At 37.0% G+C, this 138,554-nt stretch overlaps 3 protein-coding genes across 7 annotated transcripts; 1 reads left to right on the top strand and 2 right to left on the bottom strand.

Moving 5' to 3' along the window:
• Nucleotides 1-4,266: 4,266 nt before the first annotated feature.
• Nucleotides 4,267-45,990, bottom strand: LOC145682421 (uncharacterized). 2 transcript variants are annotated; one of them, XM_081754051.1, is made up of 4 exons: nucleotides 45,753-45,990; nucleotides 38,647-38,808; nucleotides 31,450-32,018; nucleotides 4,267-7,046 (listed from the first exon to the last, which is right to left on the bottom strand). In XM_081754051.1, exons 1-4 carry the CDS (start codon nucleotides 45,909-45,911, stop codon nucleotides 6,134-6,136), a joined length of 1,803 nt encoding a protein of 600 aa, XP_081610177.1. In that variant the 5' UTR covers nucleotides 45,912-45,990; the 3' UTR covers nucleotides 4,267-6,133. The 2 variants fall into 2 exon arrangements, with proteins under 2 accessions (XP_081610177.1, XP_081610176.1); XM_081754050.1 differs by lacking the exon at nucleotides 4,267-7,046 and adding an exon at nucleotides 21,148-23,384 and having other exon boundaries at nucleotides 45,753-45,989.
• Nucleotides 45,991-72,535: 26,545 nt separating this feature from the next.
• On the top strand, nucleotides 72,536-101,485 carry LOC145682420 (uncharacterized). 4 transcript variants are annotated; one of them, XM_081754047.1, is made up of 4 exons: nucleotides 72,536-72,669; nucleotides 81,599-81,757; nucleotides 87,159-87,676; nucleotides 98,490-101,485. In XM_081754047.1, exons 1-4 carry the CDS (start codon nucleotides 72,628-72,630, stop codon nucleotides 99,433-99,435), a joined length of 1,665 nt encoding a protein of 554 aa, XP_081610173.1. In that variant the 5' UTR covers nucleotides 72,536-72,627; the 3' UTR covers nucleotides 99,436-101,485. The 4 variants fall into 4 exon arrangements, with proteins under 4 accessions (XP_081610173.1, XP_081610172.1, XP_081610175.1 ...); XM_081754046.1 differs by lacking the exon at nucleotides 72,536-72,669 and adding an exon at nucleotides 72,831-73,019; XM_081754049.1 differs by lacking the exon at nucleotides 72,536-72,669 and adding an exon at nucleotides 73,178-73,377.
• A 12,545-nt stretch (nucleotides 101,486-114,030) lies between these two features.
• Nucleotides 114,031-137,026, bottom strand: LOC145681680 (glycine receptor subunit beta-type 4-like). The gene is made up of 5 exons (XM_081753299.1): nucleotides 136,834-137,026; nucleotides 130,367-130,519; nucleotides 120,282-120,480; nucleotides 117,866-118,097; nucleotides 114,031-114,246 (listed from the first exon to the last, which is right to left on the bottom strand). The coding sequence occupies exons 1-5, from the start codon at nucleotides 137,024-137,026 to the stop codon at nucleotides 114,031-114,033; spliced, it is 993 nt and encodes a 330-aa protein (XP_081609425.1).
• Nucleotides 137,027-138,554: the final 1,528 nt, after the last annotated feature.

Raw genomic sequence — 138,554 nt, 5'->3', positions numbered from 1 at the left:
CAAAACGGGTGACACGCCACTTTTTGTGATAATTTTAATATTTGAGTGCTATAACTCTTAGGAGAGTGCTACTCTTTTTATTTTCATATCTAAAATCCCAAAACACTATTAGTATTTTATAATACAAGTTTTCTTTGTTGAAGATTCTATTCACAATGAAAAATAGTTTTACTGAAAATAATGGGCCTTATGCAGAGTCTTTTTGACGTGTGATTAGAGCCACACTAAAGAGTTCGACTAATGTATGTTTCCTGCAGTGGTCAGCCCTTTAGTATGAAGCTAATAATACGTCAAAATGATTCTGTATAAGGCCCAATATGTTCAATACTAGTTCAATTCTTATTTTAGGAAATTCAAAACGTAAGATCTGACAACACTAGAGTTCTTTTTTGAGTGTCCACTGTTGCAGCATCACTGACCATGTAATCCTCTCAGTTAATGCCTAAGCCTAATAGTTGAACGGAGCTATGTGAACATGAATATTGTAAATATAATTATGATGCTGTATTATCCGTATTAACATAATATAAATGAACAAATATAACTAAAACTCCCAAAATTCATGACTCGCAGGTAAGGAATTTACCAAATAAGTTAAAGAAGTGATGAATAACAATGAAGAAGCGTAGACTGTAGAATTTCTAAAGGGTATCTCTGAGCCTACAAAACTTCGAGCATGTATTTCTTTGGAAATCAGAAAGATTGATCTTTTTACACTATTGTAATCTGCTCAGTTTATTGCATACTGTCGTCCTATTGCTCCTCATGTAGTACGGAGTTTGCCCTAACGCAGAACCACCGACAACTCGGAGCTGCAGTAACCGCCAGACGTCAGAAGTATTTCCAACTACAGGTGTATCCAATAAATCTATAAGGATATGAATGCTGGTGTATATGTAGTGAAAATGGCGTATTTCTGATGAATATTTAAAATTATGGTGGTTTACCTTCTATTTTATAATATTATAGCAATAGATTTTAGTAGCTGTAATTACAAGAAGTTCTCGCAATTATATGATTTAAGCAGTGTTGCGAACTTTGGTGGTAGAAGCGGTGGAACAAATGTGTGTATTTTTAAGTAGCGTATTTTGAAACCAATAAGTGAATGTGTACCTGTATTCTGGTAATAAATAGTTACAACGAAATTCATTGAATTTCTTGATTGCTTCTTGTAATAATAATGGCTTTTTTATAATGGTAACCAAGAAACTTCCGTCGCTTTTTCATCCACCACTTGGAACATCGATATGTCACCTAAAGACGTGCTCGAAGATCAAAATTAATCCCCATCAGCATCGATGACCTTCTGCCAACGTTCTGGAAGGCCATGAATTCCATCGCGGTATAACTTGGTGGGCCGTGAAGCGAAGAAAGTATCAAGTACATTTTGCACATCTACTAGCGATTTGAACTGGAGTCCTCTAAAGTGACTGTCCAAGGAATGGAACAGCTGCTAATCAAACGGTGCAATGTCCGTCGTAGAATGGTGTTCCGGGTCATCCAAGGCGTAGAATGGTGTTCCGGGTCCTCCTAGCCACGTGGGGCTTAGCGTTGTCCTGTAACAGGAGGACCCCTTTGCGATTCAGCAGTGCTGCCTCCGGAGTTTTGAATTTTTCTTGAACACGGCTCAACTGCTGACAGTACACAGTTGCAGTGATGCTCTGACCAGCAGGTAGCACTTCTCGATGCACGATGCCGCGAGCAGTCCACCAAACACACAGGAAAACCTTCTTCTGGTGCAGTGCTGGCTACGGCTGTTTTGAAACCGGTTTATGGGATGCTAACCAATGATGGCACCCTGGAGCTACAGGATCCACTTCCCATCACACGTCAACACCCTGTCCAAAAATAGCACCTTCTTCAGACGACACAGCAAAGAAACACGTGTTTGCTCGCGTTGCCCTCTGGTCCGGAGTCAAATCATGCGGGACCCATCGACCCAACTTGCAGTGCTTCCCAAGTTGATCGAGGTTCTGCCGAATAGTTTCTCCTCTCACACTGAATTGTAGTCCTAGTTCCTCATATGTTCGCCTCAATTGCTACCTGAAGATCTTCATTTTGTACATGTGTTGCGTTTTCGAGTGTTTCGTCACCGTCCTTAAACTTGTTAAACCACTGCTGCAGTGTCCGCGTAGTCACGACACTCTCACCAAACGCCTGGCATATTTATCGCTCCGCTGCAGCGGCGTTTTCAACCCAAGTTTGAACACGCCCTTATGATGCTCTGTGGAGGTCCCATGTTCACTCTTTCCTTACGCAAGTTCACGGTGTAACTGAACTGCCACAACCAGGTAGTATGTTGGATATAGCCACACCAACAGTTGACCTTCGTCTCATCTCCATTCGCATTCAACTCACGGTGTGACGGCCAATTGAACACAAACCACAAAAAGCGACAGAACTTTGTTGGTTACCTTTATGACATTGCAAAGTAGAGTTTAACAGTCCAGGGCAGTCTAAAGAGGAGCAAGTTATCAGATATACCAAGCTTTCTTTTCTTTCCATAACGTATGTGAAAATCTACCACTAGAATCTAAGGATTGTTGTATTAGTCTCTTGTGTTATTTCATTTTAAGAAGGATAAACTTTCATCCTAAGTAACTATTAACGTCACTATCAAGTAGAAGTGGTGTATGTAAAACTACATGATTCATAATTGTAAATAAACATAGGATTTTTATGCAAATGCATATTTTCTATGCTTATATGCATCTCTGTTAAACTTGGTATGAGTTCCTTACCACAATCAAACAGCTCGAATTTGAAGTTTTGTAGTGCATATAAATGGATGTTTCAAAGGTTAAAGCATATATTAGTTTTAACAGCATTTTCAGTACATCCTGTAAGTTTTTATTTCAGATATATGTTTACAGCATGGAATAAACAATAAACTCAGTTTTAGTTTATTTTTTAAATGCGTTTAAGAGTCTAGGGAACAGAGTGGCATTTTGCATGGAAGGATGAAAGAATGCCTAGTTTATGGAGGACCAATATTGTTAGCAACCAATCTGTAGTGCAAAGATGCTTACAATTACGAAGACATTAAGAGAAATCTCATAATGATAGAGACTTACTGCATATCGTGTCGACATCAATTTAAAAATAAGATGTGCGACGACTGTTACTCAGTGAACGCTGAGCTCTAATGTTGATGAAGCTTAGCGCGAAGTCCAGTTAGTTTCTGATAAATTCTAGCACTGTTCTGGAAAAGATGTTGATGGATATTCTTGCCAGAAACTCTAACTACAAAACAACTGAAGCAATGGGAAAATATCCTCAAGGGTTAGATTTCAACTTGCCTGAAAATATAATTACTAAAGTTGATCCTCTCTGTGAATATTACCTAGTAATGTCTGTTGATGTTGAGAGCAGTGTTTCTTCCAGACACTTTTTTTTGGGGGGGCACTGCCCCCCGGAGCTCTGAGAGTGTCCCCCGGATGAGACCAAAGTAATACGTCTATAGTATAATAAATAAAATAGTACCAGAAGTGCCCCCCTCCGGAACATTTTTTTCTGAAAGAAGGACTGGTTGAGAGATCATTTTCTGACTACTAATGTCACAAACTGACACCAAAAACTCTAGAGAAGCATCTTGTGATATGTAAGGGTAATTACGGGAAGGAGTAAATCTTCAAAACCGTTTTTTTTTTAATATGTAGAAAAGTTAGTCCCATATTATTACGTGTAAAGCAAATGTATTCTAAAATAGGCAACCGTGAACAAAAATTAGAGATCGTGTTTCCATATCAGAGTTCCTTTTAATCTCAAACTGTAAATATCACAAAGGTAAATTCTAAAGTCTCTGAAACGCAAAGTTCACTTTCAATGTTATATTTCACGTACAAAACTTTATCAAAACTTTGCTCCGTGTTTGCAAATACTCTCTTTTATTGTATTGTCTGTGCATATTAAGTTCATATATTTTAACATATTTAGCAGAATAATTGTATGCATATTTCATGAATTTTAAGTGCATCAAAATTCGATGTCTATTTATAACAAATAAATAATTTGTAAGTTTCTGGTTAAAAATTCTAAATTCCTTTTTATGTCACTCTTCAGATATCATCATACCAAAACTATATATTTTATGAAATATTTAACTTTCATAAAACAACTGGTACTTGTTCATAAAAAGGAAGATGAAAAACTCATACTATAAGATCTCCTACATTTGCGTACATTGTAATTTTAAAGTGTAACAACTGACTAACGATTTATAGTATTTTTCGAAGTAAATATTTATTTCTTCATTTATTTTTTAAATAAATGGATATTTTTTAAACCCCCTTATGTATGATAAAATAATTCTTAGCGTTAAGATTCAACAGGGCACAATATTTAATCGAAATTTTGCATAATTATTACAGAAAGACATACAGATTTACATGAATCAACCTCACTACCAAATCTACTCATTGGACAAACAAAAGTTCCTGAAAAAAATCGTACACCTATTTTGTATAGTGTATTTTACATAATAATCAACAGTATTTTGAACGCTTGAGCAATTGAGCATACAAAGAAATGACTTGATTTAAGAAATAAGTGCTTTAAATATACAGCAATTCACATTTTTCAGGCTTTAAAATAAGTAATACTATTATTTTGTAACACTATAATAATTATTAACTTTAATTTGCATATTCTAGAATATATATTTGTATATTATGTCCCGCTACAATTTATATTAAATACAGTAGCTATGATATATATAAAAAAGCAGAGTCCTTTTTATTTATTGTAAAATACGATGATTAATTTTTCCTCACAAACTAACTAAACTCTGAAGAATTCATTGGAATTTGAGCTTCATAAATATAAATATAAATCAAACTAAGATAATTAATTGAACACAGTATTGTCATAACCATAATTTAAAAGTAATAAATATTCATAAATATACAGGGGTGTTGCCACGGGGGGGGCAAGGGACCAGGACCCCAAATGATTTCCTGGACTCCCAAAATGACCAGCTTTTAAAACATATCGTAAGATTATCACTCCAGTCATTTTAAAATAACAAAGTTTACATATAATTAATAGTTTTAAAGAAATTAAGTGAAATTAAAAAAACATCAATCTTATGTAGATAGGTTCTGTGTACAAGGGCTTAAATTGAAATAGTTATGCACAAAGGTATAACGTTTGGTCTGGGGCAGTGGTTCTTGGTCAAACATAATAAAAACCATCTGGTACATAATATTTATAAAGAAAAAACTTACAAAGCAGTGTTTTTAGTTTTCCGGACGGAAAATAAAATTTTCCGTTTTCAGATCTCAAAATCACTAGCTGTAACTTTTTCTTTTTTGCTTTGTACATTGTAGCTGCCCCCTCACAAAAGAGAGGCGCCTCCTAGATAAACCTGTTGGCTACACCCTTGTAAATATATATTTACAAATGATCTAAATTGAATAATTTAAGAATTTATACCTGTTCAAAAATGGCCAATAATACATTTTAAGTAAATACATATAAAATTTGAAAGTAATATTTCTGTTTTCTCAGTTATTTCAAGACGAATGCAATGATACATCAAGAATTATTTACAAAAGAAAGAATTTTAAGTTTTTGTAAACAAATTTGTATATTTCGTAATGATCAATTTATTAAGAGAAATAAATAACAAATAATGACAGAATGAAACAAAACAATCTGCATGCAGTATTAACATTTTGTATAGCTGTACAGCTGCAAATGTACTACAAGAATCCATCATTTCATGACATTAAAATTAAAATTCGATTTTTAGGATCAAATCCACGATTTTCCATATAATTTACTCTTCTTATTAAATAAATAAATAAATAAATAAACAATATCTTTAACTTGTTTGCAACATTAACAACAATACAACATGAATATCTGAACATGATTGATTATCTGTTCAGAATCAACACAAAAATCAACTCAAAAAAATTAATGTTTAACACAATCAGAATTTTAAAAAAAGAAAATATTCTTGTTAAGTTGTTGTGAAGTTAACTATATTACTACGTAATTTGACGGTTTCCACAGTGTATTCAAGGCTTTTCTTCTTTATAATATATACCACAAGATGGTAATTTCGAGGAAAGACAGATTCCACGAATAAACTCGTATTTCGCTTTTTTGTGTGTCTTTACTGTTCGAGTTACTTCATACTTTTCGACGACGATTCATTCTTTGTGCTTAAGCAGCTTCTCTCGTGCGCTTTCAGACCACACAAAGTACGAAATTGTTTTCCACACCTGCAATCCTGAAGTTCGAAGCCGTTACACCCATTTACATGTTTCGTGTAAGTTGATAAAAATTCAAACCTATGTCCACAATTACATTTAAATTTGAGACGTCTTTCTCTGTCTGCTCGGATGTTCCCATATTTTAATCCACCACCACCATTACCATGGTATTTTTCGTGAATATATAGAATTTCTTTATTGGAAAAGATCTTCCTGCAAAACTTACACCTGAAGCCCTTAGCTCTGCGTTGTCGAGTGTAAAGAGCACCTTGTAAATTTACTAATTCAAGTAAGTATGGGTCATCAGTGTTAGTAGCTAAATCCGCAAGCATGTGTTTCTCCTTATGGAATATAAAATTACGCTCTGTCCCAAAGTTACAATTGCATTCCTCACATGTATACTTTCTGAAGGTATTGTTCGGAGATGTCGTATTCTGTTCTTCCTCTTTACGTCTACAATCACCACAAACAAAATGTGGTTTCCATTGTGGCTCCAGAGTTCGCATAAAATCTAGCGTTGACTCAGCCATACTTTTACATTTCCTACATGCATTTTCTTTCAAATATCCGACGTCGAAATACTTTTTTAAGGCTTCAGTGTAATACAATATTTTACAACATTTGGAACACTCACTGAGATTTTTCGGGTGGATATACAGAATTTTAGATCCAGAAGCTTTATGAATCTTACCAGCAGTCGAATTTAACGTGCTTTCATTCTCTTCGGGATTACTAACACCGGACACAAAGGAACAGAAGTCGCAGCCCTTCGGTTGCTTAAACAAAGTTGACGTACTAGCTGTTACTTCAGTTTCGAGAGCCAGTCTAAAGAATAGAAGAATAACCATTAAAGAATTAAAAAGTATTTACAATCCTTGGAGTATTTTTTTTTAAATGTTCAAAGACATCATGCTTTTACAATTAATCTAGTGTACAAGGGCAGTCAAAAAGTAAAGGGACTTTCGCAATTTCTCACACTAGGGTCTGGTAACACTGCTAGTATCCAACGCTGAATTAGAGGACTAGCTCAGGAGAATAATGCTCCCGGAAGTAAGAACGAAAAACAGTTCTGATTGGTTGGCGTTATCTATGTCTTGCCACTTTGAATCCAAATAGCATAATTCAGACGATTGTTATTGTCGGTCCTCATGGCCGAGTGGGCTAGCGCTATATGCTAGTAACAAAAATATATTTTGGCGTGAGTTCAAACCCGGCCCGAGGAAAGTTTTTTAAACATTTTTTTTTTTACATTTTTATAACACTTTTTAAATTAAAATAAAACTCAAAAATGTGATTTACCCACTTTTGTGCAGATAAGTAGTAGTAGTAGTTAGGAACGGGTTAGAAGCCCCGCAGGGCTCGTTTTGTTGCCCTTGTACTTCATGATATAAGGCTCGTTTTGTTCCCCTTGTACTAAATGATATAGATTTTGTGACCAAGTTAAAACAACTGACTAGGATAGCGCGTAAAACAGCTGGCTAGGGTAGCGCGCAAAAAAACGTACTTCCGGGAGTATTACTCTCCCGAGCGGGTCGTTGATTAGTATCGTCTGCAACACTTCTAGGCAACGTGTCACTCTTATTCCTGTGTTAGTCGTTGGAATGTAGTAGACCATTAAGCATGGCAGCTCCATTGTCAATCTGCACCAAGAAGGAAATGAGCCCAGTGATTCGGTTTTTGTTTGCGGAAGGTCTTAAACATGCGGAAATTATTCGCCGAATGCAAGCGCAGTATGGTGATAGCTGTTGATCGCGAAGCAATGGATAGAGCGTTTCAAACATGGAATAACTTCTTTATGTGACGAGGAAAGATAGGGCAGGCCATTGACGTCAACGACTGAGAACAATTTGAAAGTCGTTGAGAGTATGGTGATGGTAAACAGATTTTCATAAGTTTGGACCATTGAAGGAAGCGCTCAGGGGAAGATGATTTGCAACCAATGCAGAAGTCACTGATGCGGTGCAAAATTGGTTACAGGTGCAAACGAAATTTTTTTTACGGAATAAAACTGTGAAACGTTGGCAAAAGTGCGTTGAAGCTAAGGGATATTATGTAGAAAAATAATGTATGTTTTAGTTTTCTATCATTAGAATAAATGTACCTTTTCTCGAAAGTCTATTTACTTTTTAACTTCCCATCGTATTTGTTCTTTAGGAAGCAAGTTTAAACAAAGAAATTGAATTAGCCACTTTTCTCATCAATACTGGAAAACTAATCAATCAACTCCAGGGTTTCAGAAACCATATCATTACAACAGAAATATTTCATTTGTTGAGAAAACTTTCCAGCAACCATTAGTTTCATGAGATACAAATAAAAGATCTGAATCCTATCCTAATGAGTCCAATGATTTACGAGTGCATTGGTACAAAAATCCATCAGACTGATAATGGGGCGTTTACACTTGGTCGATTTAGTCGCACGGCTAAATCGACTCGCTGCATTTGCGACTAAATCGAAGCAACTAGGCCGAATCAGATCGATGGATGTGTTCAATTGTTTCAACCGAAATTGAATGCTGCTTGTCGACTGGCTCTCCTCTGGTCGATTCGAAATCGACTGGCAATTTTAAAGATGTCCAAGCAAAAAGTAATTGGTACAATTCGCGGTGTTATAGCAGAAGAAAATAGAATCGACCACAGAAAATAGAACGTCTTTCAATTCAGTTGCTAGTCGATTAGTCGCTTTCGATTAACAAGCGATTAAGTTGAAGTCCTGTTTACACGGTCGATTAAGTTGAAAGTGACGTCAATTCAACTGAATCGACTAAGTGTAAACGCCCCATAAGGTAGACAAAGAATATGGGGAATACCGCATAGTTTCAATCAACCATTAAACCTCCTCTAATTTTCTCCACAAACATCTCGCGTTTATATCGATAGGGTACTCCAAATATGTGAATTCATATGAAAAAGGCAACAAGGTACACCACCGGAACACTGTTTCCTCTTGTACTATAGCACGGCCAATAAGAGATGGTCTCTGACTTTCTTATCACATGCGGTGGGACATTGCAGCTCCTACTTTGATACCAGTTTTACCAACCACGATCACTCTGTCTTATACCGTTAATTAAATTGCCACTACAGTTGCACCGAAAAAAACCTTGACACGCGAGTAGTGGCAATGTCACTGCGAGCTGTCAGAGACGTTCTCTTACTGGACGCACTATACCAGCTTGGAACAGCGATGTCACTCCAATGATATGTCCTGTCCTAGCATATTCAAATCCTACAACTATTATCAGCCATTTCGTAAAGCGGACAAAGTCGCTGCGTTTCTTTACTTTTCTTAGAGAGGTATTGGTCGTAGTTTTGAACACTGTTGAAGAGTTAAATGTAAAAATTAACAGATAAATGCATGTCTTATGTGACTACAAGTTGCACTTGTCAGCTATTATGTGAAATTCATACCGTTTCAGTCTTTTCGTTCAGCTATGCGCTGCAATTGGTGATGCACAAGGGGCCTTCTGATAACAGCGCAACCTCAAAATGGCGATGAAAGGTTCTATTGACAGTAAATGGAGATTCATGGACACTTCAGACGCCTCCCTTTGTGGAACTGGGTTTTCTTGGCAAGTCGTCCGATGTATATCAGGCAGCACTTCATTCATTACATTCAGTAGAAACGTAGTTCGGTGTATTTTTGTGGACAAATGTTTCCCTATTTTTTGTACGACCGGATTAACACTCTCGCACTCCAGGCTATATTTTGGGAACGGCCTTCTCCTACTTTCCTCGCCCAAAAAGTACTATGATTTAAATGTTTCTACTTATCGAATTTGAATATGCTGTTGCAAGAACTACTTTAACGCAAGATGTTTTAATCGAGCTTCTAGACTTTGCTGAAGATACAACGAACAAATTTTCGTTGATAATGGACCTAGTACTCAGTCGCGGCTGCACTGTCTCACTGTTCAATACACGTTTATAAAGCAAGCTTATTCAAAAAGAGGAAAAACAAACCTAGTTATTTCATATTGTGTCACAGGTTTAGAATTGAAACACATACACAATGGTAATGATATATTGATATCCTTTTGCAAGATGATATACGGAGTGGACCATCAAGAGCATCAATCAGCTTTCACAATGTCCACCTTGAGCCTGGAGTGAGGCAGGGATCTATACTTCTATTTCCTGAAACATTATTATCGGATTTCAATATTCAGAGGATGGGCTTATAACAGCTTCATTTGCGACTACCAGGACTTAAGTTTTTGAAGGGAATAAAAAGAGTTGTGTTTTCCCTTCCTGCAAATGATAATAATAATAAATGTATGGAATTAAATTGATTATTTATTTAGCTCCCCCCCCCCCAAAAAAAAAAAAGAGTATTGTCAGAGTGCTGATCTTTAGTTAGTAATTGATATGCACTACTGCTCCCTTACTTATTTTGTTTCAAAGTACTGACGTGACGTTTACCATATTGACTAGAAATGTACGAGGAGCTGCTGAAAAATTCGTAGCCCAACCCAGGAGTGCACGTGGAATGGTGAAGTTTTACTTCCTCTACACTTCCCCCGAGAGTCAATATACTACCTTATACAGTGCTCCAGTTTTTGCAGAAAAAAAATGAAGATTTCCTTGCACTACTGTTCGTAGCACTACCCTTATCAGATCTAAAACGGCATCCTTTCAAGTGTTATTTAAGTTGGGAAATAAGTACAGGCAATAGTTAGACGGAGCTAAATCTGGGGAATAAGGATGATCTAGACATTGAAGTCCTAGATTATGCAATGCCAATTGTGTTCGCAGGGGCTTGATGGACAGGTGCATTCTCCTGAAGGAACAATTTCTTTCTTTTCATTTTCCGCTGTGTTGAACTTTGCATTTTTCTTTCAGTTTTGTGAGTAACGTAGAGATTCTGGATTAAATATCTGACCGTTGCGGAAGTAGTCTATGAGTACGACTCCATACTTATCCCAGAAGAATGTTGCAGTTTCTCAACCTACTTCTGTGTCTTGAGCTTCGTGGGGCGAGTGAGAAATGAGTGCTACTACTCCATTGACTGTTGTTTCGTTTCAGGATCATAGTGGTACAACCATATTTCGTCCATGGTTACTATTCGTGAGCGAAATGATCAGCATTACGGTCACATTGGAAGAATACTTCTCTTAATGCCGTCACTCTTTTATTTTCCTGACAGATTTTTTGGGGCCCCATTATACCGAGAACTTGCACATACCCAAGCCATTCTGAACTATGCTACCGACGCGTTCCAAAGAAATGACCACAATCTCTGACACAAGTTTTGCTGAGACGGTAAAAACTATGAAAGGGGGTTGCAGCCAGACCTCAGACTATAATAAGTATATCGTGAGTTTACTATGCCCTTTAAAAGTATATAAACAATACCTTAAATTATTTTTGTCACTTAAAAACTGGGGTGTCCTAGGCGCCCCGGGCTATATCCACCACTGGTTGAAATGCTGCAATTTTAAAGAATAATGTCACAAATTGCATTCATGATTTCGGGAACAGTCACTGCTTTTAGTCATTCTGGATGTAAAGCATAATTTGTTGAGAAATCGTCACGTTTAAATTAAGCCACTCACTTCTTCACCACTGTATTTAACGGAGGAGAGTATCGTAGTGTCTCATTCATTTCCTTATTAATTTACTTCGGTGACTATCCTTGGTGGAACAAAGGGAGGATTTAGGATTTAGATTTCAGGGCTTTCGATATCTAAGGCTATTTAGCCCGTCACGTTTTGAGGGATGACTCCCTCGGCAAGCACACAATCCGGGGAAAGGGAAGGAAGGAAGCAGCCTAGGACCTATAAGTTAGGTACCACCCTGGCATTTGCCTAGTAGCAATGAGGAAAACCCAGGAAAACATCATTCAGAGTGGCTGGCCTGAAAAAGCTTTTTACACTTTTTCGACAAAAACGTTATAACAGTTGTGATCTGGATGTCCGTGAAATTCGCTGTTTGGGCACACATAATCACTTCAGAGGCCTGAGAAAGCAATAAGAATTTTATTATTAATATGAAAATTTGTATTCATATTAATACGTGTTTCATCTTTGTACCTAGTACCTACATTCCTTCTGGGTTGGACGAGATTTTCAGCAGCAGCCCCTCGTAAATTATATATATATATATATATATATCTGGCCGAAAATGACTTACAAGTTCGTGGCGCCCTTCATCGGTACTTCTGGAATTCAATATGGTGTTGGCCCACCCTTAGCCTTGATGACAGTTTCCACTCTCGCAGGCATACTTTCAATCAGGAGCTGGAACGTTTGTTGGGGAATGGCAACCCATTCTTCACGGAATGCTGAACTGAGGAGAGGTATCGATGTAGATCGGTGAGGCCTGGCACGAAGTCGGCGTTCCGAAACATCCCAAAGGTGTTCTATACGATTCAAGTCAGGACCCTGTGCAGGCCAGTCCATTACAGGGATGTTATGGTCGTGTAACCACTCCGCCACAGGCTGTGCATTATGAACAGGTGCTCGATCATGTTGAAAGATTCAATCGCCATCCCCGAATTGCTCTTCAACAATGGGAAGCAAGAAGGTGCTTAAAACATCAATGTAGGTCTGCGCTGTGAGAGTACCACACAAAACAACAAGGGGTGCAAGCCCCCTCCAAGAGAAACACGGCCACACCGTAACACCACCACCTCCCAATTTTACTGTTGGCACTACACACGCTGACAGATGACGTTCATTGGGCATTCGCCATACCCACACCCTGCCATCGGATCGCCACATTGTGTACCGTAATTCGTCGCTCCACACAACGTTTTCCCACTGTTCAATCGTCCAATGTTTACGCTCCTTACACGAAGCGAGGCGTCGTTTGGCATTTACCTGCGTGATGTGTGGCTTATGAGCAGCCGCTCGACCATAAAATCCAAGTTTTCTCACCTCACGCCTAACTGTCATAGTACTTGGCGTGGATTCTGATGCAGTTTGGAATTCCTGTGTTATGGTCTGGATAGATGTCTGCCTATTACACTTTACGTTCCTCTTCAACTGTCGGCGGTCTCTGTCAGTCAACACACGAGGTCGGCCTGTATGCTTTTCTGCTGTACGTATCCCTTCAGTTCCCACTTCACTATTACATCAAACAGTAGACCTAGGGATGTTTAGGAGTGTGGAAATCTCGCGTACAAACTTCTGACACAGGTGACACACAGTCACCTGACCACGTTCCAAGTCCGTGAGTTCCGCGGAGCGCCCCATTCTGCTATCTCACGATGTCTAATGACTACTGAGGTCGCTGATGAGTACCTGGCAGTAGGCGGCAGCACAATGCACCTAATATGAAAAACGTATGTTTTTGGGAGTGTCCGGATAATTTTGATCACATAGCATATATATTATTAGACAAATGTGTTACTTGTAGCATACGCGAAAGTAATTCATGTTTAGGTTTGAAACGCTGCATTGAAAAATATTTCAGGTGCAGACGTTACTTATTTCTTAGTTACAAATTTTACTTGAAATAAATTTATCATATAGATCTAATATAAAAACAACAACGAAATACACAATGTATTGTAAAGTAAATCAAACATAATAAATGTCATTTTTGGTGTGGATTATAGCCGCCCCCCGAAAATGTATCTGCCCCTCCTTTTCCCCCCTAAGAACTTAAAGCTGGCGTTGTCACTGTGTTGAACAGTAACATCACCCACAAACACTCTGCGGGTCTATTCCTATAGAGGCTTAGAACTTTTGTTAACAACCCTTATATGTACAAATTTAAGCAATATGATTAAAATGCAGAACAGGGATAGGGATCCCATTCCTCTCATTTTCTTCCTTGCATATCTTCGCAATGAAAATGTTACAGTATCATATATAGCCGGAAAAAGTGAAGTAGAAAATACATTTTTTTTAAGCGCACGAGACGAAAAATTTGAATTCAAGATAGCTAATACAATAAAAGAAATCATTAGAATGTACAAGGGACCCACAATAAACTTAGCTGATGATTTGAAAGAATGTACGATTTGTCTTGGGGAACAGAGGGTAAAGATACAATTATTAGCATGGACGCCTGAAGAAAATTTTCTAGAGTGGCTCCTCTCCCTTGTTGATATATTACGTTTAATACATTTACGTGAACCAGGGGGCGGGCCCACCCTTTGGGTGCCCATGCTTATTAAGAAGGTACATTTTGAAAATTTTAACCTCTTCACTAATTTTTCTCGTATCTCACACGAACGTGGGAGTGTATGTATCTTTGTACACACTAGTATAAAAACATCTGAAATAGATATTAGGAAATTCGCTTGTGAATTTGACTTTGAAGCTGTAGCCTTTAATTTGCCCATTGTTAACCTTTGTATTATATATATTTATAGGTTGGCATCCGGTATATTTACTGTTTTCTTAAAGAAATTAGAAAGTCTCTTGGATTTCGTAAGAAAAAATAGTCATCTGGGGTGATGTTCATGTACATTGGTTACTGGAAGCAAAAATGAAATCCAATCTACGCGATTTATTGGATGTGTACAATCCCCATGCGCTAGTGACTGTACCGACGCGTCATAATAAAAGCACTCTAGATCAGTCCATCATTAATACAAACCAATTTGCCTATAATCTCGAGGTAAATACCGGATGCCGACCTATAAATATATATAATATAAAGATTAACAATAGGCAAATTAATGGCTACAGCTTCACAGTCAAATTCACAAGTGAATTTGATCCCGGGTTCTGTGATCATAATGCGATTATTTTAAAAATTACTTTAAACAATACCACCGTTCTTTTGTCTAAAGTATATACAATTACAAAGAGAATTCTCTTCATAATATGAGATATTTTAATTTCTTGCTGTTTCACGAAGTTTGGAACAGCATATACAACACGTCTAACACTGAACGTAAGTTTAAATACTTCTTCGAAACTTTCTTACACTATTTCAATATGGCTTTTTCAAAAGTTATTCGTAGAATCCGGATGTCGTCCACTAAACCGAGGTTAACTACAGGTATTAAAATTTCTGAAATTTAGATATAATAGATTACTCAAAATAAATACATCACTTTCTAACAGGGTTCGGAATAATATTTTTAAGTGCAGCGAAACATACAGAAGAATAATTAAAAGAGCTAAATTAATATCTAATAGTTCCACTGTACTTAAATCTATTAATGAAGCTAAAACTATGTGGAAAAATTTGAAATGATGGAAAAACCAACAAAAAGGGCGATTTTGAGTATGTTAAAGTTGGGGACGACATTATTAAAGCCTTAAACGGATTGCAGATATCTTGGATCACTATTTTCTAGATTGTGTATCATTACGTAACACCACGCAAGCGAGTTATAACTCGCTGAAAATTCCAATACGCTCACATACTTTCTTTTAAATTCCAGTGACAGTAAACGAGTTACGGAGAATACTGAGCAGAATGTCTAACTCGGAATCTTCAAGTTCTGAAAAAGTCCTGGCGACTGTTATTAACTTTTGTTTTTCTTTCATTGTAAATTACGTCTGTTATTTAGTAAAACTATCTCTTGAAACAGAGTACTTTCCATCAATGTTAAAAATGGCAAAAATAATTCGTCTCCATAAAAAGGACAGTATGCATAATATAAGAAATTATCGCCCAGTCTTCATTCTCTCCACGTTTTCAAAAATTTTTGAATATGTCATAAAGCCACGACTCTTGCCATTTTTTGAAGTCGTGTAATTTACTATCACTATCATAAAATGGCTTCTAAAATAAGAAAAGTATTGAAACAGGCTTGTTTGATTTCATGTCTAGTATGGCTCTTGATTTTTTTTTTTTTTTTTTTTGTTTTAAAAAGTATGTTCTTGGGCTATTTATTGACTTGTCCAAAGCTTTTGATAGCATTGATCATTTTACGTACGCTGTATGCTTATGGTATTAGAGGTGCAGCTCACAATTGGCTTCTCTCTTACTTATTTATCCAGTAGACGACAAGCGATACAACTATCAAAATTAGTTGCAGATGAGGTTCGAACAACTTGTTGTTCTTCTTTATCAACTGTAATCACAGGCGTTCCCCAAGGTTCCATTTTGCATCCTATTCTCTTCTTGATATATTTTATATAAATGAATTGTTAGAAAAAATAAATATTTCAGTTTAACGTCCCACGATTATATCCTTTAGACTAAGTGAGACGGTGGTTAAGCCAAATGAATGATGATGGACGAATTGGTAGAATGAGAAAGTGGGAGGAAACAGGAGTGTGCGGGAAAACGTACGGACACGATGTTCTCCACCACAAACTTATTTGGCCGGGGATGACTTATTAGAATAAATGTATTCTATACGCTGGTGATACATCAGCGTATATACAACAATATATCACTATGATTATATTAGGAAAATTAATAAAATTTGAAAGGAAATTCGCCAGTTCCACCGACAAATTAGTAAAGTGGTTAACACCGAATAGATTAAGTATAAATCATGATCAATGGATTCTCTTACATTTTCATTTTCCAGGGAAACAATGTATATCACCTACAATAAAAATATCTTCTCATTTACTCCAATATTCTTGCATAACGAAGTTTATAGGTGTAACCATAAGTGATGATCTTTCATGGTCTGCTCATAACTCCACTTTAAACAAGCTAAGTAGTGTTTTTTATTCCTTATACAAACTTCAAGGCACTGTGTAGAGAGAAGAACTTCTTAGCTTTCTTTATATCAAGTTTAATTCACTAATTAGCTTCGGAATCAAATAGCACTTTTGATAAAGTGGATACTTTCAGATATCCTAGGATTGATACTAACAGACTAAAATCATATTCACGAAGAAATTAAATGTCGACTAAAAGCAGGGAATTTGTGTTACTATTCGGTTCAAAAATCTCTTGTCGTGGCAAATTCTGTCGAGGAATTTAAAGCTTAAAATATATAGAGCGATAATCATGCCTGTTGTTCTGTATGGTTGCGAAACATGGTCACTTACTCTGAGGGAAGAACATAGACTGAAAGTATCTGAAAACAAAATACTGAGACGAATATTCGAACCCAAGAGGAATCGGGAATGGCGGAAACTTCATAATTTATACGGTTCACCAAACGTCGTTAGGGTCTTTAAATCTAGAAGACTCCGGTGGGCAGGTCATGTAACCAGAATGGAAGAAAGTAGGAACGCTTTCAAAGTTTTAACTGGAAGTCCAATCGGAAAACGACCATTAGGAAAACCTAGGCGCAGATGGTAGGACAATATTAAGATAGATCTCGCGGAAATAGGAATCCAAAGTAGAAACTGGATCCAGTTAGCTAAGGATAAAAGTCAATGGCGAGCTTTTGTGAATACAGCATTAAACCTCCAGGTTCCATACGCCACAGAATTAGTTAGCTTCGCAATAACACACTGAAAAATTGTTGAAACTAGTTTAAGCAGTCCCGATTGCAAAAGAAAGCAATTAAAATAATTTTTGAATTACCTGCAAAATCGACATGTAAAAAAGTTTTCATAGAGACAAAAACGTCAACACTTCCCAGTTTATTCAGTTATAAATGTATTCTTTTTACTGTGACAAAACAGGCATCTTTTTTACTTTAAAAATGTTCATAATAATACAAGACAAGGTAGTGACATATTTGTGATGCATCAAAAATATGCTAATATGAGTAAAACCGTGTATATGAATTGTGTTAGTTATATAATAAATTTCTTATGTACTGGAAGAATATGACTAATGTTACCGTTTTCTGTAAGAAGTTATTTAACCTATTTTATGTAAAATGCTATTATACGTACTATTAAGGAATATTTAAATGATTCATTAACTGAAGAATTGATAAGAAATACTCACTCCTGAGTACACGCCAGGTGTGGTACAATCAGCAGCAAAAACCTGCAACATGAGCATGTAAGTTTATTGTGAAACGATGAAGTCTTTTGCTCCAAAATAAGTGTGCAGGGGAGGACGCCGAGGTTTCTCTTGACGTGATTCGTGTCACTTAGACGTTATGTTGATTCCCTGGGCTGTTAGGCGTAGTTTCACACATGGTCATGTTGCAGTTTTTCTGCTGCGGACTGTACAAACGGTTACCTAATTACGATGTAAGTGATCATCTTTACATACTTGATATCTCTTATTGTATGGTTTTGTATTTTAGGAAGATGCATATGTACACGTTCTAATATAATGTATACGTTGTTACCTGACAATATTGTATGTAGGCCTATTTTATTGAGAACTGCAATGCTTACATGAAAATTTCTCGTGTTTTGTAGTAAGCTAATGAAAAAGGCAAATAAATGAAATCGAAACGTTGCGAAATACGCCTTCATTTCAGGTGAAGGGGAAAAAAATCACTAGAGTCGACGTCGGGACTGTATAGGTGATTACAAAGTTCCCAATGGAATTGTCACAACAATACGGGTGGGATTTGTCATGAATAAGAATAATTTCAGATTCTTAACATTCCTCTTCATTCGTTTTAGATAGCACGCTGCAGATTAGTATTTGGCAATACACATATGATGTGATTGTTCGTCCCGGTTTCAAGAAGTTCACGAGGACTACACCTTTTTATTTTCAAAACACAGTTGTCATGATTTTGCGACTTAACGGTGTCTGCTTGAATTTCTTTCGTTTCGGGAAACCGAGTAACACCATTGCATTGATTGCTGCGTCGACTCATCAGTGACGTAAGATATCCAGGTTCCGTGTCCAGACAATAACTAAAATAACACGTTATCTCCATCTTTTCTCCAGTGGGCCAAAAATTCACGTCCAGCTTTCATTTTACTTTCTGATTTTTGTGAGCGTTTGTCAATATTTTTGGCTCCCATTTCGCAATAATCTACACCGTCACTTACAACTCGTTGCACTGTTTTAACAAATACTTCTGTAAACCCTCAATCAGTTCAGTGATAGAGAAACAGTCAGTTGGATCGCACTTTCTTATGAATATGTTGCACAAGGTTGTCCGTCTAAACACTAGCCTTGGTACTTTGCTCGTCATCATGAAAATTTGAACGACCTTCCTGAAAAGTATGGAATCACTGCCTTACCTTTCTTTCACTCATCACTATTGGTCCCGTAAACGGTATTCTCGACGGATGTCAACTGCATTCTGTTCTTTCGCGTTGAAAAATCAGTTCAGATATGTCAACTCATATTTAACGGGATTTTCTATTACGGCACCCCATTCAACTTACTGGGAGGTACGACCTTCTTCGTGGCTACGCAGTTAGCGTACGCGCCTTTGGCGTGAGAGACCCGGGTTCGATTCCCGGCGTTAAGTTCATGTGGTTCGGATTCCACGTGAATCAGTAGGTCCACATCTCATATAGCCTCGCTGCTGAAAGAGACGTTAAACTCAAACTCAACAACATTACTGATACGTACGACAATTCCACCCTCAAAATTACACCTCTCTTGCAGGCACAAAATAAATACTAGAGCATACTCCAGGGCACAAGTAATTTCATTAATGTTGACAGTTCCACGCTCAAAAATTAATCCTTTTATTGAATGCCCTTCATAGAATACCTGGTTCAATATTAGGCTATTACATCTGGTACCAGCCTGAAGTTTCCGAATTATTTCATGTACACACGTGTTAAAGGCACATAATGTTTTCCGAGAGGTTGGTAGTAGAGATATTCTTCGATAATTATTTCAATCTATTTTATATCCATAAAACAGTTGGGAAGAAAGTCCATCTTCAACTATTCCTTGTTCAGCGTAAGCTCTAAACTCCAATAAACAAAATATTTGTATCCTTCCGCTCGTCACAAATACGATTGGCTAGTGATCTATCACTCCCACTGCCCAGGGAGAGGAGCAAATTATACACGTGCATTTTGACAATACTGTCTCGTGTTGTCCAGATACTTAGGACAGCAGCAAAAAAGAAAGAAAAAGACTTTTAAGATTTTTCTAAAAAAGTTTAAATTTATCTGGTAAACAATTGTTACTTAGTGAGGGAAGGTTTCTCTTGTTGGTGCTTCACCACAACATTCGCGGAACCGGGATTCATGTGAGACATCTTTCAGACGCAAAAGCAGAACACACCTCCACAGTTGAATTGGCGCCATAATTACTGCGCATGCTTAGTGTTTATTTCTATTGTTTCATTAACCACACTCGATTGCAGTATTATTAGATAATCCGTATTATATTTTTGTCATTTATAATAATGAAGTAGTTTTATATGGAGCTTCATAGTGAAAGTAATAATCAAATCATATGAACTATTTTGCGGAGGAGTACGAGCATCGGTAGGCCAACAGCAAATCAGCGAGATTTAGTTTCACGTGGCTTTGTTTATCACAGTTTAGAGCTTACGCCGAACAGAGTTTAAATAACGTGTCATTAGCATATCACCTCCGAACTTCAGTATTTGTGTTTTCAAGGCCAGAGCTTTTCTTCTTCTAAATTGAAGTGTCACCCCAATTTCCTTACTGAAACTTCTATGCAACTATTAGGGTCTAGAATCGAATGCGAGATAACGTGTACGAATCAATTGGGTACAAACGAACAGAAAAGCCACGTATGCACTGGATTTATTATATTCAATTATTTTGGCAGTGTAAACTGACAGATCTACGTATAGTTAACAGGGAAGCACCGAATACACTTCTTATGTCTGATACACTCATTTATATTGGCAATTGTTGGCTCCGCTAAAGAAATCTGCATTTCCAAATATGGCCTTCCAACATAATATTAACAATATCTGCTCTATAAGCATATTTTTAAGGTAGCAACTTCTCATTTTTTAATGAATCTAGTTAATTTCACCTTTTCTACTTGCTTGTACAATATTTTAAACTCGAAAGGTAGGAAAAAATTCAACATCTACAACTATTTTTATTTATAATTGAAAAATAACTTTACAAACAACGATTTCCATTACTTTACACAGTATTTACCGTAATATGAATCTCATTTACAGTCAAGGGCCATTAATTTAAAAAAAAAATCAAAAAGAGGTAACATAAAACCTCTTTCTTTCATTTTGAACATGTACACTCGCTAGCAAAAGTGCATACCTATCTGAAACATATTCTCCTTCAATAACTTCGTAGTCAACCAACCAATCAGGGTACAATTTCTTTCAGTTTACCGCGCGTAAGTTGGTGAAATATATGTTTAAAATGGAATATTACTGATTCGAGTGCTAGTGGAAATTGCATGCAGCTCAAACACATATTACACTATAGTCTAGGTTTTGTATGGCCCTGACGTTGACGAACATGAACAAACAAACAAACAAAAAATGTGAGTTTTACGTCCCAGGGTTATGCCGGTTAGGCTAAAGGAGATGGTGATGATGAGAAACGAATGAAATGGTGAAATGAATAAAGTGGAAGGAAATGGGATAACACTGAGAAAACCCACACACACGGTATTTGTCCACCACAAATCTCACTTGGTACGAGCTGGGATCGAACCAAGGACCCCATGCACCAGAGGTGAACGCTCTATCACTGAGCCACCGCGGCCCAACTACAGACTTATGTTGTCACTAAAATCTTATATCGTCTGCAATCGAATCTACAAATTTTCTTTACCAAAGGCGAACGCTCTACTGAGGGTCCTAAAATAAATGAAAAAGCGGATGGACAATCAACCATACAAATAGGGTAAAGAAAGCTTCAAAAAGATAAAGAGCGGGGAAGAAAGAGGAGAAATTTAATAGATGAGAAACAATAAAAATCACTGGAAACGTCGAGTGCTACTATTCATATGAAATATGTCATTATTATTCATGTGTGCAAGTACATTAGGATTTGGAAGTCATACCTTGACTAATCGACGTGAATCTATTTCTTTCTGAATTATATCGTAAAATCACACATTCACTCTCATACTGTTGTACAAAATGGAAATGTACTTATAATACATACAATTAAAATCTGACTAAAATTACTGAACACAATATTTAAAAAAAAAAAAAATTAAGATGCAGTATATTATTAGATTGAAATTCTCTCCAAATAAATACTTTAAAACATCTTAAATACGTTATAAACATGCGCCCAACTATATAAACAATTTGGAATATTTTCGATATTTCGTTACTAAAAAGGAGTGCAATTTAATTATACTAGATTAAAATCTTCACTTCTCAAACATTACGACATTTGATTGTCGAATTTCTTACTTTACTAACAAACCGTCTCTAGAATTCCTGAATAAGCACTAAAGAGACTTCCCGAAATATTTCGAAACACAATTATAAACACACGTATAAATAAATACTATACATAAGATTGTACAATAAAATCACTCAGATAATCCAATGTATAAAATCAAAAGATATTAATGTAATTTAAAGTGCTGAACAAACTTGAATAAACTTGGAAAAGTGTCATTACATTCATAACAGAAATAATGATTGGCATTAATAGCTTCGACATGCTTCTTTTTGTGGAAAACATTCAAATGAACATTTAAAACGGATAAATATGGGAACTTTTTTCCACACAAGGAACACAAAAAATCAAATTGTCGGTTTCTATTTAGATTTTTGGATTGAGCCTCTAACGAATTCCGAAAATTCAAACGTTTGACTCTTATATTCGAATTCCTCTTTGCTTGCAAAGTTTGGTTGTTGAAATTTAACTTCACACTTTTCCTTTCGTGAAGTATTCTCGAACAATCTGTAAGAATTACTGAACATTTTGTAATACATTTTGCGTACTTCTTTAGTACGGTATCGGAATTACTGGTCACAAAAGAAGTATTTTCTGACATTTTACAAGATCTAAGTTTGTGTTTTCCCATTATTAACTTGTCTCGGTTCCCCCACAATTTTTTAGTAATTTCCAACGGATTTACATTTTTGGCTCCATTCAAACAGTTTTCCATTTCGATGTGTGTTCGCTCACTAGATTTCCTCTTTCTTGACATTCGTTTACCACATTTCGAACTTTTCCTTCTTGATCTACGATTAGGTTTATTGGTATTAGTAGTATAAGCATCTACCGGCAGATTTTCTGACTCGCAGTTTTGTTGATTATTACCAATATCATCTGCAGGCAATGACTGTGAGAAACTCTCAACGTGCTCTTTGGACAAATCTTCATTCGTTACTTCAACTGCTTCACAAGACATTGAAGGTTCGGGTTTCACTTCAGGTACAGCTAGTGGATCAACTAGCTCTATACATCCCGGATGACCATCGGTATCTTCAAACTCACTTGGTAAGGTTTCATTCTTTACTGTCAGGACGAGCAGCCTAAAACAAAAGAAATGCAAATCTTCAGTTAAACTTCTCTTTCAGCACTCGTCACGTTCAATCATAATTGCATTACAATCATTATTTACGTCATTACATGAAGCATTATGTCACAGATAGTTTCCTGGTTTGTAAACAACAAACTATTTCTACACTCTGACGAAACATCCTGCTTATACCTTTATTCTAAGCACGCTAAATTAACATCATATCCAGTACTTCAAATAGACGAAAAAATAACGAAGCCAGCCGAAACAGTCCAGTTTCTTGGTCTTCTGATAGATAATAATTTGTCCTGGTCTCAACATATTGCAAAATTATCTCATGAATTATCCTCTGTAATTTTTCTAATAAGGTCACTTGTTATTATTTTAAGCATAAAAGTAGTACTAACAGCTTATCATGCACTATTTCACAGCAAAATCAGATACGAGGTTCATCCATTGAATTTAAGAAAGTTTTTATACTGCAAAAGAAAGTGATAAGAATAATCACTAATACTTCATATTATACTTCTTACAGAACGCTATTCAAAGACCTAAATATTCTTCCACTTCCTTCCTTGTATACATACGAAACATTACTTTTGGTCCACAAGAAACAAGAAGTGTACAAAAAGAATTCAGATAAACATGGATATAATACGAGAACGAAGTCATATCTTCAAATTCTTCTTGTTTTTAAAAACAATTGCATACAAATGTGTACAGCTTTTTAACTCATTGTCTAATCAAATTAAGTCTCTTACCAAACACGAAAGTTTCAACAAGTCAGTACGTTCTCTGTTGCTAAACCATTGCTTTTACAGTATGGTGGAATACTTGTAAACTGATCTAGGTTGTGCTAAATCGTAAACGTATTTTTTCGTGCATATTATGTTTTTCTATTTTGTAAAAAGCTGTATCTTCTATATAAGGCACAATATTTTATGTTTTCCTATCATCTAGGAAATATTGTAAAAGTAGTTATGTTTTTTAGTATAATATGAATATATATTTGTATAATCACATCATTGATATGTTCTATACCATATGGCAATCAGATAATGTAAATGGTCATTGAACGCAACAAAATTCAATTGAATTAATTAAACACAAACAACTGAAGAATATGGATTTAATCTGCTGAAACTCTGTATAGTAGTATGGCTGAAGAGAAGGTCTCCTGAAGACGTCCAACGTTGATTGAAGTTTTAAAGACTCGCTCAGCATTACAACGACCCACAGTGATGGTTTCGCCTTGATACAGAAAAACTGATGACCACACCATATCATTAACAACACTTCCTGTTGGTGGAGGGATGGTATTGGAAAGCGTCACCACAAACGTTGATCATGATCCAATCACCGTCCTTATCGTTTAAGATTATATAGTAACAGATTTATTTCTGAAGTGACAAGTCGATGTAGGAAACTTTTTCGATTATTCCGTACATATTCTGAGGACTGTACACCTTCAGACTGAGATCCTTGTTGGCCCGTGTCAACTCTGGGTAGCCCTTTCCACCTGATTGATTGCATGAAGCCACCGGAAGAGAGTAGTATGATGTATGCGTCAACAATTGCACGAACACTTTTCCGATGACCCGCTTCTACAGTGTTCCTGAGGAGCTAATCAGAACATGTATATGATCGGTGGCTAACTTTTTGTGTCACAGGCACGAAGTTTTACAAACCAACTGCGTTTCTGGTGTTCATTCACCACTCCTGACCTAAACACACTCTTGAAATTTCTCGCGGTTAGACATGTGAAGTATGGCTAAAAATTTTGATAGCCGATAACAATAACAAACATAGCAATATCTCGTATTGCTAAGACTGATTCAAATTGAATTGATTTTTTGTTTAATCAGTATTGAAAAATAGTATAGTCCGAAAGTTAACTTAGTTAGGGTTGAAAGTAAGAGAAACGAAAAAATAAAGTTAATTTCATTAGTGCATAGCAAATAAGATCAATAACGTTAGGCGTATTCGTCTAAGATACAGTAATACAGGGTGAGCATAAAGTCTTGCCCTGATTACAAAAAATTATTACAGAAGAACCGTTTGACATAATAATGTAAATACTGGTCAGTTACATAGGTTAGTATTACAAGTTTTTTTAAGACCACTTACGTTACTTATGTTACTGATGGGCGATTTGCTTTCGTGATACCACAGCATGCATTGCGCTTTCTCCTGCTTCTTAAAAAAAAAAAAAACTTGTAATATTAACCTATGTAATGGACCAGAATTTACATTATTCTGTCCAACGGTTATTCCGTAATATTTTTTTTTTTTTTATAATAAGGGCAGGACTTTATGCTCATGGTGTATTTTTATGAAAATGACATGGCATCTTTGAGTTTAACGTCCCACGATTATGTTTGTTAGGCTGAGAGAGACGATGATTAAAGGACGTGAATGATGATGGTAGAATTGGTGGAATAAGAAAGTGAGAGGAAACGGGAGAACCCCGAGAAAACCCACGGACACGGTGTTTGTCCATCACAAAGTTCACTTCGCGCGAACTGGGATCGAAGCAGGGATCCCACACACCAGAAGTGAACGCTCTACCACTGAGCCAACGCGCCCCCGAATTATATCTTTGTTTCGTGATGAAACCATCTGATTCAAGAATTAGTTAATTTTTGTACAGGGTGTCTACTCAAATTCCAAAATGAAATTTTGTGGCTTTTTCGTCACCTTTTCTTTACCAAACCATAAAATTTCCTAACATTCTCAAGAGCGAATTTGGGTGCAACTTAGGTCGAATTTTCATGCATGCGATAGAAGAATGCTTTACCTGCGATTTAGTAGCGTCTAAAGGCGACCATAAACATCTAAAGGTGAATTTTGATGTTTTAAAGAACAAAATTTTCCAGTCTGTGCTTATATTTGTACAGATTTAAAAAAAAAAAAAAAAAAGAAAAATCGTGACCCAGAACCTAATTTCTTGACTTTCACGACCGTTTTCTGATTTTGTGAGTTTTTCATGACTTTCGTGACCGATAGACACCCTGTTGTACACCTGTCAAATATTCGTTAGTATCTGATCAAAAGAACATAAAAGGAAACACAAAAGAATGGGGGGGAAAAACCTCAGAAGTTCAAGACTTTTGCAAAAGTTATACTCCATTTTGGGAACTTCTTATTTCACTATCTTCATGTATATTTCTACATATTCATTTACATAAATAAAATAAAATAAAATGGTGATATCAAATTGCAGTCTTTGGTGACAAATCAATTTCTTAATAAAGACTTTCATTAATTTCAGATATTTGAGGAGACAAGAAAACACGGACAAAAAATATTTAAAAAATTACATGACCAATCACATGTTTGATCTTTTACAGTTTTTAGGTTTATAACCAATGACAAAAGTTTAATAAAAGAAATTAACTCATCTGTATGATTTTGAAATCTATATATAAAAGTGAAAGTGCTTATGTTTGTGACTTTGTAACTCTTCAACCACTCAACCGATCCCCATCAAATTTTCAACATAGATGAGGTTCGGGCCTGGAATGGCTTTTATCATTTCACTTTGACGGACGAGGGGAGAGGAAGGGATATATGTATATATAAATGATCGAAAATGACCGATATCAGTGTCGAATCCATAGTTTTCGGGGTCACTGAGACGAACAGTGACACTTCCGTTGCCGTTTTATTTCAACCCAGCGAAGCGGGAAATTTTTTGTTCACTTTTGCATTAGATTTCACTTCTTCCCCTCGGATCGAATTAAAATTCTTAAAATATATTAATCAACTGTCGAATAAACCGATCAAAATAATTAATTTAATCTCAGAGAATTGTTTCCTTCAATATTGTAATATTCCCTTCATGTGATCACTAGCTCCTCGTGCATGAAGTAACAACCGATCCAGACAACACCTCTTTTCATGGTATCGACACGTGACTGAAAAGGAACACCAACACCACTGCTACACACAAAGAGGATATAGAAGACATCACAGGACCTCCGACGATACTAGTCTGCGTTGGGGACTGGTCAATTTCATCTACCTTCTTCAGCTGCTGTGGACTAGAGAAATTTCCATACCTTCTCCGTCTGCTGTGGTCCAGGACGTCCTTCCTCACTCAACCTCTCTCCGGCTGTTGCGGGCTAGAGACACACATTTTATCAAACTCCACAACGATCTTTAGAGAAACATTCAAAGATCTTATCTGATCTCAATTCTGTGAAGTCGCTGTACACAATTTGTATAAACTTTTAATGCATTTGTAACAAAAATAGGTGAAGAAACTAGAACTCGTGTACCTTTGATTCAACTGCCTCCCACATAGAAATATTACTTGGTAGAAGCGTTTAGCGACATTACAGGGTGACTGCGAGTGGTTCAATCAGTACCTATTCGAGAGAACTGGTACAGTGATTGAACAATTCTTCCTACGGGACGCTCTTTTTATCGAAAAACCGAACTTAGATTTTATCAGGTACATCTCTTGAGTTATCTTATTGAGGTTTAGACATGTAGAGATTAATTTGTCAGGTACCTTTATATGCCTATCAATCGATTGGGAAGGACACTTGGTAGAATGAAAATATAGAACAAATACACCAAATGGAAGAATCAGGCTCCGAAATATGTTTTAATATGCCACATTTGACTAAATACTCCGGCCGTATAATAGACGACTCTGAACGATTTTTTATGTTGTTTAATCATCTAGGTATCTTACAAGCGTGGACCCCAGAGAAAGGAAAAAGAAGTCCTACCCATGTACCTTTAGGATATCGCTTTAGGTTTGGTTGTTAGGACTTTACTTTTTTTTTTTTTTTTTTTTTTTTTTTTTTTTTATCATTAACATCTTTTAACGAAAGTTGTATTTTCAAAATGAAACAAACTATATAAGACTTATCCTAAAGAGTTAAAAGAAGTTCTACAGTGAAGACAGTTGTGATAATTACAAATCTCAAATCACAAAGTCGTAGAAAATGAATATACATGTCACCCTAGTATGGGGAACATCATAAGAAGATAAAAGCAATGCTAAAAATCAGACTTAAAAAGAATTCGTGCCAGATAGCTTGACAAGAAAGAAGCAATTTTAATTTATGCGTCACAATTTGTGTTTTGCTTCTCAAAGGTTTTTCATCTTCCCCTTACTCTCGTTTCTGTTATCCGATTGTGTATTCTTTGTGTCATCGATGGCGCGGTACGGAATCAAAACTACTCTGCTACACTATATAGGTGTAACAATGTTATTACGAAGAGCAGATGTTCAGTATTGAAATATGTTATCGGCAGCTTGTTTACAATTACTTCAGGGAAATTAAGCAACCGTTTTTTAACTGGCGAATCAGCAGAAGGTATTTTGGTTGTGAAACAAATATGCCGAAAATCTCTCAAGGTAAATCTGTTCAGCGAATCAAACGCCAGTCGCTTTCCCTTGGAATTTAGTTTAAGTACCACTATTACCTCCTTTCTTTCCACGATTGCAGCACAATAATTGCGAGAACAAGCCACATCAGACATGCTTCGTCGAATATGGCAGTAATTTGATTAGCACAACGTTGTGCCACTTGACCAAATATGCAGATGTACATATTGAAGGCTTTTAATTCGAAACCGTATGTTAGGTAAAATGCCTATTTCTTAATATGACAGATATGATAAAACTGATCATGCTGAAATTCATTTGAAGGACGTCTTTTTGTTTCAATTTAAGCAAAATTTATTTTGCCTATATCACTCCATATTGTCTATTTTATTGCTTAAATGCCAAAAACAGTCTATTCTTTGTATTTTCTTCAAAACAGGACTTCATGATAGTAATTATGACGTGTATTAAGATTTCTTATTTGAAGAAAGGACTCTATCGCTTCCTAGAAGTTTAAACATAAGAGAAACTAACTAATATTCAGGTCAAGGTCAAGTTCTATCTCAATATATGAAAAGATCATCACTGCAAGTGATGGCTGAATGTGATTCGCATCAACTATTCCTTTTTTTGGTAATGTATGTCCTGTGATAGGTCGTGGAAAGTTGTATGTGTGTATGCGCTTCGAATCCAAGAAATAAACTTTCCCCACCGTTCAAAATGCTAAACGAAGCAACACTTCTGATAGTCAAATTAAACAAGTCTGTAAAAAGTTCGGTTCCGATATATTTACAACTAATTGATTGATACTATATTGTAACTTTGTGAAAAATCAGTGAATTGTGCAAAATTATATTCCGTTACACAATATGGTTTGACTTCTAGACATAAATCATCTTCAGATGATAAGTAAAAATCCCGTGAATCAAAAACACACCACTGATTACTTCACACGTTTTGTCTCGTCGTGTATGTTTTCTGTCAAAGTACACAAGCAAAACGATACCGAATAAGTCAACATTGCGTACAAATTATGTAGGCATTGATACACGGGAATTATTAGGGAAAATTATTTATGTGACCATCGACGAGATAACTGATGTGGGTATTGCTCAGAAAATTTGGACAGCTATAGGAAGTGACAAAATGCAGTAAATAATTTATTTAGCAAATATATACAGAACAATTTTATGCTTCCTTCTTTAAAAGAATATATTTTCTAGAAACAACAATCAGGTATATTTTTAACTTACTTGAATACTATTTACCATTTTATTTCGATATTTGTGTCATTCAGTAACGTAGCTTGTGGAAGTAAGGAACTCACTCTCCCCATTTAAGCTCTCCACCATTCGACGGTGGCCCACTCAACATAAAACTTTCTTACTCCATTTGATGTAAAATGGGATATGGAACATGAAATGATAGTGTAAATTGGGTCCATCTTAGTAAAATGTTTCCTATTAGGAACCCCCAGAGATAAAGTATATCTCCTATGAATTCAAGGTGTGTAATATTAACCACTTGATTTAATCTGTAAAACTTTGGAATGCGCACATCATACCATTTCCCACCGAACTGAAACTAACTGAAGGTGCTGCTGTTGCCCTATCATCTGAACAAAATAAATTACCCAAAATGAAGCATAAAGTGATCTGAGACCTACTTCAGTACAGCGCTAACCGGGTCTTCTAGAAGTAACAAAAGAAAAGTTTATTAACGTTTTCAATTCTGGAGTAGAGGGAAAATTTCATAGTTTAGGACAAAGTTAATGTTTGCGCTTCCAGGAAAAAAATTCGAGTTACAGTGCTGGTGTCATTGAATTTTTATTTTCATTAACTTGGGTTTGATTTTAGTTTCTATTTCACTGCCTATTTTTAAATAAATGGCTATTTTATTGCCTATCTTTTAAATTATAAGTACCTATTTGCCTGTCTATTCTCCATTCTTTTAGTGCCTGAACATCCAGTCTCTACTTATAATTAACTTGGGCACTTGTTTTTTCATTTGTTAACATTGTAAAACACTTAGGTAATATACGAGGCAAACTCAAAAAGTAAAGAGACGCACTAGGGTTGGTAACACTGCTAGTATCCAGCGCTGAATTAGTGTTGTCCGCAACACTTCTATGCAACGTGTCACTCTTATTCCTGTGTTAGTCGTTGAATGTAGTAGACCATTAAACAGGGCAGCTCCTTTGTCGATCTGTCGATAAGGACGAAATCACCAATACTTTACATTTCAGTCATGGTTCAGTGGATTCCATCTTACACGACAGGCTAAATTTTCGGAAAGTGTGTGCAAGGTGGGTCCCGAAAGAATTGTCAGTGCAGCAGAAGGCATGCTTGGCCATATTCTGGCAAACGGACGGCCGAAACAATAAAGGAGTTCGGATTCGAATTGCTGGAACACCCGTCATACAGTCCAGACCTCGCTCTAAGCAATTTTCGTATGTTTGGACCATTGAAGATAAAGCTCAGGGGAAGAAGATTTGCAACCAATGAAGAAGTTATTTATGCGGTTACAGGTGCACCCGAAAATTTTTTTTTTTTTTTTTTTTTTTTTTTTTTTTTTTTTTTTTTTACGACGGAATCAAAAAGTTGGTGAAACGTTGGTATGTTTCAGTTTTCTATCATTAGAATAAATGTACAATTTCTCGAAAGTCCCTTTACTTTATGACTTCCCCTGGTAGTTTCAAATAGGTCTTTCGTGTATACGTTATAATACTACTTACCTTGAGGAATTTACTGCATCATTAGATATTATTTCTTCATTATCAGCTTGCTCTTCCTTCACTTCCATTCTTTCCTGTTTTGGTTGAACAACGTTCATATTCTTCCTACAAATCTCGATCACATCATCATCAGGATCATCATCTCGCAACGCTCTTTCGCAAATATCATTATGTTCATAAACTTCGATCACATCATCATCAGAATCATCTCGCAACTCCGTTTTGCAAATATCACTATTGACACAAATAGAATACGTTACTTCTTCGTTGACGTTATTAACGATTTCTGATTTGACAGTTACATTCCTTACGTCATTCTCTACGTCTGGCTGCCCAATATTGCTACTGGCTGCAACTGCTGTTTCGTCTGGATGAGAATCACAATTATTTGAACTATCACAGGCCATCTCTTCCAGTCCCTGATCACTTTCTGTAGCAACCTCATCACAGTTTTCAACTTTAACTCGCACACTGTGTTCTGCGGAAGACACTGAGTCCTTGGATCTCTTCGAAGAACTGGTACTCTCACTTCTCTCAGGAACCAATGATACGTGAGTGGTACTTTCATTCTGAAAAGAAAATTATCAATTACACCACATTACCTTCCTTGTTCAGATAAGATTCTTTAATTATTTAAACTATTCTACTAGCACACACACAGTGAAAATGTGACTGACTGGACCGGGACTCGAACCCGGGACCTCCGGTATACTGTGCCAATGAAATTAGCCATTACGTCACCCAGTCCGCTTCCAAGAACAGGCACTCACTCTTGAGGCCGGTGCTTTCATCTCGGACCCTGTGGGTTGTAACCACAGACCCCTGCTGTGATTGGACAATCCTGCGTCCATGTACCAAGCACCTTATGACGGTTGTGATTTGGTATATGGACGCAGGGTTAATCAATCACAGCAGGGGTCGGTGGTTACAATCCACAGGGTCCGAGATGAAAGCACCGGCCTCGAGAGTGAGTGGCTATTCTGGGAAGCGGACTGCCTGGCGTAGTGGTTAACGCATTAGCATGGTATGCTGAGGATCCCGAGTTCGAATGCTGACCCAGTCATTTTTTCACTCTTTGTGTTATAGAATTCGAACCTACAGAGGACTCTGGGTGTGGGGAAAAAAAAATAGGTTGTTTTCTCCTTTCATTAGAATATATTCTACTAGCACTTAATACCAATAGACTGGATGTGGAACAATATCATAATATAAACAAACAAACAAACAAACAAACAAACAAACAAAAGTATTGGACTATCTGGTTACTTCAATCTAGAAGAATAAAACGTCAGAAGCTGGAAGGTAGTTATGTTGCTGGCAAGTGGGTCATCGCGGTTAGACTCCGCTAATCGTTCAGCGTTAATCTACAATTATTCTACACTTGTTTAATGTTTATTCATTACTAAACTATTGATCTATATTGTATTTTTCTGAAACAAATACAAGGAACAGTCGTATTGTTTCCACAACCCAAACAGCAGGCCCTTGTGTACGCCGTGATCGACCGTAAGTACAAGATCAAATTGGCCTAAGAGACAGTGTGGCAAGCAAGCAGGACTATATAACACGGAGGCCTCCACTCCGTCAATATTTTCAGTCCGTTTTTAGTGGCAGTGACGATGAATGCTCAACAACGTCTGATACGTGAACTGTTACTGTATGCGTTCCAATTCGCGCATAACGATGTGGCGGCAACCCAAAATATTTATTATGTAAAAGGGGAAGGTACAATGAATCACAACACAGCAACGTGTTATTCCAGAAATTTTGTACAAGTTGTAAAAATACTGAAGATCCGCCCAGGGCATGGGCGCCCACAGGATTTTTTCCAAGGGGGGGGGGGGCAAGACACACACACACAAACATATTATACATATATATATATATATATATCAGGGCCAAAATTCCGGTCGCCAGGTCGCCAATGGCGACTAGAAATTTAGAGCTGGCGACCATTGTTCAGTAGAAATTGTTTCTCCCTAAACTCACAGGACTGCGCAGTTTCTGTTTCGCACGAAAATAACTGTCACTGAGTGAGAGAAAATACCAAATGTGAAGTCTTCACAAAGTTGTAATTCGCTCCTCCTTTCCTGCTCGCAGAGTGTCTTAACAGAGTGGGTAGAATATGAACTTTGTTTTCTTCACTGACGTTGAATCAGACACTGAAAAAAAGTTTACAGTGAAAACTTGATTACGAGTTTCGCTGCTTCCAATTATCACATTTTGTGCAGTTTTACCTGTGAGTATGCTTCACATGAGAGAGGCTTTAGCAGTCTCAACAGAGTTAAGACTGCCCACAGGAATTTACTGAAGACTGACACTGATGATTTGATGACAATTTCCATTAATAATCCTTCACTTAAGGACTTTTATCCGAGAACTCAATCGACAACTGATACGTTAGTGTAGATAGAGAAAGAGCCTTACACAAGATATTTTACAGATATTTTTGAATATGTATATGAATTGTCCAATTGAGGGGGTGCGCGCACCAGTGGTCTAACCTACATTTTTTTTTAATGGAGAAAAATCAAGTAAGTTAAAAACATGTGCTTTTTGTACAATATACCTAAAGCAACCACAAGTGGTTGAATGTGTCATACATTGTACATTATATATATATATATATATATTGTAAAAAAAAAACACATGTGTTTAACTTGATTTTTGTCCATTTTTAAAAATGTGGGTTTGACCACTGTTAGGCTCGCCCCCTCAATTCAAAATTGATTATCCTGAATCTACTTGTCTGGTTTTGAAATTTTATGCCCTGATGTAAATCTCTTTCTTTGTCAAACCAAAGAATGCCTTGAAAGGGCGGAGGAGACCTCTCATAATTTGTACGTGATAGATACTGATGACCATCATTTTTGGATTGGCAAGTGCGTCTAACTTTGAAATTTTGCGCCCTGCATATATTGCACTCTCCCTCACACAATCACCTTAAGAGACGTGTGTGCATAATCCTTCATATCAAACTTAATTATTTTAGCACATAGTATAACTTCACGCTTTCAAAAGAAACAACAAAGGGAGAAATTATCTTTTCAACTCAACTGACGGATACTATCATTCAAAATATTTTGCCATTGCATTCATCAGGCTGAATATAATCATTACTGAAAAAAAAAAAAAAAAAAAAAAGTAAAACATCACACAGGGGAAGGGAGTGGACTAAAATCTTGGGGATGCGTTCGACTAAGTTTTGTTACGCCTAATCATTTATTTGAATGTTGATTTTAAAAGCAAACTTTTGTCAATATAACAGCCTATAAATGTTAACCTCTTTCGAAAATCCAGGGAGGGGCAATTGCCCCACTCTGTTGGCGCCCGTGGCCCAGGGTAATAAGATTCTGAGGTCATACGACACGCCATTGAGGCACACAACGACTGTTAAACCAACGCAACATGTTTCAGTTCACTGTACAGAGTTATCTTCACAAACTCGCGAAAACCCATCAGGAGCTCCTGCATTGTTCCACATGAGTATATCCCAGCTCAGGTCCAGAGGATAGTGAATGTGTGCTGACAGCTGCTGCAAAGTTATCATCATTTGCGTTTCCAGAAACGGATTGTCAAATGTGAAGAAAAGTGAGTCATTTTCCGAAATTCTAATCTTCAAAAACAGTTGTTCAGCGAGGGCCAAGTTTCAGAGCCGTTTCTATCATAAAAAGTTATGCTCTGGGTGTTGCCAGAAGGTATTTCGCTTTAAGTTTGTTCCTAACGGTCGTACCATCAATAAAGACCTTTGTTGCGAACAATTGGAGCGAATGTATGCTGCACTACGCTAGAAATACCTTGCGCTGTTGAACAGAAAGCGCGCCCTGCTGCAAAAGGCTAACGCACAACAACACTCAGCTCGAAAAACGCTACAAAAATTCAACAACTTGATGGAACCCTGTGATACCTATGGACAACGTGAACACACTTTTTCAAGAACCGATTTTATACTTTAACACCGATTCTATCATATTCACCCAGAAGTTAGGAGGGCTAACGATTTCCATTTACGTACTTCTGGATGAGATGGAAGCATATCGTGAACATGCATAAAGACGTATGTTACTGGTAGACTCACGAACTGTGCCCTACAAGTGTTTAATCCTGTCACAAATATGACTAGTTCTAATAAGAGGGTTCACTTTAAGTTATCAATCAGGTCAACAGCTAAATTTTGACACCATGAAGCAGATAGTTTTAGATCAGAGCAGAGTTCAAGACCCAATTACTATTCCGCACAAAATTTGTTGTACCTGATACAACACCATCATCACGAAACAAGAAGTACGTAGGGCGATCAATAAAAACTGATCATCAGTGTTTATGAGGCGAATACAACAGCAAGTCATAGAAAACGAAACACGTCTGTGTAGTGGAAGAAGTGACGAATAGATCGAGCAAATTTGAGGGCCATGACACCACGAATGTGACCTTGGCTACCGTTCAAGCCCACCCAGTTTCAGTTTCGAATAAGGCAACATGGAAGTGACACGCGAAGAACAGTACAGAAATTCTGTTGACTATCTTGCAAAGATCAACGTTGTTCCGTGTGTACCCCATCCTTCATATAGCCCTGATTTAGCACCTTGTGATTTCTTTCTTTTTCCAACTTTTAAGAAACATCTCTGGGGACGGCGTTTCGCATCTTCAGGGGCAGTGGTGAAAGCTGTGGAGGTGACTTTGAAGGATCTGTCCAAAAATGGCTTCCAGCACGTCTTTGATAACTGGCAATAACGTTGGGACAAGTGCATTGCATGTAATGAAGACTATTTTGAAAAAAGACCATCAACATTTTAAGGATTAGTACAGGTAATTATATTTTATTCATTTATGATCATTCTTTACTGATCAGGCATTGTACATGTTATTAAACATACATATCTTAATGAAACAAAGGTACAATCGATTTAAAGTTATTTTTACCCATCAAATCCTCTGTAGAGCGAAATCAATAATACACAAAATGAAAAGTACATGACTGGACTGGAATTGAACCCAGGATCATCGGCATACCGTCCTGATGCGTTAACCACTAACCTACCCAGACCGCTCCCAGCTGTACACTCTCCCACTCTTAGACCACGTGTTTGTACCACAACCAAGCTGTTGAGCTTGGACAAAACGAGTGTCTATGCTCAGACCATCGGTAACGGTTGTATTATCATTATATTAATGAAAGGAGAAATAACCGATTTAAACTTATTTTTACACGCCAAATCCTCTGATTTTTTTCTGCACATTTTTCGTTTGTAAAGTAATATTTTCTTCGTGCAAAATTGTTTCGTTAGAAAACTTTCCCTTAGTACTTTTTTTTTTGTTATAAATATTTATGTTTTTTTTTTTTCTTTTAGCTCTCCGAAAGAGTCATTATTTAATAATAATCTCTACCACTTCTTCTTTTCGCTATATGGAACGCTATGGATATAAATTACCAACCATTTGTGATTACTAGAGACTGGTTGTTTAGGCATTAAAAGATGGAAAATAGGCAGTTAAAATTTAAAAGATAGAAGTTACAAGGCATTAAAATGTAACTGAAGATAAATACTCAATACAATTAAAAAATAAATTCAAGTCACAGATAATTTTCAAAGAATATAGAAACATACTTTATTTTAATATTTTCTTTTTATATATAAACCAAATTTGACATGTATTCTATGTATAGCCTTACATTCTATGTATAGTCTTTGGTATATACATTCTCTACAGCACTTTATTACTACACATAACAGGCCAAATTTTATACACTTTATCAGTATATACAGCAGTCCAAAGTTTTACAGCACTTTATCAGTACACTTAGTAGTAGTCTAAAGTTCTATGACATCTTATCACTGCAAAAAGCACTTATATTTCTCGGAAGAGGCGGAATCTTTTCTTGAAATACTAAATTACATATTTTTCCCTAATAAAGTGTTATTTTAAAGAAAATGCATACAATAGGCAACATTACGCACTAAAGCAATTATTTAGGCAGGAATGGGCGAAATAGTGTATTGCTTGTCACATAGAGACCATTACTCAAATGATTCATGACATTTTATTTAGATGTGACAGATAGTAGAATAGAAGAGATTGAATAAAAATAATAAGAATAATGCATAATGTAATTAATTAATATTTAGAATAAAAGAAGCAATTACATATAAGTTAAATGCACAAATATATTACGGTACTAAAGAAAGAAGCATACAATAACTATAAAAGCATGCAAATTGCTAATAAATAATTTTGACTTGTTATATTATACCATACATTAGGTTTTTTTTTTTTTTTTTTTTTTTTTTTTTTTTTTTTTTTTTTTTTTTTAAGTAGTTTATATTTAATGTTCTGACGACACCTACTCAGAGACTTCATGTTGAAGCTCTGAAGGGAACGAAGTGAATTCGAAATGGTGGAAGCCGAATGAATGATTTTAAAAGAATAATTACTTGGTTTATAAAATATGTTTTTTTATACTCGTAAATGTTCTTGTTTGTTACAACTAGTTGGCACTTTAGTTTTGAATTTTAAAAATGTTTAAATTCTAGTTTTTTTGATAAATATTATTGTTATGTATACAAGTATAAAGGTTATTTTTGTTTTTTATTTAGTTTTGTAAAATTCGTGTATTTGTCCAACAAAACATCACCAGATATTTTGTTTTTAACTTTTTTTGCCAACAATAGATTAGATTACAGATGCACATATTGAGGTCAGCTAGGTGTTATGTTATAGCTTGTTGTGGGAAAGTTTATTTTTTAGTTTACACAATCTTGGCCTCATGTTATTTTTATTTTTGGATGCTTTGACTATTCTCTCACCTTCCGCGTATGAAATATTTACAATGAAAAATATTATTTTAATTGGCCATTTTGTTTCATGTTAATAATAATAATAATAATAATAATAAAAAAAAAACTTTATGCATTACTAAATGATAATTTGCTCCCTACCGTCAAGCAAGCCCTACGTATACTACTTCATTGAATACCACTTCGTAAACATTAAACACACTATTTTTCAAAATTTCGCACTGTACATTGGGTTTTCCAAACATTCGCAACATACAGAATGAGCGTTAGAAAAATCTGAACTGCAATAATACAAACACCTCGCCTACGGAAATCGAACGCTCTTGATTTTATCCTTCAAGAAAGATTCTATCCTTAATGCTTAACTGAATTAGATACTCGCACAATAATGGATATTTACCTTTCCTTGCTGAAGTACTACTTGCTCTATCTTATCGGCTTCAATATACGACTTCAGGATTTTTTGTGATTCCGATACCTTTTTCCTGAACTGAGTAAAGCTTTCAATTTTGTATATACACAGATAGCATATTGACTTTGGTAGTACATCATTTTCTGCGATCTGAAAAATAAGTGAAATATAGCATACCTTAAAACAGTGAGGCCACAAGTATCAGTATTTACACCTACAGAGAAAGAGAGAGTATAATTATATTAAATTATTACTTAATTTTGCTCGTTTCTGTTTCTGCCCAAAAGGCATGCCTTACCCGATTTTACAATGATCTCAATTTGTCATGTTCAGTTTTTAAGTATGATTATGCATTATTAACAGGAACATGGACTTCTTGAACCATTCAATGTGTATGTGTATGCTGTTTATTTTACTACTCTTCCTTAAGGATACCTCTTCGCCGAGTAGAGTTTCACTTATCTAATAACATTGAAACTGTATAATAATAATAATAATAATAATAATAATAATAATAATAATAATAGGAAATCCGTGGCACAAGATAATGTAAAGACTAGGGCCTATCATTGTGGCTTTGACACCCGTAACTTAGGGAAAATGTGTGGTCACCACAATGGTCTCACTTTGCCGGTCCCTGATCGAAGACTGGCCACGCTGCCGACACCAGCTGGGTTTTCACAATGAATGCAGTAAACGCTCTTTGACTTTTGTAACCTCACGGAAACCGGTAGACCAGTGCCAACTCGTGTAGGGATGTTAACCGGCTTAGCTCGGTTCAACTGAGCGAACAATTTCGAGCCGGCTTGGTTGAGATGAGACACCGACTCGGCTCAGGTGAACCATCGTCTCGAGCCGGCTAGGGTGAAAAAAAAAGAAAAAAAAAAGTGAATCCACCTAGAATTCTGGGATTTGAATGGTGATCTAGAATTTTATGCTAAATTACTGATAATAATTGGTCTTGACAACACACGAAGGAAATTTAGATTTTTTTTTTTTTTTTTTTTAATTGTTATAGAAATGTATTTACAGTTAGCATGCATGCTGTCGGAATCTATTCCTAGTGGTGACAGATTTTTCGATATTGATCCAGTGTCGTGAGAGAATTGGGGAACTGAGAAACTGACCAAACATTACCCTTCTAACAGAGTGTAGGAGGAAGTGAACTCTAGTATCGGGGATTGGTTTATTAAATAAGACATCTACACATAATGACAATAGGTACTTTTAAAGTAGATGCAAATGTCATTTTTTATTTATTATAACTTTTCGAATTAGTTTCAATGGAAACCGTTTGATTGATTTACAGGCTTCAGTAATTAAGATAATTTTATTTTCATTCTAATACTTTTCATCTCAATAAATAAATAAATAAAAATGTAATAATAAGACTAAATGTTTCTGTGTTAAAGATTAATAATAAGTTCATGGTCCGCAATAACGACCTTTAAAAGGACGTTTTACTTCAATAATATGATTTTATTTTACTTTATTTATTTTAACGTATCGCGAAATCTGACAGTTTCGTAGCATTTTCCATTTTCCTTCTAATTTTGCCCATAAGAATAGTATAAAGTTTCTAGTATACGCGGCTATAAAGAATGTCTAGGATGTGTGAATAAAAACTGAACATACTGAAGTTTCGTCATGAAAATTGCAAAAATGCATACACTTCCTGACTTTCTCGGCTGGGGTTCCCTTTTTCCTTTATAGCTTTAAAACAAAAGGAAATGCAACTTTTTCGGTGTCATGTTTGTGACCACTATCCTAAAATTATCTAAAAAATGGCTGCTTATATCACTGTTAGATAATACTTCCTAAAATCTGTGGAACAGTGTTTTTTCACTTTTCTTTTAACATTTCGCACAATTATTTCTTATCAAAATGTGAACTTTCGATAATATTCCATGTATCTAGGTATATGACGACGAAAACACTAATAGCTAAGAAACAGTAACTTTAAAGAAAAATGAAATGAAATCCTTGAGTGTTACGTCCCACGTTTATGCCGGATAGGCTAAAGGAGACGATGATTGTAAGAAATGAATGAAATGGTAAAAAAAAAAAAAAAAAAAAAAAAAAAAAGTTTTACTGAATGCATTTTACGAAAACAAAATGCAAAGAAACGATCTACAGTGGATTCCTAATTATAAACTTCTCTTTCCTGTCCAAGACCAACGTCATCTACAGGGTTTTCATAAAGTTTGGACGGATTTAATTTGCTTATAATTTTCATAAAAATGTTCATAATGAAATCAAATAAAGTGCAAACGGTAGCGGAAGGATTAAATTTTTACCTGGCAGCACTGTTAGATAAGCGGCAACTCTGAACACGTTGAGAGAGGGAGGGAGGGCAAGGGTCAGTTTCAACAGCCCACAGAAGTCGATTCCTAGACGGTCCATGGAACTCGGAATTCCACATACAACCGTGTTTAAGATAGCCAAGAAGACGATCAAGGCCAAAGGTTACAAAATCAAGATAGTCCAGGATCAGTATGATGAAGATTTGGACATCCGGTTCAACTTCTGTGGCATTTCGGATCAAACACGGCGGAACGCTGTGAGTGGATTCCAGCGCCGCCTACGCGAATGTGTAGACGTAAATGGCGCCCAGTTTGAGGTGTGGCGGTGAATGAACTGAGCTGGTGCAGATTACAGGTAAAAATTTAATCCTTCCGCCACCGTTTGCACTTTATTTGATTTCAATATGAGCATTTTTATGTAAATTATAAGCGAATTAAATCCGTCCAGACTTTATGAAAACCCTGTATTTTGGTGGCTGAACAGCGAAGAACAGTGCGAGATGATATTTCAGAAAAGTTGTTCATCGATATTTTTCGAAATGTATCACCCGAAATGGACTCTTCCAAAAGCACTCACAAGTGAAAATTCGCCTTAGTAAAAATTATTGTGGTGCAAGTTTTAATATGTTTATCCGATATGAAAGTAAACAATAATCTCACTAAACTGTAAAATTTCTATTTTACAATATCTATTTTTATCTAATTGAAAAGAGCTGGAAAATGAAGTGAAAATCACATTTTCTTTTGATTGTTCATGAAAATGAGCTATTCGAAGTATTACGCTACTGTGTAAATTTCGTTAATTTGATTTAAAGTTTAATGTCCCTTTCAGCAGCGAGGCTATATGAGACAGGACCTATTGATTAATGTGGAATCAGAACCACATGAGCTCTCGCTGGGAATCGATCCCAGGTCTCACACGCCAAAGGCGCGTACAATAACCGCTTAGCCACGAAGGAGCTCCTGTGTCAATTTCGATAACAAGTTTGTCTGTTGTATGTACATTTGACTATTTTTAAAATTTCTTTTATGTTATCAAAAGTGTTGTAAGATTTCTTGATGTATGTGTACATTGTGCTGCATTGTAATGTTGCATACCATTTGCACGATGACTGAATAAAGTATAAAGAAATCGTATGCAAAACAGCACATATGTACAATCCGCGGCAAAAAACCTGCAACATGAGCATATAAGTTTATTGTGAAATGACGAAGTCTTTTGCCCCAAAATAAGTGTGCACGGGAGGAGGCCAAGGTTTATGCTGGCGTGATTCGTTCCACTTAGACGTTATGTTCATTCTCTGTGCTATTAGGCGTAGTTTCACAATAAACTTACATCCTCATGTTGCAGGTTTTTTGCCGCGTATTGTACAACAAACAGGTTAAGTATGTGTACTGTATGCGTGTGGACTTATAGTTCCAAAGATGGTATGGATAGGTGTTTTTAATTCAGACAACTACCGATGAATTAATTTATTATTGAAATATGTTAAAAGAGATAAAGGTACCGAAACGCGGTTCTTTAGGAACCACCTAAACTCACGTCATTGAAAAGGTTCGATCCAAGAACCTTCTGCCCTAAAGAAAATGAAATCTCCCAGTTTTATGTACCACGGTTATGCAGGCTAGGCTAAAGATGATGAGAAATGAATGGAAGGAAACGGGAGAACCCCCCCCAAAACCACGACATGGTGTTTGTCCACCACAAAGTTCACTTGGCTCGAGCTGGGAGCGAACCAGGGACCTCATGCACCATTGGTGAACGCTCTACCACTCACCTCAGTCATTCTTCCCTAAAGCGTGGTCTTAACTACAAAAAGGGTATTCTTTATTCTTGAGACACTCGTACAGTAATATAAATAGCTTTACCTATTGAATAAAAGCCATGCTAAGATTTACCCATTGTAAGGTATCAAGACAAGGATCGAACCACTGACCGTATAGTAACATCAATGACGCGTACAAATGGTAAAGTTATAGTAATATCTACTATGTTTCGTGGCGACGAAACAGGTAATAAAAATGGTACGCAACGGAGGGCTATATATATAAAAGACGCCTACTTATCATAGGGTGTAATGTATTTATATGTTTTATTCGTACATATAGAAGGAGATCGGTTAAAGTTAAAGTAGGAAGGGTTAAGTCATAGACGTGCTACAACCTTTTGCATTGCTGAATAGGTTATTTTTGGAGCACCACTAGAAAGAATTGTTGAAAAATTATAATTCTTTCAGTAATTTCCTTCTTTTTGTCACCTAAAAGGTTTCCACCGGGCGACGTGAAAATATCTCACTTAACATAGTTAAAATTCAAGGGGGTCACCAGAAGTAATTGTTGAAAAATTACACTTCTTTTACGATTTGCGTATAAATAAGGCTTTCAGGTGTGCAGCATAAAATCTACAGTACAAAAAACACAAACAACCTATTGGTAGGTGGCCATTAAAAAGCACTAATGCTATATAACCTAGTAAGGGCAAGGGGAAACTGGTGGGCTCGCGCAGTTGCGCGGAGATGCGTCTGAAGGGAGCAGGCGAGTCAGCGATGGTGGGTATGCACGAAAGCTAGGGTAGTGGGAAAATGTGGGCTTTGGCAATGATACGAGTTTCAATAGCACTTGCCATGGTTTCATACTAGGAACACACCACTTATAAATATAAAATACACCTTCTGTACACTGTTCAGAAATATGCCACCGGTGGAAAATATAATCTAATAGAGCTATCTTTCATATGCACTCACTTATTTTATTCATCGTAAAGCACTTGTAATGATTTTACACCAGTAACTCTATACTTGTAAACCTAAAATACAGATGTATTACTTTGTATTTAATTCTGTTGCCAACAGAAATATGTTCGTTAAAAACGATGTTTTTTCATGTAAAATATTGAATTTTACCTATAAATTTTCCCAAATGTGGTGCAACAAAACTGCACCTGCATCACTGTTTCACTATTCAGTTAACAATTTGAAATTCATTTTATTTCAGCGGGATATCAACTAACAACCATATTTTATTATGTATGTGCAGATAACTACGTACAGATTGACAATAGCCAGCAAATTGGTATGCTATGAAACGGTTGTACATATTATAAAAGGAAAACAAAAGCGGTTAAGTGTTGCAGAAGGGAACCGGAGAGAAAATAAACCTAATCTTACCTAAACTACTCTACGCTAACCTGCCTCTACTAGTTTTTAATGCATTGGTAAAATGTAACAATTTAGCACTGTATGCAGCTGGTCCATTCCGCAAGACAACAGTCTCATATTGCACTATGTAAACAAACATATTTAGTTAATATAGGCAGTCCCATAATGATAGAATACATTTAAGTAAGAAGTTTTAGTGCAAACAATGTTGAACATTACGTTAAGTTTTGAAAATCATGCCCTTATGGCCACCATTATAACGAGAAATTCCTGGGCTCTGTCTTTAAGCTGCAGAATGTTCCGGTGGAGCATATCAACTGAAATGGCTGCAGTTTCTTCTAGTTTATACCTTAAATCCATCAACTGTTTCTAGTTTGTTGGTGTATATTATCTCCTGCAGGAAACACCAAAAAAATAGTCAGTTGTTGATAGATCTGATCAGCATATCCGAAATGAGGTGCCCTTGGAAGTGCTTGTGTACAGTTGCCATAGGGTGTTGCTCAATGGCAAATAGCCGTGCTACCTGTATCTTATACGGAAAACAGGTGTAGGTCTTGTCTCATAACCCTGTGGACACTGCAACGAGGAACATTCACTTCCTGAGACAATCAATAGGTAGATGTGTTTTGACACTGTTGTATGTTGTTTACTTCACGATGAATTGTGTCATGGGAACAAGACTGTCGAGGCTACCATGAGGAGTTTATTATTATTATTATTTTTATTTTTCAAATTTCCTGTTTTTCGAAAGTTCCTTATTGCACGGATAACTTTCTGAGATCCCACATAGTGTTTATTCAAGTGTTCCCTGAATTTCTATGTGCTCCGATGATCAAGCCATGAAAAGTAAAGTACGGCAAGGTTCTAGAACACAGGTCGACCTTCCCATTTAGCTGTAATAAAGACAGAAAACAACGTGCCCTGCGGGGCTCTAACCCGCCTTCACTCGCTAGGTAATACTATATGAATTTAATATTAAATTTGATACAGAAAGAAACCAATCTGGCTACTAACCTATATAAGGGGACCAGTGTTGTAGAACCTTCTCGTAAAGTACTACTATAAAACTTACGCAATTTCTCTGAGGGCCCATATTATCATCAACGACTACACCTCTAAAACAAGTAATGACAAACTCACATGCATTGGCTTTCAAGAATGGTAACATACAAGTTTATACGATTACTCATGTCCCTTCAAATTCCAAATAAAATATATCCAATACACACAGCAGCTTCAACCTGCTCTGATTTGGTTGGATAGCATTCGTGCTTTAGTGTCCACCTAACAAAGATTAGTTTATGTTTTGCAGTGTAACTTTATGACACATCAGGACACCACAGGTATACGCAAATCGTACAAGAATTGTAATTTTTCAAAAATTGCTTGTGATGACCCCCTTGAATTTTATTTATGGTAAATAAGATATTTTCATGCCGCCTACCACAAATCATTTAGGATAATAAGAAATTAGCGAGTATTTTTTTTAAACACTATTTCGAATGGTGTGCCAAAAACAAACTTGCACGCTTAATAGCGAGCTATCTTCATATCTGTTTACCTCAATTTCTTTTTATTTCGTTTTTACTATTCAAAGAACACACGTAATATGCAGCTGTGTACGTGTACTTACTGTGAGTGAAACACTGTTCTTTATCTTTTTAAGGAGATTTACTGATTTTGCCTTTTCACTATGCACATCTACCGTAATACTATTTTTTGACAGGCATAGTCTGCAACAATTTAATTGTTCCTGCAAAGTGGAAGTTAACGAATTCCTAACATTATTCATTTTACTTAATAAGCATTTAAAAACCACAGACTATGTTAAAAATCTACACCACCCGCACTTTATAAACACCAATGTTGCCAACACGTATCTTCTTCTTCTTCTTCTTGAAACAATTTAGTGTTTTTCCAATTTAAATCCAAGCTGAGTAATCCAGAAAACTAGTGATTGAAAAGAACAAATTTTTTGGTTCAATTTCCATGTTAGTTGTTTACATAGGAACTAAACTATCATCGGCGTTGGATACTAATTGAATCATCTCGGTACAAAATTTAAATAAATCGTCGACATAAATGTTAAAGAGTATTGATTAATCAAATATATATTTAGTCAAGTATGGTAGATGATTTTAGATTATATTGTAAAATTCTTTCAGTTTATAAGGGTAGAGCAATTAATGTACTCGGGATTTTGGACTTTCCTTTCACCTTTTATTATAAAAAGTCTTCTCAAATATAAAGATTATAATAAGTAGTTCCTCTAATATATTGGGTTAGATTAAGATAGTAACCAGGTGACCAAGCGTCGTGGGCTTTTGCGGGTGAGGTTTCTCTCGGTGACCAAGCGTCGTGAGAGGGGTTAAGATGAGGTCTCTCTCTCGGTGACCAGACGTCGTGAGAGAGGGTAGGAACCCGGTGACCAAGCGTCGTGGGCTTAAGAAAAGGTACCTCTCGGTGACCAAACGTCGTGAGAGGGGTTTTATGTGGTTCGATCAACCTGGGTAGATTAATGCTCGATGGTGCGTGCTGCTCTCTTTTATCCTATATATAAAGGACGTCTACTTATCATAGGGTGTAATGTACTTATATGTTTTATTCGATGAAAGTTAAAATAGGAAGGGTTACGTCATAGCCGTGATACAACCTTTTCCATTGCTAAATAGGTTATTTTTGGAGCACCACTAGAAAGAATTGTTGAAAAATTATAATTCGGTGCCATCTCCGTCTTCGGTGCCGAATGCCATCGGTGATCTCAGTCTTTTTTCCGATTGCTGGCGAATGTGGGCGACTCCTCTTCGGGTCCGTCGTCTGCGATGTTTTTGTTAATCATTAGCACGTGTTAGTACAGATGGTTATCGCATGTTATGGGGACATGCGGAACCTTACACCCACGGGGCGTAGAAAAAAATAAGCCACAGGGTTTTGTGCCATTATGTGGAATCGGCATTTTGGTCGCAGTATACACTAGAAATGCACTAAAACACTGAAACACAAAAGCAAATTTGTAACCATGTGGTCCAGCTCATCGAATATTCATGAAAAAAAAATAATTTTTATGTAAACCTCGTATAAAGACACTCTTAAGAATTTTTCTCTCAGCAAACAAACGAATATTCATATGTCCTTTATAAAGGAGACAGATTCCTTTATCAGCAAACGCTATGTTTTTCACAAAGCTCCTAAAGGTAAATGTGAAAATCTGTGATGAAGCTCCTACTTTAAGAAAAATGCATTCTGGAGAGATGAACACCAACTAGTGATGCTCTGAAACAACATATAAAGAGATCCCATTACAAACAGCAATTTGGGAAGTTCTGATAAGTGTGAGATCTATCTACCAAGCCCAAAAACTCCGGATGGTAGTTGGAAGACCAAATTCTTAAGCCAGTTTTCAAAACACTCGACGGCCTGTTTAGAGATCACCATATGTAGCTGTTAGAAACTTGAGGTGTAAACTGGAAATGCAAATGTAAGAATCGCGGTTTCTTGTGCACTCCAATGTGTAGTTGCCCGAGGGAGTACGCGTATAAAAATTCAATATCAGTTAATGAACAGAGTGGTGAAGAAGATTGAATGATGCATTAAAGACATCACAAATTTCTTTATCTTTTTCGAAATATAATAAAGGAAGTTCTGTCCTTTTTTGTGGAGGTATGTACTCAATTGGTTCTGACACTGTGATTTGATTGCGAATGGAGATAAGGCGAAGGTCAGTTGTTGGTGTGGGTATATTCAACATACTACCTGGTTGTGGTAGTTCAATTACACCGTGAACTTGAGTAAAGACAGAGCGAACATGGGATCTCCACAGAGCGTCATAAGGGCCTGTATGCTGCACGAGTTCAAACTGGGATGAAACGCTGCTGCAGCGGCGCGGAAGATATGCTAGGTCTTTGGTGAAGGTGTCGTGACTACGTGAACAGTGCAGTGATGGTTTAACAAGTTTAAGGACGGTGACGAAACACTTAAAAACGCACTACTTGCCGGAAGAACAAAACATGCACAAAATTAAGGTTTTCAGGCAGCAATTGAGTCGAACAGTGGCCAGACATATGAGGAGCTGGGACTACAATTCAGTGTAAGTGGAGAAACTGTTCGACAGCACCTCGATCAAGTTGGGAAACACTACAAGTTGGGTCCATGGGTCCCACATGATTTGACTCCAAGCCAGAAGGTAAAGACAACTTTGTTTCTGTGCTGTCTCGTCTGAGAAAGGAGCCATTTCTGGGCAGGTTGTTGACATGTCATGAGAAGTGGGACCTGCACGAAGTTCCACGGCGCCGTCATCAGTGGTTAGCATCCCATGGACCGGTTCCAAAACAGCCGAAACCAGCACTGCACCAGAAGAAGTTTATCCTGTGTGTTTCGTCACCGTCACCGTCCTGTTCCATCGTGCAACAGGAACTGCTACCAGCTGGTCAATGCATCACTGCAACTGTGTACTGTCAGCGGTGGAGCCGTGTTCAAGAAAAACTCAAAACTCTGGAGCCAGCACTTCTGAATCGCAAAGGGGTCCTCCTGTTACAGGATAACGCTAAGCCCTACGTGGCCAGGATGACCCGGCACACCATTCTAGAGTTTGGATGGGTAACACTATTGCATCCGCCATACTACCCGTACATTGCACCGTCCGATTATCATCTGTTCCATTCCTTGGATAATTACCTTACAGAACGCCATTTCAAATCCCTAGTAGAGATGCAAAGTGTACTTGATACCTTCTTCGCTTCACGGCCCGCCAAGTTCTACCGCAATAGAATCCATGGCCTTCCAGAACGTTGGCAGAAGGGCGTCGCATGCTAATGGGGACTATATTTGATCTTACAGGTACGTCTTAGGTGATATATCGATGCTCGAAAATGGTGGATGAGAAAGCGACAAAACTTTCTTGATTGCCTTTATATAAGAGTCGCACAACTTTATTGAGAACTAATTCTAGAAATCAAATAATTAGTTCTTTTGTACAGAGATTTCTTAAGTATATGATTTCCTTCTATTACGTTTCTTATTATAAATTAATTGTATTATAGCACTGTACACAATCTTAATAATAGGCAAGTACTTCTTCTGAAAATAAGATTTAACAGTTTAAAAATTCATCATTTATAAAATGTGTTAGCCATAAGTATTAAGAGGGAAAGGTGATAGTATATGAAAAATGTGGATGGCAAAGTGCTCATGATTCTCTCTTGAAAGCAATTTCCAAATCTGGTTCCTACTTTATTTCGCTCAGTACCATCGTAGTACATAAATCGAAGGACTTGAAGCAAAAAACAATCCTTGTTGAAACAAGATTTCTTCAGAAAAATCAATAGAAAGCTGCATGTTTGTGCATGTTTTAGAGGGTATCAGACACACGTATGAAGAAATAGATTTGCAGAGTTTCTCATACTATGTACTAGAGAAGCTCTCTTTTCATTCTTCAGTAAAATTTTGTGTTTTGGTGAGGGTTAATTTTCGAAAACCCCACAATTGATATTAAAAATGGATATTTTTAATTAGATTATAGAAAGACTTAATCATCAGGATTATATACTTGCAGGCGGACGAGATTATAAATATAGTAATCATCATAGTAGTAGTAGTAGGCCCCCGCGTATATCTAGTCGAGTCAGCAAAAATTCCTCGATTCTGATTGGCTGAGAGAGGTCACGTGACGTTAGGCCCCGCCCACGCGGGAAATTCAAATTTTCCAGGTCACGTGGTATGACGTCATGAGTCACCCTGCGGGGAAATCCCTCATTCTCTTTTATGACTGGGATTTTTGAAAATTGTTCCCTTTTACGGGTAAGATGTGTGTTTTGATTGGTTGACAGCTGTCACATGATCTTAGACCCAGGGATATTTGAAAATTCGTTCCCTTTTACGGGTAAGATGAGTGTTTATGATTGGCTGATAGAGGTTACATGATCTTAGACCCGCTACACGGTGAACAGGTCACATGGTATGACGTCATGTTTTACCCTTGCGAGGAAATCCATCACTAATTCGTTTCCTTTTACGGGTAAGATGAGTGCTTTGGTACCTTGATTCTGATTGGATGATAGAGATCACGTGATTTTAGGTCCTAGGATTTTTGAAATTAGGGTGTCCTTTCTGATGTATACTTTGGTACCTCGATTCTGATTGGCCGACAGAGGTCACATGATTTTAGACCCGCCACACGGTGAACAGATTACATGGGAAAACCCCTTACTTATTTGTTTTATTTTATGTGTAAGATGCGTGTTTTGGTACCTCAATTTTGATTGGTGGATAGAAGTCACATGATCTTACCCCCCAGTCCATGAGGGAAATACAGAGTGCTATGACGGCGATCCATCCTAGACCTGGATTTTTTTTTTTTTTTAATGGTTATCCTTAAAGTTCCCATGAAGGGTTCAACCTCCTCCTTAAATAACCCTTTTTTGGTATCATGATATTGTACTGAAGTTTACCTTAAATATTATCATTCTCTGTGACAGATAAGATGATTACCAGCTTTCTTACCTTGATGGAGATCCTGTCCTTGAATTAGTAGCCTATGTCTCTGGAAGTAACAATGGTGAAAGAGAGGTGTCGCTTGTAGATTTCTTATAACACATTGTTGTGAGTTTAAGCGATTTTTTAAACGCTCAGTAAGCGCTTCATTAATGGAAACAGTGTTGCCAGATTTTTTTCTACCTAAACTGCTCCGATTCTTTTCGAAACGGTTCCGCAGAGTACAAGAAATTTTAAACTAAAAAATTTTTCGAACTAAAAAAAATTTTGTAACTAAAAAAATTTTAAACAAAAATTTTCAAACAAAAAATTTTCGAACTAAAAAATTTTGAAACTAAAAAATTTTAAACAAAAATTTTCGAACTAAAAAATTTTGAAACAAAAAAGTTTCAAACAAAAAAATTTTCGAACCCAAAAAAAAAATTCGAACTAAAAAAATTGAAACAAAATTTTGTCGAACTAAAACATTTTTAAAAACAAAAGTTTCGAACTAAAGATGTAAATCACATCTAAAAATTTTCAAATCAAACTTTTTATCGAACTAACTTTTAAAATTTTCGAACTAGAAATTGAAACCGAGTTTTAGAAAAATCCTAAGAAATGTTTCTCCAGGAATCGAACTCAGGTATTTCAAACCAAAGATGTGTATGCTAACCGCTTAAATGAATTTGGTTTTAATCGATCTTGGTGGGTTTCGAACCATGGTCCTTGAAAAGGATACACATATACTTTAAGAAAATAAATCTGACAGTGTAACACTTCTCAAATCAAACTTTTTATCGAACTAAACTTTTAAAATTTTCGAACTAGAAATTTAAACCAAGTTTTAGAAAAATCCTAAGAAATGTTTCTCCAGGAATCGAACTCAGGTCTTTCAAACCAAAGACGTGTATCCTAACCGCTTAGCTATGAATGAATTCGGTTTTAATCGTGCTTGGTGGGTTTCGAACCATGGTTCTTGAAAAGGATACACATATACTTTAAGAAAATAAATCTGACAGTGTAACGCTTCTCAAATCAAACTTTTTATCGAACTAAACTTTTAAAATTTTCGAACTAGAAATTGAAACCAAGTTTTTGAAAAATCCTAAGAAATGTTTCTCCAGGAATCGAACTCAGGTCTTTCAAACCAAAGACGTGTATCCTAACCGCTTAGCTATGAATGAATTCGGATTTAATTATGCTTGGTGGGTTTCGAACCATGGTTCTTGAAAAGGATACACATATACTTTAAGAAAATAAATCTGACAGTGTAACGTGGATTAAAATAAAATGCTGATAGACTTCTTTGTGTGACGACATAGAAGCACATATGATTGAAAAAATGCAAACGTCAGCGGATCGCATTACTTTAGTTTTACTACGAACGTGTCAGCATGATTCATGGAAAAAAAGCAAACATTGACATTCTCGTATGGAATATGAGGAAAATGAAATGTCGTCACAGTTACGACAAGTAGTGACATGATCCTGACAGAAAGCATTTTGGGATCAGAACTGTGATACTAGATGTTGTAACTATTGAGAAACTTGAATGACGTCACGATCGATTGTTACACATCGTTTTGGTTCGTGATTCATGACAAAAGCAGCGAGCGTTTTGATTGGTTCGTTGTGATGTCATTTTATAAATTTCCTCGTTTCTGATTGGCTGACGGTGACGTCGTTTTCACAGCGACCTAAATAAAAATCTAAATTTCATTTTTCAAATCCTACATCGCTCTCAACTATCGTGTGAAGAAGATCTGTTCTTGAAAAGTGTCTTCATTTAAGAAGCTTTACTACACCGACTTTTTGTTCATTGAATTTGAGGTAAGTTCAGTGAGATTTTATTTTTCACACAAGATTCGAAAATCATTTTTATTTTATATTTGTGGGGGTGGATCACTCATACACTGTTTTACTTTTAGTACGAAATATTTAGACTATGAAGAAATTAGTGGAATGGGAAAGTGGGAGTACGAATCAGGAACCTCCACACATTAGAAGTAAGCACGATAAATGATATGGTTTAGCGTCCCTTCAGCGAGCACCCGTCGGGAATTGAACCATGGCCAGAAAAATGTGTGCGCTTAGTTTTGAAAAGAATGCATTACAAAATTTCTAAAACTATGTCTGAGAATAATATGGTTCGATTCCCTTTGAAAGCATTAGCGGCCCCTTCAGCTTAACGTGATATTCGAGCAACCGCCCGGGATTGAACCAAGGCCAGAGGCGTGTACGTCAACCGTTTAGCTTAGTTTTGAAAAGAATGTATGATAACGCATGAGAATATTAAATTTCAAAAAAGACTTGACAGCGATCCGATGTGGAAAGCAAACCCCACCGAGGATTGAACCAGGACCTTCCACGTTAGAAGCATGTACGCTAACCGCTTAAATAAAAAAGAGTGCATGAATATTTGGTTAAAAGATTTACGCTATACAGATTTTGTTTTGACAATTACGTATGTGTAACGTTAATGGTTGGTGAATCTCTTCAACTTGCAAACGCATCATTTAAAGGTCGTTGTGAGTAGAAAAAATGCTTACGCGTACTTTGTCACATCTCAGTACTGTTGAAACATTCATTCATGCATTCTTTTTTTATCACTATAGAATGGTAGGTCAGTTACATGCTGATGTAATGGTTTCGAGTTTGACAGCAATAAAACACACATTTCAGTAACATAATTATTTTTTAAAAAACTTTGATTTTTAGTACACGTGCTTTCATAATGAGATTCTGAACGTCACCGCCAGGGGAATCAAACTCAGGACCTTTACATGAATTGCTTAGTTAAGAATTTATCATGAATGTTATGATTTCCTGGGCTAAGCGGTTAGCATACGTACCTTTGGCGTGGGAGACCAGGGTTCGATTCCCGGCGGGGAGCTCATGTGGTTCGGATTCCACGTTAATCAGTAGGTCCACGTCTCATATAGCCTCGCTGCTGAAAGGGACGCTAAACTAAAAAATCAAAAAATCAACTCAAATTCACGCTGCTCAATTCCTTTTTTCCCATTACATATTTGTTTTACCGTACCTGTTTGTTTGTTTTCATTTTTAATCATGGTCGAATCGGGTTTTACTGTTCGCAATGAAATCACTCGTCATTATAGACGATTTATGTACGTTTATGTATTATGAGGTGTGCACGTCAACCATTTAGCTTAGTTTTGAAAAGAATGTATGATAACGTGTGAGAATATTAAATTACAGAAAAGGCTTGACATGCCCCGACGTGGAAAAGCAAACCCACCGAGGCTTGAACCAGGGACTTCCACGTCCGAAGCATGTACGCTAACCGCTTAGTCACAATAAAAAAAATACGCTATACAGATTTTGTTTCGACAATTACGTATGTGTTACGCTAATGTTTGATGAATCTCTTCAACTTGCAAACGCATCATTTAAAGGTCGTTGTGAGTGTGGAAAAAAAATGCTTACGCGTACTTTCTAACATCTCAGTACTGATGAAACATTTATTCATTTCATGCATTCTTTTTATCACTATAGAATCGTAGGTCAGTTATATGCTGATGCAATGCTCTCGAGTTTGACGACAATAAAACACTCATTTCAGTAACATAATTATTTAAAAAAAAAAACTTTGATTTCTAGTACGTGTGCTTTCATAATGAGATTCTGAACGCCACCGCCAGGGAATCAAACTCAGGACCTTTACATGAATCACTTAGTTAAGAATTTATCATGAATGTTATCAAGTGATTAAGATTTTTCTTTCTTCTTTTCTTTTGTAGTAAATTCACGCTGCACAATTCCTTTTTTTCCCCCCATTACACATTTGTTTTACCGTACCTGTTTGTTTGTTTTCTCCTTTTATTAACATGGCCGAATCGGGTTTTACTGTTCGCAATGAAATCACGCGTCATTATAGACGATTTAACATTGAGGGCCGAATGCTCGAAATTCAATTCAACGCACCACCCGTAGGAACCGATATCATACAGTATGTACACAACAGTTTCCAAGCAATGCTAGACCATTTGTTAGCCAATGTCGACGATGAGGCGATGGTTGGTTTATCAGTAATATCACCACGGAATACCAATAAACCATTTTGGGTGAGTTTTCGCCAAGCACGAAACTTGACACTGGAAACGATGTGGGCCTCCTTTGAAAGAGTGTTACAAAGTAACAATGCATTTCTCCTGCACGAACCATTCACGGTTCATTTCCATCGTGTGGATATTCCACGTGGCTACGGCGGCGGTTTGCGGCAAGGAGTACTTCAAAATGAAGAATTGTTACGAATCAAGCGAGGGATTGTACGTGTAAAAAATCAAGATTCAAGGTGTTTGGCGTTCGCCCTTGTTATTGCTATTGGCCTGAAAAAATACAAGAATGTAGATGTGCAACGACATAAGCAGTATCAATATCAAACAAAATGTATTGTGGACGGTGAAGTCGATGCGCTATGTGCAAATGCAGGAGTGAATTTGGATCATGGTGCCAGTGTAAATGAAATTCGACAATTCCAGGCATACCTCAAAGAATATAAAATTACAGTGTATACTAGTTTCACAGGCCGTGACATCATGTACGAGGGGCCCAATGATGAAAATCGCACTCCCATAAATTTGATTTGTTTGGCTGGCCATTTTGACATCATCCAATCTTTAACTGCTTGTTTTGCAACCAAGTTCTACTGTGAAGCGTGCCATAAAAAGTATAGTAAACGCAATGAACATGTAAAAAATTGTCCTGTAACGTGCTCCAAATGTCTACAGAGACCTCTATGCGACAAGAACCAAACGCTAGTGCTGTGTAACGACTGCAATCGTCAATTTTACGGCGAACAATGTTTTAACAATCATCGTAATATTGTATATCATCAAGGGGAACCTATATGCAAAATGGTGAAGCAATGTACTAGATGTTACAGAGTTTATTCTTTTGTACGAAGTGGACAACGACATCATGATTGCAATGAGATCTTTTGCAATGTTTGTAAGAAGATTGTTCCAGGATCCCATCAATGTTTTATGCTTCCTGATCGACAATGTTTGAAACCTGGTGTTCCTTCACTCATGCACGCAAAGAAAGCCTTGTTGATATTCTATGATATAGAATCTATGCAGGACACGAATATTGGCGATAATACGTATGTACACATTCCAAATTTATTGGTTGCAGAACAAGTATGTTATGCATGTGTTGAAAACAATAATATCCAGCAGTCTTGCAGTACGTGTGGTCAGCGCCAGCATATTTTCCAAGGAGAGGATCCAGTTTATGATTTTCTCCAGTACTTGCGGGAACGGCGTCCCAATATAAATAGGATTTTCTGTGTCGCGCACAACGCTAAGGGATACGATGGACATTTCATTTTAAAGGCTATGGTCGAACAATGCCAATGGAGACCTGACGTCATATTAAATGGGACCAAGATACTGAGTTTAACGTTGAATAATCTGACGTTCATTGACTCGTTGAACTTCCTACCTATGGCATTAAGTAAATTGTCAAAAGCGTTCAATTTACCCGCAACCAAAGGCTACTTCCCGCATTTCTTCAACACCAAGGAGAATCAATCGTATATTGGACCACTTCCAGAAACGAAGCATTATGGTGCAGATGAAATGGCCGTCGAAGACAGAAACAAGTTCATGCAGTGGTACAACGATCATCGTAATGATACGTTTGATTTTCAGAAAGAAATTCTCAAGTATTGTATTCAAGATGTCAATGTACTGCGACAAGCATGCGTTTCGTTTATGACGTCATTTGAAACAGAAACCAAAGTGAATCCCTTCTTGGAGACGATCACGATTGCCAGTGCTTCCAATCTAGTATTTCGCCGGAATTTCCTTAAACCCAACACCATTGGAATTCTACCGGCACATGGCTATCGATGGAGAAGTACCCAATCGATCGCTGCAATGCAATGGCTGGCCTACATTGAAAAAAGCGAAGGAAAACAAATCTTACATGCGGCCCGACAAAAAGAAGTGTTTATTGCGGGATTCCATGTTGATGGTTACTACCAAGATCCTGAGACGTTAGAGGAGCACGTCTACGAGCATGCCGGTTGCTTTTACCACGGGTGTAAAGTATGTTTTACTACAGGCCGTAATCAGCCCATCTACAGCAATCCAGAAGACACCATGGAATTCCGTTATGAACGAACGCAAAGAAAAAATGCAAGACTGCGTGAATTGGGGTACATTGTACATGAAATGTGGGAGTGCGAATTTAATCAGTTCTTAAAACAAAATCCTGCAATGGCGACGTATCTGAAGAATCACCCGTACATGAACCGCAGACCATTAAATCCAAGAGATAGTTTTTTTGGAGGAAGGACCAATTGCGTGAAATTGTACCACCAAGTCGATGAAAAAGCGGGGGAAGTAATAAAATATTTCGATATTGTCTCGCTTTATCCTTACATCAATAAGTGTGCTAAATACCCTGTAGGCCATCCACGAATTTATCTACAGGGTGATGAAAACATACCACCAATAAATAAAGTCAATGGTCTAATCAAAATGACGATATTACCAAGTCGCCATCTTTATCATGGTCTCCTGCCTTACCGATGTAACAAGAAACTACTCTTTCCACTGTGTGCTGCGTGTGCCGAAGAAATGAACCCAGACCCTACAGCAACGTGTACACACAACGACCAGGAGCGATGCCTCACTGGAACATGGGTATCATATGAAATCCAGAAAGCAGTAGAATTAGGATATCAACCAGTGGAAATTTTTGAAATTTGGGATTATGACATTGAACAATATGATCCCATCACGAAAACAGGTGGCTTGTTCACGGAATATATCAATACGTTTTTAAAATCAAAAATGGAAGCGTCTGGCTGGCCCAGTTCCTGTGTGACCGAAGAAGACAAATCAAAATTCATACAAACCGTCCTGGAGCGTGAAGGTATTGCATTGGATCGGTCCAAAATTGAAAATAATCCTACACGAAGAAGTTTATCTAAGCTTTGTCTTAATGCTCTTTGGGGAAAACTTTCGCAAAGATCAAACTTTAGCCAGACCACAATTATTGATCGGCCGGAAGAATTTTATGAAAAACTCACTTCCCCCGACATTAAACTCCATCAAATTGTACCCATCAATGATACGATGTTGTATGCGTTCTGGGAGTACAATGAACATGTGCCTGTTCAAAACCGAAACACCAATGTCGTGTTAGGTGCATTTACAACATGTCAGGCACGTCTGGAACTGTACAAGTACCTGGAAATGTTGCAGGAACGTGTTTTATATTTCGACACGGATTCTGTGATATTTACGGAGAAGCCTGGAGAGCCAACCATTGAACCTTCAACGTACTTGGGATGCTTATCGGACGAGATGGAATCTTATGGACCACGAGCATACATCAAGACATTTGTCAGTGGAGGACCAAAAAATTACAGCCTAGAAATATACAATCCGGATACCAACGTCACCAGTTACATATGCAAAATTAGAGGATTTACATTAAATTACAATGCAGGACAACAATTAAATTTCAACACGCTAAAAGAAATGATTACAAATCAATGCCGTGGACAAGTCACCATCACTATCCCCCATAAGATATGCAGGACCAAAGACCATACCATCGTCACACGCAAAGAAGAAAAAATGTACAGTATCCGATACACAAAACGTCGATTTAAAGAAATCAATTCTTATGATACGGTTCCGTACGGGTACGTTAAAAAACAGAAGATGGAACTGGAAAAAGAAGATGAAGAAGAAAAAACTGTAAATACCCAATAAGGCCACCATTTCTTTTTTCCTTTTCCTTTTTTCCACGCCTTAACCACAAAGCAGCAACACCAAGAAGAAAATGAAGTACCCACAAGAGTTCATAAACCATCAACACAACCATCAGTGGAAGAAAATGCAGTCATCTCGTATCCAAGGAGGAACCTTGACCATAAAGCAGCAACACCTAGAAAAATGCAGTACCCAGAAAAAAGTTCGTAAACCATCATCAGTGGATGAAATGTACCCGAGGAGGGGGAAGATGAGCCTAAGCACATCCATCATTTACGAGTAAGTTTTATTTCTCTCTTATCAATATTGACTCATTTTTATTGTTTCAGAAAAAGGAAATTCTTAAAGTAATCCGTCGTTTCTTCTTTTTCTTTACAGGATACGTCTACAACATTCAAAGATGATGACGCGTCCAACATATTCATTAATTAGATCCTGTATTTATTATGTTAATAAACATGTATAGGAAGAGCACATACTTTTCGTTAAAATACAACAAGTTGAAAAAAAATATGTTTTATTATTTCTTGAAACCCTGAACACTTGTTTTCAAATAAATGGTAATCTTGAAAATTTAAGGTGGAAAATATATTCAAGATTTGGTTTACACGATTTTGTTCGAAAAAATAATTAAAGAATTTTTTAGTGTCCAAAATTTGATTTTTAATTTAGTTCGAAAAATTTTTAATTTGAAATTTTTCAAATGTGGTTTACATCTTTAGTACGAAACTTATTTTAAAAATTGGTTCGAAATTTTTTTAAAATTTTTAGTTCGAAAAATTTTGATTTGAAAATTTAGTTCGAAAGTTTTTAGTTTAAAATATTTTTTCGAAAAATTTTTAATTTTTTTTAGTTCGAATTTTTTTGGGTTCGAAAATTTTTTGTTCGAAAATTTTTTGATTTGAAAATTTAGTTCGAAAGTTTTTAGTTTAAATTTTTTAGTTCGAATTTTTTTGAAATTTTTGTTTCAAAATTTTTTAGTTCGAAAATTTTTTGTTTAAAATTTTTTAGTTTTGAAATTTTTTAGTTCGAAAAAATTTTTAGTTTAAAATTTCTTGTACTCTGCGGAACCGTTTCGAAAAGAATCGGAGCAGTTTAGGTTAAAAAAAATCTGGCAACACTGTTTCCATTAATGAAGCGCTTACTGAGCGTTTAAAAAATCGCTTAAACTCATAACAATGTGTTATAAGAAATCTACAAGCGACACCTCTCTTTCACCATTGTTACTTCCAGAGACATAGGCTACTAATTCAAGGACAGGATCTCCATCAAGGTAAAAAAAGCTGGTAATCATCTTATCTGTCACAGAGAATGATAATATTTAAGGTAAACTTCAGTACAATATCATACCATAAAAGGGTTATTTAAGGATGGGTTGAGCCCTCCATGGGAACTTTAAGGATAACCATAAAAGGGAACAAAATTCTAAAATCCAGGATCACCGACATATCGCTCTATATTTCACTCATGGGGTGTGTGGCGGGTCTAAGATCATGTGACCTCTGTCGGCCAATCAGCATCGAGGTACCAAAACACTCATCTTACTCGTAAAAAAAAGGGAACGAATTTTAAAAATCCCAGGGCTTAAGATCACGTGACCTCTATCAACCAATCAGAATCGAGATACCAAAGTATACATCAGAAAGGACACCCTAATTTCAAAAATCCTAGGACCTAAAATCACGTGATCTCTATCATCCAATCAGAATCAAGGTACCAAAGCACTCATCTTACCCGTAAAAGGAAACGAATTAGTGATGGATTTCCTCGCAAGGGTAAAACATGACGTCATACCATGTGACCTGTTCACCGTGTAGCGGGTCTAAGATCATGTAACCTCTATCAGCCAATCATAAACACTCATCTTACCCGTAAAAGGGAACGAATTTTCAAATATCCCTGGGTCTAAGATCATGTGACAGCTGTCAACCAATCAAAACACACATCTTACCCGTAAAAGGGAACAATTTTCAAAAATCCCAGTCATAAAAGAGAATGAGGGATTTCCCCGCAGGGTGACTCATGACGTCATACCACGTGACCTGGAAAATTTGAATTTCCCGCGTGGGCGGGGCCTAACGTCACGTGACCTCTCTCAGCCAATCAGAATCGAGGAATTTTTGCTGACTCGACTAGATATACGCGGGGGCCTACTACTGTAGTAATTGCATGACCTGACCGCACTCTTAATAATCCAATTTTGGGGCCACATGGACCATAGTGAATGAATGAGGGATGCTTTGGCCCGGGATTGCGTCACTTATTGAAATTTTGCTTATGCTTATTCAGGGGCCGCACGCTGGTACGAAATGAGTCAGAGGTACCTTGGCCAGGCTATGACGTCATTAAATTGGGAGTATTGGATCAGAGGTCATGATGATTCTTTAAAATTACTAAAAATATGGTCTTGATGATTCATTACGTTATGAAATAGTACAGGTTTACGAATGCTTTTTATTTTCCGTTCCTTTTTATGGCATAAAATTTGGAGATTGTTATCCTATGGGCTAACACGGGTGCAAATGAAATCTTTAGTTTTACGTCCCACGATTATGCCATTTAGGCTAAAGGAGACGGTGACGATGAGAAATGAATGAAAGTGTGGGAGAAAATTCTAGCATAATGTTGTCCACCACAAAACTATTTCGTGGAGTTTGAACCAGGGACCACATACAGCAGAGGTGAACGTTCTACCACTGAGCCACCGCACCTCTACTGGTATGAATGAATTAGAGGTAGTTGGTTCGAGCTAATATGTTCGTTTGACGTCACTGAACTGGGATTTTTAGCCTGGAGCTTATGATGGCTTGTTTCGTTCCCTTTTATGGGTATAAAATTACCAAAACAAGGTTTGATCTCTTTCTTGATGACTTATTACATTATGAATTAGTAGACCCCAGTAACAGCATAAATTAGTATTAGTATTAATATGAAACTCGAAAACTTTGGAGTTTCTTCGTGGCTAACCGGTTAGCGTATGCGTTTTTAACGTGGGAGACCAGGGTTCGATTCCCGAAAGAAGCTCATGCGGTTCGGATTGTTATCCCTTTGATGAGATGGACTAACACTGGTGCAAATGAAATCTTTAGTTTTATGTCCCACGATTATGCCGGTTAGGCTAAAGGAGACGGTGACGATGAGAAAGGAATGAAAGTGTGGGAGGAAACTGGAGCATAATGTTGCCCACCACAAAACTATTTTCGCGAGGTTTGAACCAGGGACCCCATACAGCAGAGGTGAACGCTCTACCATTGAGCCACCACCTCCCTTACTGGTGCGAGTTAATGTGTTTGTTTGACGTCGGGGTGACTCTATTTCACTTTTGGGACCCCCACATGGACAATAGCGAATGAGTTAGAGATGTATTGGCCCGGGATTGAATTACCTATTGAAATTTTTGCTTATGTTTACTCAGAGGCAGCGATCACTCAGAACACATAAGATCACATTGATTTACATCAGGAGTTGGGTGGGGGGTATAGGACCTCGTTCCCTTTGATGAGTATAAAAATATCAATTTCGGAAGTTCTTTTTTAACTTATCCTATTATCTTTCACGAGACATTTTCGTTATATAATAGAGTACAATGGTTTACTTTTTGGGAGTCATCGTTCCCTTTGGAGCCTTATTACGTTATATGGAGGCGTATTTAAAATTATTTCCTTAAATTTGATAAGTACTTTGTGATCCACTTCGTTCCGTTTCAGGGGTGAACATGGATACCTTGCAATCGTCCCGAGTTTGATTCTTGGTGCTGGTTTAGGAAATGTTGAATTTAACGTCCCCAGCGAAAACGATGGTGATGAGAAATGATAGGACGAAACATGAACTTCCTTGACTGAGGATTGAAGCAGGGACCTCACACGTTAGAGACAAACGCTGAGCCATTGAGAAATTTTAGTTTGTTGACTACTACGTTATAGACATTGCAATCGTCAGAATTCGATTCTTGGTGCTAGTTTCAGGAAATGTTAAGTTTAACGTCCCCTTGAAACGATGATAAAAAATGATAGGACGAAACAGGGGAAAACATGAACTAACTTGACTGAGGATTGAAGCAGGAACCTCACACATTAGAGACAAGCGCTAAGCGACCGTCCCCCATTGAGAAGTTTTAGTTTGTTGATTACTATGCAATGGTCCCGAGTTTGATTCTTGGTGCTAGTGTTAGGAAATTTTAACGTCTCCTCGCGGCTAAGCGAAACGGTGATAATGAGAAATGATGAAATGAAAAAACATCATAAACTTACTTGCTTGCGGATTGAAGCAGAGACCTCACACATCAGAAATAAGCGCGTGGATAAATAATAATGACGTTACATTTACTCTTTGCTTAAATCTGATTAGTTCATTGTAATAACTCTTACAAAACATTGATATTGGCTTGAATGAATTAAACGTTAGCGTTTGTGTTTAGTTTAATTAGTAAGGGCTTAGCTGATGGAAAACTGTTCCGACAGCACTTATTATATGCTTGTTATATGTTGTTTAGGTTCATGATTAAAATGTTCTCAATATTGTGTAATATTTCTAAGCTTGATTGGTTCTTTATTACAGTATATGGATGCGTATAGGCTTTTATAGAACAAGGGTGCATGGACGAACGTGATTGGTATCTACTTTTTGTGGGTTAATTTGGCAGAACCAAAGTCATGGTCCCCAGAACTAATGTTAGTATTTGATCACCTAAAATTGCTAAAGATATAATTTGGGAAGGTTTCTAGTCTCATGTATTCTCTTTATTACGTTATAGCCATGCACGGTCTATATTTAGTCTCCGAAGGTAATGAGTTTGATTCTCGATGAGAGTTTATATGACTTTGATATTAACTTAAATTCTTGTGCTGTTTAGGATTTATGCTCTACATAGACGTTGTCTGAGCTCTTCAAAGTAGAGTTTGCTGTTACTTTATTTACATATAATGAGGATATGCGTACCTAATTGCACTCTTCTTAAGCTTTTTGATGAGAGAACCACGATACTTTAAGGTCACCTTCTTGGTCCTGGTGTTAGTTCGTGTAATTTATATCTTAAATAAAATTGACTGTTTAGTTTAAATCATCATTTCAAAAATATTTTAGGCCTTGAAAATATTTATTTATGTTTTTTCTGTGGTAGGGATTCGGGTTTATCGTAGCGTAGCGGCTATGACCAGAAGAAACTTTGCGTGCTTTCATGATGATACGAAAAAAAAGTCCGGTTATGGCTGGCCGTTGATCTGAAACAAAAATGCACTAAAACGGATCGTAAGTTAGGACTGTCTGATGAAATAAAACTTGATTAAACTTCATTTCAAGCAATATCAATGTCTCGGTCTGGCTATGGCTTACCAAACGGTTCATCTCTCAAAACTTAGTCCCAAATATTTCTTCACGATAATTTAAATTTTAAAATCAGTAAACGGCTATGGTTAAATATTTTCAAGAAGTTTGTTTGAAAATTTCGAAATATTTCTTTTGTTCGAAACTTTAACTTTCAGTTCGACAATTTTGATTTGAAAATTCTAGGTCCAAAAAATTTTGATTTGAAAATTTGGTTATAAACATTTTTTAATTCGAAAATTTTAGTTTCCACTTTCTAGTTCTAAAATTTGGATTGAAATGTTTTGGTTCGAAAATTTTGATTCCATTCTTCGAAAAATTTTAGCTTAAAATTTTTGGTTCAAAAATTTCAGTGTGAAACTGTTTGGTTTCAAAAATTTGAATTCGAAAATTTTAGTTTCAACTTTCTAGTTCAAGAATTTGGACTGAAATGTTTTGGTTCGAAAATTTTGATTTCAATTCTCGAAAATTTTAATTTAAAATTTCTAGTTTAAAAATTTCAGTGTGAAATTGTGTGGCTTGAAGAAATTTGAATTCGAAAAGTTTATTTCAATTTTTTTTGTTCGAAAATTTTAGTTTCAACTTTCTAGTTCTAAAAATTGGTTTAAAAAGTTGAATTCGAAAAGTTTTATATCAAATTTTTGTTCGAAAGTTTTGGTTCGATGTTTATAATTCGAAAATTTCAGTTTGATTTCTTTTGTTTGAAAATTTGAATTCGAAAATATTGATTTCAACTTTTTTGTTCGAAAAGTTTAGTTTGATGTTTTTAATTCGAAAATTTCAGTTTGAATATTTTTGATTTGAAAATTTGAGTTCGAAAAATTTTAGTTTCAAATTTTCACTTGAACTTTTGTAATAACTGGAAATTAGTGGACTCAAAATTTAATCGAATAGTTAAAAACCGTTTATTTGTTAATCGAATAGTTAAAAACCGGATAACGTTTGGCGGTTAACCGTAAGAGGATTCCCTCTTTGCATTCACTGAAAATTTTTGCCACATACTAAAATATTTTTGAAATGATGATTTAAATAAACAGTCAATTTTATTTAAGATATAAATTACACGAACTAACACCAGGACCAAGAAGGTGACCTTAAAGTATCGTGGTTCTCTCATCAAAAAGCTTAAGAGGAGTGCAATTAGGTACGCATATCCTCATTATATGTAAATAAAGTAACAGCAAACTCTACTTTGAAGAGCTCAGACAACGTCTATGTAGAGCATAAATCCTAAACAGCACAAGAATTTAAGTTAATATCAAAGTCATATAAACTCTCATCGAGAATCAAACTCATTACCTTCGGAGACTAAATATAGACCGTGCATGGCTATAACGTAATAAAGAGAATACATGAGACTAGAAACCTTCCCAAATTATATCTTTAGCAATTTTAGGTGATCAAATACTAACATTAGTTCTGGGGACCATGACTTTGGTTCTGCCAAATTAACCCACAAAAAGTAGATACCAATCACGTTCGTCCATGCACCCTTGTTCTATAAAAGCCTATACGCATCCATATACTGTAATAAAGAACCAATCAAGCTTAGAAATATTACACAATATTGAGAACATTTTAATCATGAACCTAAACAACATATAACAAGCATATAATAAGTGCTGTCGGAACAGTTTTCCATCAGCTAAGCCCTTACTAATTAAACTAAACACAAACGCTGAACGTTTAATTCATTCAAGCCAATATCAATGTTTTGTAAGAGTTATTACAATGAACTAATCAGATTTAAGCAAAGAGTAAATGTAACGTCATTATTATTTATCCACGCGCTTATTTCTGATGTGTGAGGTCTCTGCTTCAATCCGCAAGCAAGTAAGTTTATGATGTTTTTTCATTTCATCATTTCTCATTATCACCGTTTCGCTTAGCCGCGAGGAGACGTTAAAATTTCCTAACACTAGCACCAAGAATCAAACTCGGGACCATTGCATAGTAATCAACAAACTAAAACTTCTCAATGGGGGACGGTCGCTTAGCGCTTGTCTCTAATGTGTGAGGTTCCTGCTTCAATCCTCAGTCAAGTTAGTTCATGTTTTCCCCTGTTTCGTCCTATCATTTTTTATCATCGTTTCAAGGGGACGTTAAACTTAACATTTCCTGAAACTAGCACCAAGAATCGAATTCTGACGATTGCAATGTCTATAACGTAGTAGTCAACAAACTAAAATTTCTCAATGGCTCAGCGTTTGTCTCTAACGTGTGAGGTCCCTGCTTCAATCCTCAGTCAAGGAAGTTCATGTTTCGTCCTATCATTTCTCATCACCATCGTTTTCGCTGGGGACGTTAAATTCAACATTTCCTAAACCAGCACCAAGAATCAAACTCGGGACGATTGCAAGGTATCCATGTTCACCCCTGAAACGGAACGAAGTGGATCACAAAGTACTTATCAAATTTAAGGAAATAATTTTAAATACGCCTCCATATAACGTAATAAGGCTCCAAAGGGAACGATGACTCCCAAAAAGTAAACCATTGTACTCTATTATATAACGAAAATGTCTCGTGAAAGATAATAGGATAAGTTAAAAAAGAACTTCCGAAATTGATATTTTTATACTCATCAAAGGGAACGAGGTCCTATACCCCCCACCCAACTCCTGATGTAAATCAATGTGATCTTATGTGTTCTGAGTGATCGCTGCCTCTGAGTAAACATAAGCAAAAATTTCAATAGGTAATTCAATCCCGGGCCAAAACATCTCTAATTCATTCGCTATTGTCCATGTGGGGGTCCCAAAAGTGAAATAGGGTCACCCCGACGTCAAACAAACACATTAACTCGCACCAGTAAGGGAGGTGGTGGCTCAATGGTAGAGCGTTCACCTCTGCTGTATGGGGTCCCTGGTTCAAACCTCGCGAAAATAGTTTTGTGGTGGGCAACATTATGCTCCAGTTTCCTCCCACACTTTCATTCCTTTCTCATCGTCACCGTCTCCTTTAGCCTAACCGGCATAATCGTGGGACATAAAACTAAAGATTTCATTTGCACCAGTGTTAGTCCATCTCATCAAAGGGATAACAATTCGAACCGCATGAGCTTCTTTCGGGAATCGAACCCTGGTCTCCCACGTTAAAAACGCATACGCTAACCGGTTAGCTACAGAGAAACTCCAAAGTTTTCGAGTTTCATATTAATACTAATACTAATTTATACTATTACTGGGGTCTACTAATTCATAATGTAATAGGTCATCAAGAAAGAGATCAAACCTTGTTTTGGTAATTCTATACCCATAAAAGGGAACGAAACAAGCCATCATAAGCTCCAGGCTAAAAATCCCAGTTCAGTGACGTCAAACGAACATATTAGCTCGAACCAACTACCTCTAATTCATTCATACCAGTAGAGGTGCGGTGGCTCAGTGGTAGAGCGTTCACCTCTGCTGTATGTGGTCCCTGGTTCAAACTCCACGAAATAGTTTTGTGGTGGACAACATTATGCTAGAATTTTCTCCCACACTTTCATTCATTTCTCATCGTCACCGTCTCCTTTAGCCTAAATGGCATAATCGTGGGACGTAAAACTAAAGATTTCATTTGCATCCGTGTTAGTCCATAGGATAACAATCTCCAAATTTTATGCCATAAAAGGGAACGAAAAATAAAAAGCATTCGTAAACCTGTACTATTTCATAACGTAATGAATCATCAAGACCATATTTTTAGTAATTTTAAAGAATCATCATGACCTCTGATCCAATACTCCCAATTTAATGACGTCATAGCCTGGCCAAGGTACCTCTGACTCATTTCGTACCAGCGTGCGGCCCCTGAATAAGCATAAGCAAAATTTCAATAAGTGACGCAATCCCGGGCCAAAGCATCCCTCATTCATTCACTATGGTCCATGTGGCCCCAAAATTGGATTATTAAGAGTGCGGTCAGGTCATGCAATTACTACTATCATCAGCTGCTAATATCAACCGTTTGTGGAAGGAAACTCTTGGGCCGCGCTGTGATCAGTTTCGCACACGAGAGAATAAAGTTGCTTATAACTAGAGTCCGGATTTTTATGTAATATCAACCTCCTAAACATGTACTTAAATATGTAACAAAAATCGCTTTAAAATGTAAGAAATATGTAATATTACATATATAAGATTATGTAATATTACATATGTTACATATTTATGAAAACGTAATATCAACACACGTATGAGTATGCAATATTTAAACAAACTATGAAAATAAAAAGGAAAATCTACTACACTTTATCCTGCTTAATGCAAGTCCCCCAATGAAGTGAAATGCTTGAACAGCTGAAACAGCCATACGTCACTGACGTGACTGATTGCAGGATAATAAAAATTAGACGCGAATGAAGGAAGATGCGAATCGGCTAGAGAAAAACAGGAAAGCCCCGAGAAACGCAATATATACGGCAATTGTACGTCAGAAATCTCATGTGGTGTGGTGTGTTCCCGTTTCAAATCTAGAACCTTTTACACTAAATGCGCATCCGTCACCACGGCCCAATCTTGAAATGAATTATACGCATTATACAAATTTAAATACTAAAAGCAACTTAAGACGAAATGTATTGTTTTATATATATTTATTTAATGCAGGGAAAAGCAGTCCTATATCTTTTAAACAATACCAGCTGAACTAAGATTGAAGAATATTTCCACTAATGAACATTTTCAATTTGAAATAAAATACTTACAAAAGATGTGCCTGCAGTTCAACTGTGTTATTGCACAATGGGTACATTTCCAGATGATCAGAAGTAAAATTTTGTCGGCGATCGGATAAAATATTCTTGTATGCAGATAATGATCTCTTCACAGCACATGAGGTAACAGGAGCGTATTTCAACAGGGGGATGTAGTTGGGGGAAATATCTTCAGGGGGGTTCTTGTTTCACCACTGAGAATCTCACACACTGCCAATAGCAGTTGAGTGGTCAGCAAGGTCCCCGATCTAACTGCGTTGGATTTCTATCTTTGGGGGTACTTTAAAGCTACAGTCTACCAGTGTAAAATTAATGACATTGGCTATCTGAAAAGAAGAAGCATTACGGCCTGTGAACAAATATCACCAACAATGGTTCTCAGAGTGCACAAGCACTTGGTCGCATTCAGTGGCCATACATAGAAGAGAACGGTGGGCATGGTGAACATGTCATATGATTGTAATTGTCATGTGTGTGCTAGCTCTCTCTTTTCCTGGTTATTAAAGAATACGTAATGTGAGATGTTACAAAGCTTGTTTTTTTTACTTTATCTTTATCCTTCAATTCAAAACTTCGCACAGCAAATTTCACAGCATTTCAACATAGCATATCCTAAATCTATTCAAAACTTCAAAACAGTTGTAGGTTTTTGAAAAATAACCTTACCGTTGGGTTTCTCTTCGAACGAGGATGTTTTTTTTTTTTTTTTTTACTATGTCACACGACCATGTTGCCATTTAAAATAAACAAGTTGATTCCAAGATGGCGGACGACAACTTGAACCACGTCATAATGGTTTTCCCTTCGCACCAGCAGTGATCCCAATTGACTCCAGATCGACATCATTTAAAGTTTCTCAAATATTTAGCCAGGTTCAGATTTTGTATTTCACTTATCATCAAAATATCATCTTTTAATTACTTCGGACATTTGAACATTTTCCAATATGGCGAACGAAGAATTTGTGGGATTTTAGTATGTCATTTAAATAATCTTTACCAACATCTATGTCAAATTTTAGCTTGTTAATAATTACTTCCTAAGTTCAATAAAATTTTAAACCAGTTTGACGGTAATTTTCGGAATTTTAGAATTTAGAGCTAAATATTTCTAAAACTATGCGTTTTAAGAACAGTTGTTTCTCTATAAAAACTTTGTGTTATCTATGTTCTATAAAACAACACTAACTTTATCTCTTTATATTCAACCATAGCAAGGATACTGCTATTTTTATCTGGATATTGTTCATTTGACACTTCCAATGGCCAATTTCCAATATGGCGATGAAGGTCCCGTGGGATTTCAGGGTACTTTTAGTATGTTGTTTAGAACAACATTCCCAACATCTGTACCAATTTTCAGCTTGATCCTTCATTAAAATTTGAGGTTCATTTACTGCACTAACTCCCTTATGAAGAAAGAATAAAATGTCCCCCAAAGCATGCCTTTATTATTGACTTTGCTCTTACTACCTAGAACGCCTCATATAATGAAAGCAAAAGAAGGAAAATAGAAAAATATATAATTAATGAATAGTATTAATGGTATAATTCATACATCAACACGAAGTTCCCTGAGTATCTAGTATATAAAACGTTCTAAATTTCTAGCTAGTGATCTTCCAGTGATAGAATAATATTGTGATTAATTATACTGGTAGAGGTAGAAACTATCCGACTAACTGAAGTATCTTCCCATTTACTAGAGCAAATCACGGGGGGATGAGAGGGACATGTCCCCTTCAATCTTTGAACTGGGGGGACTGTCTCCCTCAATAATTCGATTTGAAATATGCTTTTCGCGGAGAAATTTGATGATTTGTGTCCGATTGTCAGAAAGGAAAGTGAGATGAAATTGATTTCTCCCAGAATAAGCCTCAAATCTGTCCGTCTTCCAATGTTGAAGACAACTCTGCTCCCCTGATCCTCCAAGTTCATAAATAGTTTGAACATCACTATATATATATATATATATATATATATATATATATATATATATATATATATATATATATATATATATGGAAACCTCCCCAATGTTGAAGACAGATTTGCGCCGGTGTTCCCGTTCTCCGCATTATTTTTTTTTATGCCAGAGACGCCTGGTGGCATGTAAAAATTGGTGGCGATTTTAACTATTATCAAGTCAACTCACCACTTTATTTCGGTCATTATGTATTCCTGTTGGTAGCACAAATGAAAATTTTAGCAGCACAAACGTATCACGATCATTTTGAACCTTTTATTTTTTATTTTTTATTTTTTTCACTTCATGTCAAGCCAGCATCGCCACTAACTTTTGATGATCATTTAGAAATGTCAATAGGACAATCGAGCAGATAAACACAACTGATAAAACGAAATTTGAAATTAGCTTGAAAATATTTTGTTTGGTTGCGATTTTCACTTGACTATCAAGCCAGCATCGTCACTTGATTTCATTTATTATTTATTCCAGTCGATAGCACACAAAAAAATCAACGGCACAAACAATTATAAGAATTACTACTTACTACTTTGTCTAGACATGTGAGGCCTTATGCAAAGTCGTTCTAGCGTGTGATGAGTGCCATACTAAAGAGTTCGAGTAACATTTGTTTCCTGCAGTATTCAGGCTTTTAGTATAACTCTAATCATACATCAAAACAACTCTGCATAAGGTGGATGGACCTTATGCTGAGTCGTTCTGAAGTGTGATTAGTGTCATAGTAAAACGTCCGATATCATCCGCCTTATGCAGAGTCGTTTTGACGAACGACTAGTGTCATATTAAAGACTTGACTACTGTAGCAAACATATGTTAGTCAAACTTTTTAGTATGGTACTAATCACATATCATAACGCCTCTGCATAAGGCCCCATATGTTTCCTGCAGTACACATTCCTTTAGTATGACGTTAATCATTCATTAAAACGAGCTTGCATAGACGGATGTCGCCTTGTGCAGAGTAGTTTTCACGTATTATTAGTGCCATACTAAAGGCCTTACTACTGTAGGAAACATGTTAGTCGAACTCTTTAGTGGTAGAAATCATGTATGGGAACGACCCTGCATAAGGCCCATTTTATCAGAAACTGAAACGTATATTTTTCGTTGGGTTGACGCGAACCGCTGCGAAATAGGTCCCAAGTCTCACTTGCGTATTTGGCGCATGATTGAAACAGTGTTGCCAGGTCTCCTGATATTCCAGGAGATTTCCTGGTTTTCCAAGTTGTCTCCTGGTCTACTGATTTTTCTTTAAAAAATGTTAAAAACTCCTGGTTTTGCGCATCATCCAAAAGCTCCTAGAAAAGTAGACTTCAGAAACCAAAAGGAATTCGTATCTAAGATGAAATGTGCTTTGCAACAAAAGTTTCCTTATCTATGGCATCAACAAATCTCCCAAATTATGGACTGCAAGATTTTAAACTGAGGTGTCTTGAACTATATATTGAAGCAGTACATCAAATTGAAGAGAGATATTAACTCCTCCGTGTCTAAGCGTTAGCGTACACGATTTTGGCATGAAGGACTGCGTTCAATTCCCGGTGGGATCTTATGTGGTTCGGATTTCACGTTAATCAGTAGGTCCACGTCTCATACAGCCTCGCTCTCATACAACTCAACTGAACTCGAGAGAGAGATACGCTTCATGATCCCGTCATGACACATTTAGAGATGATTAGCTTATCAAATGAGATAAGGAAATCGGCACAATCAATTGCTCCTCTCGTAGCTGACTTTCCTAATGATATAGAATAGAGTAATTTGCAACAAGTAGATACAGAATGGCGGTTATTGCGAAACACAGATTTGTAAACTGAAAATGAAGTTTCTTTTTAAGATTTTTGGATGCTTGTCAGGAGCGTCATTTCAGATTTTGCCTAGGGGAATAAGACCCTTTGATATAAGTAAAATTTCGGACATTTCATTGATTCATTACTATTCTATTGATAAAATCAATATAAATCTCCAACTCAAGGAGTGCAAGTGACCCTCCCCGCCCTCCCTAAATGACGCCTCTGATGCTTGTTAGTAAAAAAAAAAGTAAGTAGATAGCCTAACCAGTTAATATTTCCGAATTTATCCACATTTGTTATGTCTTTGGTCTGCCTTACTCAAGTGTCACAGTAGAGTAAAGTTTTTTCAATCGTAAATTTGATGAAGGCGAAACAAACAGACTTGATACCCAAACTTTGCAAGGATTGCTGCACACAAGAAGGCTCACTTGTAACAACTCATGCTAAGATCCCCTGTGAATCGCTCTCTGACCAGCAGAGTGAATGTTGACATGTACGCAGATAAAGATGATTAGCCTTTTATTGGTAAGTATAATCATTGATAGGTCCACTGTTTGCCTTGTAAAAAAAAAAAAATAATCATCCTAATTAACATATTTAGATATTAAGTTGTATCTCCTGGATTTTTCCTGGATTTTGGGTAAGAATTTTCCTGATTTTTCGAAAAATTGGTTGGCAACACTGGATTGAAAAAGAAAAAGATTGCGAAAAATCCAAAAATGCATAATAGTGGGGAACTGTCAAATTCTACTTTTCAAGAATTAAACTGTTGCAGATTATGCTTATCAAAAAGCAGTTCAACAGTAGATGTGCATGGTGAAAAGGCGAAATCAATGAATCTCTGCAGAGAGATAAAGATTAGTTTTAATCTTACAGTAAGTAGGTCTAAGAAATAGCTATCTTTGCACTTTAAAAACGAAATTAAGTGCAAGGCTGGAAATGAATAACGCCAGAAATTTGAAACAATATATTGAAGCACAATATACATAAATGGCATTACTCGAGCAGACAGCTCCTCCAAATTTTGACGCATTTCTTACATTTTTAGGTCATGTTAAAGCATTCTATTTCTTTTAGCAGAGAAGAACTAAATAAGGAGCTCCAGATTGATTTTAAGTGGGCTAAGTATAAATACAGTGTGGACGTATAGCATAAAAATTACAGTGCATAAATCACAAACCAACTTGTGGAAGTGGCCACTGTAAAGCACGAATGCTATGTAACTGAGTCAAGGTAAGAGGGCCCGAGCTGGAGCGAAGGTGTGCGTCCGTAGGTAACAGACGCGTCAGCAATGGTGGGTATGAGCATAAACAAGGATAATGAAAGAGCACACATATACAATATTTTCACTATCACTCAAAATTCATTTCAATATCCTGTGCATTCACAGTAATTATTTATATTCACACTCGCATTTCTTCAGGAAAAAGGTTTTACTTTGTATTTTACCTATAAATTTTGTATTTGGTAGAACCGTCTGCTCGATTGAGCCCATATAAATTCTTGGGATTCATTGCCACAGAGTAAGTCTACTAGTATTGAACCTAACTGCAATTAAACTTACCTAATTCAACCTAACCTAGCCAATCTGAACTTAACAGGTAATCTTCCGCAGATGGTAACCCCGGATAAGATACACATGAACTTGTTTTCAACGTTCTAGTACTACTCAAGTATATCTTCCCTACAATTACTACTGTTTCATTTCCGGCATTTACTTTTCACTGATAATCAGAAATGTTTGTTATTCCCATGCTTTCGGATTAACTGCTGTACCGCCGGACCAATTTTAGGCAATTTACCAGATGAACTGGAGAATTTATTTTGGTTTGTGAGGAAGAGTGATTGAAAGTACTGTGAGGGGAATAGTTGAAGTTAACAAAGTACTTGTTAGTTGTTTTTGATGTTGTAAGCGACACTGTATGTAGAGGCAGAAGGGACTATTAGCGGGGAAATACACTTGTTATGATTTATGGGAAAGACCGTGTGGAAATGGTGCGTAAATGCTAAGATTGTTACATATCGTGTTCGAGTTTTATGAAGTTGTACAAAAGTAAGGAATGTAAGTTATTGAAATTATGTGAAAGGCATGGTCTAAACAGGCGAACAGTTTTCGTAAGTGTAGAAACGAATTGAAACTACAGAAAAGAAGAGGAACATCTTACCAAACCTAATCTATTCTAATTTAGCACATTTTGGTGCTTTTTTGGATGGTATTTAGTATCTTCCACAAAGCTGCGCAACAGATAAGCCATGCATTTTATGACATAAAGTGTTTTTCCACTATCCTTGTTTATGTATATACCATCTCCGCTGATGCGCCTGCTCCCTACGGGCACTTCCTCGCTACCGCTCTGACCCCCTTGCTGCGCCCTGAAATTTGAATTTATAAGTAGCATCACCCAAAAGCAGTCGGACCACTTTGGGGCCCTTCTGTCACAAAATCCATCCTTCGACCGTGGAAAATTGACATGAACCGATATATATTTTGGCGCGGAACGCAGATGACGAAATGTGGTGTGTGTGTGTGTATGGCAAAATTCAAATGATATTATAAGTATTTATTTCGGCGCTGGAAGCAAAGAAGACATGCGACTGATGATCAGGTTTAAAATTCACATTTAACAATATTATGCAAAGACTGTTCGACTGAGTTTGAACATGTTTGGTACGTACAAGAATAGACTATCGCCTTGGAAAAGTTCTCTGGAATAATAATAATAATATAAAAGAAAATTCAAATTCAAATTCAGCTTCGTTAAGTTTTACTCTGGCTCTGTGGGGACGTTCAGCATGTTTCTGTTTATATAAAGCCCAAAATGCCTCTATAGCCCGCGATTGGGGTGCATTAGGTGGATTCTTTGCTTTCTTAACAAAGGGGGATGCCTTCACTATGAAGCAACTCGACAACATTCTTGGCGTAGTGGAACGTAGCAAGGTCCGGCCAAAGCAAAACGTTCTTTCTTCGGCTTCTGGATAAGAAAGGAATCAATCTCTTCTCCAAAATATTCCGATAGACACACGTTGATCTTATGGTGCCTTAAGATATAAAGGCTCCGAAACTGTCCCTTCGTTGTCTGTTGCTTGCCACATCAATATTTTCTTGAAGGACTTGCTCCATCTCTTCGGTTTTTTTTTTTTTTTTTTTTTTTTTTTTTTTTTTTTTTTTTTTTTTTGTTGGTAGTATCGTAGCGCAGTTGGATCGAAGGCATCGAAATACCTCCTTCCTGGAACTTCATTTGGCTCCCAAGGTACATTCATGTCCAAAATGATTGTCGCATATCTATAACTGTCTTCTTGTAAGAATATAATTTGATAATGATTTTGCAGGGTACTTTTAATACTGATACTATGTGTATAATCGGGAAATGTATATTTGTGGTAAATTTCATAGGAAAAGAATTATAAATATGAAAATTAGAATGAGTGAAACAAAATGTTGCTAAATGGACAAGAAAGTTTTATTTTCGTTTTATTGTTCTTATTTACTGCTCTTTTGACGTGAACTTTGCCACATACATGTCTTTGCCGATTATACACATACTAACAGTATAAGAAATACCGGGCGAATTCGTTATCAAATTATATTTTTACAACATATTTATAGACATGCGACAATAATTTTGGACATGAGTGTACGTAGATCTCGTCATCCACTACGAGGACTTTGCTTAGGGATTTTTGGTAAACGTAACGACACTCTGACTTCACACGCTCCTCCTGACCGTTGATGTACTTAGGTGCAGTTTTCTTTACGTATGTCTTAATTCCCAACTTTTTTTTTTTTTTTTTTTTTTTTTTTTTTTTTTTTCCTTATAAATTGCAGAGTTGACTGCCTCAGCTTCAACTTCTGTGCAGCACGGAGAGTCGACATAGATGCATCCCTTTGAAACAACTTTTGCACTTTCATCATCTTCGATCCTGACTTCACGGCTGGACGACCAGTTTATTTGCGGTAACTTCTCTGCTGGGTAGCCTCGAACCTGGAGATCACTCGGTATATCTGCTTTTTGGAACACCTTCGTCACGAAAATGAAGCAGTGTTTTGAACTTACTTTTACCTGGTTCGTTTTTGTAGTATGAAATGATGCGTTTTTGCCAGCACTTCTTTCTTCTTTCATGACATCATGAATACTGAAGTTTTAAACGGACAATTGAGGCCTTTAGAGGTAGACTGAAACACCGAGCATTTGCTCGTGTTTACAGTTTGGTCAAATGGCATGCCTGGTTCATTGTGCACGTACGGCTTTCCAGTCTACCAATTTCTCGTTCACGCTTTATACGATACAAACTGACACGCAGATAAGAAGTAGTTCTTACCTTAGAAATGCGTATGTTATGGTTTTATAACAGTTAATTCTTATAAATGTACGTGGACAACGCAGTTTCATTTTTTTTTTTTTTTTCCACAGGCAACGCCAAAGGGAATTCTCTCCCTTATTCATTTTACTTGACGTTGCCCGGAAATTGACAGGTGCAACGTTGAAATTGCTGTTCTTTATTTCAATAACTCTTTTACTTTCAATGAAAGCATTGCTCTTTAATATTTATTTATATCATTCTTTTACTTTCAACGAAGGCATTGCTCTTTCATATTTATATTTCAATCATTCCTTTATTTTTAACGAAGGCATTGCTCTTTGATATTTATTTCAATCATTCTTTTACTTTCAACGAAGGCATTGCTCTTTAATATTTATTTCAATCATTCTTTTACTTTCAACGAAGGCATTGCTCTTTAATATTTATTTCAATCATTCCTTTATTTTTAACGAAGGCATTGCTCTTTGATATTTATTTCAATCATTCCTTTATTTTTAACGAAGGCATTGCTCTTTGATATTTATTTCAATCATTCTTTTACTTTCAACGAAGGCATTGCTCTTTAATATTTATTTCAATCATTCCTTTATTTTTAACGAAGGCATTGCTCTTTGATATTTATTTCAATCATTCCTTTATTTTTAACGAAGGCATTGCTCTTTGATATTTATTTCAATCATTCTTTTACTTTCAACGAAGGCATTGCTCTTTAATATTTATTTCAATCATTCTTTTACTTTCAACGAAGGCATTGCTCTTTAATATTTATTTCAATCATTCCTTTATTTTTAACGAAGGCATTGCTCTTTAATATTTATTTCAATCATTCCTTTATTTTTAACGAAGGCATTGCTCTTTGATATTTATTTCAATCATTCTTTTACTTTCAACGAAGGCATTGCTCTTTAATATTTATTTCAATCATTCCTTTATTTTTAACGAAGGCATTGCTCTTTGATATTTATTTCAATCATTCCTTTATTTTTAACGAAGGCATTGCTCTTTGATATTTATTTCAATCATTCTTTTACTTTCAACGAAGGCATTGCTCTTTAATATTTATTTCAATCATTCCTTAATTTTTAACGAAGGCATTGCTCTTTGATATTTATTTCAATCATTCCTTTATTTTTAACGAAGGCATTGCTCTTTGATATTTATTTCAATCATTCTTTTACTTTCAACGAAGGCATTGCTCTTTAATATTTATTTCAATCATTCCTTTATTTTTAACGAAGGCATTGCTCTTTGATATTTATTTCAATCATTCCTTTATTTTTAACGAAGGCATTGCTCTTTGATATTTATTTCAATCATTCTTTTACTTTCAACGAAGGCATTGCTCTTTAATATTTATTTCAATCATTCCTTTATTTTTAACGAAGGCATTGCTCTTTGATATTTATTTCAATCATTCCTTTATTTTTAACGAAGGCATTGCTCTTTGATATTTATTTCAATCATTCTTTTACTTTCAACGAAGGCATTGCTCTTTAATATTTATTTCAATCATTCCTTTATTTTTAACGAAGGCATTGCTCTTTGATATTTATTTCAATCATTCCTTTATTTTTAACGAAGGCATTGCTCTTTGATATTTATTTCAATCATTCTTTTACTTTCAACGAAGGCATTGCTCTTTGATATTTATTTCAATCATTCCTTTATTTTTAACGAAGGCATTGCTCTTTGATATTTATTTCAATCATTCTTTTACTTTCAACGAAGGCATTGCTCTTTAATATTTATTTCAATCATTCCTTTATTTTTAACGAAGGCATTGCTCTTTGATATTTATTTCAATCATTCCTTTATTTTTAACGAAGGCATTGCTCTTTGATATTTATTTCAATCATTCCTTTATTTTTAACGAAGGCATTGCTCTTTGATATTTATTTCAATCATTCTTTTACTTTCAACGAAGGCATTGCTCTTTAATATTTATTTCAATCATTCCTTTATTTTTAACGAAGGCATTGCTCTTTGATATTTATTTCAATCATTCCTTTATTTTTAACGAAGGCATTGCTCTTTGATATTTATTTCAATCATTCTTTTACTTTCAACGAAGGCATTGCTCTTTAATATTTATTTCAATCATTCCTTTATTTTTAACGAAGGCATTGCTCTTTGATATTTATTTCAATCATTCCTTTATTTTTAACGAAGGCATTGCTCTTTGATATTTATTTCAATCATTCTTTTACTTTCAACGAAGGCATTGCTCTTTGATATTTATTTCAATCATTCTTTTACTTTCAACGAAGGCATTGCTCTTTGATATTTATTTCAATCATTCTTTTACTTTCAACGAAGGCATTGCTCTTTCATATTTATTTCAATCATTCTTTTACTTTCAACGAAGGCATTGCTCTTTGATATTTATTTCAATCATTCTTTTACTTTCAACGAAGGCATTGCTCTTTGATATTTATTTCAATCATTCTTTTACTTTCAACGAAGGCATTGCTCTTTGATATTTATTTCAATCATTCTTTTACTTTCAACGAAGGCATTGCTCTTTAATATTTATTTCAATCATTCCTTTATTTTTAACGAAGGCATTGCTCTTTAATATTTATTTCAATCATTCCTTTATTTTTAACGAAGGCATTGCTCTTTGATATTTATTTCAATCATTCTTTTACTTTCAACGAAGGCATTGCTCTTTAATATTTATTTCAATCATTCCTTTATTTTTAACGAAGGCATTGCTCTTTGATATTTATTTCAATCATTCCTTTATTTTTAACGAAGGCATTGCTCTTTGATATTTATTTCAATCATTCTTTTACTTTCAACGAAGGCATTGCTCTTTAATATTTATTTCAATCATTCTTTTACTTTCAACGAAGGCATTGCTCTTTGATATTTATTTCAATCATTCCTTTATTTTTAACGAAGGCATTGCTCTTTGATATTTATTTCAATCATTCTTTTACTTTCAACGAAGGCATTGCTCTTTAATATTTATTTCAATCATTCTTTTACTTTCAACGAAGGCATTGCTCTTTGATATTTATTTCAATCATTCTTTTACTTTCAACGAAGGCATTGCTCTTTCATATTTATTTCAATCATTCTTTTACTTTCAACGAAGGCATTGCTCTTTCATATTTATTTCAATCATTCTTTTACTTTCAACGAAGGCATTGCTCTTTCATATTTATTTCAATCATTCTTTTACTTTCAACGAAGGCATTGCTCTTTCATATTTATTTCAATCATTCTTTTACTTTCAACGAAGGCATTGCTCTTTGATATTTATTTCAATCATTCTTTTACTTTCAACGAAGGCATTGCTCTTTAATATTTATTTCAATCATTCTTTTACTTTCAACGAAGGCATTGCTCTTTAATATTTATTTCAATCATTCCTTTATTTTTAACGAAGGCATTGCTCTTTAATATTTATTTCAATCATTCCTTTATTTTTAACGAAGGCATTGCTCTTTGATATTTATTTCAATCATTCTTTTACTTTCAACGAAGGCATTGCTCTTTAATATTTATTTCAATCATTCCTTTATTTTTAACGAAGGCATTGCTCTTTGATATTTATTTCAATCATTCCTTTATTTTTAACGAAGGCATTGCTCTTTGATATTTATTTCAATCATTCTTTTACTTTCAACGAAGGCATTGCTCTTTAATATTTATTTCAATCATTCCTTTATTTTTAACGAAGGCATTGCTCTTTGATATTTATTTCAATCATTCCTTTATTTTTAACGAAGGCATTGCTCTTTAATATTTATTTCAATCATTCCTTTATTTTTAACGAAGGCATTGCTCTTTGATATTTATTTCAATCATTCTTTTACTTTCAACGAAGGCATTGCTCTTTAATATTTATTTCAATCATTCCTTTATTTTTAACGAAGGCATTGCTCTTTGATATTTATTTCAATCATTCCTTTATTTTTAACGAAGGCATTGCTCTTTGATATTTATTTCAATCATTCTTTTACTTTCAACGAAGGCATTGCTCTTTAATATTTATTTCAATCAGTCCTTTATTTTTAACGAAGGCATTGCTCTTTGATATTTATTTCAATCATTCCTTTATTTTTAACGAAGGCATTGCTCTTTGATATTTATTTCAATCATTCTTTTACTTTCAACGAAGGCATTGCTCTTTCATATTTATTTCAATCATTCTTTTACTTTCAACGAAGGCATTGCTCTTTGATATTTATTTCAATCATTCTTTTACTTTCAACGAAGGCATTGCTCTTTCATGTTTATTTCAATCATTCTTTTACTTTCAACGAAGGCATTGCTCTTTGATATTTATTTCAATCATTCTTTTACTTTCAACGAAGGCATTGCTCTTTAATATTTATTTCAATCATTCCTTTATTTTTAACGAAGGCATTGCTCTTTAATATTTATTTCAATCATTCCTTTATTTTTAACGAAGGCATTGCTCTTTGATATTTATTTCAATCATTCTTTTACTTTCAACGAAGGCATTGCTCTTTAATATTTATTTCAATCATTCCTTTATTTTTAACGAAGGCATTGCTCTTTGATATTTATTTCAATCATTCCTTTATTTTTAACGAAGGCATTGCTCTTTGATATTTATTTCAATCATTCTTTTACTTTCAACGAAGGCATTGCTCTTTAATATTTATTTCAATCATTCCTTTATTTTTAACGAAGGCATTGCTCTTTGATATTTATTTCAATCATTCCTTTATTTTTAACGAAGGCATTGCTCTTTGATATTTATTTCAATCATTCTTTTACTTTCAACGAAGGCATTGCTCTTTAATATTTATTTCAATCATTCCTTTATTTTTAACGAAGGCATTGCTCTTTGATATTTATTTCAATCATTCTTTTACTTTCAACGAAGGCATTGCTCTTTAATATTTATTTCAATCATTCTTTTACTTTCAACGAAGGCATTGGGAACGGTAAACTAAAAGCATGGAGTGTGAAAAGTAGTTGTGGGACGGGGGTGAATATATATCCTAAAAGGAAAGGAGTTCACATACTTTCCATAAACCTCCCTGCGAGAATAGGGCATTGGAGCTAGTTTAGTGTAACTGTATTCGTGTTAAGTATAAATACTGATGTTTATTGCGTACTAGTAAGGTTTGCTGTATATCTTATTTTCCAGATCAAAGAAAATGATGTACTTCCGAAGACAATATGCTATCCCTGTATGTACAAAATTGACAACTTCAGTCAGTTCAAGAAAAAAGTGTTGGAATCACAAAAAATCCTAAACTCTTATATTAAAACCGAGAAGACTGTAGAGGAATTTCATCAGACAAAGGTAAAGATTTTGATTGCTATGCGAATGTTTAATTTTGTTTAACATTTACTGTCGTTTAAAAGGCAAAATTAAGTTCATCTAGTGCTCGAGTTTCAAGGAGGACACGTTTATTTCATTGTAGAGTATGCGGCAAAACAAAGAGTAATGAAATCACATCGTTGACATTTATTTATTTGTTGTACAACAAAATGCAACATAAGAAATGTTGTCAAATGGATGTCAACTAAATGTTACTTAACATATATTGTAAATTTAAGAGGAATTATTCCTGTACATCATGTGTTCAAATTGTTGAATATTAAGTCGCACACATTCCTCATAGCGGTTCTGTAGATCGATGAACATATTAGTGAACACGGTTTGTTGGAACGACAAAACAAGTGACCGAATCTTCTCTCTTAACTTTCGTAACTTTCTTATTTGTTCGGAAAATTGCTTCCGTCAGCATACCCCATATGTAGGCATCTGGAGCTGTGAGGTCAAGGGAGTGGGAACGATATGGAAAATCCGTTTCATTGGGAAATCGAGCGATGTCAAACTCTTGTGGGGAGAAGGGCAAGTGATTTACTTACAATGTGGACAGTAGCTCCATCTTGCTGCATCCGTTGTTGTTGTAACGGCAGATTTTTGGTGCGGTGAAAGCAGCGCAATTCATTCAAGAATGGGTCAATAATCAGCTGTCGATTGATGTAGCCGTCGATAGGTACACACGGAAAAGAAAGTATTTGATAGTTGACAAATTTTTCTTTGCCAATAACTTGGGAATAAATGAATTAATTTGGACCTTTTGTTGTTATCCTTAGAATAGTTATAATCTGATAACGTGCCAAAATCGGTACTCTTAGTAGGTTAATTTATTGTTGAGTTATTAAGAAAAGAAATTTTGTCAACTGAAGAATACTTTCCTTCGTGCCTGTACACATGCCTTTCATTACTGAACCATATGTTGCTGAGAAATCTTCATATGCCATAGCTAATACTCCAGAGCAATACCGTAGACGTGCACGCTTATCTCCTGCAGTGGACGCTGCCCCACACCGTATGAGCCGAAATAGTGCTTGATAATAAACACCTTCTCCTCTGTTATGAGTAACATTACTTTCGTGCCAACTGCAAACTGCGCTAGTCCACACACAACTGAGCACACATGTGGCGCTCACAGGTCATACCACACTGTACCTGAGCGCCATCCGTACGCGAATTTCAGTACTCTTTGTTTTACCGTATAATGTAGTTCAGGTTTTTCAGTGCACTCACTGCTACCTTTTGTGTGAATATTTGTAAATACCAATGAACAGTGCAATGATTTTGGAAAAGCGTGTGTTTAATGATCTACAGAATGCTATTCAATGAACATAGGCTCCTTTTCAATGCGCGAAGGTTAGAACAGATAAAGTCGATCATGATAGAACGTGAGATGGCATTGTAGACAGATATAAACATCAATTTGATGAGAGCAATTTATGCAAATTTTATTTATAGTTTATCATCACAAATTGTATTGCTTTTGTGTATACATACATACGTATTATATACATTTCGTGAACTAACAATTTAAAGATAACTACTAAGATCTGGCAACAGTGCGTTTTTTTATAAAAAATAGAAATAGAGGGGAAACGATAACAAATGATTGCTAAATTCACAGACTGCATTGACCTTCTGCAAATTTAATTTAGGTGTTTATAGATTTTAGAGCCAGTTCTTTATACTTCTAATCATGTTCAGGATGGGCTTGTAATTATTTATATGATGTTTCAAAGACAGCGCTAAAGAAACTAGCAACTTAGCTTGAACATAAAATTGAACATAAGCACACATAAACACATTACTCTCATACCTTTCCTAAGAAGAATTTTAATCTCTGTTCTCCATGTCATGGCTCACCAATGCACCATTCAAATCGATACATACCTGGAGACGTCGAGCAACGTTGTCACAAGCAGCTTGACAGACTCGTGCTGGTATCTTCTTGGAGACGTTGAGCAACGTTGTCACAAGCAGCTTGACAGACTCGTGCTGGTATCTTCTTGGAGACGTTGAGCAACTTTGTCACAAGCAGCTTGACAGACTCGTGCTGGTATCTTCTTGGAGACGTCGAGCAACGTTGCACAAGCAGCTTGACAGACTCATGCTGGTATCTTCTTGGAGACGTCGAGCAACGTTGTCACAAGCGGCTTAGCAGACTCGTGCTGATATCTTCTTGGAGACGTCGAACAACGTTGTCACAAGCAGCTTGACAGACTCGTGCTGGTATCCTGTGGAACTCTTCTATCATAGCTTCCCGTAGTTCGGCCAAATTGCGCGTGTGATGTTGATAAGGAATCAGTTGGTAATGAATCGGGAGATCGAGCTGGCCACTCCACAGACCCACGTCGACCGATTCAGGGTTTGCACACGTTGTTCCAGAGATAACCATTCCGCCGTCCTGTCAGGCATGCACTAACGGCTCTAAGTCCAGTGGTGACTTGGAAGAAGATGGCAGCTCTGGCCAAAATAAATTAAGGAACTAGAAGAGCAGGTTGAAACCCAGACGCTTCAAATAAAGGAAATTACGTAATAATAATAAAAAATGAGTAAAAAAATTCACGACACGACCGAGAATCAACAGTATCTCCTGCTTACCGTACCAATGTGTTAACCACTAGGCTACCCAGTCTGCTTGCTTAACAGCCTCATATTCTTCCAATGTTTGAGGTCGGTGCTCAGCTACTGACACCACATGGGCTGTACTAGACTACCTCGTAGGTGTTTGTCGCGTGACGAAAGGAAGTCACGTCGAACATTCGTGAAACTAAGATGATAAGGCAGATATTTCTGGAGTTCCGTCTGTTACACAGGAATGAGGAATGTGCAGTGATTTTAATACATGGAGTTGGCAGTTGTGCAGTGTTTCAGCTGCCTAAGGTGCTAGTTGTGGGTAAACACAAATGGGACTCATTTGGAAAACTGATCTCGAAAAGAAGTCCACTCAGTTATTGAAATTCTGTGGGCGAAACATTTAACCGCGGTTGAAAGTCATCGGCAGTTGGTAGAGGTGTCGCACAATGGTCTTGAAAGTTTGCAGCTGGTAGAGGAAACGTCACCGACGAGGAGCGCAGTAACCCACCCAGCAGCTGTTGAAGTAGTTTAGCTGGGACATCATCGACCACCCTCCGTACAGCCTGAACCTCGTTCCGACCGCCTTCACCTGCTCCCGTTCTTTAAGGAGCACTTAAGTGACCGTCGCTTCGCTTCAGACGAGGAGGTGAAACATTTCTTGATAACGAGGCTGAGCATGCAAGAACAGTATTTTTACAAAGAGGGAATCTTCAAACTCATCTCATGATGCGACAAGTGAGTCAACCGATGTGCAGACTATATAGAAAAATAATTTAATGTATGTACTACCTCTTGGCTGAATTGGTTTTATGAAATGCGTTTTTCACTGCCTTACTTTTTGATCACCCCTCGCAGTAGTATGTATCACACTTGGACAGTTCGTGTATATTTTAATATATCATTCTCAATTGTGTGTTTTACAGGGTGCCCAGAAAATATCTTTACAATTTCAAATGTTAAAAACTCTTTAAAGGACAAAGATTTTTACATTCTGCCCTTTGCAGTGAATAGTGCAACTCATAAAGTTTATGTGCAAAGTTCATTAGTACACCTCAATATGTGCACCATTCGTGGTCCTAAGCACATCCAGTTTTGTACTTGATTTCCTGCCATTTACGCTTTAACATCTCGTGTGTGACAGTGTTAAGAGCGGCTGTGATGCGAGCTTTTTAAATCAGCTATGTCAGTATCTAGTGTACGGTAAACACTATCCTTCACAAAACCCCCAAACAAAAGTATAGGGGTGTAATGTTTGGCGACCTCGGTGGCTATGAAATGCGGTCACCCCGTCCAATCCATCGGTTGGGAAAGGTATCGTCCAGGCAATCACGGACTGCTGCGAACCAGTGTGGTGGAGCATCATCCTGCTGGAACACGACATTGGGCTGCAAATTCTCGAACTGCGGAATGGTGAAGACTTGAAGCATGTCCAAATAGGTGACACCAGTAATTAGGTTCGGGAAAATAAAAGCCCAATGATTCGGTTGTGCATTAGACCACACCATCTTTGGACTGTCTCTCTCAAGTTCCCGTGTTTTGTGTGGGTTTTCTGAATCCCAGATTCGTATGTTATGACGGCTTAATTTGCCCGACACATGAAATGTTGCTTCATCACAGCCGTTTCAAAAAAACTACATCTTCATCGATACGTTGTAACATGTCTGTTGCAAACTCAGTCCGTTTTCGTTTGTCTGTTGGTAACAATTCCTGCAACAACCGTACCTTATATACATAGAGACGCAACCGTTTGTAAAGCACCATGTGTACGGCGAACCTGCGTATTTGCAATTGTCTAGTGGCCTAACGGATGGTGATTTTTCTCGAACTGTCCACGAATGCTGTACGTACCTGCACAACTCGTTCATCATTTGTGCTGGATCGTCCTGCTCCTTTCTTATGCAACACACAACCTGTTGTCATGAAACTGGTGTGCCATGCACGGATGGTAGCTCCCTGCGAAATTGTGCACGGAAGTTCCGTTGGACTTGTGTGTCCGATTTGGTCTCTATGAACCATGCCACACACTGTGCTTTCTCCTGGGGGACCACATGCTCACTTATAACTGGCTAACCTAAAACGATAAAACAGATTGAAAAACTTTATGAGTTGCCGCATTCACCTATTAAAAAAATAATAATAATAAAAAAAAAACAGAATGTAAATATATTTTTGGTCACCCTGTATATATATTTTAATGCAGTCCTTTCAAATCCGATGAATCATTTAAATTATCCTGCACACATTCTGTTTTGTGATTCACATAGCCAACTACTCCCATCGTGTGATCCAACTATCTTTAAACTACTAGCAGCATTTCCTGTAATGACTACGATCAACCTCGTTGATGCTCGATATGCTATAAAATCAGCAGATATTTGGATGTGAATTTCTTTCCAATCGGACGATATATCTAGGGACTTTATTAAATGCATTTCTACCTGTAGATATACAGAATGTACGTACACGCCTTTAACGTTGGAAACTCTTAAAGATCATTGAGCAGTGATAGATTAACGCGGAAGAATTTAATTGCAAGACTGGTGGGGACTTGCACCGATTACCTACTTGCAGGGACATGACCAATTTTCAGTGTTTGCCAATTTATACCTCAAGCCCTAATTAACCGATCGTTTACTCGGCTTTTTGGTAGTCTAATGGTCGAACTTTCGTCTGTTTTCCCATCATGGCTCTATATCCGCCGTGTCTACTGGTATTAAGTGCTATTGTAATAATTTAAAATAGTTAAAGAATCATGTCTGAACAAGATAGGTAGGACACTTTATGATGTTTTTCTTTTCAGAATGAACGACCCAGTCATATATCATCTGTGCCTGGGGAAAGTGAGAGTAACAGTTGTTTTAGAGAATCCACGAAATCAGAATCTTCATCACAACATGTGCGAGTAAAAGTAGAAAATAGTGGCGATAGTGTTACAGAAAGTGATCGTGGACTGGAAGAGCTGGCCTGTTGTAATTTGAATAATTCTAATTCATACCCAGACGAAACAGTTGTTACAGGTAATAACAATATTGAACAGCCAGTCGTAGAGGATGACCACTCGGTTCCGCCAGTATCAACTCAGCCTGATAGGCTAACTAACAATGATCTAATGAACGTAGCTGTGAAGTCAGAAATAGACTGTGACGTCAGCGAAACAGCGATCTGCGTAACAGAATCGCCTGCCCAGGATGATGTGATCGGAAATAATAGAAAAGATGTGAAAGTTGCTGAACTGAAGCAAGAAAGAATGGAAATGAAGCAAGAGCGGTCAGCTGATAGTGAAGAATCCATATGTAGTGATGTCGGAAATTCCTTAAGGTAAGCTGTATTGTGAAGTATGCACAAAAATTCCATTTGAAATGTTAAGAACGAGAAGTGGAATAGTAGGTGTCTAGGCTTGCGTACATTAATCACAATGGACTCGAAAAAATCTAAGTTTTACGTCCCACGATTATGCCGGCTAGACTAAAGGACACGGTGATGATGAGAAATGCATGCAGTGGTGGAATGAAGAAAGTGAAAGGAAATAGGAGAACCCCCCAAAAATCTACGCACACGGTGTTTGTCCACCACAAAGCCTACTTGACGCGAGCTGGGATAATGCTCCCAATGCACCAGAACTGAAAGCTCTACTACTAAGCCACCGCTGCCCCGAAATTATTGGTGACTTAAATAATAGATGAATATATTTTCATACATTCTGACAGTCTGTGACAGCGAATAAACAATTGGATGTGATAACAGTATTTTTTCAAGTTGTCAATTATTTCTAAATTATGGCTTTGATCGTCCATTATTTTGTCAAATCTAAAACGGCATCTATTTCCAAGGATGGAATTGAGCTAAGAAAATGGCATAAGAAAAAGAGTTAGACCAAAACCTGCATATAAAGCACATAATGATTCGGTTTTTAATTATATTTGGGCCAAATACCGCATAAAAAGCACATTCGATTCAAAATATCACTTGTAGGCGAATCCACTTTCGTTATGCCGCTTACAGCGCTATCTATTGATACAATTTGAAACTTTTTTCTTATGCCGTACCGTTTCCCCCTTCTTTAAGTATATTCCATTCAAATTTGAAGTCATTCTGACTGGCGATTCTTTGTTTACACTAGACTAACATATATTTAAAAGAACTGGTTATTCGTCGTAATTCCCATATACTGAAGTGTCCTATCGTAGTTTCGCGTCGGACCGCTTGGTGCGCTGCTTATCGGTCATCCTTCACGCCCTGATTTCGTTAGAGCTTTTGAACACACACAATCGCACATAGCGTACTTGTGTTCATTTTTTTAAAAAGTTCTTACAAAAGTTGAAAATAAAAGAAGTACAAACAACAATAAATAAATAATAGGAAATACAATTGTAAATTATTGAAGAGCTTATTTCATGATGAGTTTCCATTTTTTAGATCCATTCTTCACACATATCTTCGCATATAACTTACTTGCCACTACACTATAGTATATAACTTGCTTGCCACTACACTATAGTATATAACTTGCTTGCCACTACACTATAGTATATAACTTGCTTGCCACTACACTATAGTATATAACTTGCTTGCCACTACACTATAGTATATAACTTACTTGCCACTACACTATAGTATATAACTTGCTTGCCACTGTTCAATATTCACAAAATTATTTATCAGTTGAAGAACACAAAATTATCCACCAGTTTAAGAATATAATTATGGACACATTTGTCAACCTGAAAGCACTATTTAATGGAAAATTTGCGAGTTTCGAACACAACCGATTTTTTTTTTTAATTCACTACATAAGCGAAAGCGCGGTATGCATAAATTATTTTATTGTAGATTGTGTTTTGGTATGCAAAAAGGCCCTTGAACCTTTCTGAATATTTTTGAAAACGAAATTAATATCTGGAACACATCTATACTATGTAGTTGCTACACTTTCAACACTTTTTTTGATAATAGCTTTGTACGAATTTCGCGCTTCGAAAGTTTTTGTAATTCATTTACATTTTGACGGTAATTACTGATATACGGTCGCAGAAATTTATTTAAAATAACATTACACAACTTCTTCATCCGCAGTAGGGTTCCTGCAGATCATGCTGGGATTCTTATACAGCCTGCGTTCAGATAGAGTTCTAAGTTTGAGGAGAGGGGTTTCTGCTGCTTATAAACAAGAGGAATTGCTGATGTAACCGTTCGATCTAATGCAGACACTATTTTCAAGAACTCTGGAGTAGGAAATAAATAACCACCATGGTCTAAGTTTTTCAGAAGGTGTAGAATGGGAAGATCAGAACTTGTCGACAAGAACATAGATTTGCAATCTTCGCAATTGATATTGTCCTTCACTGTTCTTATAAGATAGCTAGCAATAACGGCTAATGTTGCTGATTGTAATTTCGGTTGTAAGTCAATATTGCTGCTTTCAGGTAACTTCAACTGAAGTTGAAGTAAAGCATGAAGATCCTTCTCTTCATTGTCCGTGTGGCAGGTTTCAGTTTTACGCTGCTTATGTAATTAAAGAGAGTGGTATCTACTCTTTTCTCTTTGGAGCTGGTAACATTTGCCATCTGAGAAGAAGCAGTAACTCCGGTATCCAGAATTTTTTGCATAGCTTAAACAACTACAACAGCATTTGTTTGATCATTGCTTCCCCCAAATCTTCTCACAGAACTAAACAAAATTTCGATCTGGTCGCTTGAAAATTTTCTGGTAAGAACGAAATGAAATCCATAGCTTAAAAGGTATCTTACGCAAAGAACTGTAGAATTTGTTTTCAATACTATGGCATCATATGTAGCCTTACTGAGAAATTGTGTCTTAGGGAATTTACATGCGTTTTTCCACTCGTTTAAGTAATTGAGGAAGTCTCTTTCTTGCCACTCGAGCCTAGAATTGCTGATTTCGAAAAGGTGCATTGATGTTTCATCACGCGAATGAACATGGTACGTTGTGTTCTTCACATCGTGCATCCTAAATCATCTTTCCATTGTTTCTAAGAATGTAATTGTTGCGTCACATGTTTGGAAGCCAAGCCTTCTGTGCCGAATAATTCCCTATGATCCTTCAGGACTTTAAGAGACGCTGTTATCCAGGGCCGTGCCGTGGGGAAGGGGGGGGAGCGGATCGACGGCCCCGGGCGCCGAAGTAAAGGGGGCGAACAAATCGGGAGAAAAGGGACGAAAGAAAGGAAAAATTACTTGGAATATATGTATGGGGGCACCGTCGTATACTCTCGCCCCGGGCGCTGATTTTCCACGACATGGCACTGCTGTTATCTCTTATGAAAAAATCTGCGTGGCTATTTTGACATTCACTTTTTTTTTTTAATTGCTCGGATTTAGATGTTTTTCTGATAAAAATTTAACAGCTTTCCACACTCCTTTTTTCTGAATTTCGTAAAGCATCTTGAGATACTTTGGAGTAATTTCTTGTCCTTTGTTAGTCAGAGTTCTTTTGGTGTCAAGAAAAAGGTTCCTAACATTTTTTATTATATGACAGTAGTCATAGGATAGAAATAATGGTCGCTGTGGGTCACAAGGATGAGGGATTTGTGCCTTAACGTCGCCTTTACACATTTCTGCAAACATTTTAACATTAGTGGGATGATTATCAGTAACAATTCTAATTACTTTAAATCCAGAATTTTCTATGCTTGTAATAACTCTCAGAGTAAGCTTATGAAGTTGCGTCCCAGTTACATTGTTGGTTTAAAAAAAAAAAAAAATGAACGGGGAGCGCTAAATGACTTCCTAGCCCTTGGAATACGAAACATGTTAAATGAGTCGCAACATTAGCTTCTTGCCCACTATTGTTTTCAAGTCCATCCATCTCAACTGTACCAATAACTGAGTCACTTGATCGAATTTGTATTTGTGGTCGAATTGTCATATCATCAATTATTAATGATCCTAACGTCTCTTCATCTCGAGCAGACTGACGCAGATCAGAGAGTCGCTCCGATACTAGAGTCATTGTATGCTCTTTAGTGCAAGTTCCTATGTATCGCTTAAGAGTAGATCTACTGGGAATAGAAAGTAGGGGTAGGTCGCGAACAAAGTCATAAGCAGACGGAGATCTACTTTGTCACAGGACACAGTATCTAATAATAACCTCACTCCACTTCTGTTTAATTTGCGCGAATGCTTAAAGCTGTTCTTTGAGAAAGATTGCTTTAATATCTCTCTCCTCTGCTGCCGATTGTAATGCCGAAACATTTATCATTTTAAGTTTATTTGACAGTTCACTGCATGACTTTTTTAGTGTTTTGACTGTGGCTTTTAAAACTTTAATTCTACCTTTTAATCAGCGATTAGTACGTTTCAATGAAAGAATTTGTCTGGTTTTCAAGGCAAGGGTCAATGATCGGTTATAAACTAACGTCCGCTGGTAATTTCTACCTGGCTTCGTTAATTCACTGGAATTTTCATTGCTTATGTCGTTCTCATGGGAAGTGACACAATTAGATTTAATTTTTTTTTTTTTTTTTTTTTTTTTTTGCAGGAACATGTTGAAGGGAAGTCACTCCGTTTCTTTTTAAAGGTCTTTTCGGTTATTTACGAGTATCTTGCATATAACTAGGGTAACTTTGAAATAGGGATGGAACACTAGCAGTTTTTAGGATTCTCCTCTTACAGTCACTTCTATAATCTTCTTGTCGAAAATTTCTGCTACAAACTACAGTACGATCGGATGGCTACCAATGTCCTTTGTCAACCGTGCCTCTGGAAACAGCTTTCAACCATTTCTCTCTTAAACTTAAGTCACACGGAAATTTGTGAAATGAAACATCTTTGTCTCTCTCTTTTGTACTGTTGCACCGCAGAACACAACAATAAACCATTTTAGTTTTGTACGGAAAGCAATAACACAACTCAAAAAACTTCCTCTCATACGCTTTGGATACACGCCTTCTTTCACTTTCCACAAGCACTATCTTGCATGGCTGAAGAGTAGCGCCACGGCAAACAGAGGAACTACTAAAAGCCAGACACATTTAAATGCTGAGTGACCAGGTCTTTTAAATATATGTAGGTCTAGGTTCACAGCAATTTGAAAGTGGACTTTAATTATAATCACGCTGTATATTTCCACTTTTGAGCACTTTAGTTTGTCCAAATTCTTCTTAGCCGCAAAAACTCCTTTGTATTTCTCGCAACATTATTCCCATATATCGTGACAGAGCTAGACTTTCACCTGAACTTAAGTTAATGTGTTATTTTTAATAGAAATCTTTCTTCAAACAAGATATCTATTATGTTGTTGAGTTGAGTTGATTTTGAATTTAAAGTCCCTTTCAGCAGCGAGGCTATATGACACATGGACCTACTGATTAACATAGAATCCGAACCACATGAGCTCCAGCCGGGAATCGAACCCAGGCCTTTATTATGTTGTTATCCCAATAAAGACCAGATTTTGAAGCAAATGGAAAGAATATTAGGCATTTAATTAATATAGTACGAAATAGGAATAATAAATTTTGCTAAAATCGAAGTAAAGAGCCCGCAAGTAAACTTCAGCATGTTCATTTTTGTCGTACAGTGTGATTTTTTTTTTAAAACTCACGGATTTCATTTAGGTCTAGAATTTCTAACAAGCCCGATTTTCATGCAGTTTGTGTCAAATGATCGAGGAAGGATGGGAGATTTATGAGACCATATTTACTGGTTTAAATTCATCCGGAATAATATCGGCCACGCCTCAAGAAAAACCGCAAATATTCGCCAGTGTACCTTACAGTTAGAATCAGGTGCGATGCGGTGTGAAGATTTGAGTTTTCTTCGTACATGGAAACCTCGCCAAGATCAATAAGAATAAGAAATAGGAAACTGGGCCGTTGTATTGGAAGTTGCGCTGTACAATTCTGTGCTGCTGTGTAAGTATAATCAGGACACAGTGAGAATAGTGTACTCTTTGGAGCAACATGAGTTTATCGTTAAAAGTTTTTGGTAAACGGAATTTGTTGTTGCTTCACGAAGGTCATTTAGAAACAAATTTGCCTCATGTTCTGCACCAGATAGTAACATAATATACCTATGGTCGCTAGTGAATAAATTGGAAGAAACAGGATCGCTTCTGAGTAAGACAGACAAGCATCGGACCCTGTAGGCAGCTCTTGTGGAAAATGTCATTTATCGACTTCATAGGTCGCCCAAGAAATCTCTCCGTTGTTTGTCGCAAGAAATCGGCTGTAGCTATTCAACATGGGATTTTTGGGTGTTACCGCTAACACTTAATTTGTATTCTTACTAACACTTAGTTTGTATTTAGCAATTTCGCTTCAAAAATCCAAAACCACATTCCAATTGCAAGGTACACTGGCGAATATTTGCTGTTTTTCTTGAACCGTGGCCGATATTAACCCGGATGAATTTAAACCAGTAAGCATAGTTCTATAAATGTCCCATCCTTACTTGATCATTTGCCACAAACCGCATGAAAATCGGACCCCAGTTAGAAATTCTAGATCCAAATAAAATCCGTGAGTTTTAAAAAATCACTCTGTACCTTTAACGTTAAGGAATAGGCATTTTAGTTAACGGCCGGTCTCTATTAATTACAATCCTTCAATATGTCCACACGTGTAATTCGAAATGATACACAATTAACACATATCGCATCTATTAATTACTCTCTGAAGTCTTCTTTGTAGATGTACGAAAGTCTAAGAGAAACATTAGGGATTCTAAGGAAGAGAAAGTCCTGTCAAACTACGTTGGTCAGTCAGAAAGTTAGTTGCACTCCTTTAGTTGCACTCCTTCGTAAATATTTTCAGTCAAAGGCTACTTTGATGAACCTGTTTGGCAACACTGCAGACATGTAGCTGTATCGTGTGACGTAGCGGCTTTCACAAGGCAAGTGGAGGTGTTCTGATAATTAGTCGTAAACATGTCTCGACAGCTGCAGGTAGCATCCAAATTGGAAATGCGTGCAGTGATTCGTTTTCTGTGGGCGAAAAGGTGTAACTGAACTGAAATTTTTCTGTAGTTGCATGAAGTGTATGGTGAAAATGCAATGTCACGTCAAGCTATTGCGAAGTGGTGCAACATGTTTGAGTACGGACGCACAGATATTGACGATGCTGGGCGCGAGGGATGACCGTCAAATCCGGAAATCGCTGCTCGTGTGAATGAATGCATTCTTGCAAACAGACGCATAACAATAGACGAACTTTCAAAGTGACGATACCACTCGGATGACGAGGTGAAAGCTGCAGCCCAAGAATGGTTATCGGGCATTGGATGGGATTTTTTTTTGCAGAAGGCATAGAAAAACTTGTACCACGCCTAGACAAATGCTTAAATAACGGAGGTAATTATGTTGAAAAGTAGATTGTGAATCGAACTTTACGATACACATAAAGTTACTGCAAAATTTCTATCCTGTTTTACTTTCTTCAATGTTTAAGCAGTGCAACTAACATTTTGACTGGCCCTCGTATTTGAGCACAACATTCAAGAAAGTTCATATTTTACACAAAATATTGTCTCATATTGAAAGAAGAGTGCATGAATAATATTTTGCGAAGAGTGCATATTTTTCGAAGAGTGCATGAATAATATTTTGCGAAGAGTGCATATTTTTCGAAGCGTGCATATTTTTCGAATAATATTTTTCGAAGAGTGCATGAATAATATATATGCAAGAGCGAATAAGTTCATTCTTACATATAGATAGGAGGAATTCAGATCACCGAGATTATTTCGGTTACATGATTTATTAGAGCGAAGAACCCATTATTAAATACAGATAGGGGAACTTAAAGATAGACGTTATTTTGGTAAAAGAATTTGTTAGAGCGAAGAATCCAGTATTTAAATACAGATAGGGAAAATTTAGATAAAGATTGAGATTATTTGGGGAAGAGTATTTATTTTAGTGAAGAATCCAGTATTAAATACAGATTGAGTGAATTTAGATAAAGATCGAGCTTATTTTGGTAACAGAATATATTAAAGCGAAAAATCCATTATTAAATACAAATGGAATTTTAGATAAAGATCGAGATTATTTCGGTAACAGAATTTATTAGAGCAAATAATCCCTTATTAAGTACAGATTGGGGGAATTTAGAGAATCATCCTTTGAATCATCCTGTATTTTATCCTGTTGAGAGAGAAGTCCATACAATGGGATAACAAAACCGGGATATACACGTGTAAAAGATAGGCGAAATACATTTTGAGAAGAAAAAAATTAAAGACACGACTGAAGATGTCTAATTCCTTGATAAACTTTCTTGTACTAATTCTTTTTTTAGTCTTTTTTTTTTTAAGCTTTACTTTTATTTTCTCGTGCTGTTTCTCGCTCTAGAAAGAAATATATGTTTATTCGTTGTAATCTGGTTGATCGATAATTTGTGATTATCTTAGGTAATGTTCTGTGCAATGAATACCTCTCTCTCTCTCTCTCTCTCTCTCTCTCTCTCTCTCTCTCTCTATATATATATATATATATATATATAAAATTTACAGAAGTAAAAACATATACAATATCAAAGTAAGACTTCGATGCTACCATGTTTGATGGTTTGAATATGTGGTTTCTGATTTAATCCACTGTTTTTTTACAATGAACGAGATGAGCGACATATCTGCAATTGACAGTAAATTAAAAAAAAAATCGGAGGAAATATATTAGTTCGACAGAACAGTAGATTAAAGGTGGGGGTATCGCAAAAATGTTTCCTTCCTACAAAGGGAATAGCTGATCTAAACATGTTTGGTTGCTAGTCAACGAACTTAAAAAGTTCATTACTGAATTTTCCCTCTCTCTCCCTCTCTTTCTTTCTGTTTCTCTCTGTCTCTCTCTCTCTCTCTCTCTCTCTCTCTCTCTCTCTCTCTCTCTCTGTGTGTGTGTGTGTGTGTCTGTTATTTGCGAATTTTTGAATTTTAAGCCCTCCGTTCGATGGAGTTGATTTTGAGTTTAACGTTCCATTCGATAGAGCATCAGAAACTATCTGAAAAAATTACGACATTTTTCGCATCACTCTTTCCGTTCCCGAGATATTGGCCAAAAAAGTTTGGGTTTCGGGAAATTTAAGGAGCCATATCTCGGGAATCGTAAGTCATAGAGAGATCACATTGATGTTGATCAATACTTAACAGGATGGTGAACATTTTGGTACCAAATGGTATCCGGTGGCCACCGTTCCCCAGATATTGACCAAGAAAAGTTCGAATTTCGGGAGATTTGAGGAGCCATATCAATTTCTCAATTTTGAGGCCTCCAGTTTGAGCATGAGTGTTCGTGAAACAACATATCGTAGAACATTTTAACAGAACTCTTAAAAAAAACATGTGGGAATAAAATTAGTACTCAAGGAAATTGTAAATGTATAGATATATTCCAAGAATTATTTAATAAGTATAATAATAAAGTACATAGAACAATTGGTATAAAGCCTGTTGACGTTAAATAAGAAAAAATAATTCTTTTTAAGTTTGTTCTGGCAATGATCTCGGAGCATTCGCAACTAGTTTTCTTATGTCTTAAGTAATACTGTAGTATACAGTCCTTCTTTGAGTACTTTCTTCTAAGGTGAGGCTTCAGTTTTGCAGAACTTAAATATACTATTTTTATCAGTTGAAACATGATGGAAACGAAATAAATTAAGTTGGTGAGCGGAACAACAGTATTAGTCCAAAATCACACTTTATAAATATTTCAATAAGAAAATTATGTTATGGTCTTCACATAAAATTTATTTTTGAATTACACAACAGCTTGAAAATTGTTATACAAATCCACAAGAATGCGTTGCTTTACCTTTCAATAATTATTTTTGATGTAATAATTGCTTACTTTATATTTGTACTTTTCTTTCGCTCACCAATTTAATTTACTACTTAACACATTTACAGAATACTTTGAATATATCAGACCAGCACCAGCATTCATATTTTCAACTCACAAAATTGCTTTGAAATTAGATAATATATTGTTGTTAGCCTTCGTGTTGTCAATACAACGAGACTACACACATAGTAATCGCCATGCTCTTTCTTTCAGAGAAAGGAAGATTACTTAAAGTTAAAAAGTAGATGCCTATATTGGTTCATTAGGAGATAAGGAACAAGAAATGAAGGTATTATTTCTCATGGGCACCAAGACTATCAATAAATCAATACTTCTCAGGCGCATAGATAGAAGCTCATGCGTGGCTGAGCTGTTAGCGTATGCGCCTTTGGCGTGGGAGACTCCGGTTCCATTCCTGGTGGAAGCTCATCTGGTTCGGACTCCACGTTAATCAGTAGATCCCGTTTCATAAGGCCTCGCTGCTGAAAGGGACGTTAATCTCAAAATCAACTCAACTCAATTGAATACTTGAGAGACAGACACAAGAATCGATTCAACCAATCGCTTTCACTGCATCTAAGCAAATCATATGCATTTTTGATTTGTTGAGAAATAACATGAAATTTAATATCCATTGACGTTTGTTTGTTGTTGTACTTAGCTAATGCCTTAGGTTTTATTGTCAACTGACGCAAGACGAAATATACAAGCAATGTTACGAATTAAATAAATCATTCATTGTCTTGATACACAGGGTTAGCATAAATGATTCATTTAGAAAAGGCTATGTTTTCAAAAATATCACGTACACACATGAAAGCTATATGAAAAGAACCACAAACTCACCAAATGTATACACCCTCTACAAATGTTCAATATGTGTCCCTTTGGTGACACGATACACGTCCAGACGACGTCTTTTTTTCTTGTTTTCCCTTCATTTTCGACAGGTACTGACCTCGTACTGCCACACTGCCACACCCGATCGAAAAGATAATTGACTAATGCTGCAACCTGGAATATACAAGGCAAACTTAGTGAGTTTGTGGTTCTTTTTATATATCTTTCATGTGTGTACCTGTAATACTTTTGAAAATATAGTTTTTTTCCCCCAAAAACGAATGAATCATTTATGCTAATCCTGTATTTTGCTTTTCCTAATTAATTTCTATTAAGTTATGTATTCATTTTAGAGTATTGTTACAGACTAAAATCCATTTTGTACTTTACCTAACAACATGATTAATTACAATGAAATGAGTAGAATTAGCTACATATGAAACGAGTACTTAAAGGAAAGCTGCTTTAACTGAAAACCTATTTCTTTTCTTTTTAGGCTGCTTGTTGAGACAGTTAAAAGGGAAGCAGTACCAATTAAATTTGAAAAAATTGGAAAATTTGAGGACAACGATGGTCATTCAGGATGTACGGAGTTTGCTGATCCATTAGGTATTCCTAAAATAAAACTCGAGTCTTCAGTGTCTCGTAGAGCAATTGAACTAACAGACGAAGATTCCTCTCAAGGTCATGTTAAGAGTGCTTCGCAGTCGCCGCCTGCAAATGATATTCGTGATGATCAACGTAATTGTAATTCAAAAACGCAGGCGATAGGTACATGTCGTACTAGTACCACCAGATCTAATCGTGGATGGAAGAGTTCGAAATCTGAGAAGCGGAAGTCAACGATTAAGAAGAAGAAGAATGAGGAAGCATGTAACAACACTAAAAATTCTCTGACTGGTGATAAAGAAACAAGTCCGTTGAAAATGTCAGGAAACATTCTGAGGAACAGAGACAAATTAATAGTGAGAAGAGAGAAAGCTAAATCTTGTGCTAAACTGTCGGGAAATTCTTCTCATATTGTGACTAGTAATTCGGATACCATTATAAACAAGTACGGTGGATGTATTACAAAATGTTCAGTAGTGCTCACGGATTGTTCGAGAATAATCCACGAAAAGAAAAGTGTAAAATTAAATTTCAACGGACGAAGTTTGAAGGCAAATACGAAAGGTGGCAATGTGAGAGTCAAATGTTGCAGTGCTCGGAACATGATAGATGTTGAAACCAGGAACTTAAATATAAAACCACAAGTTGCTTTTCTGTGTTCCATCTGTAGAAGAAAATTCTTATCTTTAACCACTTTAAACATTCATATAAAAGTTGCTCACAAGAAGGAAAACGTTGAAGCTAGTGATGTCAAGAAGCGTTATATCTGTTGTGAATGTCTAAAAACTTTTAAATACTTTTACAAGTATGTCTACCATATTAAACTTCATTAATAGGCGTGGGGTCCCTGGTTCGATCCCAGCTCTCGCCAAGTGAACTTTATGGTGGACAGAAAGGTGGGTTTCATTTTGTAAAGAAAGACAGAAAATGTAATTTTTTTTCGTAGACTTTACTTATGCCCTGAGTCTCGTTAATGTAAAAGATAGTATGTCAGATTTCAAGAAGATTGATTAATATTTATAGGTTTTCACACTTCGGTCAGTTTTGTACAAGTAGGCAAAAAAATACGATTTTGTAATGTTAATTACTTGTATTGGGAAAACTGTATATCACGTCGTGGCCATGGCTCTTTGCAGTTGGGATAAATGAAGTATTCTTGCTTGTTTAGTAGAGAGCTTGTCATCGATCCTAAGTAGACGTGAATGTCAGTAGGGCACTCAGAAATTTATTTCGGGGGGGGGGGAGGTCCAAACTCAATAGGAGGGTATTTTATATTAAAATTTCTAAAACTGTCCCTAAAATTAGGCTAAATTTACACAAAAGTCGAAATTTCGAGGCGGGTCCGAACCCCCAGGACCGCCTTAAACATTCATATAAAAATTGATCACAAGAAGAAAAACATTAATCGTAGAGACGTCAAGAAACGTTATATTTGTTGTAAGTGTCTAAAGACTTTAAAATGTTTTTACAACTATGTTTACCATATTAAACTTCATTAATAGGATTGGGGTCCTTGGTTCGGTTCCAGCTCTCGCCAAGGTGAACGTTGTGGTGCACTATCATCGTGTGCGTGGATTTTCTCAGGGTTTTTCTATTTCCTCACACTTTTTAAATTCCAGTATTATCATCCGTCTCATCGTCACCGTCTGTAGCCTCAGTGCATAAGCATGGGACGTTAAACTAAGAAAAGACTGTTTTAGTTTTACTTACAGGGTTGGTTTTTCTGTAAAATTTCATGTCTGATATTTATATCTGTATTTATAACATTTATTAAAATACGAGAGCGAACCAGAAACTAAGATTACAAGGCCGATGTTTGTGGAGTTTCGTCTGTTACAGAGGAATAAGCAGTGTGTGGTAATATTAATACATGGAGTTGGCAACTGTGCAGAGTTTCAGCTACGACGCTAGTTAAATGTAAACACAAATGGCGACTCGTTTGGAAAACTGGTGTCGCAAAGAAGTCTGCTCAGTTATTCAATTTCTGTGGGCGAAGTATTTAACCGCGACTGAAATTCGGTGGCGGCTGGTAGAGATTAACAGAGAAACTATAATGTCTTGTCAGCATTCTCACCGAAGGTGTCATCTTTCTTCACAACAACACACGTCCGCATACAACCCAAAAGACCAACACACAGGTGGAGCAGTTTTGCTGGGACAATGACCCTCCTCCTTACAGCGCGGACCCCGTACCAAGCGAGTTTCGCCTGTTTCCGCACTTGAAGGAGCGCCTCGGACGGAGGCCGTCGCTTCGCTACAGACGAGGAGGGGAAACACTTCGTGACAATGTGGCCGAACACGAAAGAACATGATTTTTGCCAGAAGGGGAATCTTCAAACTCATCCCACGATGCGGTAAGTGCCTCAACCGATATGGAGACTATGTCGAAGAATAACCTAATGTATGTACTATCTGTTGGCTGTATAGGTTGTATGAAATAATGTATATACGTTTCACTGCAGGCTTTGTAACCTTACTTTCCGAACACTCATTCCATTTCGATAGGTTTTTGTAGTGCTTATTGAATCATTTTAGAGACTGTTCCATCGTAAGTTATCAACAACTATAAGATATTTAATGTTTCAGATATAAATGCTCGTATTTTAGTCTGATTAGGTCACACTATTTTTTGTAACAATAAAATGTACAAATTAGCGACATTGGTCCAAATTCTTCTATGTTGTGCGTATGTTTTAATGTATAAGTGTTGAAATGTTTAGTTGGATAAAATTATTTTTAGTTTAATAGTATTTAATATGCTGCTTGTTAAAAATTTGTAAATCTGTCCATTATTTTTATTAAAATTTTAATGTTAAAAAATGGAAATCGTCTATTGTAAAATTGTGTTTCAGCTAGTACAAATAAAAATAGCTGTAGATATTGTGTAAGGAGTTTTCCTTATTCAACCATATGAATTCAGTTAAAATGCTATTATTTTACGAAAGAATATTGTACGTGTCGTTTAGAATAGAAAAAGCTGCAAAATTTCAAATGTAGTGACTTTTGCAAGATATGCCTATAGAACAATGTTGTTAATACGTGGGGATGCTAAAAAGCTTGTAGCCCAACCCACGAGTGCAAGTGGTATGATAAAATTTTACAGTTATTCTACATACTTGCCCCGAAGCTCAGTATACTTCCGTGCACGGTGCTCCAATTTTTGCAGACCAGGTATAAAAAAATCTGAATACACATAGTACTGGTCCGTAGCACTAATCACCTCCTTATCAGATCCGAAATGGCGTCCTTTCCAGTGTTTGAATTTGAGGAATAAGAAATAGTCTAACGGAACTAGATCTGATGAGTAAGGATGATGATCTAGGCACTGAAACCTAAGATCATCCAATGCTGGTTGAGCTTTCAGTGCTTAATAGACAGAGACATTATCCTGAAGGAACATAATTCCTGATTTCAATTTTCCGCGGCGTCAGACTTCCAATTTGTCTTTCAGTTTCGTGAATATTATAGAGTAATACTCTGCATTAAATTTTGACCCCTGGGCAGTTAGTCTATGAGTACTGTCCAATCCTTATTTCGGAAGAATGTTGGAAACACTTTTACAGCCGACTTCTGTCTCTTGAATTTGTGGTGAGAGGAACCTGAGTGCCGTCAGCCCATTGACTTGTTTCATTACAGGATTCTAGTGATACAGCCAGGTTTCGTCCATCCTTACTATTTGTAATAGAAATTGGTCAACATTGCGGTCAAAATTGGAGATGAATTCCTTCAATGCCCCCTATCTTTCACGCTTTTGATCTGCTGACAGTCTTTTAGGAATTCATATTTCCAAGAGCTTGCGCATGCCCAAGTTGTTATTAATTATGCTACCGACGTGTCTCCGACACACGTTTCGCTGAAATTCTACGATTTTCAAGAATAATGTCATGAATTTCATCCACGATTTTGGGGACATTCACTATTCTTGGTCTTCCTGCACATGGAGCATTATCTGTTGAGAAATCGCCACATTTAAACAGTACCACCTATTTCTTCACCACGGAAAATAGCGGAGGAGAGTCCCGTAGTGTTTGCTCATGAATTTGCTTCGCCAACTTTCCTTGGTGGAACAAAGATTTGTTTGTGTCTCTGATCTCGGTGTTCACGAAATTCGCTGCTTGGCCACACGTAATCACTCCAGAGACCTGGAAACGCAGTAAGAATTTCGTTATTAATATGAAAATTTGTATTTGCACATTCACAAATATGCTCTTTAAAACTGTACAATTTCATCATTCTGTCTGCATTCCTCCTGGGTTGAGCCACGAATTTTGCAACAGCCCCTTGTATGTGTGAATGCGGATTTAATTTGTGGAATCAACAGTTGCCAATATAAAGGAGTTAAGAATTGTACACTATCTTGTGCCCATCGTGACCATTATTGACTATGAAACACACACATTTGATTTGATTCATGTAATGTAGTTAAGAGAGAACTGATATTATCTTATAGCAAATCTTGGAAATGTCCATCATTTTCCTGAAGGCAGATTCGAACCCTTTGAACCATATTTTTTTGACACACTTCGTAGAGTACCAGGACATGTGAAGTTAATCTTTTCAGCAATGACTCCTTCCAGTTCTTATATATTGTTAGGGTTTTCTCGCTATATATTAACATATATAAAAGAGAAAGAAGTCTCTGACGATAAGCCAGGAGAATGAGTTGGCTACAGACCTTTTAAAATCAAGTGGTCACCAAAGATGTCTTCCAAAAATTCCATGGTGGTGTTGGATGTATGCCACGTTACCTCGTCTTGTTGCAGGTAACAATAGCGCTCATCATGCTGGAGAAAAGAACGTTGCTTTCCGATTGAATCTCCAGTTAAAACTTTGAAAGCGTTCGTATTTTCTCCCATTCTGGCTACATAACTTGCTCACCCCCGCCCCTCCTAGACTTGAACTTAACAGTGTTTGGGAAACCATAAATTATGTAGTTTTTCGTTGTAAAGTTTCCATCATTCCCCATTCTCGTTCCTCTTGGATCTGAATATTCGTCTCGGGGTTTTATTCTCAAATACTTGCATAAATAAAGCAACTGATCGTAATATTTATTTACAAATATTGTAGATAGTAGGTGGACATACACTCTCAAGGACGAAATGAGAAGCTTTTTTATGTATATCTTTATTTTTACCTTGCTTATATCTTCCCTTGCATTACATTTCCCATTACCTGAGATATATTACACACAAACTGTACACACTTTTCTCTTTCCAAGCGTAATGCTTCTCTCAAATTGCGCATTACAACGACAGTAGCTTAGCTAGAATTTTTAAAGAAGAATAGACCACTAGTACAGGGCAAGTCAAAATGATGGACCTGATTTTATTCTGTGAAATTTAATAAACATATGCTATTTTAAGACATGTGTCGAGAAGTGTACTGAGAAAGATTTTTCAAAGATATCACAAGTGTTCTATATAGGCATCTCGCGCAATACGGCAAATATCAAGCTGATAATCTATCTCCTGCCAAACCTTTTGTAGCATGCGGCGGTCAATATCAAGCCGATAATCTATCTTCTGCCAAACTTTTTGTAGCATGCGGCGGTCAATATCAAGCCGATAATCTATCTCCTGCCAAACTTTTTGTAGCATGCGGCGGTCAATATCAAGCCGATAATCTATCTCCTGCCAAACCTTTTGTAGCATGCGGCGGTCAATATCAAGCCGATAATCTATGTCCTGCCAAACCTTTTGTAGCATGCGGCGGTCAATATCAAGCTGATAATCTATCTCCTGCCAAACCTTTTGTAGCATGCGGCGGTCAATATCAAGCCGATAATCTATCTCCTGCCAAACCTTTTGTAGCATGCGGCGGTCAATATCAAGCCGATAATCTATCTCCTGCCAAACCTTTTCTAGCATGCGGCGGTCAATGTCAGCAATTCATTTCATGTTCACTACTGACTCAGCAGTAGAAAGTGGAAACACTGCGTGGAAACTAAACTTTGAAATTTAACCTTTCGAATTGCATGTCTCACAATAATATGTGTTGATTAGGTTTAACAGAATAAATTTTTGAAATCGAGTCCATCATTTTGACTTGCCCTGTACTTTGAGGGTATCTTCGACTGTTTTTCTCCTCAACTGGAACAAAGCAGGCAGTTCAAGCCCTCCTTAGTACAATGATAACGAAAATGAGTCTGTACATGCAGCATGTTCCATTCAAGATCTCGATGTTACGACGGTTGTTTTCTTAAAAATAATTTACCACCAGAAAAGTATTGCACAATCATGTTCAAAAAAGACGTAATTTTCCAGAAGTTCTATATTTAACACGACATACGATTTCAGCAAGTGCATCGTATGCCGTGCCATATATGGCACAAACCCGTTTTTCACTTTAGCTTTTTGTGATATATCATAGGCATCAAATGACTGTTTTGGCTGCTGTGTGAGATATTGACGTGTATGAATAAGAGATTTTGGTGACCATCTGGAATGTTCTTTGTGAGTTGTAAGTGTGTCATATATGGCACTTAGTTATTTCTCGTCCGAATTAAGTGAAAAATCTAAAATTCAAGTTTCCAATACTGATTATGTTTTTTTCGGTAAAAGAAAAAAAACCTGCAGAAAGGGGTTTCTTCATCTATTTAAGCTTATTCACTGCGCCCAACGAATGATATCTTCTTTCTTGTTGCCTGTTGTAGGGAAGGTTATTCACGTGTGTGCTATGGTAAGAGGCGTTCTCTAACACTATTATCGAGTTATTTTTAATGGTGGACAATTTTGAAACAATTCAGTGAAGTTTTCTGACGTCTCATTTCACCGTGGCAATCACCACTTCTTTGGGAAGTTAATAACAACTTAGCCCCTGCAACTAATCAGTTTACAGTTCCTGCGTGTAACAAAATAAATGTTTTCCCTTCTTTGTTGGACTATTCATTGCTCCTTTTTGATTCGTCTTTCCAGATTTTATTCTTTGCATGTCCCTAATTAATCCATGTGTCGTCCACGCCATACATATTTATTTATTTAACAATCACCAAATACAGCTTAGAGGCCATTTTACACTGGATATCTAACAACAACAACAATAACAATGGAAGGGATTTGGGAAGGTATCGGCCAGGGCTGTTTAGAGGTACCATCCCGGCATTTGCCTGGTAGGACTGAGGAAAACCCTGAAAAACCCCAGTCAATATGGTGGGTAGCGGGAATCGAACCCACAACTTCCCAAATGTGAAGCCAACGCTCTACCAGTTGAGCTCCTTCGCTCGGAACTTCTAATTTCTAATTTACCTTAAAAAAAAACACACACACACATCTCTATGCCTTGATATCGTTTCTTTATAATGACACTTGCCTGCTTGAGTATGGTTTCCACTTGAATCCCACATTTTTCAAGATCATCTTTAAGCTTAATCTATACACCATTTCCTTGAGGAAGTGAACAACTTTTCGCAGCTAGGATATTCTTTTCATTGATAATAGTCATAAATGTGGTGACGAATATATTTGTTCTGAAAATTATCCACGTTTGTTAGAGAGCTTTTTGGTCGTTTTTTTCTCAGGTGAATAAAACGGTGTTGTGGATTTGTTTATATAGTCGGAATATTTTCCCTTCGTAGTGTTTATGTCTGATTTTTTTCGTATTTGCAAAGCATCACAATCCTTTCCACTACTTTTGCAATTGGTAATAATGGACCAGCGTTTGCTATTTCTTTCTCAAAGTAAGCTTTGCCATTGTAGACCATTTCTCTACTTTTACTTCTCACTACGCCCGAACATTCTAAAAGGTCTCTTATCCTCCGCAAAAAGTACAAGTGATTAAAAAAAAAATATTAAAATAAATAACAGCTGAATATATATATATATAGATGGTGATCAGAAAAATGCAAACACCTGAACGAAATTGTAACTTACCAGGTTAATATGGTGTCGGGTCACCTTTCGCCTTCAGAACAGCCTTGATGCGACGTGGGATGGAGGCATAGAGGTCGTGAATGCTAGCAAGCGAAATTTTACACCATTCCTCGTGCAGGGCATCGGCCAGTTCTGTGAGAGAGGATGGAGGTGGAAATCGTCTCCGGAGTCTTGTTTCCAAGACGGACCACAGATGTTCAATTATGTTGAGATCTGGGGATTGGGCGGGCCAGGGGAGGCGTTGAACTTCATCCCGATGTTCCTCAAACCACGCTGCAACAACGCCAGCTGTGTGAATGGGTACATTATCATCCTGGAAGATGGCGTCATTGTCCGGGAACAACATCCAGACCATAGGATGCAAGTGGTCTCCTAAAATTGCGACATAATCGTTGGCAGTGATTCGTCCGCGAAGTGTGACCACAGGACCCAATGAAAACCATGATATGGCGGATCACAGCATCACCGAGCCGCCGCCATGTTTCACAGTTGGGCGGAGACACTGCAGATCATAAGCTTCTTTGGGCGTTCTCCACACATAAACACGGCCCGTGGTTGGGAATAGGGTGAAGGATGACTCATCCGACCATATCACACGTTTCCAGTTCTCAACGGTCCAAGTTGCATGATCGCGGCACCATTTGCGGCGTGCGAAAGCGTTATGGTCCCTGATGAGCGGTTTGGCCTGTGCAACACGACCCCGTAAGTTCATGTCATATAATTCGCGGCGGACTGTGATTGTCGAAACAGAGCGGGGGAGGTGCTGATTGAGTTCCTCCGTCACTTGCTCCGCAGTGGCACGACGGTTCTGCGTGACAATGCGCTTTAATACAATGCGCGTGACCTATCACTCATGATTTTCTTCCGCCCACTGTTCCGCTTCCCCGATGTGGTTTTCCCGTGTGTTGTGTAGGCCATCATCACCTTCGACACTGTCCCACGCGACACACCTAACACAGTAACCACTGCCGTCACACTCACTCCACATAACCGCGCACCAACAATTTGCCCTCTTTGAAAATCTGGGAGATCTTCCATTTTACACTACCTCCGTCTGCTGCAGCCACTGGTCACTGCTGTTCCACTGCGCCTGACGTAGTATGGAGACCAACCTAACACCACCACCAGCGGTCAGGCGCTGCGGGCGCCACGACACCACTGCCAACCCATACATCTGACGTGTTGCCAACTACAGGTGTTTCCATTTTTCTGATCACCATCTGTATATCTGAATGTGTTGGCATAAAAAGTACAGAAACATTCGTGCAAACATCTACATACAATCCCTGATATTAGTGCACATAAGACGTGAAAGAAATGACGATATCGCAAATAAAAAGTGTTCACTCGTGGGTGAATTTTCAAGTGTTCATTTTATACTAATTTGAGGATTCTGAATGCAATGGAGCACTATCGTCCATGGGGTCACGAAAAAAATGATGTCGAAGTTGGGACCTTTGAAGAACCGCTTATACCAATGGTAAAAGTACCCACAATTCGATACCTTTGTAATTGCACTTTTAATACTAATTTGAGGACGTTGGACTCTGCACTTTTTACAGTAATTTGAGGACAGAATTGAACTATTTTATAACTTATCCGTCCATAGAGTCAAGAGAAAATTGAACTTAAATTTGGAACCTGTCCAATACCGCTTATGCCAATGATAAAAGTGCTCCTGACCTCGTGGACGCGTAAGTTCAATAATAATTTCATTGGATTCTGAAATTGCTACAAAAAGTACAACTAGAAATACATCGAACCATGGACGCGTTTACCATTGGCATAAGCGGTCATTCAAAGCTCCCATCTTTGAGGTCATTTTTCTCGTGACTGTTTGTACGGATAAAATTAAAAACGGCTCCATTGGATTTCGCAACCTCAAATTAGTATAAAGGCGCACTTAGATATGTATCCACGCATGGACATTTAATTACTAATGTCACGATTGTTGTTTCTTTAAAATAGTTTTACAAAACACAATAATTCAATTTTATATCCACCACTAAGGGAATGTTAATAGTAGTGAGTGAAAACGTCCCCCCCCCTTATATTATTTTGTGTGGGATGAAAAAGCAAGAAAGAGACCCACACATTTCTTCGTCAACAGAACATATGGCACTTTTTTTTTCATTCTCTGCTGTTCCTATGGCAACAGTATGGATTTCGTAATATTCAATTTACTTAAAATTGCCCAATCATCCCTCGAAATAAATATTTCCAATCCTTGCCTAGATTTCTTAAGTCGGCTTTTGTAGTTTGCGGAAACTGCAATGCAATAGGCAACCTGCATCACTTTGTTGTTATGTGGGTGGACTAACATTTCAGGCGTAATACGTATATTAGTAACTCCTGGGAAAACAGTACGTGCGTAAATCGAAAAGTACTAAACAAAATAATTTACTCTATTTAAGGTGAAAGAAACTGGTATACGAAATTTTGTGGTAGAAGAGAGCGAAAGACAGTTAATCTCCCAAGAAACACTCATTGACTTTTTAAAAAGTTTATTTCTATATTGATTCTGAATCAGTCGTGTTCAGATAATCATGTTCGTTCATTTTAATCTTATTTTATATTGTTCCAAGCATTTTTAAAATATATATATATATATATATTTAAATAGCAAGAGATCGTAAATTTGATTTATAATCAAATTATAATTTTAAACTTTGAAACGGTGGATTTCTCTAATACATTTGCAGCTTTATCACTATGCAGAATGTTAATACTTCATATGCAGTACGTAGTTTTGTTTCAATATGTCATTATTAACTATTGATCTCAAGGAATTTATCAATATGAAATGTGTTAATTTGTTTACATAATATTAAAACTTATTTCTTCTTTAAATAGCTCATTACTTACGACTGCATTCATCTTGAAATAACTGTGTGAACACTAAAATATAATTTTAAGCTTTTTTTACGTATTTACTTAAAATGCATTATTGGCCAGTTTGAGTTGTTGTGAATTCTCAATTCACTCAATTTAGACCACTGGTAAATATTACAATTATTTATGTTTTAAATCTCAACGAACTGGAAGTAGACATAAGAAGTCATCTATAGGTGTGTCAGTGTTGTCCACTTTCAGATTGAAGCATTTTCTTTGTTATCGACACAGTTCATGCTAGTGAGGAGTGACTTACGTTAGTCATATGTCATTCTTAAAATTCAAGTATCAAGGAACGAAATTTGAGCTCCGGTATTTGAAAAATGAAGACAAAACAATGAACGAATGAAAGGGAAAATGTAAAATACTTTGTATCGAACGAGAAACAATCCTTTTCGAAACGTTCCACACGAAATGCATAGAAACTAAAACTTTTCTATCACCATTTACCTTAGTATAAGGTAATGACAGAAAGATGTGATGCAGGCACTGCATTTCTGACAACATAACAAAATACACCCATTCTCTATTAAGGAAAATAGTTATTCACAATCCATTTTATAAATGCAGAAGATCGAAATTTATTTGTAATTCACGTATATTTTGAAAAAAAATACACACGAGATAATTTTAAATTATTATTATTATTATTATTATTATTATTATTATTATTATTATTATTATTATTATTATTATTATTATTATTAATAGTAGTAGTAGTGTTAGTAGAACATGGGAAATTCAGACTCAGAATAGGATTTTTTTTGCCTCCCTCTCGAGATGGGATTTTATTGCATTTCAGGTTGGCATCACTGTTAGCGCATTGATTCTCAACGCTGCTATTGTTGTCTTTCTATTAGATAGTAAGTAAATACTGAAAATTTTGCGGCTCCCAACAGACATTGAACCCAAAACTACACTTATATAATAATGTATGCTAATCATTCGTTGCATGTAAAGCAGATTCCTTCTAGTCGCTTTTACAATTTAAATATTTTTTTCGATATATAATAATTAGAATTATATATTTTTTTAAACTCTTCACTTCCATCCGTGTTTCAACGATGAAATTTTGATTCCTGTAAAAAATCCTTTTGTTTACCTCTTCACTATCAGCAGAGCACGTATTAGAAACTTTTCATGGGAGGTCAAATTGTTGTCAAGATTATTGTACACAAAAAAATATTTTATACTTTTTTAATAGTGTTCAGCAGTAATACATACACAGTTAAAAATCATAAATTTTCTTCTAAAATTTGTATATGCTAAATTATGTTCTTAAAAGCAATCCTGTACATGTTCTTCAAATGTATCTATTGAAGATCTGATTTCGACAGTAATATTACACTGTACGCTGACATTCGTACGCCGTGATAGGAACCGCGAGCACATTTGTCTTGTTCGAAACATGCTTGGCGGTTTCTAACTGTAATAATGGTGGATCTATCTCATTGTATACAAGTTTATTTAACTCTGCAAGCATGTACTGGTTACTGTATGACCCCGACCACATTTTAAATTTATACTTTGTGAATTATTTATAACAGCCTGATCGATGAGCTTTAATGTAAATTCAGTTCCCAGTCTCAGCTTCTGAAAATATTCATAATTTTTGTCTGTGGTAAATTTTTCTATAAAGGTAACGAAGAAAGTTTTGTCGCTTTTTCACCCATCACATTCGAACATCAATAACTCAGCAAAAACGTACCTCAAAGATCAAAAATAGTCCTCATCAGCATCCCTCCGACCTTCTTCCAACCTTCTAGAAGACCATGGATTCCATCGCGCAAGAACTTGGTGGGCCTTGAAGCGCAGAAGGTATCAAGTGCATTTTGCACCTCTACTAGGGATTTGAAGTGACGTCCCCTAAGGTGATTGTCCAAGGAATGGAACAGGTGATAATCGGACGGTGCAATATCCAGAGAGTATGATGGATGCAGTAGTGTTTCCCATCCAAGGCGTAGGATGGTGTCCTGGGTCATCCTATCCACGTGGGGCGTAGCGTTGTGCTGTAACAGGAGGACCCCTGTGTGAGTTTTTCTTGAACACGGATCACGGAACTTCTGACAGTACACAGTTGCATTGATGTTCTGTCTAGCTGGTAGCAGTTCACGATGTACGATGCCGCAAGCAGTTCACCAAACACACAGGAGGTCCTTTTTCTGGTGCAGTGCATGTTTCGGCTGTTTTGGAACTGGTTGATGGGGTCCTAACCAATTATGACGGCGCCGTGGAGCTTCGTACAGGACCCCCTTCTCATCATATGTCAACACCCTGTCCACAAATGGCTCCTTCCTCAAACGAGACAGCAAAGAAACACAAGTGTTTGCTCGTGTTTGCTTCTGACCCGGAGTCAAATCATGTGGGACCCATCGACCCAACTTGTAGTGCTTCCCAAGTTGATGGAGGTGCTGCCGAATGGTTTTTCCACTCACACTGAATTGTGGTCCCAGTTTCTCACATGTCTGGCCACTGTTCGCCTCAATTGCTGCCTGATTATCTTCATTTTGTACATGTGTTGGTGTTTCGGCACGTGTTGCGTCTTCGAGTGTTTCCTCACCGTCTTTAAACTTATTAAACCACCGCTGCACTGTCCTCGTAGTCACGACATCCTCACCAAAGGCCGTGCATATCTTCCGTCCCGCTGCAGCGGCATATTGACCCCAGTTTGAACTCGTACAGCATAAAGGCCCTTATGACGCTCTGTTGAGGTCCCATGTTCACTCTGTCCCTACGCAAGTTCACGGTGTAACTGAACTGCCACAACCAGGTAGTATGTCTGATATACCCACACCAACAATTGTCCTTCACCTTATCACCATTTGCATTGAACTCACCGTGTGATGGCCAATTGAACATAGATCTGCACAAAAAGCGACAGAACGTTCTTGATTACCTTTATAAATATAGCCATCACTCATTGGTCTATTGGGTAGGGCGTGCGAGTTTGCTGCATGTGGTCCCGAGTTACATTCCCGCTAGTGGAAGAGCAGTAAAATATTTACTTTCACCATCATTCACTTCCATTAATCACTTATATCCTTAGCATAAAGGACACAATAGTGGGACGTTAAACTAAATCATTTCATTTTAATTTTTTAAGAATATATACTGTGTTGCAAGAGACATTCTTCTTACATACTATGTCTTCTATAGCACAATTGACTTTATGTGCAATTAAGCAACAACCATGCGCTTACTTTCCAAATCTTTAAACTAGAACAGGGTTTCTCAACCTGAGGATCGCGACCCCTAGATGGATCGCGAGAGGGTTTCTTGGGGAGTCTCGAAGATAAGCTGAAGAGATAAATATAATTAGAATCTAATACCGGAAAATATTTTTAAATATAATTTTGAACTTTGTTCTGGTAGGCATATTTTTATTTTTATACATAGTGTTAATAACAAAAAAAAAAAGTCTACTAAACATTTTCAACAGGTGGAGAGTTCATTAGAAATCAATTTAAATGAAAGAGGTGCGATGTGAAAGTAATGAGAACTGCATATTGAAATACAGAAAAATAGAAATGCAACAAAACCTGCATATTGAAATAGAATTAAATTAGAAAGCTAATGAGGTATCTGAGGATGGTGTAATTTCACTAGTGCGGCAATGTCCGATTCAATCTTCGTGACGCATATTATCAGGTCATTTTCAACTGATAAGCGATTTCTTGTCTTTGTTTTAATGCTTACCATGGAAGAAAAAAACACTTTCGGACAGGTACGATGTAGCAAATGGACTTATTATTTCCCTGGATTTTATTAATATCCTGGATACCAGACCAGGATATTCTTCTCTTCTCTTCATCCAGAACATGTCTAAATCTTCGTTACAAAAAAAAAAAAAAGTGCAAAAACTTGTCAGTTTTAATCAATTTGGTTTTAGGGAAGTTACTGTATCCACTATATACAAGAAATGTATTTTACTATTATAGAAATAGATATCGTGAGATTTCCGCAATAGGTATATTAAAAATCACACACAAGCTTATTACAAACCAGAAATTATAAGGGGGTCGCTGGCAAGAGATTATGATTAAAATGGGGGTCGTGATATGAATAAGGTTGAGAACCACTGGACTAGAAAATCACATGACTATTCTAGAAAAACTGCCTACTTCTTATCTTTCTATTAGGGCATATTTCATTAATTTATTTTTATTATGTATTTTCAAAACCTTTCGCAAAATCATTCAAGGACTCCAGAGATTGCTAGACCTCAGCAGTAGCGTAGCCAGGATGTTTTTTTTGGGGGGGCCAAGTGCTGTTATAGGTACATATAGAAAAATAACAAACAAAAAATATATAAACTTAAAAATATATAAAAAAAATACAAACATCAAAGTACCAAAGTACATTGTCGGACCTCTTTGGGGGGCGGCCTCTCTGGGCCCCCCTTTCCTACGCCACTGGACCTCAGTATGTACCTTGTACACCAAAAAGTAAGTGTGTACTTGCTAAGTTAAAAACAATCAGGAAAATATTACCTCTTCTTATTTCAAGAAGTTGTAATAACTAATCTTATGTTAAAAAAAAACTTTTATTAAAGATAAATTCCTGTATCCTTACCAATTTTAGTTGATGGATAAATAATGTTTAAATAAGTTTCGAAGTTAAAACGTTTGCAGCGGGAACAGTTTCAACATAAGAATATAATATAATATATTACAAACAGTTTTGTTCTGATGCATCCGTTTCTCTAAGAGATAAATAAGTGGTCCAGTAGCCAACGTTGAATAAAACGAAGCTGCAAGGGAACAGAATAAGGGCCTTGTCATCCCGTTCTTTGAAACAAACGTTGCGGTAATATTTCCTTCCTGGGGATTTGTGCATAGCTCGAATGCACGCCATCTTACATTTGCGAAAACATCGCTGACATCGCTGAAAAAGAAAGAAAGAAAGAAAAAACAAGACAATCAATTATTTACATTCCATACTGTGATTATAACAATGGGAAACAAATTGAAAACAATGCTTTTTTAAAATTAGACTAAATTTACAGAAAAGTGAGGATTTCCGGGGGAGGCGGTTCGTACTCCCCCAGGACCAACTCCCTGTGTATGCTCCTGTGTAAAATTAATCAAATGTGAAAGGTGTGTCACTTTCTATTTTGAGGTATGGGTACTTTTCTTCAACTCATCCTTTCAATTCTAATATCAATCATTGTACGTAGGATTGCACGTAGGATTGTACGTAGGATTGCATAGGATTGTATCAATCATTGCACGAGGGCAAGTCAAAAATTATCTACTGTTCATTCTACCGTTTATTTACATGAAGCTAGGGTTACACTATGCACATCATTTTTTTAAACGTAATCTCCCTCCTTATCAATGCACTTGGCCCTACGGTCAACGAGCTTACGTATTCCTTCCAAATAAAAGGTTTTCGGTTGGTCGTGAAGCCACTTTTGCACCGTATTTTGCACGTCTAAATCTGAGGCAAATCAGCAACCACGCAAAGAATCCTTGAGTGAGCCAAACAAGTGAAAGTCAGATGGAGCTAGGTCTGGGCTGTAAGGAGGGTGTTCCAGTAACTCAAATTTGACAGACTCTAACACGAATGAGCTTGTGTTCTGCAGTAAGCTTTCTTGGTCCCCACCGTGCACAGACTTTATGAAAACCGAGCTCGTCGTGGATGATCTGATGGGCAGAGCCATGACTGATGTTCAAAGCAGCTGCTACCGCATCGATAGTGATTCGCTTATTCGCTAGAACCGTCACTCGAGCTTGCTGAATGTTGTCATCTGTAGTGGAGGTTGATGGCCGTCCTGCTCCCTCTTCATCCATTACACTTATTCCATTGGAGATCCCTGTGTCGCAGACTCCCAGCGTTCCCTTTCAGGGCATCACTTCATCCGGTCCCGGTGGGTGCGCACACGTTTAAGTCCGCCGTCTCATGATCCCAGGTCCGAGCGTCATCCAAACAGTCCAGAGTCATATCCAGGACAGAGCAGTGGTACGGAATCCAAAAATCCAGCCGGCTTCATCCGAGGCTTACGTTGCTACTAGCGATCGATGGGTTTTACAGGTAGGGTGATGAGCCCTACATAACCCTCAACCTGGAGGACCAGTGACTGACTGCAGTTCCGAATAGCTGGGCGATGGAAGCGCCACGTTCCGACGCCGACTGATTATCCTGGAGTGACCAGTCGCCAGAGCCTCGTTAGCCTGCATTGCGACGAATGCAGTTTCCAGGGTGCACTACGAGGAAGTGCGGAATGAAATCATGTGGAACCTATCGACCCAACTTGTGGTGCTTCCCAAGTTGATGGAGGTGCTGCCGAATGGTTTTTCCACTCACAGTGAATTGTAGTCCCAGTTCCTCAATGTCTGCCCACTGCTGCCTCAATTGCTGCCTGCAAATCTTCATTTTGTAGACGTGTTGATCTTCCGATACGTAATGCATCTTCGAGTGTTTCGTCACTGTCCTTAAACTTGTTAAACCACCGCTGCACTCTGCGCATAGTCATGACACTCTCACCAAAGGCATGGTATATCTTCCGCCCCGCTGAAGAAGGTCATCATCATTTGGTTATCAATGGGATACATTCGCAGATACAGAACTTTTATTATACACATTAGAAAAGTAGAACATTGCATTATTTATCAAGATATTCACAATTCAAATTGAGGCACTTGTCATAACGTTTTATAAGGTTTAAAAGTCCTTCTGCAAACATAAAAATATCTGCCGCTATCAGCATCGTGACGCGCTTTGACATTGTGAAAGAGGTGCGACGCAAGTCTGTTTCATTTGCCTGAAGAGGTGGTAGTCGTTCGGCGCCAAATCTGGAAATCGTATTACCGCACGCACTTCACATTTGACGGGTTTATCTATTGAAGCGTTCAATTTCAATTGTTATAGCGGACGATGAACTTCAACATAACCATCTCCTTCCATTGCTCACTGTCTAAACTACTGCACACAGCACCACAGGACTGACGTTGTTCTTCTCGGCCATTTCTTGCACATGCGCAAACGATTTCCCCCCCGAATTCCCCTTGTAAAGTAGACTTTTTCTAGTATTCTATTAAAAGATTTGTGTGGTAATATAGATCTTTATGTGAAATCTAGAAACTTCCCTTTTTTCAAAACACTTTCAATCCTAAAGCAGACCTCCGGGTAAGTTACTAATAGTTGGGTTGAAATGGGTGAAGCTCAAATCTAGCAAGTCAATGTTGTAGAGCTCCACCCAACAATACCAATGATATATTTTTTAAATGTACTAAACTGACAGGAAATTGGCATTTGTTTCTAAACCCACGATTGAAAGAATTAGTTTGTCGTATGGTAACTAGCTGAGAAAGTGACTCAGAGAAACTGCAGCATACTTTCAAGTCTTGTAATACATCCAAGAAGTTAAAGTTGAACTTTGAGAAAGTGACTCAGATAAACTGCAGCATACTTTCAAGTCTTGTAATACATCCAAGAAGTTAAAGTTGAACTTTGAGAAAGTGACTCAGAGAAACTGCAGCATACTTTCAAGTCTTGTAATACATCCAAGAAGTTAAAGTTGAACTTTGAGAAAGTGACTCAGAGAAACTGCAGCATACTTTCAAGTCTTGTAATACATCCAAGAAGTTAAAGTTGAACTTTGAGAAAGTGACTCAGAGAAACTGCAGCATACTTTCAAGTCCTGTAATACATCCAAGAAGTTAAAGTTGAACTTTGAGAAAGTGACTCAGAGAAACTGCAGCATACTTTCAAGTCTTGTAATACATCCAAGAAGTTAAAGTTGAACTTTGAGAAAGTGACTCAGAGAAACTGCAGCATACTTTCAAGTCCTGTAATACATCCAAGAAGTTAAAGTTGAACTTTGAGAAAGTGACTCAGAGAAACTGCAGCATACTTTCAAGTCCTGTAATACATCCAAGAAGTTAAAGTTGAACTTTGAGAAAGTGACTCAGAGAAACTGCAGCATACTTTCAAGTCTTGTAATAGATCCAAGAAGTTAAAGTTGAACTTTGAGAAAGTGACTCAGAGAAACTGCAGCATACTTTCAAGTCCTGTAATACATCCAAGAAGTTAAAGTTGAACTTTGGGAAAGTGACTCAGAGAAACTGCAGCATACTTTCAAGTCCTGTAATACATCCAAGAAGTTAAAGTTGAACTTTGAGAAAGTGACTCAGAGAAACTGCAGCATACTTTCAAGTCTTGTAATAGATCCAAGAAGTTAAAGTTGAACTTTGAGAAAGTGACTCAGAGAAACTGCAGCATACTTTCAAGTCCTGTAATACATCCAAGAAGTTAAAGTTGAACTTTGGGAAAGTGACTCAGAGAAACTGCAGCATACTTTCAAGTCCTGTAATACATCCAAGAAGTTGAAGTTGAAGTTTGAGAAAGTGACTCAGAGAAACTGCAGCATACTTTCAAGTCCTGTAATACATCCAAGAAGTTAAAGTTGAACTTTGAGAAAGTGACTCAGAGAAACTGCATATAATTTTTCCTGAACGACTGACTAAAACTAGAGTAGATTGATTTATATTTGAAATTGTACCTGTGTTACCTGTGCTTCTAAAGGGAAATTTCCTTCAGTTTCTACATGATCCTTAATATGGTACACAGTGCTTGGCTTCAGATACAAACGTGATGGACCTGTTGGAGCCACTTTGCGCTTCTTTCCGTAGAGGATTGTCAGAAACTCGAACAACGCCGCAAATACGAAGACAATACAGGCGAGAAGCCATACTTCGACGCTTTTCACTGCCAGCGAAGGAGGAGCAGTTGACCTAGAAAGAAAAAAAGAAAACGTGTCACCTCTCTTGCTTTAATGGTTTTCTTTAATTACTATAGATATACATTATGAATGTACGAAATACATAGGGGTCCTTAAGGTTGTAGATTTGACAAGTGAAGCACTCATAGTCGTAAAAAGTCGTATTTTATTCGATTTTTTTCTAATTAGATTGGTCATTAATTGCTATTTAAACAGTTATTTATTATTTTTAATTATGGCCAATGAATTGATTTAGAACAGCATTTCTCAACCGTTATGTCGCGAATACATATCGAGTAAGTCGCGAGATTTTAAGTTTGATGTCTTCTAATATTTTGGTGGTAATATTTCTTTCTCATATTCCTGGTTAAGTGTCAAAACTTAACATTTTATGTTAATATGTTTCTATTCAAGAATCTTACGTAATTTGCTTGTCAGATTTGTGAAAAAATGAAATGAAATTTTTAAGTTTTAATTCCCGCGTTTATGCCGGCTAGGCTAAAGGAGACGGTGATGATGAGAAATGAAAGAAATGGTAGAAGAAGAAAGTGGGAGGAAACGGGAGAACTCCGAGAAAATCCATGCATACGGTGTTTGTCCATCACAAAGTTCACTTGGGGTGAGCTGGGGTCGAACCAGAGACCCATGCACCAGAGGTGAACACTCTACCTCTAAGATACCGTGGTCCCCTAGGCAAATTTGTATCTCATAGTCGTTTCATAGTAAGAAATGTATTGCATGTATTTTTATGTATTTGCTTGTTTGCTTCTAGAAAAAAAATCATATGCAGGGGTGTCGCGAAAGTTCGAAACGTACTTTGGTGTGCTTCAAAGGAAAGAAGGTTGACGCTGATTTAGAACTTGGATTGCCCATAACTCGGGAACCGAAAGCCTTCATAGGATAATATTTTGACATTAGTTCAAAGTCTACCACCGTATCAAACTTAATCCCGATTGGATGATTAAGGTGTATGGAGATATTGATTCCGAAAATATTAAAATATTACTCAAAGCTTAACAGTCGATAATTCGGGAACCGAAAACCTGGACCCTGCAATATTTCACACTTTTATTTATTTATTTTGTGAGTTGAACGTCCAACAAACATGCGGTGAGGCTAAAGCAGATGGTGCTGATGAATTGGATGATAATAGTGGAATAAAGAAAAAGTGAAAGTGAATGGAAAAACCTCGAGAAAATTCTATTCATTTAGACAATTTTGTGGTGCATAGAATTAGGCATCAGAGTTAGGAGATGAGGATAAGCCCGAAGATCTTCACCGGAACCCTCTTCAGTGGCGCACGGTGACCCGAGAAGTGACTGCAACACTGTCGCCACAGTCGATCAGTTTTCCGACTCCTGTTCGAACACACCCCACTTTGCGACATCGAAACCAACGTATTCGTGACCTACAAAACCTACAGGTTTTCTACACGTCCAAATCTACCCTGGTATTCACCGGTCAAGAAAGTAGGGAGTCAATAATGCATTGGGTAGAGATGCCCTTTGAGTTTGGAAGAAATTTTAACAAAGATACAACTTTTAAATTACATATAAAGAACAGAAACTAAGAATTTAGGTATTATATATATATATAATAAAAGCAGAAACAACTGAAGAATTGATACAAATAAAATAAAATAAAATGGCCAAACGCAGGGTAGCTATCCTTAGTTAGGTGTACTCTGGTTTTCCTCATTTACACCAGGCAAATGCCGGGAAGGTACGAACCTAACATTCCAGGCTGCTTCCTTTCCTCCCCATTCCTTTGTTCTTTCCCCCTTTCCCTGGGCAATGTGCTAGCCCTCATTCTTGATGTCGTTAAGGCCATAGATGCAATAATGACCAGAAATATGTATAAATAAACAGTGTTCGAAGTGGAAAGAAAAAGCAGGAGCGGTATTATGATTTTGACTCAACATACCGGCTATTTAAATATTGGTTTGATCACTGAAAACCAGAGACGGTATGTCCTCATTACTGAAAAACCAGAGGTGGTATGGCATACCACCGCATACCGTCTCACTTTGGCCATTGTAAATAAATACATAAATAAATAAATAAATAACATAGTTTAGGTTGTTCCACTCCCAAAGAGGATGTAGTCTACCACAAGCACCTATTATATAAATGTCCAATAAATTAATTACTTATTTGTAACTTACCAGAGTTAGGAAAATATAATTTTGGTTGCTTACCTGACAGCCTCAAACATGGTTATAAGAGAGAGTAAAGTTGTGACGAGTAAGACCATTCTTCCAGGAATAGCATCAGGATTCACCACAAAGCTTCCCCAAGAGATAATAACAAATATTGTACTTGGCAGATAAGCACCCAAGATATGTCCTTTGATTTCTCTTTCCAGGGTCACCTTCACTATCAGCGACGAGTAGTTACCTATAGCAGACACAAAAGTGAAAAATAACAAATAATGTTTCTTTCCGCCATTCATCTCAATTTTTTTTTCGTTTAGACTTTGACCATAGATCGTTTTAAGCAGTAACGTATAACATGACATGACTAGGGGTTCCCACATTTTCATAAGCCTAAAGCAGGACACAGATATTAAACATGTGAAGATATCCAGTTACTCAGACACAAATTATGTGACCTCGCGTAGCGTAGTCGCTAACGCTCTCGACTTTGGTGCGAGTGGTTAAGGGTTCGATTCCCGGTGGGGGCACTCGGTCGAGAAAATGTAAAAAGCTTTTTCAGACCAGCCAGCCTGAATGAGGTTTTCCTCATTCACACCAGGCAAATGCCGGAGTAATACCTAATATATAGGTCCCAGGTCGCTTCCTTCCTTCCCTTTCCCCAGATAGTGTGATCGCCGAGAAACGTCATCCCTCGAAGCGTGACGGCCTCCAACATGGCCGTAGATGCCGAAAGCCCAGAAATCTAAATCCCAAATTCTAAATTAGACACAAATTAGTACTTGGAACAATTTATGAAGAATAGAAGAAAGAAATACATAGCCTATATTCATAAGTAGAAATTTAAATTAAAAAAAAAAAACACACACACACACGAAACACAAAACTCGTAGCGTCAACTTGTTGATGGTTGGTTGAACCGAAATTTATAACCATTGAATCGGCCAAAGAAGAACAACATTGGCGGTTAACTGAACGGAAGTTATGAACTATTGAACTGGTCAAAAAATAACATCATTGGCGGTTAGTTGAACGGAAGTTATGTACCATTGAACTGGACAAGAATAACATCATGTGCGGTTAGTTGAACGGAAGCTGTAAACCATTGATGAGTTATTGAAACGGTCGAAGTATAACATCATTTTCGGTTAGTCGAACGGAAATTATGAACAATTGAACCGGTCAAAGAATACTATCATTGGCAGTTAGTTGAACGGAAGTTATGAAACATTGAACCTGTCAAAGAATAACATAATTGGATGTTAGTTGAACGGAAGCTATGAATCACTGAAACGGTCAAAGTATAACATAATTGGCGGTTTAGTTGAACGAAGTTTTGAACCATTGAACCGGACGAAGAATAATATCATTGGCGGCTAGTTCAACGGAAGTTATGAAACATTGAACTGGTCACAGAATAAGATTATTGGAGGTTAGTTGAACGAAAGTTTTGAACCAGTACATACGAAGTATAATCATTTTAGATGACTTCAACTGCTGTCAACAAGAAAAAAATTAGAGATAGAAGCAATGCGATAGCTCGATAATCATGGGTACGATTGTGGGTCGAAATTTATAAATTCACTAAGATTTTTGTGAGTGTTTTTGACAATGTTGCCTCCGTCCATATAATATGTTTCTCTTAAAGGTAATTTGAGTCACTGAAAATTTTACTAAAAATTCGGAATGTCTCGCCTTGTTCGAAGTAGGTGCAAACCTAGACAAATCAAGACTTCTATTTAAAACTCTTCATATTTTATACATACCCGATTTTTTAGCTGCCGAAAGAGATTTTAAAATTGTGTAAGTTACGTTAAAAATACATGTTTTGTTGCAGAGTTCTCAAAAATTACGTAAATTCCTCCACATAAGTATTTTAAAACTAAAAACTTAATAATAATTTCGTTTCAAAACCGGAACCTTAACTCTCTCCAAACAGCAGTCATGAAATTATATATAATACACAATATATATTATGAAGTTATGTATGGAAAAGTATAACCATAAGGTATATAACTATAAACTATAAAGTGTGTAGAAAGTAGTGTTAACTCCAAAAGTTGAAATTTTCCTGGAGAGAACTTTGAACTTCAAAATCTCATCTAGAGTTCCCTCATGGCTAAACGGTTAGCGCACGCGACTTTGGCATTAGGGATGCGCTCGAGTCGAGACATGTCTCGAATCTCGACTCGACTCGACTCGAATTCGAGTCGAGATTCGAGTCGAGGCACACTTTGTAAAATTCGAGACGAGTCGAGACAAACGTATTTCTCGACTCGAATTTTCGAGTCGAGACACGAGTCGAGTCGAGACGGCTCTTAAAAATCTCGACTCGACTCGAATGTCTCGAAAATCTTTCTATAATTTTTAATATTATTTTGAAAAAAGTATTCACTCAGAAACAGCCTTGAAACCAATTCCAGCTTTTATTCCTTCAGAAAGGTACAGAACGCATAAAATTAATAGTTAATCTTTAAAGATCAAGATTTAATTTTCAGCTCAATTCAGTTAATTAAAACTAATAGTTAATGTCGTTATATTTGGTTGTACTGCAAATATAATGATAATAATAATAATAATTGATTATCTAGTTTGTATAAAACTATTATCCGTAGTCTAAATCTAGTTTGTATAAAACTATTGCGATAAAGTGAACTTCATAAATTATCTGAATGAGCAGTTGGTAGTCTATAGTAATTTAGCATAGTTATAATTATTGTGTTTTCGTTCCCATGAACGCAAAAGGTTACGTAACTTCTGGATTATTCGCTTGCCCAACTATTCTGAGGCTTTAATATGTTGAAGCATATGACGAGCTACGGATAATATATAATGTAACATTTGTTGTAAATCACATATTTTGATACGAGACTATTTTACATAGTATATCTTATCTAATATAAATAAAATAAAGAGTTTGTTTGTGTGTTTGTCTGTCTGTCTGTGTGCGACCTGGGGACCAGACGAGTGGCCCGAGAGTTCCCAAAATTTGGTCACGGGTACCTTAGTCCAAGCCCCAGATCAAGACGAAGCGTTTTTTTTAATTTCGAACCAGTGGGCCTCGGGGGGGACGTTTACTGGGACCGACCTGGGGACCAGACAAGTTGACCGAGAGTTACCAAATTTTAGTCACGGATACCTTGGTCCAGGCCCCAGTCTAAGGCGAAGCGTTTTTGTCAAAATTGGAACCAGGGGGTCTCAGGGGGCGTTTAGCGAGACATGTAGTAAAAGTAATCCAAATTGATCGACATTAGTGTCAAATCCATAGTTTTCACGGTCGCTGAGATCAATGGTGACACTTCCATCAGCGATGACTTGCAAATTCAGCTACTACTGTATGCGGGCCGGGTGTCAGCGGGTGAGGAATACCGAGACATGTATAAATAGCCCATATTGATTGATACTAGTGTCAAATCCATAGTTTTCGCGGTCACTGAAATGAATGGTGATACTTCCACAGGTGTTGACTTCCAAATACAGCCCCCATACGAAGAATGGGTATATTAAGCTAGTATTACAATAAATGGACTGCTTGGATGCCAAGAACTAGTACAGATAAGTACCATTCACTTCTATGAATAGGTATTTTTTAAAAGGATTTTTGTAAACACTAAGTTATAAAACAATGAACTACATACAGTAGTTATGGTTTTGGTTCCCAACATAAAAGAAATATGGATTGTTCATGAGATATTGAACTTCAACTTTCACTCCTGGAAAATTTCAATTTTGGAGTTAGGCCACTTGGCATCAAAGCAGTTCACTGTAAGATAAATACATTCCGCACATTAGTAACAGTTGTTCAGGGGCCTTCGATTTCCATCCTCTCAAATGAAAGCTGAACGATTGCTTGATACATGCTGACTATATAGGAGAAATAGTGTATTAAGTTTTCGAGCTTTGGTGCGTATCCGTATTTACACTCTGATATAACTTTAAGTTCACACTCAAATCGAGCTAATTATTTAATGCATTTCGAAAGCTTTTGTTTTTATGCAGCTCATTAAGGAAAATCTATTTCATAATCGTAACATTTATGTACTGGACTCGACCTAGCCCCGTGGCCGCTGTGACTCAGTGGCACAGCTTTCACCCTTGGTGTGTGAGGACTCTGATTCTGTGTGTGTGTGTGAACTCCGCGGCTAGTGTACGCGTCTTTGCCGTGGAAGACTCGGGTTCAATTCCCGGCGCGAGCTCATGTAGTTCGGATTCCACGTTAATCAGTAGGTCTACATTTCATATATCCTCGCTGCTGAAAGAGACGGTAAAGTCAAAATCAACTCAACAATATATATGTGTGTGTGCTTACGTGAATTTCCTCGTGGCTGTATGGTTAACACATACGCCTTGATCGCGGGAGACTCTGGTTCGATTTACGGTGGAAGCTCATGAAGTTGTTACCGGTATCCCACTTTTAACTGTAGATCCATGCCTCATATAACCATAGATATAATATGCCTTTGATACACTTATTTTCCGACTTGGAAGCCATCGAAAATTTCCGGACACAGAGTCCCGTAGACCGAAAATGAGAAACATGGGTACAGAGTAAAACAGCCATAGAAATTTAAGCTTTTTAGGCTAACTTAATCCTTACATATAATGCAACTAGCTTAGCCAAGTTATAATGGAGGAAATGCTATCATTGCAACACTCTGAGAATAGAAAATGTTGGTCAGGTATTACTATACCCCCTCTCCTGCAGAATGAAAACCCTGACTAAAACTCAATATATATATATATATATATATATAAAACTATTTTGTGTAATGTAACAAACAGTGGCGGATAGTATCCATGTTTCCTTGCAGAGGTCCTTACGAGGGTTCGCTTCCATCTTCCTCTCCCCAAGAACTAAAATAAATTAAAAAATTGCTATTACTTGTTAATCTTGTACAAAGGACGCAATTAAAGTCCCAGTGTAACACCCCTTCGCATTTAGATTTTTCCCCTGGAAGAAAACCAGTTATTATTGTTTCTTGATTTCTCAGTCTCACTTACATAAACATACGAATAGAATTACAGGATAGGACATGTTTAGAGTGCTTGCACGTGACATCTAACTATATTTCTCATCAAATGTGTCACAGATGAAAATTTCCGTTTGTACTGCCTCTATTTTCTGGTACATATGTTTCATTTATGTTATGTTGCTAAAATTCGTTAGGAAACAAGTACAGACTGCGCCTGTGTGCCTGACAAAACGTAAATGTACTGGATAATTATTTCTTCACTTTCTTCCAGAAAAAAAGTAACCCATCTCATGTCGGCTAACAAAAGGAGGTAGCGTACCAAAGACAGCCGTTGTTTACCTAAGGTCGTTACACATCAGGGGCTTCATTCAGTCAGAGGGAAAAGAAAAAATAATTTAAGGTTTCTACATTTGTTTTGAACTGCAATATACTTCTTCCTTTTATTTTAAGAACCATTTCCTTCTCATTTGTCTGCATCAGAAAAAAAATGCAAAAAAATCACTAGAATGTGCCTATTTATCCAAAGTACGTACTAGATCACTAGTTCAATAGTAAAATCACTAAATCTAGTACGAAATCATAAATGTGGCATCCCTGGGTTGGAGCGAAAGTAATGGTTGGAGTAAAAACTAGTCCGTATTTCTACTGCGTTCTGTTGCTGAATTCACAGAAATGTTCAAAAATAAATTCAAGAAGTACAACACGATCCTACAAAAGACTGTTTACTTGCTCACTGGTTTTCGTATTGTGAACTGAAACTCAAGTGCGCAGTCATGTTGAATACTTCCGTCCCTTTCTACTTTACAACTTAAGGTGGGATGAGGGTCAGGATAGATCTAGTTATATACCGCTAAAGGAAGTGCTTCAGTACAGAGTCGGAAGCGGTATGTATTGTTTATACTACTTACAACGTTACCCCCCACATAAAATATAAATTCACCCTTTCTCCCTTCCCTTTTTCGAATACAATGAACCGACTCTTTTGCTGAAGAAAGATGCTAAAAGAAAATTGAAACATCTGTGTCTAAACTTTCTTTGAAGCGCAGTCTTTTGTATTTGTAAGGTTTTGCGAGTGTTTTCGAGATAGTCAAATCTTTTACCATGGACTCCTGCTGCGAACTGACCGTGAGTAAACACCCGATCTCACTGTGCTCAATTTCTCTCGCACACGTGAAATGGGTTTGTTGTTTCCAAACCAAATAGGAAGTTACCTTGTGCTTTTGCATTTCTGCACGCACACAGGTACCATTGTTGTTTTAATGATCAGAAGAAATATCAAAACCATCCGATATATATCATACGAAACAGCTAACAGAGGGAGGCAAAGATAAAAGTAGGCCAAGTTTTCCGCGTGGTACCATTATGGAGAATAAATATTTGATAAAGTCACGTAGATGCGCTTAAACCTATTCCATCTGTCCTTATAACTTATGAGACCATCAATTTCTCAGGAGAATACGTACAACATATATCCAAATTCCATATATATACTCTTTCTAAACTAATGAGTAAACTCATTAAGAACACCAACTGATATCAATAAACAGGAAAGAAAACAGTACTTTATACTTCTATCATTTGGTACACATCTCTATGAAGCACAGCTTGTTTCTTTTCGAAATAGCTCCTTCGTGTCACAGCTGTGGTTAGTTTTGTTTTGTGTTAGGATGAAAGAGAGAAATGCAACATTTGCTTCGCGGTGAAGTTATATATATTATTAAGATGAGCGGTGATAAGCGAGGTTTAACAAAGAGTGCCTTTTGGATGCACAATTTAACGGGTAGTTGCAGTCCGTGTTGAGAATCGAACCAAAGCTATGTAAGACATGTTATGACAAATCCAAAAGGTGTGTTGTATCGGTGCAGTACCAGTTTTTCACGTTTTTCAAAATGTTCCAAAACCCAAAGAATAATCTTTAATTTCTGATATTTTAGTCGTCACAAATTACAATTTTATAATGTAGTCAATGTTTATAATTACTGGGCAGTTGGGCGTTTAAACTAATGACATCATAATAAAGTCAAAACCATAATTTTCAGTTGAATTTATTCTGAGTTTAACGTCCCGTTCAGCAGCGAGGCTATGTGAGACGTGGACCTACTGATTAACGTGGAATCCGAACCACATGAACTCCCACCGGGAATCAAGCCCAGGTTACCCACGCCAAAGGCAAGTATGCTAACCGTTAGCCACGAAGGAGCTCCACCATAATTTTAGTGGGCGATAAGAAATATCTCGCCAGTGCTTTTACAATAAATAAATTTTTATAAGTATTAAAGAATAGTGGTAAGAGATTTTATAATAGCTCTTTTATTTATGAGATATGAGTATTTTGAAAAAAAAACAACTAAAGAATAGGTTGGCGGAACCACAAAAGACTCGTAAAATAAACTTTCTTATAAATACATACGCACCTTACTCACCTTTTATAATTGCCATGCTTACGTTCTCCATAAAAACATAAATTCTCTTTTAGTGATACTTTACACAAGATCATGAAGTGGGTTCAAATTTAATTAAAGGCAAAATACAATACAATAATCCACAAATATTGCCTCAAGTGAGTTTAAAGATTTCTAAACACTAGTGCGAAACCGGGCTCTGCCGTTGCGATCGATTTACAGGTCTTGAGACGAAAGTAAGGAGGGACTTACGCACACAGTAAGTAAAAACAATTAATATGCCTGTAACTTTCCCCCAAATGGGTGTATCTTAAAACTAACCTCACCATTATTTTTCTAATTAAATTCTAGCCCGAAATTATGTATCATATTACCCTATTCCCATTTTGAAAACTTGACCTTAATTCAAAATGGCAGATTTCAAGATGGCTGCCATCAAGGTCATATCTACCATACGACTTCCCGCCAGGACTTATATGTATCCACACTGTTTTTCTTCACTTTTCTTCATTAACGCTCCGTTTACAAAGGGTAGTAAGGGACTTCTGTAGTAATCTCTATTATAACCACATCACAACTCTTAAAAGTTATTTAAAAAAAAATAGAAAACATGCACCATGGCAAAAATTTGTCATCACAAGTAATGATGCATACATGCCTTCTATCAGCAAAAAAAGTTTCATTGAAATTGGAGCCGGACATTTGAGTGATGTCCCTTGTGGGATGTGATTGAACGTGACGTCAGAGCACATCGCCCCCCTTCCCGGAATTTACGGGAATTAGGTGACCTGAGTGAGCACATGTGGTGCCAGCTCTCTCCAGCGACCTATCAAGGATCATTGCGTGTATGCCAAGACGTGTCGCCGTTTTTATCCATGCCAAAAGTCGACATACTGACAATTAGGTAGTTAGTCATGATGGTCTGGCTGATGTGTGCGTATATTTTAACTCGACTCGAATTTAATTTTGTCTCGACTCGAATTTCGAGACGTCTCGACTCGAATTCGAGTCGAGTCGAGACAGAGACTGTCGAGTCGAGACACGAGTCGAGACAGAAACATATTTTCGAGTCGAGACAACATTTTCTCGAGACGAGTCGAGACAGGCTTAAATCTCGACTCGACTCGACTCGAATGCATCCCTATTTGGCATGGGAGCCCTAGTTTCGATTCCAGGAGCGAATCCATGTGGTTCGAATTCCACGTTAAGTTGTAGATCCACGTCTCATGTAGCCTCGCTGCTGAAAGACACGCTAAACTCAAACCAAATCAATATCTTATGTAAACAGCACTAAGAGAATCTTATGTTGTGCATTATCAACATTCGAAGAGAAACTTCATAATTATGCTTTTGGTTGCAACCATAAAATAAATACGACTTTTTCATAAGATATTGAACTTCAAAGTTCTCTCCTGGAAAGGTTCTATTTTGGCATCCAAGCGGTATATATTCTAAAGTGTACGTTGTAATTTTTAAAAATCTTGAAATATTATTTTTAGATTAAAATCCAGACATTTCGTGTAAATTCTGTCACTTGAGAAAGCAGTCAGACAACATGCAGAACGTGAAAATTTAAAGTCTGGAGGTTTGGGAATGTAGTGGACCTTTATAGGATGCAAATTGATTGACATACAAAACTAAGAGTTGAGCGAAAACAAAAACTAGGCACAAATCGACTTCACTCAATACGAGGTGTGTTAAGATTATAACACTTCCATTTTTTCCCCCTCAGGACTGGTAAAAAATAGAAACTTATTATTTGTTTTAAAATATGCGAGCACTTGTTGTCAATGCGTGGCAGCGGCACGTAAAACACTAGTGCCAACGGTGAGAATGATCATTTTTTGACACTTAAAATACTCATAAAATGGCGGCGTTTTCATTACAGGAACAGCGTGTAATCGTTCGTTTTTTCCATTTGCGTTTTGTAGCACCGCTAGAAATTCATCGCCAGTTGAGTGAGACATGTGATGATGGCGTCATGTATGTGTCTAATGTGCGTTTGTAGGTGCGACAGTTCAAAGAAGGCTGAACGTTGTGTGACAACAAACAAAAACAATCTCGGCCTCACACAAGCCGGTCTCACGACATGATCGTACGAGTGAAGAAAATTGCTTTGGAGGATCGCCGAATGAGTGTGAAACATATCACCTCCAAAGTTGGTATTTTCATGGGATCTGCGCACACTGTCGTCAGACCGGCTTGCGTGAGGCCGAGATTACCTGCGTTTGTTGTCGCACGACGTTCTCCCTTCTTTGAACTGTCTCATCCACGAACGCACATTAGACACATACATGACACCATCATCACATGTGTCGCTCAACTAGCGATGAACTCCAAGCGGTGTCACACCACGCAAATAGAGGAAACGACGAGTATCGTAAGTACCAAAAACAATCATCATTCTCACCATTGCCGCTAGGGTTGTATGTGTCGTACGGTGTTTCCATCTCTGTCACGCATTGACAACGAGTGCTAGCGTATTTTAAATTTAACAGCACGTTTCTATCTGTTATCAGTCCTGAGACAAAAAAAAAAAAAAAAAAAAAAAAAAAAAAAAAAAGAGGTGTTATAACTTGAATGTATTTCGTATATTGATAGCAGAAGTTTTATATCAGGTGTTCTAACTTTGAACAGGTAGAACTGTTTTCGTTTCTGTTTTTTTAAAAATCATGATTTCGCAATTTTAAACTTCTAGTTTCTCCTATTTTGTTTCTGATGCAACCACTCTACTCAAGTATGAAATGCAGCTTACCAAAAGAACGCTTCAAGATCTGTGGATCTGGGACGCCACATAGTTCAACTCTGAACTGGGGGATATAATGTTCTGTCCGTCCCGTATCGAAACCAAATTCCAGTGGTGTTTTTTCATACCAATGCAACTGCAGATCGTTCATTTTCTGCCGTGCTACAAAGTGGGAACAGAAAGTAAAATTAGTTTTCAATTAAACTCATTTCCTGATGAATAGTTTATACGTGTATGTATTTTCGTGGATGATCTATGTATATGCTCTGTACTGAATAAATTAGGGAACCATGTGAAAATGTTTTTCTTTCATACAGACGTCAAAAATGAACTGTGATAATTATAACAATTACTATGTATTAGGGTGATCCTTAATTTTCTATTTCCGAATGTCTTTGCTCTCAACCCCTAAATTGATTCCATGTCGGACCAGATTAACCCATGAAAAAAATTGGCTCGATTGAAAAATATTCAGGCGACCCCCAAGCGACCTAAACATCTGATTGCATGGCAAAAGTTTGGAATATGCTCTTGTAACTTTTAAACGACTGAAGGAAAAGGGGTCATATTTTGATAAAGATAATGGAGGTAGATCTACACATGAAACCGAAGAGAATCATGATGGCGGCCATCTTGAAGTCCGCCATCTTGGATTCAGACCCAAAATTTTAAATAGAAATGAGGTTGTGTATCATATCGTTTTGGGGTAGCTTTTCACCACAAATACCCATCTGTCTTTATTTTTGACTTATCTCTCATCGTGTAATAGTTATTACGGTACCTTTGCAATATAAATATACATGTGTGTCATTTTCAGTAATGATACCGGAATGCGCTAATGTCGAAAGTTTTAAGGCGTGGGTACTCCAGCTGCAAGTAGTACGAGGGGGGGGGGCAAAAGAAACCGGATTGAAAGAGCGCTGCCGTTCCTAGGCGTAGTACGGAGTTCTTCTGCTAGGTGGGTCTAGTAGAGTCCTTCCCATATCAGTTGGCCAAGCGGCGTCTGCGTAGGAGGGCAACGTTTGATCGTATTATTATTTTTCTCAACTGTTCTCGTTTGCCGCCTGCGAAATCATTGTGGCAGATTCAAAGGAACAAGGAGTGTGTTTGCTTCCTACTTGGAAAAACGGACACGAAAACTTACCAAATGTTTCAACAGGCTTTCAAGAAGGATACTATGAACTGCACACAATTTTTTGAGTGGTTTGGGCGCTTAAATGTGGGGAGATGAGTGTTGAAGATCATGCTCGTTCTGGGTGCTCTTCATCATTTCGAAACGACGAAAACATCGAACAAATATGCCCCAAAATCAGCGAGGATCGATCGTCGTTTCATGATCGATATTTCAAAACAGAGAGGAGTGAGTTGGAGCTCGTGCCAGCGTGAGGTTTTGCAAATGTGACATGTTGCTGCTAAGTTTGTTTCTTGCCTACTCACACAGGATCAAATCATTCGTCTGAATTTGAGCCAGGACTTGAAAAATCAGATTGAAAGTGATCCAAACTTTTTGACCAACATGATGACATTTTCCGAGAATTAAACAAAATCTAAAAGGAAAATGTTTTGATGGTGTAGAGGCTGTAAAAAGAACTTCGCGGAGGGCATTGGACGATATAAAAGTTCCACAGTTCCAGAGGTGTTTCAAACAGTGGGAAAGAAGACTGAAGAAATGAATCGCATTTATTGGAGAGTACTTTGAAGGAGACTGAAAGAATTTTGTAAAAATTTGGGTCCTCCCTCGTATAGAGAAGATTGACAGACTAATGATATTTGTAACTTTTAACGGCAAAGAATAATTATTAAGCATCCCTGAAATACCGTCGCGTACAGGAAAAGCGCAAACTGCAGCTGTTTACGAAGCAGTGAAGAAATGTGACATAGAACACAAAATACAAGCGTTATGCTTCGATATAACTGCAGGCAACACCGGCAGAATAAATGACGCTTGTGGAAACCTTGAGAAGAAGTTTGATCGTGATTTACTGTACCCACCGTGTCGACGTCACCATCTGGGCCTGATGTGCTTTTGTTTGAAAGATTTATGCAATCCTGGTCGTTCATCGACAAAAGTAATTAACGAACTGGGTTAGATGATGTTACGGAAGATGTTCGTGTCAGTATCCTGGAATTTATACAACAACAGATACGCCAGAAACACCATAGAGCTATGATGTTTGTCTATGGTGTTTCTCTTGTTGATTTATGAGATTGCTATGATCTTCCTAGGCGGTACCCTTCCAAAAGGAGTTTCATTTCGCATTCCTGGAGCTGTAAGCCATGCTCGGTGGATGGCAAGGGCTATATATCGCACACCCGGTGGAAGAGTGTTAGTGTTACAACTCAAAAAATGGAAATTTTGAGTTATCGTCGCTGAAAAGGGAATTGAGAGAGAGAAGCGTGCTGTACCTGATGATATTCGCAGAAACGTAACTAAACAAATTAACACCTAGATGCCAGAAATACCAGTATTCCAGGAAGCGATTTTGATAGAATAACAAATTTTAAGAGTCATGTTCCCATACTAGTGTATTTTTGACTTCCAAGTCTTCCACCGGGTGCGCGATATGTGGATTCCGAGATCAATTTGAACTGACGAGAAAAGAGAAGAATTGAACCTATAGACTATCCATTTTCCTTGTCCGAATCTATTTACAAGTTTGGTCCTTGCACCATTGGCTGTGAAAGCTCACGATTACAAGTTTTTACAGAAATTAATCGAATATAAGGAAGTAGAACCGGAAATTAGTAATTGTGCTGTGAACAGATTCGCTAACTATATTATGGTATCTGTCACCAAAAACTGCAGCATTCGAATTCTTTGATGATGAAGTACCACAACACGCGACGAGAAAACAAAAGTGTTTCTAATGTAACGGAGAGTACAGAAGAATATGATGTATAAAACCAAGCGATACTCTATAAATAAAAAAATGCAGAAGTCAACAGTTTAAAGAAAAAGAATTCTCGGTATTCGTTTCCGCAGATTTTCTATAGATACAAATTTTCTAAAAACATGCCATCTACTTGGAAACAAGATGCCAACTTTCGTTGGATATTATGTTGGTGACCGACGTGGCAGAGAGAGGCGTGAAACTGATACAAGAATACGGAAGCATTCTAAGGGCGTGAAAGAAAAACAATATATACTGCAGATCGTCAGTGAACACATGAAAGAGTATCCAGGTGACAGTGGCGGATCCAGGCTGGGGCCGGGGGGTCCAGCCCCCGTTTTTTGAGAGCCAAAAATAATTTAAGATATAATTTATATATGTTTGAAAGTTTATAGTAAATTCATGATATACCTATTTTAGTCTGCGGTCTGGCCGCCCCCCCAGTTTTTACCTTCTAGATCCGCCACTGCCAGCTGATAAAAAATTAGTTTAATCAGGTAATGGAATTTGAGTAGTTATTCACAGCCTTCAGCTTTTATTATTATTATCATTTTAGACCTTTATTAAGTATGTATTTTTACGTAGTTTATGTAAATAATTTCAACATAGGCTGATGTGCATTGGAACTGAATGTGCTATTATATAATAGCATACTGTATACATTTGCTTTCTTGTTACTTTTATGCGCCTCTTTTTAAATACTTCTGTAAGCTATGAGAAAAGACAATATTGAAGGATATTAAACGGTTATTATAAATGTAATGGCTATGATATTACATTTATCATCATATGATCAGAGATAAGTTAAAAATAAAGACAGATGTGTATTTGTGATAAAAAGCTACCCCAAAACAATATGTCACACGAACCCATTTCTATTTAAAATTTTGGGTCTGAATCCAAAATGGCGGACTTCAAGATGGCCGCTATTACTCAGTTTCAGGCGTGGATCCTTTATCCAAAATATGATCTCTTTTCCTTCAGTCGTTTCAAAGTTATAAGGGTATATTCCAACATTTTGCCAAACTTTTGGGTCGCTTACGGGACGATTAAATATTCTTCAATTGAGCCCATTTTTTTCATGGATTAGTTTGGTTCGACATGGAACCAATTTAGGGGTTGGGAGTAAAAGGAATTCGAAAAATAAATTCTCCATATAATTAAGGATCACCCTACTATGGATGTAGCCAAGGAATTACTTAAGGTTAACTCTTTGAGGCACGGTGGGAAGTTGTGGTTACCGCCTTTGATATTCATTTTTTTCGTCCAACTATTAACTGAAAAATAAAATTAAATTTACTTGGTGTGTTTTGAGATTGTCTACATGTGTAATTTTCATGAAAATTTTACAAATTCAAACGAATTTCTTTTTCGTGCAGCAAGGGGTACAAAATAACGTTGGCTCCCCCTGAAGCATAATGTTAATTCGCACATATGTGTCGTACCCATGCTATTCCCCTACCGGAGCCACGAACATTCACACATACCATGCCGTATCGTACTGTGCCCTTACTGCTTTCTACATCATTTCCCTTTGTTCTGGTTTACTTCGGTTCACTTCGTGTGCTCCGAAGAAAGCCGAAGTCTCGCGACCGACGAGCCACGATCGTGTTGGTTTCTCTTCAAGGCGGCCTGTCGGGGCACGACATGAGAATTTAAAAAAAGACAACTCAATAAATTTTTAATATCAAAGTCTAGAAGTCTGAAAATAAACTTTGTGGATGACGACACAGACGATATAGGGCATGGGAACGGCACACTACGTATGAATTAACCTTTAGGCTTTCCACATTTTTCAGAGAAGTGAAAAGATGATTTTAGGATTTATAGGGACGAAAAGAAGATATATGATATTTTGATTTGAATATAACAAACCATTTTGATTTCATGTAATAACATACAATATTTTAAATTGAAAACTGGGTCGACATCATTAAACTCGTAATTGCAACACATAAAACACAAAAGAAAAATATTACAATTCGCGGTGGGATCTATATGGCTTTGATCCGACGGTAAGTTGTAGGTCCTAGTCTCATGTAGCCTCGGTGCTGAAAGGGACACTAAACTCAAATGCAACCAAACCATGTATATTACATATAAATCTTGGTTGCTTCTTAATTGTATTTTAATGAGAACTTTAAATTTCTTAACGGTTCCACATGGTTTTTTATACGTTCTAAAACTACAGTACTTGCAAAACATATCGAAACTCACGACTACTTGCTCTTCTATTTTTATTACTTTATAATGGTTTCTGCTTCTGACGTCAGTATATCGCGATCTACCGAAACTGTGATATAGTCGAGACGATGTTGGAAGAAGAAGGCTAAGATGCTGAAATCAAATTATGTTTTTTTTTTTTAACACTAAGCAACATCGTTGAGTTGCTTTGTTAATAGTGTGTGAGGAACCAATTTTTCCATTTTTTTATTCATTCTCACTTATAGAAACATCTTAAAAGTGTCTAGGACTATCATTTTATATATTGTTAAAAGACGGAAAAAATGTTTTACGGCGAAAATATAACGTAGAACGTGTCAGAAAAACGTAAGATCTGACAACCCTAAGATTGTTTGTACATGGCCTACATGGAAAGTTTGAATGATCTAAATCGATTCTTTACACGAAATGTATCACGGAGTTCAGGTGAGATGTAGCACGGAGTTCAATTACCGTAGTCTGCAGTAGATGTGTTCAAATTCACTAGCCTGGCTCTCGGGCAGCGCGCTCTTTCGGCCTGGATTTGAATCAATGAATGCCAGTGTGAGCATGACTGGTATAAGTGGATAGCGAGTCAAAGTCTTTCTTGAGCTCAGGCCAAGTCAGCTGAATGGAGCGAAATCAAGCTATTACGAGCCTCATTGAAAATATGGAGTCTGAGCTAGCGTGAACTTCACTGGAATTAGTGCTCTGGTCCACGCGCCTTTGGGGGACGGAGTCTTGAGTTGAACCTTGAACTTACAATGGTACGGATTCAATCTTAAACTGTAGGTTCACGTCCCATAAGGCACCCTAAGCTTGAACCGAGCAACCAATCACTGAGACTAGTGAGCGTGAGCCCCACAAAGGCCAGACGCATATTGAACAACCTTTTTATATGCCATGTTCCAAACCTCATCTCCATTTTGTTTTGCTGACGTCGTGCCAAGTTATGAGTCTTTGTCCAAGGTTTCTGTGAATGTTTCTGAATAAGTACCTTCTTTACATGATGAGGCTGTTATCCTCACGCCAAACCTCACAAGCTGGAGGATTGCTCCTTGTGGTCTATCCACGACTGCTTATTCAATATACAAGGTGGTTACAATTAAAGCGCCGCTATTCACAACGATCCAGGGCGAGCTGTATTCAACATATTGCATTGAAATTTGGTAAATATGCTGATGAGACCTGCGGAAGCGAGTTATGCTGAAAAAATATTGGTTCCATTTTCAGCCACCAGAGGAAAATGTGGCGCTGTATAGGTCGTAACATATGCGAGCTCGCACTTCATACACAATCGCGTGAAGATCAGAATTGTTATTGATAAGAGAAGCCTGCGGTGCACTGTTAATAACATTGGTCTATCACAACGGGAGGAATTACAGCGCAGTATTGAGGGAATATCGGCGTCTGAAAGGAGGACCACTATCAAGAACTGGCTTAAAGAAGATGGCAGTGAAATTCGAGACAATGGGTGAGTTTCGTGTGGCTCCAGGAAGAGGAAGACGACCCATTCCAACGGAGGTAGTTGACGAGGTTGCTGTGGCTCTTGTGTATCACACAGCACATGTTCCATGTTCCGATACTAGTGGTCGGGCGGTATCACCGGAATTGGCCATCCCATGAATTGCATGTGTCATGGGGGTATTCTGTGGACTGATGAGGCACATCTTACACTAAAGGTGGCAATGAACACGCAAAACTGTTGGGTATGCGGCTCGGATAATCCGCATGATGTGCAGGGACAGCTATTAAACTCTACGTACGTGACTGTGTAATGTGGATTCGCAGGAACGCTAATTTTTGTTCCGTTTTTCTTTGAGGAGATGATATCTCAAGGAGTTGTCAACTGTATTTCGGCAGCGGTATGTTATAGGGACCTTTTAGTGCGACATGTGATTTTTGCGTTAGAGGCACGAAACTTTGGAGACTACTGTTTTCATGCAAGACGAGGCAACACTGCATATCGGTCGTCACGTGAAAGATCTGCTTCGTGAGACCTTCACCGCTGATCCCATCATCTCCCTAGGTTTTCAAGATACGTGATCAGCAAGGTGCCCCGATCTAAATCTGTGGTTTTCTGGCTGTAGGGATATCTGAAAGCTCGGATCTACCAGAGAAATGTCCAGCCGCTGGCGGATTTCAAGGACAGCATAAGGCGACTTGTCGCAACAATTAAGCCGGAACTACTGCGAGCAACTCTTGTGCACGCCATTTTGCGTATACAATATGTCGATATGTCTGGTGGCCATATGGAGCATGTTATGTAAATTTGTCACTGCAACCGCAAATGTTAATAAAGTTATCTCCATTGCACCTTTTGTTACCATTACATGGAAATAAAGTTTCACCTTTTGTTACCCTCACATTGTCCCTAAAGTTGTTCCCTTTGCACCATTTGTTACAATCACATGCCCCTCACTTTGTTTGCATTACATTTATTTCACATGTTTGACCTCTTTGACCCAGGTAATCGTCTTATTCATACATTCAGGGCCATTTTCATGTGCGCATTACCGGTACAGCGCCACATTTTCTCCTGCTGGCGGACAGGAGAACTAATATTTTTCCAGCGTAAGTTGCTTCCGCATGGTTTCATTAGAATATTTACCAAATTTCAATGTAATACGTTGTTTACAGCCCGCGCTAGACTGCCGCGGATATCAGCATTTTACTTGTAACCAGCCTGTACTTGCTGCTAACCTCTATACTTAGAGATCTCCTCGATCCGCAACCTTACGGCACGCCATGCCATGGAGTACAGAAACCCACGTTACATGCTCAAATAAGATAAACATGAATTTTGTTTCTTTGTTCCTTTCTCAAGATGGTCATGTTACAAGTAATACTACGTAAAGGAGCGTGTATGTCAGCTTTGGGAAGGGACGATTAGCAGCAGATATATGTTAGCTAACAGTGCATTTTCCTAAATATGAAGTAGATAGATGAGTAAAAATTCCTTCCAGCAAAATAAATAAATAAAAAATCCCTCCAGCAAAATAAATAAATAAAAATTTCCACCAGAAAAATAAATAAAAAATTCTCTTCAGCAAAATAAATAAATAAAAATTCCCTCCAACAAAATAAATAAATAAAAATTATTT

Source organism: Thermobia domestica, chromosome 3 (assembly GCF_964235325.1).
Source record: "Thermobia domestica chromosome 3, izTheDome1.hap1.1, whole genome shotgun sequence".
In the NCBI taxonomy this organism is placed as follows: domain Eukaryota; kingdom Metazoa; phylum Arthropoda; class Insecta; order Zygentoma; family Lepismatidae; genus Thermobia; species Thermobia domestica.
The sequence above is the reverse complement of the archived record's forward strand: the minus strand, read 5'-3'. Positions and strand labels throughout refer to the sequence as shown.

Excerpts from the sequence above, each read along its gene's own strand:
- LOC145681680 (XM_081753299.1), bottom strand. The coding sequence starts at position 137,026 with ATGGAACATGTGCTGTGTGATACACAAGAGCCACAGCAACCTCGTCAA. Across the intron at positions 120,481-130,366 it reads GATCTTGAAGCGTTCTTTTG|GTAACTACTCGTCGCTGATA; the intron begins GTAAGCTGCATT and ends TGTCTGCTATAG. Across the intron at positions 114,247-117,865 it reads TAGAAGCACAGGTAACACAG|CGATGTCAGCGATGTTTTCG; the intron begins GTACAATTTCAA and ends TTTCTTTTTCAG.
- LOC145682420 (XM_081754046.1), top strand. The coding sequence starts at position 72,864 with ATGCATAATAGTGGGGAACTGTCAAATTCTACTTTTCAAGAATTAAAC. Across the intron at positions 73,020-81,598 it reads AGATTAGTTTTAATCTTACA|ATCAAAGAAAATGATGTACT; the intron begins GTAAGTAGGTCT and ends CTTATTTTCCAG. Across the intron at positions 87,677-98,489 it reads GATGTCGGAAATTCCTTAAG|GCTGCTTGTTGAGACAGTTA; the intron begins GTAAGCTGTATT and ends TTTTCTTTTTAG.
- LOC145682421 (XM_081754050.1), bottom strand. The coding sequence starts at position 45,911 with ATGAATAATGTTAGGAATTCGTTAACTTCCACTTTGCAGGAACAATTA. Across the intron at positions 32,019-38,646 it reads TAGTACTTCAGCAAGGAAAG|AATGAAAGTACCACTCACGT; the intron begins GTAAATATCCAT and ends TTTTCTTTTCAG. Across the intron at positions 23,385-31,449 it reads GATGCAGTAAATTCCTCAAG|GCTGCTCGTCCTGACAGTAA; the intron begins GTAAGTAGTATT and ends CTTTTGTTTTAG.